This window comes from Sturnira hondurensis, unplaced genomic scaffold, assembly GCF_014824575.4.
Source record: "Sturnira hondurensis isolate 20B ecotype Veracruz unplaced genomic scaffold, ASM1482457v3 Scaffold0001074, whole genome shotgun sequence".
Taxonomy (NCBI): Eukaryota; Metazoa; Chordata; class Mammalia; order Chiroptera; family Phyllostomidae; genus Sturnira; species Sturnira hondurensis.
In genome coordinates, this window is record NW_028073705.1 from 470,239 (window position 1) to 614,417 (window position 144,179).

Here is a 144,179-nt window from a genome sequence, read left to right on the forward strand (position 1 = left end):
TTTCTGTCTCTTCCTTACTCTCTATATAAAATCAGTAAATAAAAATTAAAAAATAAACTATACATGTTAATTCTCCAAATGGCAAATGCCTTATAATGACTTTTTAAAATGTTCATAATTTGTGATTATACTTTTAGAGAGAGATTAAGAGAAACTAAATTAGTGAGCCTTGCTGCAAGTAAAAAACTGGGTTACTTGCTTTATGCTCTAAAGACATGATATCATTTAATTCTCCCAGTAAGTATATGAGGTAGGTATATTATTCCTATTTTTATGAGGATCTAAAACCCTGAGAACTAACAATAGTCCGGTATTATACAAGTAATAATTGGTTGGGAAATAATTCAAGGCTGAGTCTTTCTGTTATTTTCACTGTAACACTGTTGTTCAAATGGCCTCAGCCTACACCACAGTTAAATTCTGAAGCTTCAATACCAAATTTCAGCAAATTTCAGCAAGTTGTGACAGGTTTTTATATTCCCACATGAACCAGTATCTGTATACCAGCTGCCCCAAGGAGATGCGGTAACTCCCATCAAGTGGGGCTATAACTAAAGAAATCTGACAGCTGACGCTGTTTGCAGCACTCCCAACCGCGTGGGAAATGCATTTTTGTACTGAATGAGAATAACGGTAGCACCTTACAAAGTCCATCAGGGTCTGTCCTTTGGATCCATTGCTTTGTATACATCCTGGAAGCAGCTTTGTTGGGATGCAGATGCATCCTTTTCTGAGGTAAAACTTGTTGAGGTTTAGTGGCATGAAATGCAGCCCTAACTGTAACTGAACAGGGGTCCAAGGGGGAGGGGGCAATACTTGGCCCACCAAGGGATGCCAAAAAACTGCTATGGAACAACAGGGGCCCCTCCCAAGGACAGTATACTAATATCTACTGGGCTCTTCTGTCTGCTGCCAGTTGGAAAGACATCTCTCAATGCCAGAGATTTGTGAAAAGGAAACAAAATGTTTATTTAATGCTATTCAGGCCTAATGCCTTCATTAAAATATCAAAGTCTTTAAGGGTATACACCTACACACACACACACACACACACACACACACACACAGAGCGCTTCCTTCTCCCACCATCCCAACTCTGGGTACCATAAATCAGGAAAAGAGCACAAGTCCATTTTTCCAGTTGCTGGCACTGTGAGCTGTCCAGGCAGGATCTCCAATTAATCCAAAGTCATGCAGCACCTTCCTCTGGCAAGAGTTCTTTGTACCAAGTTCCTGTCAAAGTCTCTCCTGCTTTTCAGGCCACTCAGCCAAAGGGAGCACCCCAAAGCCATGTGGGACTCTTCTACCAAAGCTGCAGGGGTCTGAACTCCACCAAAAGCGCGTGTCTTTCTTCTTCACCTGGCCGCAGGGATCTCCATTCTGGCAAAACTGCGTGATTTTCCCTTTTCACCTAGGTAAGAGGGGGTCTGCACTCTGCCAAAACCATATGGCTCTCTCTTTCATGACTGCAAGAGGGGGTCCTAACTCTGCTGAAACGGCATGGCTCTCCCTCTTTCACCTGGGTAAGGGGAGGTCTTAACTCTGTTGAGACCTCGTGGCTCTCTCCCTAAATGGCTGCTGTGTCTGCCCTCTTCCAAAACAGTGTGGCTCTCCCTTTTCACCTGGGCAAGTATGGCCCCATGTCCTAGAGCCAATCCATTCCAAGCTCTCAATGCAGGCACTGTCTCTCAGGGGACCTGCCCCTAGTTATATCTTGGGTAGAAGTCACTCACTTCTCTCTGGCTCAAAACTTGGCCACAGCTATTTAATATATCTATGAAACCAGTTAAAAGTTACAGATATGTTAAATGACCATTCCAGAGTTTAGCTGCAAAACTGTTGCTATGCAAAACAACTCTCAATGGCCCTGGTCTATTTGTCCCTTCCCCCTGGGGGGGGCATCTTAATATTTCTTAATATCTCCTGGGTACCCTGAGCTCTGGATCCCATTCCAAATCCTTCTTCTGCCCCCCGCCCCCTGGATGCACCCTGTATCGTAACCAGTGCAGCCAGTCGTAGGATCATAAGTAAAACACATTGTCTCCCTCCCCTACTATTCATTCTATATTCTCCCCAGTCTCAGGTAGTACTTTCACAGGTCTAGCTGTCATACCCAGTGGCATGAACCAGACTCTCATCCCTGAGGGCTCTGGGTCCTAGTCACCATGTCCTTCTGACTTTGGCTTCTGAACTTATCTGCTACTGTTAAAATTGGGCAAAAGAGCACCAAGTGGCACCCAAATAAATCACTTGAGTGCCAAATATATTTTTCCTGTCTCTATTTAAGTCGTACAACCTCTTTCTGACACCAGGAGCTTCCTCTCTTGCATGTTGGTACTTTGGCACAGAGAACCCAAAGTGCCCAAGAGCCAGCTACAGCTTACAACTTAATAAGCTTACAGCTCTTGCTGTGCCCTTGGGTGGGAGCACTCCCTACTTGGGAATCAGGACCATTAAACCCACAGAACCCAGACATGCAAAGAGAGGATGACAAATTCTCCCAAAATGTGTAACTGGGACTGATGGTAAGCAGAACCATTCCTACCTCACCCTGTATTTCTGCCTCATGTACTGTGTTCCCACTAAAGATACAGCACCATATAAAATTCACTGACATCAAGTACACACTGCACAGCAGGTGAGGATGGCCCTCCTCCTCAGAAGGTATAACCTTAAAGCCACCACCTCAGCGGTGCCTTGCATGTATCGTTTTATCACTGTGCCAAGGCCACAGCCTCTGGTGGTGTGGTATGTGACAGGACCAGCGGATCTCAGTCACATGCTACTCCTGCATCCCCCTTCCTTGAAAACAGGTCCCTAACTCTGATGATACAAGGTACCCACACCCATGAATCAAATATTCTGTAGACCCACAAGTAGTGGTGCTGGCTGAAGCCTCATGGTAAGGAAAGACAAACCCAAACACAAAGTATATTTATGTTTCTGTCGAAATGAGCCACTTTCCCTTCTCGAGTAGAAGAGGTCTATTGTGGTTAACTTGCCACCAAGTGACTGATTGGTATCTTCAAGGGCTGGTGCTGTACTGGGGACTCAGCATTGGTCTCTGCTGCTGGTCAGTTAGACTTCTGTTGGGACCATGCATAACATTCATCTCTGCTTCCAGTAATGGTGTGTTTATTACTACATAGGTTGCAGGTAATCCAGACCCCACATTCTAATTCAGTTTTTGTTTCCTTGGTCCCCTATTAGTACTAACTGTTACCCATCAGGACTACCGAGAAGTAGACTGAAACAGTGATTAGTAAACAGGAAGTTAACCAGGGAGTGCCCATGGAAGGGAAGGAAACAGAATCTTGGGCAGAGGAAGGGATTGGGCTATTATATAGCTTCAACAATGGCCTCAGTGGCCCCTACAGAAAGCTGGTATAGACCCTCAGGAGCTGGGGTGAGACGTTCACCCTTATACCTTCACATTGACCAGTTATTGGATATAGACTACCCCAGAAAGGGCAAGGTGACTCTTTAAAGTAATGCCCAAAGGAGGCTGACAAGTGAGGGCCATCTGCTGACATCACTCCCAGTGGCTGTAGAAATAACAGTAGACCTGAAGGGGTGTCTGGAAGAGTTATCATAGAGTTCATTATAAGCATGTGTCATCACCTGAAATTATTGTGCTTAAAAAATCTAAGTTACTCCCATTTATCAAGTATCTTCTTTAATTAAAAATAAACATCACGAAGACAAATACTTCATCTATATTGCCTGTAATACATAGGTTCTCACCATATAGTTGTTGAATTTTGAATGAATGAATTTTAAACTGACTATAACCCTTATAAAAATAATCAAAGATAATCTATAGAGTTTTATATGAGGAAGCAGTTTCTCTCTCTCTCTCTCTTGCTCTAGCTCTATAATTCAAAACCAGAATGTAACAGTGTGGAAGTCATATAAACAGATACTTCAAGATCATTTGTTTTGGGGTTTTTTTAATGCCATCTAGAGAATAGTAGATATTTGGGGGGAGAAAGAAAGAAGAGGAAATAACCATGGGAATAAGTTTACCCATCACTAGTAGAATTACTGTTCAGGAATCAGTCACAATATGAGAAAAAATGAATCGTCGTATTTAGGCTGTATCTATACACCAGGGGGAGCTAGTTACTCCCAGCAGCAACAGCTGTGAGGCTCAGACCACACACCGTGTAACTGGAGCCATGACAGTCTTAATACTAAGACTCACCTTCATGAAGCTAATGGTGTTGTCAGAAAGAGCACGTTTTGGAGTAAGTTTTTTTGTTTTTTTTAGGCTGGGGCAGAATTGTAAGAGTGAACCAGCAACCCTTTTAGGGCCACCCCAGGCTTCAGAATATGGAGGAGGAGTAAAAAAAAAAGAAAGAAAGAAAAAATCAAATTAAATGACTAGAATTTATGGAGCAATATAAACCTCAAAAATTGTTACTTAAAATAATTTATTAACTATGTGTATTTGTCAGTTAGATGTAAGATCAAATGATAACTTATTTCCAAAAGGCAAGTGAAATTGAGGTTAAATTGTACATATAGTTACTTAAAGAAAACCATATAAAATATAGTTAATATTTTATACCTAGGACTAATGTACAAATGCACATTTACATAATTAGATACATAAGGATATNGATGAGTAAAAAAAAAAGAAAGAAAGAAAAAATCAAATTAAATGACTAGAATTTATGGAGCAATATAAACCTCAAAAATTGTTACTTAAAATAATTTATTAACTATGTGTATTTGTCAGTTAGATGTAAGATCAAATGATAACTTATTTCCAAAAGGCAAGTGAAATTGAGCTTAAATTGTACATATAGTTACTTAAAGAAAACCATATAAAATATAGTTAATATTTTATACCTTTATCTACCTTATACCTTATATACCTTATAGTTAATATTTTATACCTTTACCTTTATTTTGTACATTTATCTATGTACAAATGCACATTTACATAATTAGATACATAAGGATATATCAGATGTCACCTGGTTTCCAGATAGTGAAATTTGAAATATTCAACTGAAAATAGTACTCTTCAAGACTGTGGCTTTTTACTGAATTGCTTAGGACCACTCTATCCAAAACACACTTTTATAATGGCATGAGATATGTGGAAAATATAAGGAAGAAAAATTTATGAAAACAGTTCAGGCCAAAATCAAACTGAAAATTCAAGGTATCTAAACTTCAAAAGGGCATTATGTGCACACGAGCAGGGTGGGGTCAGCCAGGCTGCAGCACAGACAGCTCCCTGCTCCGCTGCAAGGGCCAGTACAGGATTTTCCCATCTACCCTGTTCCTTCTTCTTTGGTTTTTGCATGAACCTAAATAAATACACTCTTTTTCTAGAAGAGTGTGCCCACCTGCTGTGTGTCTAGTGACCGGCTTCGGAGAGGGAGCAAGTACTGAAACTGGCTATGGAAACTTTCATTTTGCCTTGGAGCTGTAGTCATGTTTGCTGCACAGAACAATCTGCGAAGTCTGGCAGGAGGAAAAGAAGGAAAGGAAAGTCACATCCTGAATGAAAAATTGAGGAAACGCCTATTTAGATTTAGAATGTGGATTTGGGGAATCTTCACAATCAAACCCAATCAAAATTAACCAATAAGTTATTTTTTATTTTTTAAATTTTAGATTTTTATTTTTAATTATATTTTATTGATTATGCCTTTACAGTGGTACTGATCTTTCCCCCTTTGCCACCCTCTACCCAGCACCCCCCAACCCCCTCACATAATCCTCCCACCATTGTTCATGTCTATGGGTCATGTATATTAATTCTTTGGCTACTCCATTTCCTATACTGTACTTTACATCCCCATGGCTATTCGGTAACTATCTATTTATACTTCTTAATCCCCTTACCCCTTCACCCATTCTCCACATTCACCTCCCATCTGGCAACCATCAAAACATTCTCCATATCCATGATTATATCTCTGTTCTTGTATGCTTAATTTTTTAGATTCAATTGTTGATAGATATGTATGTTTGCCATTTTATTGTTCATAGTTTTGATCTTCTTTTTCTTAAATAAGTCCCTTTACCATTTTATATAATAATGGTTTGGTGATGATGAACTCCTTTTGTTTTTTCTTGTCTGGGAACCTCTTTATCTGCCCTTTGATTCTAAATGATAACTTTGCTGGGTAGAGCAATCTTGGCTGTAGGTGCCTACTTTTCATGTCTTCAAATATTTCTTGCCAGTGCTTTCTAGCCTGCAAAATTTTTTTGAGAAATCAGCTGACAGTCTTATGGTAACTTCTCTGTAAGTGACTGATTTTTTCTTGCTGCTTTTAAGATTCTCTCTTTATCTTCAACCTTTGGCATTTCAGTTATTATGTGTCTTGCAGTGGGCTTCTTTACATCCATCTTATTTGGAATTCTCTGTGCTTGCTGGACTTGCATGTCTATTTCTTTCACCAAATTAGGGACATTTCTTTCACTATTTTCTTAAATAGATTTCCAATTTCTTGTTTTTTCTTTTCTCCTTTTGGCACCCTTATGATTTCAATGTTGGTACATTTGAAGTCCCAGAGGCTGTTTATACTATCCTTATTTTTTTAGGATTTCTTTTTTTTCCTTATTATTTTGATCGGTTGTTTTTTGGTTTCTTATGTTCTGAATCACTGATTTGACTCTCAGCTTCATCCACCCTACTGTTGTTTCCCTATAAATTGTTCCTTATTTCAATTGGTATATCTATTATCTCTGATTGTATCTTTTTTATACTGTTGAGGTTCTTACTAACAGCATAACTGTTTTGAACTCTGCATCTAATCAATTACTCACCTCCATTTCATTTAAATCTTTTTTCTGGAGTTTTGATCTGTTCTTTCACTGGGCCATGTTTCTTTGTGTCCTCATTTTGGCAGCCTCCCTGTGCTGTTCCTGTATTAGGTAGAGCTGCTTTGACTCTGTGTCTTGGTAGTGTGACCTAATGTACTAGGTGTCCTATAGGATCCAGTGACATAGTCTCCCCTATCACTCAAACTGTGTACTTGAGGTGCACCCTTTGTGTGGGTTGAGTACACCCTCCTGTTGTAGTTGAGTCTTGGTTGCTGTTGGCAGGTCAGTGGGAAGGATTTACCCAGGCTAGTCAGCTTCAATGACTGGCTGTGACCACTGACTGCCAACCTCCATTGCCCCCCACTGTGAGGGATCTTACTCATCATTGACTTCCGACCAAGCTTTGGGGGCAGAGAGAAAACTGAGGCAGCATTTGCTACCAAGTTTTGTCTCCTGCAGCTTGCAGTCCAGAGGTCGTCCTTCGCCCTTAGCCACAAGGGGTAGAGATACAATTCCTAACACCAGGCAGAGCGGTCTACAACACAGGGGCAGGGTGGTGGTGGTCTTCCCACTGGGTGCACTGACTTTGGGGTTTCCTGGGTGGTGTGGATCAAGGTCAGCCCCCACATGTGTTTTTCCTTGGGCTCCCTGACTGAGCTATAAAGCAATATGAGATGACTACTATTTGTGCTGGGCTTGGAGATGCCCAAGCAAAACTCTATGTGAAGCTAATCTGGCTGCTGCTAGTGCTGAGCCTGGGGCTCACTGAAGCCAGCTATTCCTTGTTTAATAGGATTTAGGAAGTTATGACACAGGAGCCAAGACTGGCGGTTCATATGGAAAAGCAGCTTGGGTGGGCCCATAATTTGGGTGGGGTAGAGTCTCTGGGGATCTCTAAGACAAGTTAAACAATGTTAGCCAGGTTGATGTAATCTCAGATATGGAACCATCATGCTGGCTTTGTGGGGGAGGGTTTAGAAAAGGGATAATAGCTTCTGCTCCCCTTGATGCCAGAGACTTTAGTTTCTCCCTGTATACCACTGGTGCCTTTCAAGCTGCTACCCTGGCGCTGGAGCTCAGAGGTAGTGAGTGAGTAGGTGAGTCTATGTGGGGGAATGGCTTAGGGCCCCAGAAGTTTCTTTCACCAACTTAATTCCTGCTGGTTTTTATAGCTTAAAGTTACGGGGACTTAATCTTCCTGGCACTGGAACCCTGGGCTGTGAAGCCTGGTGTAGGGCTGGGACTCCTTACCCCCCAGATATCCCTCCTGAATTTTTATCCACCACACTTGGATATGGCACCAGCCCCATATCTACAGTCCAGATGGTTTCTTTAATTCCATAGTTCACAGACTTCCATTCAACTCGATTTCTGATGGTGCCGAGAGATGACTGTTCTATATTTTAGTTTTAATTTTGACATGGTTGTGCAAAGAAGCAAGCTATGTCTGTCTATGCCACTACCTTGACTGGAAATCCTGAGTTATTTTTTTTAACAGTGGATAAAGTTTTATACTGTTTCTGTTGTTGCTCTTGTTGTTTCTTTAACATCTCACCTGGTTGTGATCAGAGCCCACTGAAGTGATTTAAATGATAACTTTCAGAGAAAAAGCTCGTGGGCACTTACTACATAAACCTCTTACACCTTACCTCTTAACACCTTCTGTAAAAAGGGTGTTCAAAAAGTATACAAAATAAAGTGGGCTTGTTACTTTAACCACCTGATGAAAGTAAAATAAAGAAGACTGAATATTTTCATTGAGTTCATGTGAGTTCCATTCTCCTTCTCCTCAGTTCTAATTTATTACCTATTCATTCAGCAGCATTGGCTGGGGTCTCTCAGCAACTTCCTCTCTGCTCTTTTTGAAATTAATATATTCTTGGAAGGTATTTAGAACTTCTTAGCCAGCAAAAGGATAAGAAAGGATATCATAACTATGGTGTAAATAAAAATTTTTGTTGTATTAATTTAGGAGTTTATTTTCATCCACCTTACATTATTAAATGTCCAGGAGTAGCCAATATTAGTCATGTATTTTGCTTCAAGAAACACCATGAGCTCCACAGACTAATTAGAATGGACTCTCATGGCCTAATGTCAAAGGGAAACAGATACCATCGGATGTCAGTTCCAGTGCAGCTCACCCTTTCCCTCTCAGAACCTCAGCAACCTGCATCTGTATGACTCTAAGAGTGAATACATCCTTATGTTTAGCACCCCCAGCACCTCACTCACCCACCGTAGTCCAGGCCCTGCCTTGATGATACTACCTTGGTGGGCTTTATGACTCCAGAGACACCTTGAATATGAAGAGCTTCTCTCTCTTTTGTTTCCTTACAGTGTAAGACTAGTGACTTCAGGAGTAATCGCACCGCCGAAGCCCAGATTTGGCAGATGCTTTCCGAAGGAGCTGCTCCACACAGGGTTAGGAAACACTGTTGCACCAAGAAGAGTCATGAGAGCATATTCTTAAAGCTGACTCTGCACATCCTTGTTCTGTGATCATTGCTCCTCTGTTTCCTGTCCTGTGCTTTGGCTTTGAGCTTTGCTAACTGTGACTTTTTGCTTTGGTTCCTTTCTGGTTTCTACCTCCTGGCTTCCACCTTGTTTCAGTAGCAGAATTTTCAGCTCTGACCATTATCCACATCCTTAATCAGTTTTGTTGCATATATTCCCTTTAGGTTTCTTGCTCTCTTTTCTTCACAGTCCTCGGCTGAGGTCTGAAGGCCATTTCAAAATCCATGGTCTGGTCACTGACAGTGTCCTGGAAAAATGAAAGGCAACCACAAAAGTTTGTAGTCTGATGTTCTTTCCCTACCATAAGAAAGCAAATTAAAAATGTATTTTACCCTTTGGACTACATAGGTGTGTTACAAAGATTAATGTCCATGAAGCCTGTGCGGACTAATGTGGAAAGCAGCCATGTAGAAGATTGCCACTGGATCGCCTTGGCGACAGCTACATCTTAGGAAGAAGCCTCTAGCACAAGCTGTCATTGTAAGGTAAAGGAGGCTGGTGTGTTTTTACCAAACACACCAAATCTAGGTGTTCCTTGCCTCCTTGAAATTCATCATTGTGGGAAACCATCACTTATTTAATTATTTCAGGAATTAATCCCTGTTCAAAAAATCTTTGAAATACCCTTTTGGTATTTCCTTTAGAGCTAGTGGCACATTTCCCCTCAAATTTACTAAATGCTAAAAAAGTCTTTGTTTTATTAGGATGGCCCTGAAACTTGGAAGAAAATTAGCCATTTATTTATGAAATGTTGGAGAAAGAGATATTGAGAGAGATGGAGGGGGATGAAAAAAAGGAGAGAGGCAGGGAGGAAACAAGAGAGAGAGAGCAGGAGAGGGAGGGAGGGGGCAGAGAGAGATGATTCTGCTTGTAACTATAAAAAATAAACCTGATTCTAAACTGATAAGGGGATGTGTGTGTGTGCATGTATACACATAGAGGGAGGGGGAGGGGTATGTATGAAACACTAAGAGAGAGAGCATATCCCAGGTATTTCAATTTGTTGATAGAGTAGTGACTACATCTCACTAAACAAAGAATGCAAATCTAACAGGCCGTGCATGGTACAACTTTCACCCTGTCAGGAAAATTTCTCAGCTGCATTCTTGATTGAAAGCACAAAGGTTTGGGGGGGGAGTTTCTTGCTTGTTTGTGTTTTGTTTTTTTTAACCAGATGATGCTGTCAGCTGGAAGGCAGAAAGTCCCATGGGACTCACCAAGTGAACTAACATCTTTTGTCCAACTGGAATTCAGAACCTTGTCAATATCTGTGATTTCTGCTACTGCAGAATACCAGGCAACAAGGGTTGGATGTACAGACTTGTGAATGTTTTCAATTGAATTTTTGAGGAAAAAAATTACTTTGCAAGCTGGTCAATTTGCTCCCGATTTGCAAATTCTCCCCCTCCCCACCCTAATCACTGTCCCCCTTTCCCCACTGCCATTAGTCTCCATTTCCCTTATTTCCTCCCTGAGGCCTCTATATAGATAAGTAATTATTTTCAGCTTCAAGCAGGATGCTGCCCCTTACGGGACCCCTTACGGGACCCCTTACAGGATCTCCAGTCTGGGAGAACATGGGTGATTTACAGACCCACGAAACCTGGCAGATACCATGGGCTACCAAGGGACTAGTGAGCATAATTTTACTAGTCACAGAGAAATCTGTAAGACAAAAAGAGGAATCAAGCCTCTCCCCCTCCTGTAGAGGAATTTGGTTGCTTCCTGCCACCCCCCACTCCCAAATGGCAGACAATTCCACCTTTAGATGCCTAGAAAAGGGACCAAGCCACTTTTGTTTTGTGAGTTCTGGTATTTTCTAACTCATACTGTATGTGATTCTGGCCAACATCAACAATGGACTGAACTCCCTGGGTGTGCGGCATTTCCTGGATCCCCAGGGGGCTTTGCCTGTCAGGTTCTACTGAGGACCAGGACATAAACGCTCAAGCCTATGCTGTTGCTCCTAACTCTCAGCTGCACTATTCACCTGCCCACCCTGTAATTGGCATAGCTACCTTCCCAGCTTGCCTGTACTTCCAGTTTGCCACACTTCAGGGACTGCTTTTGTGTGTGCCACAGGATTCTGAGGTTCTGTGTTCATGGGGTTTTTTATTCCTCTTATAGATTACGGCTGTATTTTAGAGGAGATGAGTTGGGTCTATTTTGTCTGCCAGTTAAATTAAATTCAGCTTAACAAGTCCTTATGAAATTCTTGCTAAGGACAAAGATAAAAGCTGCAGAGGTTACATAAAAAGTTAAGACAGTTCACAATGTAATTGGGTCAATAATTCAAGCACAAAAGAATGTAACAAAATAGAGTAAGATAGAGGTCTTAGGATTCATTACAAATTGTTTCTTTACTATGATACTGTTAAAAGTTGGCCCTGATGGATGGTATAATGATGAGAAAAGGGGTGAACAACAGAAAGCAAGAAATGGGCTCTATCAAACATTTCTACTATAAATAAGCCTAAACTTGAATTCTGAGAGGACCCTGTGCCCCTCTAGCTACACTGGAACTCTCTGGATAGTGCTATGTTTGTGTGGTGTATCTTTTTGAGGGTATAAGTGTGAAGCGGCCGTTATTTCATGTTTTAACTCTTTTATTTTTTAGAGCAGTTTTAGGTTCACAAAACGAAATTGAGAGGAAAGTACAGGGATTTTTCAACACGTCCCCTGCCCCTACACATGTATAGCTTCCCCCATTATCAGCATCACTCACCAGAACAATATATTTTTTACCAGGGATGAACCTATATTGACACATTATAATTACCCAAAGTTCATAGTTTACATCATGGTTCACTCTTGGTGTTGTATATTCTGTAGATTTGGACAAATGTTTAGTGACATGTATTCACCCAAATAATACCATTCAGAGTATTTTTATTGCCCTAAAAAAAAAAAAAACTGTGCTATTCACTCCCTGGCCTCAGAAACTGCTGATCTTTTATGATCTCCATAGTTTTGCCTTTTCCAGAATGTCATATAGTTGGAATTATATAGTACGTATCCTTTTCAGATTTTTTTAACCTATTAATATATATTTAATATCCTTCTGTGTCTTTTCATGGCCTGATACCTCATTTCTTTGTAGTGCTGAATAATAGTCCATTGTTTGGATATACCATAGTTTATTTATCTATTCACCTACTGTAAAGGAAACACTCAGTTTTTTCCTTTCTATGAAAGAAAAAACTCGCCTTCTATGTTTATCCTTCCTGCGTGTCTCCTGTACTGCTCACACAAAACACTTCACTTCTGACACTTCTGGTCACCAAATGTGTGGAAGCTTTTCCTCACAACAATGAGCAAATATCTAAGACCAGCTGGGTGTATAGGAGGTGCCACAGTACCTCTCAGGATTCTGCCTTGGTTAATGCAGGCAGTAAAATGAGGTTTAAAAGAAGGACAAGAGGTTCTAGGGGTGGGAACATTACAGAACAGTTGAATATACATGTCTGAAGCTTAGAAAAGGAACTGGGCTAGAGATTTTGATCTGGAAATCATTAACATACAGTTGAGTTGATGGGAATGAAAGAGGTTGGGGAAAGAATGTGTAGGGTGAGAAGGGAGCAAGGTCTAAAGCCAAACACTCACCAACACAGTATATCAGTGATTTTTCCTATTGACCCAAAATTTGCACTAAGCCCTTAGTTTAGGCTCTTAAGATCCTCTAAGGGCCTAAGGGGCTATTTAGTTAGAAATTTATTTAGTTTGGGTCTAGTGAAATATATGTGTGTGTGTGTGTGTGTGTGTGTGGTTGTTAGCTATTTCCATGTATACTTAAGTTACTGCTAGCTGTCCTAATATGGGAATGGCTTCCTGAATGTTCCTACCACTTATCATGCCAATTGTCACAAAATCGTAAGAGAATGTGTGACCAGAGAACATGTAATGATATAAACATGGCAATTGGCACTAGAAATACATAGGTAGTGAAGAAATAAAATATGAACTATTTGGAGCCAGAGTATAGTCAATGGAAAATTCCTCCAATTACAAATCATATATGAAAGAAACATGATTGAGGTTTCCCCAAATTTGACAACAGTCCTTAAAATGAGTTATGAAACTAAATGAGTTATGACCATTCATATTATGAGTTATGAAACTGAAAAACTGTTTTAAATCTTATCAATAATGGAAATAATTTTTATTAACCATGCTAGAAGACAGGATTATCTTTCTATTATTTCTATGGAAAATACTATAAAAGACAATGTTACATGAAGACTCAATCAAATGTTAAAAGGATATGCAGTCAAAATATATTTAAGCAGTGATATAATTGAAAACATGTTATGTATCCCTGATTCCTGTATGAGCCCTGACCAGGGTCAAACCACAACCTGGGTGTGCAGGAATGGTGCTCTAATCAACTGACTTCTCTGGCCAGGGTCCTTTCTGAATTCCTTGATGTTTGGTTCTTGTCAGCTTTCCAAACTTTGTAATTTATTATGATCTCAATAAAATAAATAGAAAAATCATAGAATTAAAGTCAACAATATTACTAATTACATCAAATGTAATTGTTCTAACCATAGCAAAGAAAAAGCTGAGATTGTCAGATCAGATAACATCTCAACAATTAATGGTGTCTCAACATGGTGTCTACAAGAATCTTACTTTAAATATAAAAATATATATAGAATTAATTAAATAAGGTAGTCCATGATAACATGAATTAAAATATATCTGGAGTTATATTAATATAGACACAGTGGATTTCTAAGGAAAGAATATTGGTAGGGATGAAGAGTGTCATTTTATAATGATGCAAGGAGCAATTCATCAAGAGAATATAAAAATTCTAAATGTACCTACCAATGGAACTTCAAAATACATGAAGGAAAAACTGATAATACTAAAAAAAGAAACAGCCCTGGCTGGCATAGCTCAGTGGATTGAGCGCGGGCCTGTGAACCAGACGATCACGGTTCAATTCCCAGTCAGGGCACATGCCTGGGTTGCAGGCCAGTTCCCAGCAGGGGACGCACAAGAGGCAACCATTCATTGATATTTCTCTCCCTCTCTCCTTCCCTTCCTCCCTAAAGATAAATAAATAAAATCTTAAAAAAAAGAAACAAACAAATCCACCATGGGTGTCAGAGATTTAAATAATTTGCTCACAATAATTGACAGATAAGGTGGAAAGAAAATCATTAGATACATAGAACACTTGAACAACACTATCAACAGAACTGACCTAATTAATGCTTTACAGAGGATTCCATCTATATCCATTATTTTGCAAATACAGATGGAACTTCACTGGATGTATTAGTTTTCTAAGGCTGCCATAAAAAAATAGCACAAACTAGGTGACATAAGACAACAGAAATTTATTCTTTTACCATCACTAGACTGAGGTCTACCCTAAACTAGCATGACCTTGGTTAAAGCTGCAAAGACCTTATTTCCAAATGAGATCACATTCGCAGATATCAGAGTTTTTTGGGTTTTGGGGGTTTTTTTGTAGATACCAGGACTTGAATATGTCACTTTGGGAAACACAAGTCAACCCACAACACCAGATTAGACCATATTCTTAAGCAAAAAACAAGTCTTAATAAATCTGAAAGGATTAAAATAACAAAATGTATATTCTCTTAACACAATAAAATTATAATTAAAAATCAATGGACAAAAATATATTCAGAAAATCTCAAAATATTCAAAAATGAAACAATACACTTCCAATAACACATAGATTCAAGAAAAAATCATGAGTGAAATTAGAAATTAAGGTGAATTAAAAGAAAAACACAACATATCACAACCTGTTGAGCTCACCTAAAGAGTGCTTAGGGACATCATAAATTCATATTAAGTGCTTGTAGAATAATATGCTTACATTAGCAAACTAGAAGGGCTTAAAATGCATGATTTAAGCTTGCACCCCCCAAAAGTAGAAAGAGCAAATTAAGCCCAAAATAAGTAAAAAAATTAATTTAAAATAGATTAAAATAGAAATCAATGAAATAGAAAACAAAAATAAGAGTCAATGAAATAGTCTTGGCTGGTGTGGCTCAGTGGATTGAGTGCCAGCCTGAGAACCAAGGGGTCACTGGTTCGACTCCTAGTCTGGGGCACATGCCTGGGTTGTGGGCTGGGTCCCCAGTGGGGGATGTGTGGAATGGCAACCACACATTGATGTTTCCTTCCTCTCTGTCACTGCCTTCCCCTCTCTCTAAAAAATAATTTTTTAAACAATCAAGCACTGGGTGGGGCAGGGCTGGGAATATAAAACAGACAACTGTACTTGAAAAGAATTAAATTTAAAAAATCAATGAAACAAAAAATTACTTATTAAAATAATAAAATTAATCTCTAGCCATAATGATCAGGTAAAGAAAAGAAAACACCAAACTCCCTGAAAGACACAAATAACCAAGCTCACCTATGGAGAATTAGCTAGCCTAGATTACCCTATATCTTTTTAAAATTGAATTTATAGTTAAATTTCGAAATGCAGGCAGGTTTTTAAGAGTTATTATGTGATATTGATATTTTTCTCTAGTTACTTTTTAAAATCTTCTCATCTTTTGTGTTCTGTAGTCTCCCTATAATGTTATCTAGCATATTTTCTGGCATGGGACCCATGGTGTTTCCTAAATCTGAGGGTTCACGGCCTTCATTAATTCTGGAAAATTCAGAATTCCATACTGCCATAGGTTGAACCTCCACCATTCACTCCTTTAAGTAAGCAATGTTTGGCTTATTTTTGGTCAATGACTGCAGACTGTATTTAAGCGTACAGCTCTTACCCAGCTAAATTCCAATTCTAAGAGGTCTTTAATAATTGCAACTCTATCAAATTTAGGTAGGCTCTTTTAATAAGCCACTAATGCCCTGTCTCCAACTAGTGGAATATTGAAAACTAGTATCTTGAAGTAGACACATTTTCCAGTATCTGCTGAGTCTATGCACCTTTGAAACTGCTCTTTCACTCTGAATCTGTGCTGTTATGTTTGTAACATTACCTTTTCTCCCTTAATTAAACACATTTACACAAAGACGAGTACCTTGGCCAAACTGAGTTCCCTTCCTTCGAATTTAGAATGAGTACACATGAGACTGAGCCACTCTATAGAAGGAAAGAAGAGAAAGAAACCAAAGCAAATTAAGTCAATGCCTTTGGAAAGTAGGACCCTAGTGTGAGGACTAGAAAGTACAGCTGGTAACACCCTCAGAATTGACAGTCTTCCTAAAAGGATTATGTTCCACTAGATTTGAATTCCCAGAAAACACTCAAGTTACTTAAGATCGGTGGTGTGGGGATATCCTAGCTGAACCAAATAATCAGCACACTGGTAGCTGTCCATTTCCTAGTCATAAATCTTCAGTCTTTGATCCTGACAGTGAGTGAGAAATAAAATGTTTACTTTCAGAATAGTAGGTTTGTCATAGAACAGAATGTGTTAATTACCCATTAGAATTCTAAATTCAGCATCACAGACCTTGTTTCAGTTTCAGTCCCCTATCGGAGTGAGTACAGGAGCCAACTCATTGATGTTTCTTTCTCTCTTTCTCAAATCAATACACATATCCCCAGGTAAACATTTTTAAAGAAGAATGCACTGGAAGGATAATAATTATACATGCTTCTTTTGCCTCTTTTGGATAGCAAGTGGTCAAGTGTTCTACAGTGCAGCTGAGGACCACTTCTGGCTCCCAGGGTGATTTGTTCAGTGGTCAGAGGAGTGGTTCCACTTCCGGTTCTTCAAGACAGTAAGAACAGTAAGTGGAAATAATAATTCCACTTAATAAATGGGCAAAAGTTTTAGTATAAATGTGTTGATAAGGTAATCTGAGGTCTCAAATGATGGAAAAGAACCAAAAGATCAAACTGTGAGTCCCAGAAGAAGAAGGAAGGTGATTATTATCCTGAGAGAATGAAGAATGTCTACTTCTGCTTCCCAGCAGTGTTGCTGGAATTGCAGAAACGGGTGCTCACACATTGTTGTCAATTCCTGATGATTTCATCAATGACAGGGGCAATTAGGCCAAGTCATACACACTTGATGTTGCTTTGAGAATTGGAGTTAAAGGTACTTAATTACCTTATATATGCAAGCAAAACTCATACTAAATTGATACACTCTCAACTGCAGATGAGAACTACGTGCTAGGACCACAGTAGGGAGTAAGGAGACGCCAAAGAAAAGCCCCTAGTATAGGTACAAGTGAGCGCATTCACATACCTGATTCCATCACCCCTCACATTCAGTTTCATCATTCTCATTAAAGGCTATGCATAAAAGAAAAGTAATTTAATTGTCTTGTTTTCTTCAAAAGAAAAAATATATAAAAATTTATTTTTTTACATTTTAAGAAGATAAATAATATTTAATCTTACTCAATATATAATAATAGTATAAATTACCCCTTTAGTCTCAAGTATAGTTCACTAAGGGAAGGGAGAGGAGAAAAGTGAGGGGAGAGGAGGCAATAAAAGAAAAACTTGTACATCGAGAACAAGAATAAAGAGAAGAAAGGAAGGCAATGAGGGAGGTAAAGAGTAACAAAAAAAGTCAGACACATCAATAAGGATAAAAGAAACAAACATTATTGTAACAGCCGAGATCTGGCCAGGTCTAGGGCCAGAGGGGCGGGATCCCTGAGGCAAGACAAAAGACTACACTCCCGGAAGCCAGGGAAGGATTGCAGGAAACTTCAAGGCAGCAGATTGAAACAATAGATGAAACTGTGACAGACTTCCATACCCCCAGGGAAGAGTAAACAACTAATACAGCTCCTGACTAAGCTTGCACAGAGCCTGCATGGGCTGAAAAGGTCACTACACACCTGATTCATGGAGGTGAGCGTGGTGACACCCTGCTCTGGGCAGAGTTGCTGTGTCTTCGTGCACGGCTAGAACCCTCCTACCCTTATCTGGCGGCAGGAGGAGGGGCAGAGACACAGCGTGGGCTGATGTGAGTGATGGACATTAACCTGGATTAGCTGGGAAGTTGGATGCTCCCCCAGTGTGCAGGATTGGAGAGTAGAAGATTTAAACGGAGCATGCGGAGTCCTGGCTCTTTTTACCTTCCTCTCACTAGCCTGGTCGGGGGCCGCAGGCCAAGCTTTCCTGGGTGGGCAGGCCCTGAAAACTGCCTGGCCAAGTGACAAGCCCTGCACCCCTCCTCGCGCTAGAAGAAATGGCAGCATTGGACACTGGCACTGCTTTCTGCCGCCCTGTTTGGCCAGGCGCATGGATGCACCCACAAGCTGATGATTAGACAGGATGCAGGCGCTGGGCCAGCAGACAGCAGCCAGAGGAAAGGATAGGATGCAGTGAATAGGAAGCCACCATGCACAGACTCCAAAAGTCGCCTGGAGCTGGACTGTGACCAGTAACCAGCCAAGCTGCCAGAATCATCATGCTACAGCCACCTGCGTATCACAAAAGATGGTGTTTTTGATTGAGAGAAGGAATTCCAGGCACAGCCTTGAAGCCTTGAACTGATCTGGCAAAGGGTGCAGGGGTTATTTGTTTGGGGTCTTTTAAAGGGAATGGGTTTTGAGGAAGAAGCCCGTTATTCTTCCAAAATTGTATAGCCTTTAAATAAAAGACTCATTTCCTTTTTCACCAAACCTTTGCCTCTGGAATTTACGGGTGGCAGGCAGCAAAGCCCCACATGGCTGTATGGTAACATAATGACTACTGATAACAAACAGCATTTTGGTAAAGACTGAAGTAATAACAAAATACCTCTGCCTTCCTATTCCCTTTGCTTCCTTCTTTATTGAATTTGTAATGACCTTTCAATTTAAATGTCGACAATAGGAACATATAAATATTTGAATTTTTTGATGTTTTAATTTTTAACTTTTCAAGAATTGTAAAAATGTAGTTATCTGGAAATTTTCAGATTCTAATAAAGTATCATTGGCCAAAATATGCTAATTTTGTTTCTTGCATCATTTCAAAATGCATCATGATACAATAATTTAAAAAATTGAAATATAGAAGGAGATAGGGGAAAAACCTTATTTCTTTCTTCACTTTCACAGTTTCTATATCTTTTTCACAAGAAAATGATCTCTGAGCTTGTCTTCAGGGGAATGTCAGTTGTCTCCCTGAGACAAAGGAAGGAAACAGATTACTGCTTCCCCATACCTATTAGTTAAATTTCAGTGGAGCTCTTTCCCTTTCTTTCTTTCTTTTACTTCCTTTCTCTTTTTCTTTCTCTCTCTCTTTTCCTTTCTCTTTCTTATTTATGTATTTATTTATTTCTGGCAGAAGATTAAAGGGTCAGCCAATTTGTTTCTGTCAAATGAATCTGTCAGGCATTAAATCAGATGAGTGGATAGAGGGAACAAGTTGCTGAAAATGTGGCCATTGTTCCCTATAGTGATAATTATAATAGCAACATTACCTAAAGAAAATTTGAAATCATGAAATAAAATTTGTAGCAGAAGTCCTGTCCTACAGTGACATCACACCTAGTAACTACTCCAAATGGCTCAACTATCTGAATTTTCATTTTTAGTAGGTCCGATCACCTACAAACTATAAAATCTTATTTAATTTTTGTATAACAACTCTACTACAATGTATAGATGGTACTAAGATTTTTTGGTATAGATTCTCAGCTCTGCAGAATAGGACCCCCAGAGTGTCCCCTAGTATCTACTGATCCTCCCCAAATCAAATTTGTAATAGACATTGAATAATATTTTATCTCCTAGGCCAGGGGTGTCAAACTCATTTTCACCAGGGCCCATATCAGCCTCACAGTTGCCTTCAAAGCGCCAAATGTGATTTCAACTCCTTAACAGTTAAGGAGTAGTTACATTTATACAGTTCTAAAATCATTTTGACCCTCTGAAGGAAACTGTGAGGCTGATATGGCCCCTGGTGAAAATGAATTTGACATCCCTGTCCTAGGCTAATATTTCTCATTTAAGTAAATTGTGAACTCCTTTTAAAAGGATATTTTTTAAATAATCCATTTATTTTATTGTAATGAAAGCATATGATTAAGTATAAATTCCTTATACTTTAAACAATATACAACTATGAAATCAAAAAGAATTTATAATTATATACTCTACACAAATTAAAACAAAATTAGAATAATTTAAATTTGCAATATTTATTTAATTTCATGTACAATGTTTTGCTGAAACTAGATCTCTGATGTAGAAAAATGGAAACTCAGATCCAGTTTTAAAATATACTTTCTCTAGAATGAGTGTTACCAGGCAGGGTCAGGAGGTGGCGGAGATGGGGAAATGTTGGTTAAAGTGTCCAAGCCTTCAGTTACTAGATAAAAAAGCTCTGGGGATATAATGTACAGTACAGTGATTATAATTGATCATCCTATATTGTGCAGATAAAATTTGTGAAAAGCATAGACTTTAAGCATTCTAATCACACACAGATAAAAAATAGTAACTACGGTGGGGGGGCAAAAATAGGTTTACTGTTGTTTGTATAGAAAATACAATAATTAATAAATAATAATGTCAGAATAAACTCCAAGTTTTGCATACTCACAATAATAAACCTACGTTGTCCTACCCTTCTAATGTGCAATGATGGATTTATCAATTAACCTAATTAATAATACAAGCAAGGTAAAAAACAATGCTGAAGGAAACTTTGTAAATTATTAAAAGGCTTAAGGCATTAGTCTTTCAAGGAAAGAATCTGTAGTCTAATCCAGAAAAAGAACTCAGCACCCATTAAAGAGCCATTTTGTTGGTAAACAATGTGTTATAAGGGTTCATAGGTATCCAGAAAGTGACTGTCGTTTTGGGCAGGAGGAAGTGGAGAGGGCTGCCCTGAGGAGAAGCTAAAGGGCAGCACAGCTCTGAAGCATGAATGGTGCCTGAAAAGTCAGGCAGTGGATGAAGGGAGTTGCATTAGGAAAGACAGCACATTGGAAATGACCTCAGTGTGTTCACATATACTTTGTGATAATCATTTCACAAAGTATATGTATGTGGAATCACATTGTACACTTTAAATACAATTTTATTTTTAATTATACTTCAACAAAATTGAAAAGAACCTTAAAATAGAATATACTTTCTCCAACCATGAAAAATCTTCTCCAGAATGTGTAGAATAAAGCCTAACTCCTTAGCACAGCATTTTATAAGTACATCCCTTTCCAACATCATGTCCTTTTACATCCCCCACTTGCCTTTCACCGATTTCCAAGTGGATGACTTACCATGACTTGTCATTCTCCCAGAAAATCTCCATCTTTGCGTGTGCCTGTGACTGTTCATGCTGGTTTTCAGCCTCTACTCTCTTCTACCTACCAACTTTCTAAGTTGGCTCTAAGATTCAACTCCAAGGCCATCTGTTTCACAAAGCCATCTTCCAGTCCCCTGGACTTAAAAACTGCACCTTCCCCTGAGTTTCCAGAGCGTATTGTTCATATCTGTTTTCATGTTGCCTGGTATTGTATTAGCTGTTTATGGATCTGTCTAAGGAAAATTATATGATTGAATTTATATAATTTAAATAAGGATAACTACACTGTTAACCTCATTTAAAAATAATGTTATTGAGATTAATTCACAAGTGTACAATTGAATAATTGTTTTAAATTTTGTTTATTTATTTTTAGAGAGAAGGGACGGGATAAAGAGAGGGAAAGAAACATCAGTGTGTGGTTGTCTCTCACCTGGCCCCCACTGGGGACCTGGCCTGCAACCCGGGCATGTGCCCTGACTGGGAATCGAACCGGCAACCCTTTGGTTGGCAGCCCATGCTCAATCCAGTGAGCTATACCAGCCAGGGCACAACTGAATAATTTTTAATATAGTTGCAGAGTTGTGCAGCCATTGTCATGACTTTTGAACATTTTTATCAACCCAAAAAGAAATCCTATACTCATTAGCAATTATTTTCCACCCCCTTGCCCGAGCTGCAGCAAAACATTAAATCCTTCCTGTTTTTATATATTTGCCTTTTCTGAACATTTCATATGAATGGATTCATCTAATATGTGATATTTTGTGTACATGTAAATCTTTTAGAGGCAGAGATCAAGTCCTATTCATGGAAGGAGGAGTTGATGAGCTGCACCATACGTGCCATAACAGAAAGAGATGAGTTTGTAGCCACACAAACCCAAGTTAAAATCTCAGTTCACCTATTTACTGATTGTGTAACTTGGAGCAAGTCATTTTATCTATCTGAGTCTCAGTTTACACATCTGTAAAATGGAGACAACAATTCTTCTCTTGAAAGATGGTTGTGAGGATTAGAAAAAGGATATAGTACATTCTTAGGAGAGGTTTCTCAATAAATGGAAACTTTTATTTGTATTTATCTCTGTATAACCACCATAACTGGCATAGTAGATGCATATTGATTAACTAATTAATAGATGAGTGATGAAGAATTATAGTGTTTTTCCATTAGAGTGCCAATGGACTTTCAAAGGATACTTAGAAAGCAATAGAGCTCCGAGAGCCGAATCTGTCCTGGAATAAACTGGTTCTTCTTGTTTCTCAGCCATTGTTCTCCCTCAGAGGCTGGTCAATTGAGAGAGACAATGGAACCAATAAACAAATCTATGATGTGTAATCAAAGAGGAAGTAATTAAGTTCTGGCTCTCATACTGGCATTCTAATGGCATTTTGAAAAGTCAGCTCATCCACCTCACTGTAGCTTTCATTTGGGTACTTCATCAGATAATCATATCTGTTGTACCTAATATAGGACAAAAGAAGTCTCAATCACACCTGAAAAATATTTCCTTAAGATAGGAGAGCAATACCATCTGAACAATGAGTAGGAAAAGATACAAAAAGAAAAAGGCACAAAATTGGTATTGTTTCAAAGGAAACAAAAGTCTAAGCACCATAAAACAATTAAATTATACCTCAAGACATTGAAAGAAATTAAGAAACTTCAGCATAAGAACAACAAGGTTGCCCTGACCATTGTGGCTCAGATGGTTGGGCATCATTCCTCACAGCGAAGTCACTGGTTTGATTCCTGGTCAGGGGACATGCCGGTGTTGTGAGCCTGGTCCCTTGTCAGGGAATGTTCAAGAGACAACAGGATTGATATTTCTCTCACACATTGATGTTTCTCCTCCTTTCTCCCTCCTTCACAGTCTCTCAAAGAATAAATAGAATAAATAAATAGAATCTTTTAAAAAAGAGCAGCGAGGCTCCCTCACAGAAAACAAATGCACTAGCATACCAATCCAACCCCAAAATAGAGGAAGAAGAGATAAAAGAAACAAGTCATAGTAATAAATTTAGTTGAGTCACACCCATAACAGAGGATGTACTGATTGAATTAACAGCTTGAAAGAATTGAATAATTTGACTGAAAATAAAAAGGGTACACAAGTAATTCAATCTTGTGTACGGGAGAGAAAAATGGCAGGAATTTTAAAGAAGAAAGGATCTGATTTCCCAAAATTGGTAGTGCAAGTTACACAAATTTTTGGTAGGACTTTTTTTTTTTTATTTTTACAACAATAACCTTGCAAACCATGGGAATATTTAAGGATATAATCATTTAATTTGGAAATTGACAATTGAAGCAGTTTAGTTTTACAAAAATAAAAACAAAACAGAAATGTTCTTGGAAACTGTTGTTATTTCAACATTTTTTTGTAAAGGGCCAGACAAATTATGTTCTTCCAGCTACGTACAACTATGTGAAATTCCGATGTTGAAATATGGTGCATGAAAATGCTTGATTTGATCAATTCGAGCCCTTAGAAGCAGGCTGAGGAAAATTTCAAACATAGCCATGAATATCCATTATTGGCATAGAAATAGGTTGAGTGTTCCCATCTCAAATTGCTCTAACTCTTTAATTTACCTTTTCCAAATAATTTATCCGAGGATAAGAGAACGTTTACTTTCTGATCCAAAGGAAAGGGGCCAATAATTTTTTCCATCGACAAATCTTTTTTATAAATAAGACAAAAAAGAAAAATAAGAAGAAAATAACATTGACTTCTAATATCTATTGTACCTTATACAAGTGGTCTGCTCATATATGTTGGTAGACAAGTCATTTTACAACCTCACACCATCACATGACCTCCCTTTTGCATAAACAAATATCCTTTCAGGAGTTAGAGGCAGTTGAGCTCCTATTTCTATAGCAAATGCGAATAAGTGGGAATAGCTTCTGAAACTCTCTAAGGATATTTATTTGCTCATTGTAAATAACATGTTCTCTGAGTACCTAAACCTGAAGTTAAGAGTGATATATATATATATATATATATATAATTCCTTGTCATTATTTTCCAGATTCCATCACAGATCTATTGAATGTGTGTTCTAATAGCTTTAATAGTGAAGGCTACCTCAAAAAACAGGTCCAGCTCAGCTCCAATGCTCAGTTATTAAGGAGGAGAAGCAATGCCTTCAGGTTTGACTTGGCCTTTGTATAAGAAACTCTCAAAACTAAGACAGATTTTCAATACTGAGCATCCATGAAAGGAATCCCTCTAGTGCTGACAAGTTGACAAGCTTGGAAACTGGGGCCATGGGTGGGGGAGAGGGGAAAAATTGAAGTAACAAAATGCTAGCATTCAGTCTTATGCTAAGTATAACTGAAGTGAACCAAAATTCAGAACCCAAATAACAGACATAATACTCACTATAAGAAAAGAACAACAGCAACAATAAAACCCTCCAGTGTAAAATGAAGGCATAGAAAAATTGTTCTGATTCACCAAACTTCCTAATCCTTTGAATATTCATAATTATTCTAGTTCTTGCCTGAGCATTAAATGTGTTTATTAAATCTCTCTCTGCCAGGCTGCACTAAATTAAGCTTTAGTATTTGAATTTGGTTTTCGTGCCCTTAACATCCCCTAAAAATCTTGTTTCAAAAATCAGTAATCTGTTGCCTAGGCTAGACTTCTGGCAAATCTTAGACTCTTCTAGTGATCTGTTAATTTACCCAAGTGAAATGCCTATTTTTTACTTCTCTCTAGTTTATCTTTTTAAACATTGAAGGAATATTGTACCTATAATTTGCCATAACCAGGTTAAGGTGAAGGCTCTGCAAACATTAGCTCATGGAGATTCTTCTTAACAACTATGAAGAACCATTTTATTGTGGAAATACTGATGCAGAATATTATAGTAATAACTTCATAGTGACTAACAGAGGTGAAAGTTAGAATTACATACACACTCCAGCCCTCAAAATTCTTTATTATTGCCCACAATCCTTTCCACTTTTCAGGACCAAAGAACCCAGTGGTCCACTCAGTTTTTTCCTTTTTATCAAAAAAGTTTACATTAACAAAAATTCAATCAACTAAAAGGCTATGACCTGAGACCCAGATATTTCTCAAACTGACTGAGGTATCCTTTGGCATCTCAGATCTCTATTAGGCCAGGATAGATATGCAAATCTCCCTTACTACTTAATATTATAAAGGTTAGTTTTTGATGGGCAACTAAAGTCAATTAGTAAAAAGTGCAGAATTATAAACAAGGGAAATAATATATAATCCATTCTACATTCATTATCACAGGTCTCAATTAACCAAGGTATTGGCCTTTTGTTGCCTTAAGGATACAAGGACTCCACCATTCAGTGACATATTGGACCACATCACTTCTGTGCTCATTTTCTAAGGAAGGTTGTGTGGAATAACAGGAAAAATTCAGGATTTTCATTTCATGGCCCCCAAAATGTTGGATTTCAGTTATGTTGTATAATATTGAACAAATAATTTAATTGCTCTGGGTCTCAGTTTCTTATAAGATATGAATAATTACACCAAACTTAACATGTTACAAATGCTTGGTTGCACTCACCACATTAAATTTTCATTAGTTTAGAGTTCTGTCTCTAAGCTTCTTGAGGGCAAGGACTGCGCCCTCTCCCTCTTTATACTTTGGATATCTAACCTATGCTCAGCAAATAAGACAATCAATTAATGTTTGTTAAATTGTATGAATAAACTATATGCACAGCTTAAAGTTCTTTGAAAACATACTGAGTAACAGTTTTGTAAAGAAAAAATACTGGTTTTAAATTCAGAGGGTATAGCAGATCAGATCTTTAACAAACGCTCGCTCTCATTCTTCTTCTCCAAGAGAAGAATGTGTTTCCTCACTTCTTAATTTTAGGCTTTGGCAGTGTGCCTTGCTTCAGCTAATAGGATGTCAGACATGACCTGAGCAGAGGTTTGAATTGTGTTTGTACAATTGGGTTTACTTTCTTGAACTTCTTTCTGCCTTTTACCATATGAAGAGCATGTGTTGAATAGGCACTAGTCAAAGAAGAATAAGCGACACTTGGTGTCAATGTGTCCCAAAGCCAGACAAAACATTAATTGACCTTTAGATGCATAAGCCAGAAACATCTCATACATACTACTGTATACCACTAAGTTTTGGGTGACTTGCTAGACAGTGTTATTGTGCCATAGCTAATTAATACAGATGGTATTCCCTTAAAGAATATGCATCATTTGCTATACTATTAATTCTCAAAGTGGACTATACTTTAAAACTATTGAATAAATCAGTTGCTTAATTGAACTCAGTAGATTAGCTACTAATGTAAATGTGTTATTTGTGTGATGTTTCCAGCGGCATATGATTAAAATTGAGGGCAATTTCCTGAAACAAGTTATTTCTCCCCAGGCAAAGTTTACCACGAAATACACTGTTTGAAATTTTGTTCAGTGACCAGGTTTATTTTTTCCATTGTTGTTTAGGTTGCCTGTGAATGCCCGGCACTGCCTTTTGAGCAGAAATATCTGTAAACCAGGACCGAATTCCTTCTTCCCCAGGCAACAAGACATAGGGAACTCTCCATGGGACCATGATGTGAGTGGAAGGAGAGACAGCAATAAGCACTACTTCTAGCCATGGGAGTCTAGGTGTGGTTTAATAATTTGCATTTTAACAAGTTCCCAGGAAGATACAAATACCAACGTAGATTGTGCCTGCAGATTGCAGACATGATAAATGGAAAGAAATATTTGAGAAATTTACCAGCCACAATTGTTCAACATAGTGTGGGCATCAGCCAATTTTTCACAGAGAAGGAAATAGAGGTAAGTGGTGAAATTTATAAGTCCACTAAGTAGCAGTTAGTTAAGAAATCTTTTACTTTCCATTTCACATCATTGCTGTAAGCTTTAAATGAGGATAAGAGTATAAAGCAATTGGCACAGTGCCTGGTGCATATGAAAGCACTCAATAATGTTATAATCTCTTACACAACAGAAATCAGTCACATCTGTTTTAATTAAGGATGTATATTCACTGAAGGTGCTCTTTCTGACCACAACCCTGATGTCCTGAAAATCTTGTTTCTTATTCAAATTTTTTATCCTGTGGAAAACATTTTTTTTGAAAAAGTAGATTGGACTTTAAGTTAGTTTCTACTCCTATTTATAGAACTTAGAACTGAAGTACTATAAAGAAACAGGAAAGGTTGTATTTTCTATTCATAGGGTTATACTTTTCCCATTTTGTTTTTCTCTGAGGCTTTCCTCAAGAAAACTAAAGAGCCATTAATACAAGTGCTACAGAAAAGAAGCTGCTGTTGTCTTTGTTGTTGTTTTCTTAATAAAAAAAATATTTTTATTGATTATGCTATTGTAGCTTTCCCACTTTTCCTCCCTTTATCCCCCCTCCATCCTGCCTCCCCAACCCTCCAGCATTCCCCCCCTATACTCACACTTACTTCATGTACATGGGTTGTATGTATTAAATTCTTTGAGTCCTCTGTTTCCTATACCGTATTTTATGTCTCCCCATCTATTTTATTCCTACTAATTATGCTTCTTCTTCCCCCCCCATTCCTCATTTCCCCCTCCCCACTGAAATCCCTCCATGTGATGTCCATTTTTCTGATTCTGTTCCTGTTCTAGTTGTTTGCTTAGTTTTGGTTTTCATTGTTTTTCTTTTCTTTTAGGTTCATTTATTGATAGTTGTGAACTTGTTGTCATTTTACTGTTCATATTTTTATCTTCTTTTTCTTAGATAAGTCCCTTTAATATTTCATGTAATAAGGGCTTGGTGATGATGAACTCCTTGAACTTTACCTTATCTAGGAAGCACTTTATCTGTCCTTCCATTCTAAATGATAGCTTTGCTGGATAGAGTAATCTTGGATGTAGGTCCTTGCCTTTCATGACTTTGAATACTTCTTTCCAGCCCCTTCTTGCCAGCAAGGTCTCTTTTGAGAAATCAGCTGACAGTCTTATGGGAACTCCTTTGTAGATAACTGTCTCCTTTTCCTTTGCTTCTTTTAGGATTTTCTCCTTATCTTTAATCTTTGGTAACTTAATGATGATGTGCCTTGGTGTGTTCCTCTTTGGGTTCAACTTCTTTGGGACTCTCTGGGCTTCTCGGACTTCCTGAAAGTCTATTTCCTTGACCAGATTGGGGAGGTTTTCCTTCATTATTTGTTCAAATAAGTTTTCAATTTCTTATTGTTATTCTTCCCCTTCTGGCACCCCTATAATTCAGATATTGGAGCATTTCAGGTTGTCCCAGAGGTTTGCAAGACTCTCTTCACTTTTTTGAATTCTTGTTTCTTCATTCTGTTCCCGGTGGAAGTTTATTTCTTCCTTTTGTTACAAATCATTGATCAGAGTCCTGATTTCCTTCCTGTTGCTGTTGGTTCCCTTAATATTTTGCCTTATTTCATTTTGGGTATCTTTCATTTATTTATTCATTTTCTGACCAAGCTCAATCATATCTGAGAGCATTTTGATTACTAGGGCTTTAAATTCTTCATCAGAGAGGTTGGCTATGTCTTCATCGCTTAGTTTTCTTTCTGAGGTTATGCTCTGTTCTTTCATTTGGGCCATACTTCTTTGTTCTGATGCACCCGAGAAGCTGAAAGGGGGCAGGACCTCTGGAATTCACTCAGGCAGGGCAACCCTCCTTGCTGCGCTGCAGCACTGCCTGTTGGGGAGGCACCAGAGAGGGAACAATACAGCTCGCCCGCTCATCCCTAGAGCACTTTCTGATGGACTCGTGTGAAACTGGGAGTTTCTCCCAATGTAGCAACCACTGTATCAACTCTAAGTTCTAGTTTCCCCTTAAGTCAGCCCTGCCCGTCTGTTCAGCTGCCTTGCCTCAGTTTTTTTCCACAGGCTGGCCCATGTGGTCCTCCATCTTACTGGTCTGGTTGTTCTGATTAATATTTCCTTTAATTCTTTGGTTGTTGGAGTTCCATGCAGTTTGATTTTCTGGTGCTTCTGGTTGTTTATTGATTTTAGATTGGTTGTTATCCTCCTTTTTGTTGTGAGAGGAAGTGAAGGGTTTCTACATGTGCCTCCATCTTGGCTAGAACTCCTTGTTTTTAATAATATGGCTTTAAAATGCAGTAATGTGAAAGATTGTTCATCATACTCTGTAGGGAGGAAATTCAAGTTGCTCTAGGTTTAGAAACTGCAAATAATTTATTAAGACACCGATGATTTCACTGAAGGATCACTGTCTAAAATCCTGTATAATGACATTCTTATTATCAGTATAACTTCACTTATATCAAGAACAGTAACTTGATGATAAGAAAGAAAAACAGCAGAAGTGAAATGTGTGCTTGCCAAATGACGAATTTACTATTGACTCTCTGTTTCTCTTCTTTTGAAATGCCCTGTCTTTGACTGAAAGTTCCCTTTATGCTGGAGGGGGTGTGGGTCTGTTTGTCTGTTCCCTCTTGCTGTACGATAAACCCTCTCTTGCATCACCAGTTGTCTCACTCCACTCTATCTTTTATTCTCTGCACACAAAAATGCTGTTACTTCTGTCACCTAAGAAACATCAAAGCCTCTCTTGGTCCCACAGCCCTCTCTAGGTCCTGTCCATTTTCTGCTTTTGTTCACAGCAGTGGACCTCAGAGGCACTGTGTATGGTCACTCTCCATTTCCTGTTCTCCCATTCCATCTTGACCTGACTTCTTCATTTCAATGAAATTGCTATCTTGTTGGTCACCTTTAACTTCTACATCATTGAATTCAAAGGTTAATTCTTGGTGTTAATTGATTGTGCCCTCTTTTGAAATACTTTCTCAGTTTGATTTTCAGAACACTACCGTGTCCTGCCTATCCTTCTACCTCAGTGGCTATTCATTCTTGGCCTTCTTTCCTGAATCCTCCTTATCTTCCTTTACCTTCCTTAATGTTGGAATTCCCAGAGTCAGATCTTCAGACCTCTCTTGACTAATTACATCTGTTTTCTAGATGATCTCACTCTTCCTATGGCCTTAAATACTGTCTATGTGTAAACAAATCCCAAATGTCTCTATGTTTGGGCCTTCTCTGACAATTCTTTCTAAAATAATACCCCCTGGTGTCATTTTCTGTTCTTTTTTCTGCTTTATGTTTCATCACAGCACTTACCATTTAGCAGTGACTTCATTTTAGTTTATTTGTTTATCATGACTAGAATCTAAACTCTATGAGGATGAGAATTTGGTCTTGTTCCCTGCTATGTCTCCAGAACCCAGAACAGAATCTGGAATGGTAAATATTAGGTACTCAATAGATATTTGTTGAGTATATAATTAATGTCAGTATTTATTATTTCAAATTGTTCGACACCCATTTATTTTATGTAATAGTGCCAGGCAAGCAATAGCTGGAACTCTCAGAGTGGGATTACAGCAGGCTGCCTGAGTGATTTACCACTCAGCATGCTGGGATGGAGGAGTCTGAGCTCAGGGGCACAGTGAAGGGGAGGCCAGGGAGTGGCAGCAATTCCAATTTATGTCCAAACGAGTCCAGTCCAATGTAGCTATTGATACAGGGGTGGAGAACAGGAGGATGGAAGGGCCTTAGCTTTGGGGCACAGCTTCATGGCAATCAGGTGTAGAGCACAGACGGCCTGGCTCCAAGACTCAAACAAGGCCATCCAGGAAAGCTGCCAAATGTCCTGGAACAGAAAAAAATTCACAAAGCTTGTGGAAGAGCTTGATGCCTGTTTTCTTCATCTCAGTGTGTATCAAGGCTGCCTGCAGAGGGATTCATGGTCAACCCCCTGTCAGACATGGGGATGAGCTGGGACAGGTACTGTGAGTAATACAAAGATGAACAAAACAAAACCTCCATCTTCAAAGTTCCTGTAGACTTACAGAAGATGATAAGACTACTAATAGAAGTAAGAGCGTTACATAACATTTAACGTGCTCAGTGGAGCCATGGAATCACAGCAAATTATATCTGTAAAGACAGTTATTTCTGGATTCTGTTTAAATATAGAACTAGTCTCTTGGGTACAAAAAAAAGAACAATTTATCAGTCACAAATCTCTTCTCTGCAACATGCAGGCTTTAAATAGAATTTTAAAATGTTTCCTTCCAGTTCTAAATTTCTATGCCTCTCAATTCACATGCATATGAACCCTATATAGATACATAGTAGAGTATATAAACATAGATAATGAAATCTTATTAATTTGGACTTTGCTAATTTAAAATTTATGATCAACTACCTGAGTGAGGCTAGTTGAACTTTAATTTTACTTTTGCTCTATCAGTGACATCAGTAGCTCTTTCAACACACAGTATAAACAAATTTGAAAAGGAGTGCTCACCAATGTTAAAGAACAAACTGTGGCCAAAGCGTTTCAGAGCTCCTATTTGTATGCAGATAGCTGGAGTAGACGTCAGCCACTTGAACTAGTGTTTTTGATACACTTCACAGAGATTCCTGAGCTAGGGCCCCCTGAAAAGAGGTGGGTAAACACAGCAGGTCCCTGACCCTCACCCACCTCACCAGGGATCCTCAGGAACCAAAGTTTGACTTGACAGAGGGGAAGTCAGGTGAAAACATATCCCAGGAAGCAGCACCTAACACTTATCCCCTGAACCTCCTCTGGTAGCTCTTGGTCTGGCAGTAAAAATTGCCCGTAAAAAGTGAGTAACACAAAAGGTGTATTTTCTTTATTAATAGGTTATGTAAAACGCATTCATTTAGAAAAAAATACTGAATTCTTACTATGTAGGAGGCACTTTTATATATCTTTTTTACATTATATATTTTAGTACCATGTGTTTATTTCATCCATAGTTTTTGAAAATATGCTAGAAGAACATCTCACTATTATACAGTTAGCTCTAATGGGATTTTCAATTTCATTGCCTCATAAGGCTATATGTGGGCCTCACAGGCAAATGGGAATGTGACCAAAAGTAGAAACTAAGTTGATCCAGGAAAACTAAAATTTACCCAAAGTATGTAAGACTAAGGTCAGAAAAGCTAAAGTTGAGAATGAGATGCAAACTGAAAAAAGCCAGGAAAGGAATGAAAAACATTCTAGACACCACACAACTAGAATTTATTATACCTTAGAAATATTATCACGAAGTGAATTCTGAACAGGATATGAGTAAGGAGAGCGCTAATAGGAGTCATACAACCCACCTGGCTGAGTCAAAAGACTAATTTAGACAGGTCATTGTCCCCTCAATCTTCCTTGAACACACTGAGGTCATTTTCCAACTTGCTGTCTTTCCTAATGCAACTCCCTTCATCCACTGCCTGACTTTTTAGGCACCATTCATTCTTCAGAGCTGTGCTGCCCTTTAACTTCTCCTCAGGGCAGCCCTCTCCACTTCCTCCTGCCCAAAACGACAGTCACTTTCTGGATACCTATGAACCCTTATAACACATTGTTTACCAACAAAATGGCTCTTTAATGGGTGCTGAGTTCTTTTTCTGGATTAGACTACAGATTTTTTCCTTGCAAGACTAATGCCTTAAGCCTTTTAATAATTTACAAAGTTTCCTTCAGCATTGTTTTTTACCTTGCTTCAGGACTTAGCATTTCCACCCTTCAAGTTGTTATCCTTTCCAAATATTGTAGTGACTTTTAATGCGTAAAAGATAAAGTCTTAACTTTGTTGCATATTATTTAAGGGCCTTCATAATCTGGTCCCTGCATTTTATTTTAATAGGAGCTTTGGCCATTTGCCTATGTGCATCATGCCTTCTTCCCATGCTAAAGCTGTCAGACTTTGAAGTACCATGCCATTTCATCTCACTATGTAAAACTATCTATGACTCTGTGTCTTCTTAAACTATTTCAGTTTCTTACATACCTAACTCAAGGACCAATTACTTTCTTGACCACTCTCCAAGGGTGATACTTTGGTTACCACTATGCCCAATAAATGCCTTCCATATAGTTGTTCATATACTCATTTTACCAATGGCATCTTCTCTACTCTCAGAGAGGTTGGAAAGGGACAGAGCAGATTCTAGTTTGGGGAGAGAGTGCATAATTTGGCATTTCACACATTGCCATCATCATAATGACAACTCAAATGCTTGCTGAACACTGGCGAGTCAGAAATGAAAGCATTTAAAAGAGAGAAATCTCAGGGGAAGAGAATAGCAGGTGCAGACTCAGAAGCAGCAGCAAACTTGCAGTTGGCTGAGAACATCCCGGGGTGTTTTTTCCCCCTGGGATGGCTAAATTGGAGGGGTTTTGTTGTTGTTGTTGTTGTTGTTGTTTTTAATGAAGGGGGTAAAGGTGAGGGAAGGAGCCAATCTGAACAAAGCAGTGACTCAATAAGTAAAACATGAAATGAAACAGAAAAATAACCAAAGACTTCTGCCTGGGATGCTGGGGTATTGGCAGTGCCTTCACAGAAAATTATAAGCTTAGATTGAACATTCAGACCAGTTTCTACAATCTGATTTTGAAAAAAAATGTCTAGTAGGAGGAAAAACTGAATGGTTACCTACACTGTCCTTGCCAAGCTGAGGGCTTATGCTACCTGGTGGTAGTTAATCCAATTTTAGGTTCAATTCTTTGAGGAAAGAAGTGGGAGAAGGGAAAGAAAATGGGTGGGCTGCTCCCCAGGAGAACAGTGACGCTGGTTCCTTGGTCCTGAGGCTTTTATCTCTCTCATGCAGGCAGGAGTCTTACGGGAGGTCAAGGGGGAGGATTTTAGCAGAATATTCATCAGTTCTCCAGGTGTGCTCTTTCAGGGTCATGGTCTGCACTGATTGGTCAGTGACAAAGCAGGGGGTCTTTAGTCATTGCAGTTGGTTCTGGCATCATCCACCTGGTTTTGCTGCTTTTCTGGGTCTGGAGCTGAATCACAGCTGAGGCCTAGATGTTCTCTCCAGGGAGGAAAGGCCAGGAGAAGAGAAGTTACCCTGGGGGCCAGGTCCTTGTTTTCCCACTTTTGCCCTCTTCCAGGCACCTACGGCCTTCCGCCCTGGCAACCACCTGCACCTGGCTGGTACATTGCTCAACCATGTTGTTCAGCTACTTGTTTTCACTTGTCCTATTCCACTTGCCAAGGAATTTTCATAGCTTCTCACCATACTGTCTCAACAGCGTAAGAAGGTTTACCAGAGATGACATACAAAGTTTGGGCAGTCAAATTTGAACTCAGAGCTGCAGGAATCTTTCTGGTTCTGAACTAGGTTGCCTTCTGATTGTCATCATCTCTCCTCCTCAACTATGTATTTCTAATAATGGCTTTTCAGACACCATTCCTCCTGGTTTGACCCAGCCCCAGGATCCCTTGTAGCATACTTGACCCCTCCCTCAAATCCAGGCCATACTCCTGGGTGGGAATCTAAGAGAGAACAAATACTACTATGATTTTTAGGCCAATAAAGCCTTAATATATGGAATTATGATATTATGTATTTGTCTAGCTTTCTCAGCTAAAATGCAGATCAAGATGAAAAGAAACCTTTCAAAAAATGTATTCCTAGCCCAAGGTCTTGCCTGCAATATGCATTCAATGCTTTTTAATATTGATGTTTATACTCAAGAGTTAAGTGCCTATTCTAGGACAGAGGCAGGAATTATACAAGATGATTATGGAGAACACTTAGTGCCAGAAGGTAAGAAGGTGCTTTAAAAAAAGAAACTCATAATGATAGATTATGTCAAAGGGACAAAAGTGCCCAACAGAAAAGTCTCAGTTGGCCAATGTGGATTATAATCCAAAATGTAAAATAAATATCTATGAGTCTATACTGAGATGAAGTAGTAAATAAATAAAAAATGGAGGAAAATAGACAAATATCTTGTGCAGAAACATTTCAACTAATTTATGTAGATACTCCACCCTTCCAGAGGTGTGCAGGGAAGGGGGCATGGAAAAGGCACTTTCCAGCAAAGAAACCTGAAGAACCCGACTTCAGCACAGCGATCACCAGTGCTATGTCATGTAGACTTCTGCGTCTCCCTCTCAAAATCTGTAACCCAAGTCTAATCATTAGAAAAAATATCAGAGAAATCCCCATTGAGGAAAATTCCATAAAATACCTGACCAGGACTCCTCAAAGCTGCTAAAGCTGCTAAATAAAGTTCTTTATTTTCTTTTCTTAAAATATATTTTATTGATTATGCCATTACAGTTGTCCCATTCCCCTCCTTCACTCCCCTCCACCCTGCACACCCCTCCCCCCATTCCCCCCATTTGTTCATGTCCATGTGTCACAAGTGCTTTAGATTCTGTATTTCCCATAGTATTCCTGCCCTCCCCCTGTCTATCTTCTACCTACTATCTACACAACTTATTCTCTGTACCTTCTCCCCCCTTCTCCTCCTCCCACTCCCCTGTTGCTAACCCTCCATGTGATCTCCATTTCTATGTTTCCGCTCCTCATCTAGCTGTCCTCTTACTTTACTTTGGTTTTAGGTGTGGTTGTTAATAACTGTGAGTTTGCTGTCCTTTCACTGTTCATATTTTTTATCTTCTTTTTCTTAGCTAAGTCCCTTTAACATTTCATCTAATAAGGGCTTATATTTCATATAATAAGGGCTTGGTGATGATTAACTCCTTGAACTTTACCTTATCTGTGAAGCACTTTATCTGTCCTTCCATTCTAAATGAAAGCTTTGCTGGATAAAGCAATCTTGGCTGTAGGTCTTTGGATTTCATGACTTGGAATACTTCTTTCCAGCCCCTTCTTGCCTGGAAGGTCTCTTTTGAGAAATCAGCTGACAGTCTGATGGGAACTCCTTTGTAGGTGACTGTCCCCTTATCTCTTGCTGCTTCTAGAATTCTCTCCTTCATTTTAATCTTGGCTAATGTAATTATGATGTGCCTTGGTGTGTTCCTTCTTGGGTCCAACTTCTTTGGGATTCCCTGAGCTTCCTAGATTTCCTGGAAGTCTATTTCCTTTGCCAGACTGGGGAAGTTCTTCTTTATTATTTGTTCAAATAAGTTTTCCACTCGTGGCTGTTCCTCTTCCCCTTCTGGTGGTACTCCTATAATTCGGATGTTGGAACATTTAAAGATGTCCTAGAGGTTCCTAAGCCTCTCCTCATTTTTCTGAATTCTTGTTTCTTCATTCTTTTCTGTTTGGTCATTTTTTTCTTCTTTCTGGTCCACTCCCTTGATTTGAGTCCCAGTTTCCTTCCCATCACTGTTGGTTTCCTGTGCATTTCCCTTCATTTCATTTAGTTTAGCCTTCATTTGTTCCTCTAATTTGTGACTAAAATCAACCAGTTCTGTGAGCATCCTGATCACCAGTATTTTGAACTGTGCATGTGATAGGTTGGCTATTTCTTGGTCACTTAGAGTTATTGGCTCTGGGGCTTTGAGTTCTTCTTGAGCCATGATGTTTTGGTCTGTTTGAGCCTGTTATGTAACAGGAGCGAACAGATTAAGGAACACATTTTTTTAAAAGGCAAGAGCCACAGAAATAAGATGTGGGGTATTAGAGTTGGAAAGTAATTTAGTGGAATTTTAAAAGGGTATATGTGTAAGGAGTGAGGTATGACAAACTCTAAGATGGTAAGGAATGAGACCAAGAGGGATCATCCATTTTGCAATATGTGATGTGTGAACGCACTGGGAGAGAGTGTGATTGGGTAAATGGTAGGAAGTATTAATATTGTTAAAACCTACTTAGTCACTTCTTGGTTAGCAGCTTGAATTCAGACAATACTGTTTCTTAAGATTTGATACAATGGCTATTTTCTAGATTAAAAATGTTTTGTATTTTGGATTCAGCTAGACTGAGGGTACGAGAAACAGTAAATATTCCTGAGTACATATTGCCACCCAGTGGACAAATATGTATGATGCACAAAGCATTTGCAAAAGAAAAGATAAAAAGAAAGACAGTAAGATGATAGTGTTAGTGCTTTGGTTATGTTCGGTGAAAGCCAGTTATGTAATCCAAACCCAAATCACACCACTTATTTAAAATGCCAGAGTAGATTTTAATACACATTTAAAAATATTCTAATAATGGTATCAGAATATTTTGATATCAGTATTAAAAATTCTGATAATGGTTTAAAAATAGTATCAGTGGCTTTCAGCAATCAGAGAAAAATGTTGACTGTGCCTACACCATATTAAATATTAAAGGCTCATTAATGCTAATGAAACTTATGTCCATGAACTTCCAGTAAGACAGGTCAGAGATACTTAACTTAGAACAAGAAGAGGGTTGTCAACAAAGGGTTTAGAGATTCAAATCTTGACTCCCCGGGGTGCCATAAGAATCTTCTGATATTTTGTAGCCAAGTCTATTTACTGTGTTTCCTAAAAAGAATAATAGAATTTATGCAATTTGAATGACATTTAAAGATCCAAGGAAAACTACTAGTCTGGGGCTTTGTTTTTTTTATGTTTATGCAATATCCTCACCAAGAGGTTTGTCCCATCCCCCTTTGAACACCTCCAGAGAAGGAATCCACTAATGAATGTGCTTCTCCTTTGTTGGGTCTGGGATTTATTGATCTGACCTTACTTATATACTAATAAGCCAGACTATCACTGTTTCATGGATATTGGCAGAAGACATGAGATGCCTGAGATGGAGACAAAAGATTTCACTATTCACAGTTAACAAGCAGCGTGAGCATAGTTTTTGAGTTAGTTCCTTTTATAACCCAAGTCCCATGGAGGCACCAAAGAGGGGCCCAAATGTTTCTTGTGCACACAGTAGGTTTGTGTCCTAAGTTAAGAATAATAAGCTTGGGGTATCCACTGCTTTTATGATAAGTGGTCAAAAAGTATGCCTTTTTCCAAAGTGGAATTTTAACATATCCCTCATGGTACTTGCTTCAAACACAACTCTGATAAATGGGCTGGACAAAGAAAAACCAGAGCCTTGCTGGCTATTTAAGGCCCATAGTGGATTACCTTTCCCAGCATTCATGCTAATTCAAAATCAGCCTTCCTGTAATTTCCACTAATTAGTTCTGTTTTTCCTACCCCTTTAGCATTTTGTACTTCAAACATCTGCAATGTGCTATTCCATTGCCACTGATCTTTTCTCTGAGCTAATAATTTCTGATCCCTTTGACCATTCCTCCCACGATCTGGCTTTGGGTCCCCTCATCATTAGTATTGTTTTTTTCCCTGAAGTTGTTTAAGGGTTACTTCCCCAAGTAGACTAAATACTCCAATATGGTCTAATCGCTTCAGGACAGAATAGAAACATTACTTTGCTTATTCTAGAAGTATATCTCTGTATGGCTACCTGCTGGGGAATACTTGTGTGGTTTTGGAGACTATAGCCTGACTCCAGCAAGGCCTTGTCTCCACAGGAAGGCCAGGAATCGGGCAGCGGGCATAACCAGATACTAACACCAAGGGTTCCCATGGGAAGTCAGGCCTAAAGTATACATTGTATCCTTTGAAGCTTGTTTTGGTATAGCCCTGTTAATGTAAACCAGACAATGAAGTTCAAAGCATAAGGAGTGAACTCCTTGCTTCATGAAAAATACCTTGACACCATCTGGCACCAGTATGTCTCCAAGACTCTGACCTGAGATGATCTTATTGAGGTTTAACCTGTCCCTTATTATTACTATTACTATTACTATTATTATTATTTATTGAAGCATTTGGTAGCAACTCACAGATAACACTTAACTTTAGACCTATGTAGTTCAATAAAGATCAACATGGATATTTTTTCCAGAACTGCATTATCATTAACATCTAAAATATTAACAATCATTCCTTGGTATTATTTAATATCTAGTCCATATTCAAATTTCCCCAATTGTCTCAAAAACATGTTATTGTAGTTGGTGCCTTCTCATTGTAATCCAAACTAGGTCCACCCATTGCATAAAATTGTAATGTCTCCTAAGTCTCTTTTAATTTGAGTAATCCCCTTCCCAACCTTTCAAAAATTCTTACCCAGTTGGGAAAAGTAAATTATTTTTTTCCACTCTGAATTGATAGGATCCTAAATTTAATCCTCCCTCTCCCATATTTCTTTCTCTTAATTTTTATTTTTATTTTATTCTTGTTCAAGTACAGTTTTCTGTCTTATATTGCCAGCCCTGCCGCCACCCAGGGCTCCCCATCTCCCTCCCATTTCCGCCCCCACCTTAGTTATTGTCCATGTGTCCTTTATACTTGTTCATGTGAGTCCATTCCCTTTTCCCCTATGATTCTCTCCCCTCTCCCCTATGAACCCTGTCAGCCTGTTCTGTATTTGAGTGTCATTGGTCATATTTTGCTTGCTTGTTTGTTTTGTTGTTTAGATTCCTGTTAATGGTGATATCATATGGTATTTGTCTTTCACCGCCTGGCTTATTTCGCTCAGTATAATGCTTTTCAGTTCCATCCATGATGTTGCAAAGGGTAGGAGTTCCTTCTTCCTTTCTGCAGCATAGAATTCCATTGTGTAAATGTACCATAGCTTTTTGATCCAGTCATTGACTGATGGGCATCTAGGTTGCTTCTAACTCTTGGCTATCGTAAATTGTGCTGCTATGAACATCGGGGTGCATAGGTTCTTATGGATTGGTGTTTCAGGGTTCTTAGGATATACTCCTAATAGTGGAATTGCTGGGTCAAAAGGCACGTCCATTTTTAGTTTTCTGAGAAAATTCCATACTGCTTTCCATAGTGGTTGTACCAGTCTGCAATCCCACCAACAGTGAACTAGGGTCCCCTTTTCCCCACAACCTCTCCAGTGCTTATTGTTTCTTTCTTTGTTTATGATAGGTATTCTGATTGGTATAAAGTGGCATCTCATTGTGGTTTTAATTTGCATCTCTGATAGCTAGTGATATCGAGCACTTTTTCATATGTCTCTGGATCCTCTGTATGTCCTCCTTGGAGAAATGTCTGTTCAAGTCCTTTGCCCATTTTTTAATTGGGTTGATCGTCTTCTTTGAGTGGAGCCATGTGAGTTTTTTGTATATTTTGGAGATTAAACTTTTGTCTGAAGTATCATTGGAAAATATGTTTTCCCAAGCTGTTGCTTCTCTTTTTATCTTGATACTGTTTTCCTTAGTCATGCAGAAGCTTTTAATTTTGATGAGATCCCATTCATTTATTCTTTCCTTTATGTCCCTTACTCTAGAAGACGTATCAGTAAAAATATTGCTGCATGGAATATCTGAGATTTTCCTGCTAATGTTCTCCTCTAAAACTTTAATGGTTTCACGACTTATATTTAGGTCTTTTATCCACCTCGAATTAATTTTGGTGTATAGCGTAAGTTGGTGCTCGAGTTTCATTTTTTTTGCATGAAGTTGTCCAGTTCTCCCAACACCATTTGTTGAAGAGGCTATCATTACTCCATTTTATGTTACTGCCCCCTTTGTCCAATATTAATTGACTATAGAGATGTGGGTTTATTTCTGGGCTCTCTGTTCTATTCCATTGGTCTATGTGCCTGTTTTGATGCCAGTACCAGGCTGTTTTCATTGCAGTGGCCTTGTAATACAGTTTGATATCAGGTATTGTGATCTCTCCTACTTTGTTTTTTTTTCTCAAACTTGCAGCTGCTGTTCAGGGTCTTTTATGGTTTCATATAAATTTTTGAAGTGTTTGTTGTATGTCTGTGAAATATGCCATTGGTACTTTAATAGGTATTGCATTGAATCTGTAAATTGCTTTGGGTAGTATGGACATTTTGATGATGTTAATTCTTCCAATCCATGAACACGGTATATGTTTCCAATTGTTTGTGTCTTCCTTGATTTCTTTCTTCAGTGTTGTGTAGTTTTCTGTATACAGGTCTTTAACCTCCTTTGTTAGATTTATTTTCAGATATTTTATTTTTTTTTTGCTATATTGAATGGGATTTTTTTCTTGATTTCTCCTTCTGCTGTTTCATTGTTGGTATACAAAAATGCCTTTGATTTCTGAATATTGACTTTGTATCCCACTGTTTTCCCAAATTCATTTATTAGTTTGAGCAGTTTTTTGGTAGAGTCTATAGGATTTTCCATGTACACTATCATGTCATCTGCAAACTGCCAGTTTTGTTTCCTCCTTTCCGATTTGGATGCCATTTATTTCCATTTCTTGTCTGATCGCTGTGGCTAGAACTTCTAATACTATATTAAATAGAAGTGGTGAAAGTGGACAACCTTGTCTTGTTCCTGATCTTAGTGGAAAAGCTTTTAGTTTTTGCCCATTGAGTATGATGTTGGCTGTAGGTCTTTCATTTATGACCTTTATTATATTGAGGAATGCTCCCTCTATTCCCATTTTTCTGAGTGCCTTCACCATAAATGGGTGTTGTACCTTATCAAAAGCTTTTTCCACGTCTATTGATATGATCATGTGGTTTTTGTCTTTGCTTTTGTTTATGTGATGTATTACGTTTACCGATTTACAAATATTGAACCATCCTTGCATCCCTGGGAGGAATCCCACTTGGTCATGGTGTATGATGTTTTTGATGTATTGTTGGATGTGATTTGCCAATATTTTATTGAGGATTTTAGCATCTATGTTCATCAGCAATATTGGCCTGTAGTTTTCTTTCTTTGATGTGTCTCTATCTGGCTTTGGAATTAGGGTGATGCTGGCTTCATAAAAAGAGTTGGGGAGTTTCCCATCATTTTGGATTTTTTGGAATAGTCTGTGAAGTATAGGGGTTAGCTCTTCCTTAAAAGCTTTGTAGAATTCTCCTGTGAAACCATCTGGTCCAGGGCTTTTGTGTGATGGGAGTTTATTACTTCTTCAATTTCATCTGCTGTTATTTGCCAGTTCAGGGTTTCTGTTTCTTTTTCATTGAGTTTTGGAAGATTATATTTTTCTAGAAATTTGTCCATTTCACCTAGGTTTTCAAATTCCTTGGCATACAGTTCCACATAGTAATTTCTTACAATCCCTTCTATTTCTGTGGTATCAGTTGTAATCTCTCCTCTTTCATTTCTGATTGTGTTTATTTGGGTCCTCTCTCTTCTTGATGAGCCTACTTAAAGACTTGTCGATTTTGTTTATTATTTCAAAAAGCCAACTCCTGGATTCATTGATCCTTAGAATTGTGCTTTTAGTCTCTATGTCATTTAATTCTGCTCTGATCTTGGTACTTCCTTCCTTCTACTTGCTCTGGGCTGTCTTTGTTGTTGTTCCTCGAGTTCTTGGAGGCATAGGGTTAGGTCGTTTGTTTGAAATATTTCTATCTTCTTTAGGTAAGCCTGTACTGCTATGAACTTCCCTCCCAAGACAGCCTTCACTGTGTCCCATAAGTTTTGGGTTGTTGTGAGTTCATGTTCATTTGTTTCCAGAAGCTTTTTGATTTCTTCTCTAATTTCAATCTTGACCCATTCGTTGTTTAATAGCCTACCATTCAGTCTCCATGATTTTGGGTGTTTTGGTTTTTTTCCTGTGGGATTGGTTTCCAATTTCAGTCCCTTGTGATTAGAGAAAATGCTTGGTATGATTTTTATTTTCCTGAATTTGTTGAGACTCATTTCGTGTCCTATCATGTGGTCTATCTTTGAAAATGTTCCATGTGCATTTGAAAAGAATGTGTATTTAGCTTCTTTGGGGTGGATGGCTCTCTCCATATATATCAATTAGGTCCATTTCATCTAGGGTTTTGTTTAATGCTGCAATATGTTTGTTGATATTTTGTTTGGAAAATTTGTCCATTTTTGACAGTGGGGTGTTAAAATCCCCTACTATAATTGTGTTGCTGTCAATATCTTTCTTGAGGTCCTCTAGGATTTTCTTTATATATTTGGGTGCTCCTATATTGGGTGCATATATATTTATGATGTTAATGTCTTCTTGGTGGATTCTTCCCTTGAGTATTATGAAGTGACCTTCTGTATCTCTCTTTATGGCCCTGTTTTTGAAGTCTATTTTGTCTGATATGAGAATTGCTACCCCGGCTGTTTTTCTTGTCCATTTGCTTGGAAAATTTGCTCCCATCCTTTCACTTTTAGTCTGTGATGGTCTTTTGACCTGAGGTGGGTCTCTTGTACGCAGCACATGTGTGGTTCATGCTTTCTTATCCATTCAGCTATTCTATGTCTTTTAATTGGTGTATTTAATCCATTTATGTTTAAGGTTATTATTGAAAGGTACTTATTCATTGCCATTTGTGTACCTGTGTTCCTCTCTATCTCTCTCTTTTCTTTCCTTTCCTAAAGCAGCCCTTTGAGTAATTCTTGTAGAGCTGGTTTGGTGGAGGCGTATTCTTTTAGACTACTTTTGTCTTGGACGCTCTTTATTTGGCCTTCTATTTTGATTGAGAGCCTTGCTGGGTAAAGTAGCCTTGGTTGTAGGCCTCTGATTCTCATTACTCGGAATATTTCTTGCCAATCTCTTCTTGCTTGGAATGTTTCCATTGAGAAGTCAGTAGCCAACCTTATTGGGTCCCCTTTGTATGTTACTTTCTTTTTCTCCCTTGCTACCTTTAGGATTCTCTCTTTGTCTTGGAGTTTTGGCATTTTTAATGATGATGTGTTTTGCAGTAGGCCTCTTTGGGTTCCACCTAATTGGGACTCTGCGATTCCTGGATTCGTGTGACTTTATCTCTGCTCAACTTAGGAAAATTTTCTGTTATTACTCTTTCAAGTAGGTTTTCTATCCCTTGTTCTTCTTCTTCTCCTTTTCGTATTCCCATTATTTGGATATTATTACATTTTATATTGTCTTGCATTTCTCTTAAACTCTCCTCATTTTTTCTGATTCTCTCTTCCATTACTTGGTCCATCTGGGCGATTCTTTCTACTCTGCCTTTGATCCTGCTTATGCAGTCTTCCGCCTCATCAATCCTACTCTTCATACCTTCTACTGTGTTCTTCAGTTCAGAAATTGTATTCTTCATTTCCTCTTGGCCTTTGCTGATGGTTTCTATTTCCTTTTTCATGTTGGTATTTGAGAAGAGTTCATTGTAGCTCTCGTGTAGTTCCTCGTAGCTTGTTGTAAGCTCTTTGAATTTCCTGATAACCAGTGCTTTGAATTCAATATCTGATAGTTGACTTGCCTGTATTTCATCTAACATTCTTTCTGAGGCTTCCTCCTTTTCTTTCATTTGGGGATTGTTTCTTTGTCTTCCCATTGTTTGTTATACTCTTCTTGTTGGCCTCAGCTTCTTAAATTGATCTGTTCTGGTTCCCTGGGTTTATAGTGTGAACTTCTGTGGTAGCATACCTGTGAAATTCAGAGGTGTAGTCTCCTGCAGGTATCTTGGTGTTCTCTGCTTCCACCTACTCCTTTCTTTATTGTGGGTGTGTGATCAGTTGGATGGGGAGGCAAAATGGTTTATGATAGCACAAGAGTATTTTATGTTATTTACAGACACAGTTGGTAGAGAGGAAATAGTTAATCTTTAGGCTATGTATAGAGTTAACCGTGCTCTTCGACCCAGCTTGCCACTTTTAAGAAAGGATGGACATAAGTTAAGTCTCTTGTTGGGAAGGGGAGGTTTGTGAGTTGTATCCAGAAAGCAGTGTGGTTGCAGGTGGTCAGATTTTCAGGTAAGGTGAGAGTACAGGTTAGTAACTAGGTGTAGTGTGTGAGTAAATAGAGTAATAGAATTCAGGAACCTGTAAAGTGGTCTAACGTCCGAGATATGTGTTATGAAGTATTACCGTTGTATAGAACAGCTCTTATTTACAATAATATTAGAGCAACACTCACGTGATAGACTCTATGTGATCTGCCTAAATGGGGGTTATAGAGCTTGGGTAGTATGCCAAAGGAAAGCAAGTGAAGTATAGAAAATTAGCAATACACTGTGGAGGAAAGAGCAGTGGGAACTTGTCAGGTAGTACAATATAATCAGCCAGGGCTAAGAAACCTGTACGGAAAGAGGAGGAATAGAAAGATATTCTTTAAATAAAAAAAGAAGAAGAATGCAAAAAAATAATAATACACCTAAAAGAAAACTAAGCAACACACAAACAAACAATTCAACACACACACACAGATACACACACACACACACACACACACACACACACAAGTCAGGAGAAAGGAGGAATAAGTGGAAAATTTGGGAAGAACAGAAGGACTAAAACTGGACAAAAAGAAAAAGAAATGAGGGACAGAGTATTGAAAGATAGAGCAACAATACAGTTGAAAAGATATAAGATTACTTTAAAAAGAAGTTGAGAGAGGGAAGGGGGAAAAAACCACACACACACACACACACACACACAAAAAAAAACAAAATAAAAATAAAAAAAAAATGCACCCTTCCTTTTTGGGTTTCAAACTGTCCAAACCGGTTTTTCCGGTTTTTCAGCTGGCCGGGCCTATCTGAGAGCAGGTATGCAGGTGTGCGATTATTAATAATAAATTATTAATAATTGCAGTTTATTATTAATTAAATAAGTCAGCCACTGCCTTGCTGTGAGTCCTCTCTGCCCTGGCTGCCTATCTCCATCCCTTTTACTGGTCTGGATGAATGTTTCTCCCTTAACTCTCTGGTTGGCAGACTTCCATACAGTTCAATTTTCTGGTAGTTCTGGTTATTTTGTTTTTAAATTTGTTGTTCTTTTGGTTGTGTGAGGAGGCAAAATGTATTTACCTACACCTCCATCTTAGCTAGAAGTTGGTTTTCAGTAAGAGTTTTAAAGTGATGAGCAATTGAGAATTGCTAGTCTGATCACAAATCTAGGATATCTCCCAACAAATTATTCAGTAAGATAATCAGTTAGGATTACAGGTATTTTAAAAAGAGATAAAAGTTATCATCACAGACCATACTAATAGTTCTTGAAGTCTGGCTGCCTTTATAAGGATACTTATACTTCTTTATAAGGATACTTTTTTTTGCTATGTTTTACAATTAGAGAAAAATACACCCCACCCCACCCCCCCCTTATGTGATTTCTTCTATTTCCTTCACCAGCAGTTTGAACAACCTGGAGTTTCAAGGCCAAGCAGAGGAATACCATTTGCACTGAGAAAATCAGGCCTGAAAAGCTCGAAACTTACAATATGAAAAGTAGAGGACAGAATAGTAATTTTAGCAAATGAAATCTGAGACATATAGTATTCCAACTCTGTCTTCATCCAAACCCACAGCTTTTGGAAGGGAAGTGTAGAGTCACAGTGAAGGAGATTCCTGCTCAGACTTTGAAATGACTAAGGTCTGCAATATTACCAAGGCCAGATTTTTCTTTATTTACTTTAAACAGATGTAATCTTTGGAGATTTATAAATTAAAATCTACATAAAGTAAAATTATATGAATAAATTTAAGGTGAAAAAAGATAAAGCAGATAAAGTTTCTCCCTGTATGTCTCTTTTATTTCTTCTAAAGTACTTTGGAAAATTAAAGATGTGATTTCCCATAAAGTTGTAACAGGACAGAACATTAGATTTTTTTCCCTGTTGTGGAGTGTTTGATGAATGATTAAAGATGAAAACAGTGGCCCCATATTCTAGAAAGGAACCAGGCATGAAAACAGAATTTGCTAAGACGTAAACTCCAGACAATTCCTGGTACCCTAAAATTATTACCTACCTGTAGAGAATAGGACTTCATGGGGTGGGGGGAGTTGGTGAGAATTATTTAAAGAGCATTGTCAGAGTCTTGTGCATTTGCCTTCCCTCCTCAAAAGAACCCCCACTCCCCAGCAGAACTAGGTGCTGCAGGGAGTTGCTGAATCCAGTTTGCAGGCCAAAGATGGAGCCCTTCCTGCCCAGGGTGCCATATCAGCAAACTAAACTTTCTTCTTCCTTTAAATGCTTCCACCTGACCAGTAAAGCAGTCAGCCAATCCCCAAACACTAAAGTTAATTCTGGACTTAGGTACTTGTTCCTTCTTACCCCAAACAAGGTTGACTGTGTGACCCAGCCAATGATATTTTATTTTTCTCTTCCTGTTCTTTATCCTTTATCCTATAAAAGTGTCCTGACTTTTGCCCCACTTTGTTTTCTCTGAATAAAGACTTTCTGCTTCATGAAGTATTAAAGTTTATGTCTCCTAAATTGTCTTCTCTAATAATTTTTCAACTGCTCTAAAGCAGACCATTTAAGAAGGCTTACTAACCTTACGTGTGGGTCCCAAGTTTGGGGGTTGCATGGACTGCAATCTGTGCCTATCTCTCTTGTTTAAAGAAAAGAGGCTGACTAGTGGTTGGGGCTGCCTCTAAAGAAAGAAAGGGCTTTGTTGAGAGTAGACTGTATACCCAGAATTTGAAGGGGCACACTGCCAAGTTCACACCAGGTTAAAACACCAAAGCTAGAGTCTTTAAAAAACTTTACCCAGGAGACTAGAGAATAGCTGTGTAGAGTGTACCATCAAAGCAGGAGCTAAAGGGTCAGGTGGACAGCACTTTGTCTGCAAGTGTATATGTGGAGGGTATAAGTTGAAGAAGTCTCCCACTAAACCAACCTATCTCCCATCCTTCTTTTCTATAAAAACTCTGGCAATAGCAAGTGGAAAAGTTGAGCATGATGGGGAAAACAGAGACAAATCAAGCCTTATTCCTCAATGTCTGTCTAGTCCAAGCTGAGGGAGGAGAAGCTTTAAATTTAGATTAGATTGAACTTGTTAATATTCTAAAATTTGTCACAAGTTGGAAATAGGAAAGTCTAATAATGGGTAAAGTAACATGGCTGACCCCCTTAAAACATATCTCCATTACAAAGGTTCTTTCCTTAGAATTACTTTAATGTGTCATTATTATTTACATAAATTCAACAAAATATTGAAACTATAACAGTACCTGGTAAAAATTGGCAACACACACACACACACACACACACACACAAAAGTGGTTTATTAACTTCATCCTTCCAGACTTTGTATTGGATGATTTCTTTCCCCCACTCCCAACTCCATTTTTCTTCTATAGATACTATATGATTACATTGTGTTAGTATCCTTGCTATAAACTAAAAATATGAAGATGGTTAAGACATGGTCCTTCCTCTGATGGAGCTCATGTTTAGTAGTAGACAGTAAATTGACCAACATTTAAAAATCAGTACACTAAGGACTACACAAAATAATGCACAGAATGCTAGTGAGACAACCAACCAAGGAAATGTTCTAAAGAGGTGACCCCAGACCCAAGTCGTAAAGGTTAAGTCTTATTCAAGAGAAGTGGGGCTAAGAATTGCTGTGCATAGAGAACCAGCATTAGGTACAAAACCTGGAGGCATGGGTAAATATGGCTGTGGAGGACACTGGCAGGACCTACCATGGAGCTAATGAGACAGAAGAAATGATTGTTCATGTTTTCAGATACAGAAAAACTTGCCTTATGTGGTAGAAGACAGACCTCTCAAAGTTAACATGGCCCCTCACCTTGCCTAATGGAACAAAAGCTACTGAGCTTCATATATGGTGTGACATACTACTCACTGTGTATATTCCACATTGACAATGGAACTTTGGTTTTACCTCCATGAGGAACTAGGACACTGCAGTGTTGTATCCATTCACTTAGATGTATATATTGCATGCATCCTTGGTACTGCCTGTTTGCTAATTTAGTGGAAAGCCTAAATGAAAGTAGCCTTGAACTCAGAGTTCTAGTCAGTCTTTGAACACAAACCAACCTCTCTGTGGTCTGACCTAGCTTAATGGCATATTCTAGAAAATTTTTTAAAAAGTACAGAATGGCTGGAGTATATGGTATAGAGTGAAAAGTGAAAAGTGAAAAGAAATTGAAGAGGTAACCAGAGGTAAAATCATGATAGCAGTTATACACTAAGTGAGTAGATCTTTATCTTGGAGATAGTGAAAAAGCCGTAAAATAATTTTGAGGTATGTAATATGACAAGATTTGTATTTTGGAGCAATCATTAATGGCAGCATAAAAAGGGATTTGATGAGCAAGGACTAGTTAGAAGGCTGCTCTAATGAGGTAGGTGAGAGATGATGATCTGAAGGTCTGTGGAAATTGAGATAAAGACACAGGAATAGATTGTAGATTTGCAGTCAGTATAGTGTGGGAAGGGAAGGGGTGAAGGAAATGAAGGCAATCAGAAACACCCTAGAGTTTCTGGAGGGGCAGCTACATGAATAATTTCATTCTCTGAGATAGCATGCCAGAGGGGAACAGGTTTTAGAGAAAAAAGTGAAGAGCTGTGTTTGGAGGATGTTATTTCGAGAGGCCCATAGGACATGTCTAAGAGGCAACTCTCTAGCCAAGTCTCAATACATATTTAAAAGTAGAAAACTCAAAAGAATTAAATTACCCTGTAAATATAAAATATCAATTATAAAAACAAAGATGATGGGAGGCAGATAAAAATACAACTCTGAAACATATGCTTAAGGAAATCAAAATAGGAAAATACTGGCAAGATGTAAGCTAAAGCAATATGTGATGCAAAACTAAGAATTAAGAAAACCAAGGATATTAAAAACTCACAACTCAACTGTCACCATGAACAAACTTATTTTCCACAAAGGTTTCTCATGAAATGAAAATGCTCTTCTTTTTAGAAAGGAATGTGATATTTTGAGCTATAGAGTCTGCTGGAAATTTTAATTGTTTAATAAAATACAGTAACTGGACATCCCAGCCTTCTAAGAATTGAGTAAAAGAGCCTGCCTGCTCCAGATACAGAGAGGACATAGTTTAGTTCCAACACTTGGCAAAAAGACATAGGGAATTTGATATAAGCACTTCTTTCTCTACAAAGAAAATACACCTAAGGAGAGTGTAAAGAGTGTGTCTCAATGCAATTAACATGTAATCATCGAGTCCAAACTAAATGTGTCAGAAAAAAATACTGGCAGATTTCCTTTTCCTTCATTAAGCAACAGCCTAGCACAGAACAATGTCATTACTTAAAGTAGCTGCATAGTCTTTGAAATCACAAGTTTAGAAATGCTGCCTACAGTGGAAATATACATGCTCTAGGCCAGAGTTCCCATAAACACATATGGTGAGCATATGGACCACATTTCCCATTCTTTAATGTAGTTTACAGAAGTTTTATAGAGAGAAATCTATAATTCTACAGCATCTAATGTATTTATCTGAATTTACATTCGCTAGAGCAAGAGGCTATATATCACACATAGAAGATAAATATTTCTTGTACACTATTTAGCACACACACAGAGATACACACACATGCACACAAACACACAGATAACTGAGCAGTGCTTTCTTTAAAGTGCTGGATTTGACTCACAGACATGGATAACACTGTAGTAATTGCAGGGGATGGAGGGGGAGTATAAGGAGTCTAAATGGTAATGGAAAAAAATACAATAAAAAATAAAAAAAGTGCTGGACTTCCATAGACTAGTGCATTCCCAAAGAGTTCACATAAAAAATGAAATAAACACACTGTAAATTTAACTTTAGGACAACCTAATGAAAACAAATACCACTTTGAGATATAAAATGATGTAATTCAGATGGCACTGTCATCAGATCTTCTCTGAATTCATGGGTATTATTTATGATTTTGTCATGTAATACAGAGTAAGTTTCTCTAAATTCCCACCCCCCCAAAAAAAATCAACTTACAGAAAAGCAGTTACTGGGGATTCTATAGAAGTGAGGTCCAGGTGGTTGAGGGCTCCTGAATGCTTTTATCTACTTGAACTACAATATGCTACATCTAAAGGGCAAAACATTCATTAACATTAAATGTTCTCCTTTTTTCCTGTATAAGTAAATAGAGATATAGATTGGTTCAACTTTATATTAAAAAAAGAGCAGAGCTATTTAAAGAAATGCTACCTCCAAGTAGAAAGATCTTTTTTCTATGTGCTTTATAAAGTAGTGGAGTATAGTACATTTAGTCACTATGATGACTAAATGTTTTATAATTAGTACCTCCAAAAAATCATGTCATGAACCTTTGTTTGATTTTCAAACTTAATTTCTCTTATTAAAATTACAACTGCTATTTCCTATGTGCAGCTAAGTAATAGTGCTTAGATCGAAAACAAAACTTATAAAAAATTATCATGTGGTTGCAGCTTAAAAGTCCCAGGAACCTATATACAAATGCCTAAGAATGGCAGATTCTGCAGAGACCATACAATATGATCACTTAACAACCTAGTCATTTTGCTCCTGAGTTACTGAATCAATACTTTTCACACAGTAAATAGATGAAGACAACTTTTCACCATAGATAATCAAAACAGTTTTATTTGGGTTTTGAATATTTTCACACATAAAGTAACATATGACTAATATTCTATAAATTTATAAACTATAAACAAAATAATGCACAGTAAAAAATTGGAAAGTTATCAACCTTTCCCAATGTGATGTCAAGGACATGAAAACACTGCCCTACATTTTATGCCTACTCTTTGCCTGGAAAATAAACTCCAAACTCTTTGACATGGCATTTGAGACCCTAAATAATCTGTTTCCAACTTGTTTTTCCAGAAACTCCTGTTCACACACTCCTCTCTCTAGAACATGCTACAAATGTTGGGTTTCATACTCTAGTTCATAGTGTTCCCTCAATGTGTTATGACTTTTTCATTTCTCAAAAACTTGTACATCTTTCAGGCCCCCATGATCTGTCATTTACTCTGTAATATCTTCTCCATACATCCTGCCTCTAGATAGTATTAATCATTTCTTCTTCTGTACTCTTCTACTGCAATTAAAATTAAATTTAAGTGTTAGAATTATTTATCTCCTCCCCTGAATTACACTCAAAGGGAAAAAGTTTTACTCATTTTGATTTCACCCAACAAGCTTCACAAAATGACTATAAACAGAGGGTACACAATAAATACTGGGCTGAACAGATCTAGTCTTGATTTACATAACAAATACAACAAACTTTAATAATAATCCTCATCTGTATAAAGTGTGAAAGCCACATCACACTGATTTTTTTTGTCAGTTATTGTTAGGATCAAATGAAAATCACTTGGCTTTGAATACTAGTGAAAATTTACCCTAAACATGAATTCTCCACAGTATCCTTTCAGTATTAAGTAAATCAAACAACTAAATTTCTCTTGTAGTCAGTTTGGAAGGAGGCAGGAAATAGTTATGCAAAAATTCAGTCAAGTACCTGTAAAAATAAATAGAAATCAAATATAAGATTCTTACTAATGCTATTAAGAGTATCAAGGTAAGAATCATTTAGTCTGTTAAAGTCTTTGTATGTTAAAAGTTTAGAGACATTCTGAAGACTAAAAAGAACATTAATTCAGTTAAAAGTAACCGTAAGGAAGATTAGATACATGCTAAAGGGTCAGTATTAAATCACTGTCACAAAATATTTTTATATAACTCTTAAAAACTCTAATAAATGATAATTCAATAAAATTGCATTCAATATTGCTCTGTAGACTGTAGATCAGCTGTCAGCACACAACAGACTATAGGCCAAACTTGGCCTCTCATTTGTTTTTTGAAAAAGTTTTACTGAAACCTAGCCATACCCATTTGTTTCTCTATCATTCCTGTCTGATTTTGTTCTGCAAAGTTGAGTAGTTGAGACAGAGACTGTGTGTCTCACAAAGCCTAAAACATTTACTATATGATCATTTAAAAAAAATCAGCCAACTCCTGTAGTAGACAATCAACTGGAATTCTAGTTTGAAAACTTAGCCAGTCTGTGTATGTGAAGATTTATTATTCTAGCATTTAGAATATTTATCCAAAGACTTCATCTCAAAAAGAAACTTTTAAGAAAGGTATAAGAAATTATGACCTGACAAGCTCACTTCTGGGCATGTACAACAAACACTATGGGTGGTTACCACAGGGGAAGGTTGGGGAATAGGGTAAAGTAGGGTAAAGGGTGTCAAATTTTTTCATGGAGACAGAAGGAGACCAGACTTTGGGTGATGAACACACAATTGAATATACATTTCATATACTATAAAGTTGTATATCTGAAACATATAATGTTATTAACCAATATTGTCCCAACAAAATTAATCTTTTAAAAAGGGATATTATGATATAAAAAAGACACAGAGTAGTTGAATGGATAAGAAAACTTGACCCATGCATATGCTGCCTCCAAGAGACCCACCTCCCAACAAAAGACCTACACAGATGGAAGGTGAAGGGCTGGAAAAAAACATTCCAAGCAGCCCTGGCTGGTGTGGCTCAGCGGACTGAGTGTGGGGCCTGTGAACCAAAGACTCGTGGTTTGATTCCCAGTCGGGGCACATGCCTGGGTTGCAGGCCAGTTCCCAGCAGCGGACCCACGAGAGGCAAACACTTTGGTATTTCTCTCCTTCTCTCTAAAGATAAATAAATAAAATCTTTAAAGAAAATATTCCAAGCAAATGGGGAAAAAAAGCCAGGGTAGCAATACTTGTATCAGACATACGATACTTTTAAAAAAAGTGGCCACAAAAAGAGACACAAAAGAACATTTCATAATACTCATATATCCATCAAGAAGATAAACATTATAAACACATATGCATCCAACATAGGAGCACCCAAATATATAAGGAAAATCTTGGAGGTATTCAAGAAAAATATTGACAGCAATACACTTATAGTAAGGGATTTTAACACCCCACTGTCAAAAATGGATAGATGTTTCAAACAAAATACCAACAAGGATATTGTTGAATTGAATGGTGCAATAGATGAAATTAACTTAATTGATATATACAGAAACTTTCACCTCAATGAAGCAAAATATATATTCTTTTTAAATGTACATGGAACATTTTAAAGAAAGACCACATGATATGTCACACAACAAGGCTCAACAAATTCAAGAAAACTGAAATCATATCAAGCATTTTCTTGGACCAAAATGGCTTGAAACTAGAAACCAACCTCAAAGAAAAAACTCAAAAACATTCTAATTCATGGAGACTGTATAACATATTATTAAACAATGAACGGGGTCACAATGAGATCAAGAAAGAAATCAAAAAGTTTCTGGAAACAAATGAAAATGAACTAACAGTCCAAAACCTATGGGACTGTCCTGAGGCAGTCCTGGGAGGGAAGTTCATAGTGATACAGTCCTACCTAAAAAAGATAGAAACATTTCAAATAAAAAACCTAATGCTACATCTAGAAAAACTGGTGGAACAACAACAAACAAAGCCGAGAGCAAGTAGAAGGAAGGAAATAACCAAAATCAGAGCAGAATTAAATGACATGGAGACTAAAAGAACAATTCAAAAAATCAATAAATCCAAGGAGCTGGTTCTTTAAAAAGATAAAAAAAAAAAACAACAACTGACAAGCCTTTAAGCAGACTTATCAAGAAAAAAAGAGAGAGGAACCAAATAAATAAAATCAGAAATGAAAGAGGAGAAATTACAACAGATACCACAGAAATAAAATAATTGTAAGAAATTACTATGAACAATTATATAGAAATTTGAAAACTTGGGTGAAATGGACAAATTTCTAGAAACATATAATCTTCCCACACTGAATCAAGAAGCAGCAGAAAGTCTGAACAGATGGGTAACAGCTAGTGAAGCAGTAATCAAAAAATTCACAACATACAAAAGCCAAGGGCTGGATGGTTTCACAGGATAATTCCACAAAACATTTAAGAAACGGCTAACCCCTACCCTTCTCAGACTATTCTAAAAAGTCCAAGAAGAGGAAAGACTCCCAAACTCTTTTTATGAGTTTGGGAGTCAGCATCATCCTAATATCCAAACCAGATAAAGACACAAGAAAGAAAGAAAACTAAAGGCCGATATTGCTGATGAACATAGACAGTAAAATCCTCAACAAAATATTAATAAATCTCATTCAGCAATGCATTAAAAAGACCATACACCACGATCAAGTGGAATTCATCCAAGACACAAGGATGGTTAAATATTCTCAACTCCATGAACATAATACATCACATAAACAAAAGGAAAGACAAAAATCATATGATCATATCAATAGATGTGAAAAAAGCATTTCATAAGGTACAGCACCCATATATGATGAAAACACTCAGCAAAGTGGGAATAGAGGGACATTCCTCAACACAATAAAGAAACCTACAGCCAACATCATACTCAATTGGCAAAAACTAAAAGCTTTCCCACTAAGATCAGGAACAAGACAAGGATATCCACTTTCACCACTTCTATCAACAAAGTACTGGCAGTCCTAGCCACAGCAATCAGACAAGAAAAAGAAATAAAAGGTATCGAAATTGAAAGGAGGAAGCAAAACTGTCACTTTTTGCAGATGACATGAGAGTGTACATAGAAAATCCTACAGACCCCACCAAAAAACTACTTGACCTAATAAATGAATTTGGCAAAACAGCAAAATAGAAAATCAATATCAGAAACAGAAGGAATTTTTGTATACCAACAACAAAATAGCAGGAACAGAAATCAGGAAAAATATCCCATTTGATATAGCAACAAGAAAAATAAAGTACCTAGGAAGAAACCTAACCAAGGAGGTAAAAGTATGCAGAAAACTACACTACGCTGAAGAAAGAAATTAAGGAAGACAAAAATAAATGGAAGCATATACCATGTTCATGGACTGAAAGAATTAACATCATCAAAATATCCATACTACCCAAAGCAATTTATTGATTCAATGCAATCCCTATTAAAATACCAATAACACATTTCACAGATATAGAAAAAATATTTCAAAAACTTCTAAGGAATCATAAATGACCCTATATAGCCTCAGTAATTCTGAGAAAGAAGAACAAAGTAGGAGAGACCACAAGACCTGATATCAAACTGTATTAGAAGGCCATTGTAAGCGAAACAGCCTGGTACTGGCATAAAAACAGGCACATAGACCAATGGAATGGAATAGAGAGCCCAAAAATAAACCCAAGTCTCTATGGTCAATTAATATTTGACAAAGGGAGCAGGAGCATAAAATGGAGTAAAAATAGCCTCTTTAACAAATGGTGTTGGGAGATTTGGAGAAAGATGCAGAAAAATGAAACTTGACCATCAACTTATACCATACACAAAAATAAATTCAAGATGGATAAAAGACTGAAATATAAGTTATGACACCATAAAAGTCATAGAGGAGAATATATGCAGGAAAATTTCAGATATTCCATGCAGCAATATTTTCACCAATATTTCCCCTAGAGCAAGGGACATAAAGGAAAGAATAAACAAATGAGACTATATCAAACTAAAAGGCTTCTGCACTGCTAAAGAAAGCACCAGCAAAGTGAAAAAGGAACAGACAGGAGAACATATTTGCCAATGATACCTTGTGCAAGGATTTTATCTCCAAAATATATAAAGAACTCACACGACTCCAAACCAGGAAGGCAAACAATCCAATTAAAAAATGGTCAAAGGATCTGAACAGATACTTCTCCAAAGAAGACATACAGAGGGCCCAGAGACATATCAAAGGATGCTCAACATCATTAGCCATTAGAGAGAAGCAAATTAAAGCCACAATGAGATACTGGTTCACACTGGTCAGTATGGCTATCATTAACAAATCAACAAACAAGTGCTGGAGAGGTTGTGGAGAAAAGGTAATCCTAGTACACTGTTGGTAGGAATGCAGACTGCTACAGCCACTGTGGAAAACAGCATGGAATTTCCTGAAAAAAAAAAAAAACAAACAAACTAAAGATGAACTGCTTTTTGACCCAGCAATTCCACTGCTGGGATTATACCCTAAGAATCCTGAAGAATTAAGTCAAAAGAACTTAGGTACCCGAATGTTCATAGCAGCCATAAGGCCAAGTGCTGGAAACATCCTAAGTGCCCATTAGGAAATGAGTGAATCAAAAATCTATGGTACATTTCACAATAGTATGTTACACAGCAGAAAGAAAGCAGGACCTCCTACCCTTTGCAACAGCATGGATGGAACTGGAGAGTATTACGCTAAGTGAAATAAGCCAAGTGGTGAAAGACAAATACCACATGATCTCACCTATAAGTAGAACTTAATCAACAAAACAAACAAGTGAGCAAAACAGAACAAGAGACATGGAAATAAAGAACAAACTGATAGTTACCAGAGGTGAGGGAAGAGAGAGGTAATGTGGGTAAGAAGAGGAAGGGTCAAGTCAAGAAACAAGTATAAAGGACCCATGGACAAGGACAGTGGTGGAGGGAAGATTGTATGTGGGGGAGCATGTGGGCAGGGCAGGAGAGAGTAATGTGGGAAATTGGAGATAACTGTAATTAAGCAACAATAACGAAATTTAAAAAAAGAGTAAACACACACATACACACACACACACCCAAAAAGGGGTATTATAATAAGAAATGTACAGATGCCATCTACATGAAAGATATGCAGCATATACATACAGAATATTTTTAAAGAATAAATTATTTTATTTTGATACTTTTAACATATGCCTGCCTTATTATTCTTCATTAACTAAGAAAAGCAATGGTCTTGTGACATAATAGAGTAGGTCAGTGAAAATTAACTTTTCCACCACTGTTGCTTCACTAAAAAGTAGAAATTTAATTCTTCCTATATGAATAAAGGAGTAAAGTTAAATATGATTATTTTTAAAAATAAGGAGAAGAAATGACGAAAAGAGGGATAAGGAGAGAGGGGAGAGAAAGAGGAATATTGGGAAGAGCAAACTTACTATACCTCATTCTCTAATTGATATGAAGCCAATCTGTGTACCGAAATTAAGACCATCTCGGACGTGGGAGAAGTACTTGTCAGGATGGCAGGACGTACAGAGGTTGAGATCTTGCTTTTGGTCCTGAATATTCTGTGGTAGAATTCCTCCCTTTTCTAGAAGAATCCTTAGGATAAAATTTTTTCAAAAGATAACAAGTTTATATTACCAACAGTTAAAGTAATATGAAATAAGTATGAACACTGGTGTGAAAGAATTTGTACAAAGATATGCTTGGAACATTGCAAGTTGTTATTTAGTTACAGAACTTGGACATGTCAGGAAATTATAGATTTTTATCACCATTTATCTCCTATATGAACTATCCAACCTTTCATATTATCCTGCAGACGTGATCTGGATACAGAATTTTATAACTGAAATCAAGTACTTATTTCAGAAGAAACTGTAAAGTTACCAAGGTATTTGGAGACAAGATTCATTTGATTCAGACAGCGCATGCTTTTTAGTCATTTGACCCTCCCATCTTTTTTCTCCAATTCTGCCCAGAAAAGTTGCTTCTCCATAAAGACTTCATGATATATAATATGACTATAAATTAGTGATACTTATTCCAAAAATAAGATGTATGTTTTTCTTTCTTTTTTTATTGTTGTTCAAGTGATATCTTGGATGGATCTGGAGAGCATTATGCTAAGTGAAATAAGCCAGACAGTGAAAGACAAATACCATATGATCTCACCTATAAGTGGAACCTAATCAACAAAACAAACAAAATATAAGCAAGGAAAATATAACCAAGAGTAACGTTTAAGAATCCATTTCAATCTTTTCTGCTAATGTGCTAAATCTAGGCAATGTGCTAATTGCAACGTTTTCTGCTAATGTGCTAATTCTGAGGCAGAATCTAGGCAAGTTTTTGATGAGTGAAATACATACATGATTCAAATCAGACATTAATTTTCCTTTGTTGAAAGGACAAATAATTTTTAACAACTAATAACAGCAAAACTTCATAAACCCCAAACTGTAAGGGACCATAAAAACCTGAAAGTGACTATGTGTTTATATTATCTAGTATTTTTGCTAAGAAATATATTCCTCGATTAAAAAAATACCAATGATTTTAAAATATCAGTTTCCTAGTTTGTCATATTTATTTATTTTAAAGGATTTTATTTATTTATCTTTAGAGGAGAAGGGAAGGAGAGAGGGAGAGAAATATCAATGTTTGGTTGCCTCTCGTGCATCCCCTGCTGGGAACTGGCCTGCAATCCAGGCATGTGCCCTGACTGGGAATCGAACCGAGATCGTCTGGTTCACTGGCCCACGCTCAATCCACTGAGCTACACCAGTCAGGGCTAGTTTATCATATTTAGAAGAATTTAGTTGACGAGTACCTATGAAGTAGAGCACATGTTAATTTTTCTATATCAAGTTTAACCTTCACTTTTAAATCATTAGAGATACCAGCCAGGAAAATGTCTATTATTAAAACTTAGATAAGAACATATTTCATATTTAAAATGAGTTTTTGTGTACATGTGTATATCTGCTATTTAAACATCTGCCACCTGAATTTTTCTTGGAGTTACTAGTTATTCTCTAAATTAATTTGAATTTTAGAAGAAATAAGCAAACTTGCAGTTCTGGAATGAAACCACACATACCTGGTGGCTTTACGAATATCAACATAGGGATCTGATGAATCAAACAGCCGCACACATTCAGGATCAAGATTATGAAATGCCTTTGCTGATTCCTTTGGAAGAGTAAAACAGCAAGGTCCTACTGAAGGTCCCAGTACGACAATAATATCTTCCAAACTACAGCCATATTCTGTTATCATAGCATTCACAGTAGCCATAGCAACACCTAACAAAGTACCTCTCCAACCTGATAAACAGGAAGAAAGAGAGATAAGGACAGTTAAAACATAACAAAATTTCACCTTAATTTTTATCTAAGTTAAAAATAAGCACAGTCAATTTATATATTTTTTCAAGTCCAGAAATAGTAAATGAATTATAAAAGTAATTAAGCTAAATGATCAATTAACTAATTAAAATACTGATTTTTAAATGAGGTATACACAGAAGAGACATTTAATGGGGGAAGGTGTCTCTACCATTTCCTTTTTAAAATGTTCTATACTTTTAGTTTCCACTGGCATTATGCCTTCTTAGTCTTCACTTCCTGTCCCCCTCAGTTTTCTCCCACATCTTTAAAAATTGTGAAAAAATATAAAATTTACCATTTTAAAGTGTACAACAGGTTATTTACACTGTTGTACAACAAATCTCTACAACTTTTTCACCTTGCAAAACTGAAACTCTATACAAGTTTTAAACGATAAATCTCCCTTTCGACCTCCTCCTGGTACCTAGTGAGCACCATTCTTTCCTGTTTCTATTAATTTGATTACTCCAGTTACCTCATGTACATGGAATCATGTAGTATTTTTCTTTTTGTGACTGGCTTATTTCACTTAGCATAATGTCCTCAAGGTTCATTCATGCTGTAGCATGTGTCAGGATTTCCTTCTTTTTTAAAGCTGAATAATATTCCACATTATGCATATACCACACATTGCTTACTCATTAATCCATCAATGGATACTTGACTTGCTTCAACATCTTGGCTATTGTGAATAATGCTACTATTAGCATGAATGTGCAAGTATCTTATCAAGATCCTGTTTTCAATTAATTTGAATACATACTTAGAAATAGAACTGCAGGATAATATGGTAATTCTACTTTAAAATTTTTGAAGAAACATCATACCATTTTCCTTAGCTGCACCATTTTACATTCCCACCAATAGTGCATCAAGGTTCCAATTTCTCCACATCTTCACCAAAACTTTTCTTTTTAAAAAAATACTTATTTTATTGTTTGTTATTACAGTTGTCTCAATTTTCCCCCTTTAACCCCTCCACCCAGGCCCTATTCCACTCCTTCAGGCAACACTCTATTGTCCATAAATGTCCACTTTTCCCAGCATCATTTGTTAAAGAGATTGTTCTTTCCCCATAGGTACCTCGTCAAAAATCAACTGACCACAAATGAACAGGTTTATTTTTGGGCTCTGTATTCTATGTTGTTGGGAACTGTAGCTTTATAGTAAGTTTTGAAATCAGGAAGTGTGAAATGTCTAACTTTGTTGTTTTTTAATAGATTCATTTTGATAGCTTTCTCTTTGGTATCTTAAAATTAAATATTTCAAAATCTAAGAAGTAACAGATAACATTTCTTTTTTATATCCAGGAACCAAGATTCAAATTTTAAGTAACTTTTGGCAATGTCAAATAGCAATCCTCACTTCTAGCTGTCTAATTCTATTACTTTAGCCACTTTCTTATTTATCTATGGCCTAAAAAGAAAAGTAGTCATAAATTTACAAGTAGAAGGAAATCCAAAAACTCATCCCTCATTTCACATAAACATATAACCACTGGATAATCTAAAGTAATATTTTAAAATATATTCTATTGATTATGCCATTACAGTTGTCCTATTCCCCCCTTCATTCCCCTCCACCCTACACATCCCTCCCCCACCATTTCCCCCCACTTTAGTTTATGTCCACGTGTCTCAAGTCCTTTAGATTCTGTATTTCCCATACTATTCTTGCCCTCCCCCCTATTTTCTACCTACCGTCTATGCTTATTCTCTGTACCTTCTCCCCCCTTCTCCTCCTCCCACTCCCCTGTTGCTGACCCTCCATGTGATCTTCATTTCTATGGTTCCACTCCTAATCTAGCTGTCCTCTTAGTTTGCTTTTGTTTTAGGTGTGGTTGTTAATAACTGTGAGTTTGATGTCCTTTCACTGTTCATATTTTTTATCTTCTTTTTCTTAGCTAAGTCCCTTTAACATTTCATATAATAAGGGCTTGGTGATGATGAACTTTTTGAATTTGATCTTATCTGAGAAGCACTTTATCTGTCCTTCCATTATATATGAAAGCTTTGCTGGATAGAGCAATCTTGGCTGTAGGTCTTTGGATTTCATGACTTGGAATACTTCTTTCCAGCCCCTTCTTGCCTGTAAGGTCTCAAACACTTCTAGAAAAACAAAATTCCATAACCTTAATATGTAATCTAAAACCCCTTATGTGTTCTTAGCATATTAAACTAAATGCAATTTTCCAAACATTTCTTTTTCTTACCTCCGTACTTTTACACATGCTGCTATACCTTTACGAACACCTTTCTGCAATATGCCTAACCTCTACCTTATTGCCTAGACTTCTAGGCTTCTCAGTAGCAGCACCACACCCTGGGGAGTATTTGAAAAGCATGAAGGCTTTATTAAATTTTAAAAATCACAACAAATGGGAATTTCAAAAGCTAAGCAAACTGTCTGCCATGTAAGATTATCTTGCCCAAAATGTTACTACTAGCACTCCTGCTGAGAAACACTGGCACCTAGCCTACCCCTATACATTCCTCAGGAATCAGCTTAGGTACCATTTTTTCTGGGGGGAGTTCTACTCTGCTTCACATAATTGGACTTAGGTTTTCCTTTTATCTGCTTCTATTAATAGTATTATGCTGAACTTAACCCTATCTTTTTACTTACCACCACGTATAGTAATTAACTATTTGTTTGCCATGCCTACCAGTAAAAAATTAAAATTTTTTTGTGCTACAAAATGGTAAAATCCTAAAAGCTTAATTAAGTTTACTTACCAGAGTGAGCAACTCCACATGCTTTTTTGACAGGATCTGCAAAAACTATTGGTATACAATCAGCACCAAGAGCTGCTATGGTGACACCTCTCTGATTTGTGGTGATTCCATCATAAGATTCAGGCTCCTTCCTTCCCATAACCCAGACGTCATTGGCATGATCAGTCTAATATCAAAGATGTGTAATAAAAATGTTTTGAAAGTAGGATTTCTCATACCATAAACTTTTCTGAAAGTATTCATTTTGTACAAAATTATATAACCAGTTTAAGATTACTAGTGTTCATTAAATACATCACTTCTATATAAGATAAAATACCAAATTTACTTATCATTTCACTTTTGGCATTATAATTTATGCACATTTTACTTAAAGAAAGCAGAATTTAACATTTAAAAATTCAACACTACTCATCATGAACACCTCCTACTAGAGATAGGTAAGTATATAAAGTACTTTCCACAATGAACTAATTCATTGAAAGAAATTAATTACTAAGTCAATGATATTTTTATTCTTCCTGGACTCAAGTGAAGTTAGAATTCTGTAACAAAGCACTATCTAATCAATTGTACCCTAAGTTCCTCCTGGTGTTAACTTAGAAATAATGGCCTTTCTTTTCCACACTTCAGGAATCTTCCTTCTAGGTCAGAAAGGGCAGTAGTACTATACTCTCTGAGAGTTAACTGTACTTTTAGATGTGAGGAACTCCAGGTGAAAGAATATATATATATATATATATATATATATATATATATATATGTATATATGTATATATGTATATATGTATATATGCATATATATTTACATATATTCTTGATTTTTTTAGGCTATGGCATATAGGTCAAATAAAAACAACTATAATCATTATACTAACGTTTTAGATAAAACACCAGATGAAAAAATAGCTTGCTTAAGGTCTGTTAGTCATTAGCAGAGTTAAGAATATACTTTAGATCTTTTAAAATATGAAACATAATTTTACCTTTATTTGGTAAAAGTTCTTCACATTAAATCCTGCAGCATACCCCAACCTACGCAGATTTTCTTGAACAACTACCTTAGGATCTCTCCGTTTGGAACTACTGAAGAGATTTAAAGAGCTGAGAGTTGGTAGGTAAGATATCCCACCTGTTCTTGTAGTAAACCCATGTGTGAAAATATCTGTTGAAGATAAACAGTGAAGAGTAAAAATATGCTATACAAACCCCAATAAAAAGCATTACAAACCCTACCTCTTGGTTAATACTTAACCTGACCACATCAACCTGCATTTATCTGGCACCTAATTCTATATAACTTTGCACCTCCATGTGTTATTACTCATTGCTTTGTTCTACCTTTCCTATGGAGTTTCGCTCTTCAAAGGGTATTTTCTGTCCTATTTGTCTTTGTTATTCCCACTAGCATATAGCATATAGTAAATATTATTTATTCAAGAAGATTGTTTTAAATTTCACTGTTCTGTAATGACACCAGTGATTGAGGCTTCAGAATTGCTAAATAGGAAATGCTTAGGGTTATAAATCTCATTTTAAAGGAAGCCTGGGGATTTGTCTTAAAGCTGAATTTGAATAAAGCAAATTTATTTATGCAGGGGGCTTTGAAGGGGCTATCCCCTGATATCCCTTGACATCCCTAACACCGTAAGATTATCCATGACATTCCCATGTTGCAACTGATGCTAATAAGCACATAAGCCCCCACAGTCTACAAAAGAAGGAAAAAAAAGTGAACAATTTCTAAAGAACTGGTTTTTCACATGCATGAAAACAACAGATACCATGTAATATACCTGAAATCAAAGGAGATGTGATTATCGTTAATTCTCCTTTCAGTGTTGGCAGACTTCTCAAATATGTTTCTATTTCATTCTGTATTGCTTCTAGTTCTTGAGCTGTGATGATGTTTACCTCAGAAGGCTGTTTCAAAAGGCCTCCCTTCAAAGTTACCTCTAAATCTTCAAACTCAAAATTGTAAACATCAGTGAAAAGTTGATCAATGAAAGCCTTCACTAATGTCTTCCGGTGCATCGGTACAATGACCTTAATGCTGCTCAGATTTTTTTCATCAATTTTTTGTTTAATGGTATACAAAGACCCAGCCATACTGGGATTGCTAACAGTCTCAAATTCTCTCAACAGAACGGATAATCCACTGTTTGTTTCTAATTCATAATTATCCTGGTCACTGTTCCTTTCACAATCGATATTGCTGCAACACATTATGCAAAGGAACTTGGACTTGGCAGCATGGCGGTACCCAAGAGCATTCAATGTCTTCAGTAATGTCCGATGATCGTTTTTCTGAGAGTTCAATTTCAAACCAAAAAGATCAATCAACACTGCTTCCGCCATTCTTCGTTAACGGTACACGGCTCTTCAGAGAAGGTTTTTGTGCACCCCTCCAATCACCTGTAAAGAAATATTAGCATAAATAAGAATGTAAAATCATATTGATCTTCTTACAGTTACAACAGAAGTTTGGGGCTGGGGTAAAAAAAGAATTGCACTGATCTAAATATGTAAGCAAAACAGTTACTCTAGTCCCCTCCCAGAAAAGCTAGTTCACTGTCATAGAAGAATCATGACAAAGAAAAGCCATCTGTTCACTTATTTTCTGAAAGTACCTGTACATCTTCCCAGCAAAACAACAATTTCTGGTTGTTTTTTTTTGTTTTCATATAGGGAATTACTTGTTGATTTAAAGTCCAGTTTATTAATGACATATTAATTTAAGTTACATATTATTAATTCTGATAGGACTGGCATGTTAAGTCACATCCCTTGATAAGTACGGAGCTTTAAACCCAGAACGTTAAACGGGGCTGTGCTTTTAAATCGTGTTTTTAAGAGATAAAAGCAGAGGTGGCCATTTCTCTCCAATATTTGCACAATAATACAAGTATGGCAATTACCCCAAAGCCAGTGCGATTTGCTGGAGAGGTCAGCTCCTACTTGCTTTCCTACTCCTTCCGGTCGCGAGGATTTCCCACCTCACCTGGTCCTCCCACCAGGCAGTCGGTCGGCGTCAGGTGACTCGCTTCCGGGACCCCCTTTGGCCAAAGACTTTCTTGGGCCGCCACTCCCTACCATCCAGGACTCCCGCCCGAATTCAGCTCGTCAGTTTCGAAAAACATTAAGAAAAGCGAGGGTAGCCGTGAATGAAGTTCCACAAAACGCGACTGTCACCGCCGGGCCCCCGCGCTGGACTCCGCCGGGCGCGGATCTCCACTTGCCCAGGCACCTCCCCTGACCTTGCCCCACCCTTAGGGACTTTCCGACGGTCCCACGCACTCCTCAGGCAGCACTGGAGTCCTCGCCTCCAAGTGCCCAACCTCCGCCTGAGGACTCGGGGCGGGGTGGGGGGGGCAGCTGTTGGGATTTGCCCCACTCCCACCCCATCTCTGAATCCCCACGAAACCGGGAAGCCGCCAGACTGTCTCGTGGAGTTCAAAGCCTGGCTCCCCTTGCCTAGGTGGGCTGTAGGGGCGCCGGTCCACCTCGCCCACCTCAGCGCAGACGCCGTATTCCCGCCTGGCATCGCCAAGCTAGGGCCCTGCAGTGACGGAGGAGGAGCTGAGAGGCTCGGACGCCTATCCGGCGGACGCGGCGGGCCGACCCCAGCGCCCCGGAGCTGAGCTGCTCCTGCGACCGCCTCTGCATTTCCGGGTCAGGGCGGCCCTTCGAGCCTGCCCCTTGCGGCCCTGAGGAGGGAAGAGGAACAGGAACCAGAGCCCAGAAGGGCGTCGAGCCTGAGCCGGCGGTCAGCGGGCTAGGGGCCGGGGAGGCGTGCGGGCAGGCGGGGCCAGGAGGGGCGCGGGCGGCGGAGACACCCGGGGCACAAGGCGCTGACTCCCTCTGGCGACGGGAAGCCGTTACCCCACGTCCGCTCTACCGTCCAGTGGGGATGGTTCGCTGTCCCTGCCATGTGGTCGTCACGCTTGGCGCAGTCACCAGAGCACAGGCCTGAGAACCGCATTTTCTTAGTACTTGGAAATTTGTTACATACAAGGCTTTCTTTTTCCTCCGTTTTTATTTCCAAAAACGATTTGGTCGAACCTTTCTTCCCTTTTTCCTCCTGATTCTGCCTGTCTTGCTGACTACCAACACTGTACAGTTCCTTCACTTGTGTTGACAGGTGTCCTATATGTCCTTTTAAAAATCTATGTCACTAGTGAAAAATTAGAAGTCACATTAAAATGCTGATAAAGGTGCAAATTAGCGTCCTTTATCAGCCCTCAAAGAATGTAACATTCACTTTAAAAAAAAAGTTAAACAGACATTATGCAAAAAATGCTAAGGTAAAGAAAGTTATATTCCACCTTCCAAGAGTAGAAGAAAGGATATTTTCAGTGGAATTGGTCATGCTGGCAGGAAGAGTTCCCTTTTATTCTATAGTTGCTCAGATGGTGAAGGCTGAAGAACCTTTACCTGAAAGAGAAATTATTTTCTTGGCTGTCTGGGAGTTTAGAATAGCACTTGGAGGGGGCGAGGGCTTCTATTCTATTTGATTAGAGAATGAGATCACCAACTCAGAATAGGAGCCTACTGTTTAGTATTCCTGGCAGATGTTTTTGTCAAAATTTGTATTTTCATTATTTTTGCTGAACATTTGTTAAGATCTGTGAGTGTTAAATTGTATACCTGACCAGAAGGTGCACTCTCTGTCCTCAGCTTGTTTTATGTTAAATATCACCTTAAGGAAAATAGAAGTCTTTTAGTTAGAAAACCAGTTTAACACATTTATCCCTGTTTTAGTAGACAATGGTAGGAATTAATTTTCTTTCATGTTACAGTAGTGGCATGTTACAATAGTGACATTTTCTTCCATGTTACAGTAAAAATTAAAGGAATAGTTCAACATAGGAAAGCTGTCAGGGAAGGGAAAGCTTGTCATTCTATATTATTGGCATACCATTTTCTTTCAACATCTGGTCCTAACACCCACCTGGTAACACTCTCTTACCTTATCTCTAGTCACTCAACTCCAGTGGTTTACTGCACTACACAAAGACAAGTAGAACTTTAGAAAAATAAATAAAAATAAATGCAGAGGCTCCACTCCAGATATACATTTGAAACAGCTCTGGGAGTCAAGCCTGGGCATGTTTTGCTTTGTTTTGTTTTAATTTCTACAGATGAGTCAAATGCATATTTAGGTTTGCAAAAGCAAGTTCCCTAATCCCAAGCCACTCAAACTTAAGGCTGTACCTTGGGAGGGCCATATGATTTCATTCTTTACATATGCTATTTCTTCAAGTTAGAACAATCTTATCTTCATATAGTTATTTGACTGTTTCTTCTTTAAGACTCTTCAAGCTCAAACATAACCTTCCTTGAATTCCCATCTCCTCATCAAGTACAATTAATGGCTTCTTTTTTAGCATTTTATTCATAGAGAAGGAGCCCTTTCATAGAGCTACCTGGACTCATAGCCAAACAATAATTTTTTTAATGGATTAAACATGGAAATGTGTTAAGGGTAAAGTTGCTGGCATATAATTTATTTAAATACATCTGTTAGAATGAAAAGTCGGTTAAACCAGAGAGTCATGAAAAACTATAACATAAGTACCTTAAATATTTTGTTTTAACCTAAAACAACCATATTCTCATTTGTCACTGGACTGAGAAAGTCCAAGGCCATTTTTTTGCACATGGCCTGCGGTAAGAGTTCTACATTGTATCTCTTACATAAACTATACCTCCAAACCATCAGGTAAGCTATTCCAAGATTTTGTTGTATTTCCACACTATTTCATTGGTTTACATAATATTTAATTAAGTTTTGACAGCATCATAACAAGTACAACTGATACAAACAGGCTCAGGAACATACATAAATAACTCATTGGTAGATTGTACAAATCAACTGGTAGGATCCGAAGTGGACAGACTCACCAGAAAATAGATTCTTAACCATTCAGTATTCAGCATGATATGGGAATTAGCAGCTTATGATTTACAAAAGAAGTAGAATGAGTTAATTGGTTAGAGGTTAAGTGTAATTAGACTTATTCTGTGTTTCTTGTACCTCCTACATTTTAAGTATTTGACTGTGTGTCTATCTCCTTGTAGTGACAGAGCATTTTGAGGGCAGAGATAGTGCCTGTTAAGGGAAACCATTGGGAAAATCCCAGACATTCTCATATCACTATGTAAATCTTCTCATGAACACAAGAGGAATTTAAAAAATCTGAATAGTTGTTTTTAAGCCATTTACATTAAGGTTTATGGACACTTCCAGGAAAGGATATATAACATGTAAATATTTTTAAAAGCTCTGTTGTTTTTCTAAACTTGCCATAACAAATTAGCACAAATTGAATGGCTTAAAATGACAAAGATGTATTCTGACATGGTCATGGAGGTAGAAGTCTCAAATCAAGGTTTTGTCAGAACCATGCTCCCTTCAGAGGTTTCCATGCCTCTTCTAGCTGCTGGTGGTTCCATGGCTTGGGGCTCTGTGGCTTCATCCTTACATGGTCTGCCCCTGTGTGTCTGAGTCTCAAATCACTGTCTTTCTCAAATAAGAGCACCTGTATGGAAATAAAGACAGGCCAACCATATGAAAACAAAGGCTATTTAATCAGAGCTTTCTAGAGCAAGGGAGTCAGCCACCAAGGCAGGCATAGGAGTGGGAAAAAATTTATCATGGAAAAAAGAGTTATCTTCAGGTGTGCCCTCATTGTAGACTGTTGGCTTGAGGAAGTTGTAGGTGGTCTAACTCAAAGCAGGATGACATATGTGATGCATATTTGCTTTTTTCTGGTTGGTCCCAAGGTAGAAGTGGGGACAAAACTTAGGGAAGTTGTCAGTTATTAATCAAACATGGGCCATTTTGGACCAGTTGTTACAGGGTTTGTTGTTTGTTTTCCTCAATTGTTATTAGAGATAGCGGTCTAACACCCTAAAAGTCTGATTTACAGATTAACTTTAAGATGGCTTCCTGGTTTGGTTATTGTAGATAATATGTGGGTGGATGGTGGTTTTCTGGGTTTGGCTCAGGTTGTGGGTCAGAGTTCTATTTTTATATGTAGTCTGGTCACTGCATATTCAGTCTCTCACTTATCATTGAAAAGAGGGTCTACTCTAAATCCAGAAAAATTTCACCTTCAGATCCTTACTTTAATCTACAAAGACCCTTTCCAAATATGGTCACATTCACAGGTCCTGGGAGTTAGGACATGCATTTATTTTGGGGGGGAGGTCACCCTAGAACCCATTACAAGCTCCTCCTATTTTCTAATCATGCTTATTTATTTATAGAGTTTTTAAAAAGACCTTTCCCCTTGCTGTCCTGAATTAGAAAAGCAGATAGGTTATAACTACATTTCACCAAAGGCCTATATATATATCTTTTTAATATATTTTATTGATTATACCATTACAGTTGTTCTATTCCCCCCCTTCATTCCCCTCCACCCGCATACTCCCTCCCCCACCATTCTCCCTCCCTTAGTTTATAACCATGTGTCTCAAGTTCTTTAGATTCTATATTTCCCCCACTATTCTTGCCCTCCCCCCATCTATTTTCTACCTACCCTCTATGCTATTTTCTGTGCCTTTTCCCCCCTTCTCCCCCTCCCACCCCCCTGTTTCTAGCCCTCCATGTGTTCTTCATTTCTATGGTTCCACTCCTGATCTAGCTGTCCTCTTGGTTTGCTTTTGTTTTAGGTGTGGTTGTTAATAACTGAGTTTGCTGTCCTTTCACTGTTAACATTTTTCATCTTCTTTTTCTTATATAAGTCCCTTTAGCATTTCATATAATAAGGGCTTGGTGATGATGAACTCCTTGAACTTGACCTTATCTGAAAAGCACTTTATCCGTCCTTCCATTCTAAATAAAAGTTTTGCTGGATAAAGCAATCTTGGATGTAGGTCTTTGGATTTCATGACTTGGAATACTTCTTTCCAGCCCCTTCTTGCCTGTAAGGTCTCTTTTGAGAAATCAGCTGACAGTCTGATGGGAACTCCTTTGTAGGTGACTGTCCCCTTATCTCTTGCTGCTTCTAGGATTCTCTCCTTCATTTTAGTCTTGGCTAATGTAATTATGATATGCCTTGGTGTGTTCCTTCTTGGGTCCAACTTCTTTGGGACTCTCTGAGCCTCCTGGATTTCCTGGAAGTCTATGTCCTTTGCCAGACTGGGGAAATTCTCCTTTATTATTTGTTCAAATAAGTTTTCCACTCGTGGCTGTTTCTTTCCCCCTTCTGGTACCCCTATAATCCGGATGTTGGAACGTTTAAAGATGTCCTAGAGGTTCCTAAGCCTCTCCTCATTTTTTGAATTCTCACTTCTTCATTCCTTTCTGGTTGGATGTTTCATTCTTCCTTCTGGTCCATTCCATTGATTTGAGTCCCAGTTTCCTTTCCATCGCTATTGGTTTCCTGGACATCCCCCTTCATTTCAATTAGTTTAGCCTTCATATGCTCCTCTAATTTGTGACTATAATCAACCAGTTCTGTGAGCATCCTGATAAAGTGTTTTGAATTGTGCTTCTGAGAGGCTGGCAATTTCTTGGTCGCTGAGAGTTATCGGCTCTGGGACTTTGAGTTCTTCTTGCACCATCTTTCGGGCTGTTCGTTCCTGTTCCGTAGCAGGATCGGAGCCCTAAGGTGTTCACTAGAGCAGGGCAACTAAGTCACTGGGTTGTGACGTTATATGTGGGGGCGGGGTCAACGAGGAACTATGGCGTCCCGTCTGCTGCCTTCTGCCGAGGGCCCCCACAGGTGCTGCAGCTGCCACTGTCACGGGGCCTACGCGTTTTCGTCCCACTGCACACGAGTGTGCCACCACCATCAGCCCTCGCCCCCTGGGGCCTGCGTGGTCTGTCTCACTGTGCGCGAATGTGCGACCGACCGCAGTCAGTCTGCCCCACACCCTGACTGAGTCCGGGCCAATTGCACGCCTAGGTCTGGGGATCTTTCCTGCCCGACCCTGCTCTGTTGCTGGCTCCGCCCCTCTTACCGTCCCGTTGACCGGTTAGTGGTTGTCGGACTTCCCTATAATTCAATTTTCTGTTTTTTGGCTGAGTCTTTGTTCTCCAAACCTTTGTTGTATTCAAACTTGGTTGTGGGAGAAGGCACAGTGTTTTCACCTATGCCTCCATCTTGGTGGAAGTCCCCCTATATATTTTTTCAAACAGTTGCCTGAATGGTTTCTTAAAGCTTGGATTCAGGCTACACAGTAATCCTTGTATGTATACATCCCAAAATGAGATGTTTTGGTAGTCCAGTATTATCTGTACTCTCAGAGACATCCTACCTTTAGGAGAAAGCTATAGGCATTATGAATAATATATGAATATTATATATGATAGGAAGTTAAGGAATATTACAAATTCTCTGGTTTCTTTCTGTTTTTAGCATTCTGACATTTTAATCTCATTCCCTAGCCAGAAAAGAGAACAATCCATAGTTTCAGCAGGTTTAAGACATTGATATATAAATAGGTATGCAGTTTTTAAATGATTTAATTACTTAATTCCTTTTGGGTGATTCTGATGATGTTATAGCTTAATGAAAACATTGGTTGAAAAGACTTAGTCTTTTCTACCTCAAAGTATGTATTTTTGATTATTACTCATTTGTGCAGTATGCCACATTTTCCTCATTATGCCTCTTTAATTTATTTGTTGAAATTGAACCACCCAGATCTGATTTTATCATGCTTATTATACATATAGACCATAATAATAAATTCCCTTGATACCAGAAAAAACATTTATCTCATCTTTCCCCAGGTTAATATTTTAGCTTATCCAATCGAATGTCAGGTTTAATATTAAACTTTCCCTCCCCTTAGAAAACAAAACAAATCAATTTCACACTTACATGAAAATTATTTATATTTTTCTTTTCTTGCTTTTTTAACTGAAATATCTACTCTAAGGGGTGTAGGATGAAATTATGAACTTAATTACTTAAACTACCTGGTAAGTTCACATACCAGCTTTTTCCATTCAAAATAGAAAATGGTGCTTATGTGACATGGTTCACACATAGAGTTGCCTCCTCTTAATTATTATAAGCCAGAAGCTCTCAAAAGCCCCAGTGGAATTTGAAAGGCTTGCTTTATTTTGCTCATTAACTTGGAGAGAGGTATCAGATAATGAGTTACCAAAAGCTGGAACCGTGGCATTTTTAAAATCTCCTCCCAAGGGCCAAGTACAGGGGCTTGTCTCTGAAAGTCAAATGAGATCATGCACAAATCATGCTTATCATAGTGTTTTATTATATATTAAGTACCCAGTAAATAGTAATTTGGATCCTACTTGCTTCAAATTCCATCCTTCCTACTTGTTTGATATATGATGTTTGGCATATTTCCTAATTTCTCCAAGTCATAGTTTTCTCATCTACAAAATATAGGTAAAAATAAAATCTAGCTTGTGGGTTGCTCCTTGAGAGGAAAAAAAGATAATTCATGTAAAAGCACTTAAAAGAGTACTGGTTAGTTAATATCCAACAAATCTTAACTATAGTTAATATGGAAGAATAATGGCTTATTATAGTATTTCCATAGTTAATATAGAAGAATAATGGCTTATTATAGTATTTCCATTGCATTGTTTTCTGTAAAGCTTTTTTAATCAAAAGTGGTTTTTTTTAACAATTTTGTTTTATATTTAATGCTTGGATATTTACTGTCAAATACTTTAGGTATTATAGGTTTATTTGTTTTAGAATCAGTCAATTCATTTTTATATTTCCCATTATGCCTTGCATTTAATATTTATCCACATATGTGGTTTGAATGAAAGAATAATTGATAACATCTAGCTGGTCTCTAAACTGTTGTTTTATACAATTATAATGAATGATCAGTAGATGGCAGTAGTTTGTTTTCATTTTTATATTTTGTCTATTATACAATAGAAAGCCAGAAAAAAACCCTAAAACTTCCCCAATGTTAAAGCAGATATTTTTACATGAATAGGTGGTTTAAATAAAGATCATCCCAGTTCTTCAATTTATGTTGCTTTAGGAATATAGATCAAGAAGGACTAGTTACTTTATTTTTTATAGGATAAATCTGATTTTCTTCCCTTTTTAAGATTGTTTATAAAATACTTTAGAGAACACAAAAATGAGTAAGTCTTTGTATTTTCCTTTCTGGAGTATACAGTCTAATGGAGAAATATAGTATAAAATAATGGAAACAATATTAAAAATGTGTTATATAGCAGAACTTCTTTTCTAAATGCTTTACAATGTGTATTATTTCAGTTAGTACTCCCAATAATTCTAACAAGGCCAAGTACTTCTGTTGTTCCCATTTATGGATAAGGAATCTGAGGTCTGGGTTGTAAAGAATTTAACCTAATAAACTACTACCTGGCACAACCTAGATTGAAGAATAAGCTCTATATTATTCTGGGAGCTCTACTGTTATAAATCATGATATAATAAAGATATAGAAACAATTGTATGAGATAGAGAAATCACATCTACTCAGTGAGATCAGGAAAGACATCTTACAGAAGATGCCATCTAAGAGATAGTTGAAAGATTGGTTGCAGTGTTGACATGATCAGAACAGGGTTTTAGAAGCATTATCAGTAGAACTGAATTGGAGTGGTGACAGAGTAGAATTAGAAACTTATTGTGTGCCAGGCACTGTTCTAGGTCTCTGCCCTCATGGAGCTTATATTAGTAAAAGAAGGTAGAAAAGAAATAAATGTATAAGAGGCAAGTGATAATAAATGCTATTTAGAAAAAGTGAGGTAGGTTAAGGAAATGGAGTATGGAGAAGGGAAAGTCATGTGTTTTGAGAGATTTACCAGGGAAGGCTTGTCTACTAAGGTAGTATTTACAAGTGATAAGGAGTGATTGGATTGCAATGTAATTTATTTATTTATATTTTTTAAACTTTTATTTTTACTTTTCAAAATACAGTTTATTGATTATGCTATTACGGCTGTCCAATTTTCTCTCCTTCACTCCCCTCCATTCTGCACACCCTCTCCCACCCACATTCCCCTGCTTTAGTTCATGTCCATGTGTCATACTTATAAGTTTTTTAGCTTCTACATTTCCTGTACTGTTCTTGCCCTCCCCCTATTTTCTACCTACCATCTATGCTACTATTCTTTGTACCTTTCCCCCCTCTCTCCTCCTCCCACGCCCCTGTTGCTAATCCTCCATGTGATCTCCATTTCTGTTGTTCTGTTCCTGTTCTGGTTTGCTTAGTTTGTTTTTGTTTTTGTTTTATGTGTGGTTAATAATTTTGAGTTTGCTGTCATTTTACTGTACATGTTTTTATCTTCTTTTTCTTAGATAAGTCCCTTTAACATTTCATATAATAAGGGCTTGGTGATGATGAACTCCTTTAACTTTACCTAATCTGAGAAGTACTTTATCTACCCTTCCATTCTAAACGAAACCTTTGCTGGATAGAGCAATCTTGGATGTAGGTCCTTGCCTTTCATGACTTGGAATACTTCTTTCCAGCCCCTTCTTGCCTGTTAAGGTCTCTTTTGAGAAATCAGCTGACAGTCTGATGGGAATGCCTTTGTGGGTGACTGTCTCCTTATCTCTTGCTGCTTCTAGGATTCTCTCCTTTATTTTAATCTTGGCTAATGTAATTATGATGTGTCTTGGTGTGTTCCTCCTTGGGCCCAAATTCTTTAGAACTCTCTGAGCTTCCTGGACTTCCTGGAAGTCTATTTCTTTTGCCAGATTGGGGACGTTCTCCTTTATTATTTGTTCAAATAACATTTCCACTTTTTGGTCTTCCTCTTCTCCTTCTGGTACCCCTATAATTAGGGTGCTGGAACGTTTAAAGATGTCCTGGAGGTTCCTAAGCCTCTCCTCATTTTTTTGAATTCTTGTTTCTTCATTCTCTTCTGTTTGGTTGTTTCTTTGTTCTTTCTGGTCCACTCCACTGAGTTGAGTCCCAGTTTCTTTCCCATCACCATCGGTTCCCTGTACATTTTTCTTTATTTCACCTAGCGTAGCCTTCATTTGTTCATCTAATTTGTGACCAAATTCAACCAATTCTGTGAGCATCCTGATTACTGTGCATCTGATAGGTTGGCCATCTCTTTGTCACTTAGTTGTACTTTTCTGGAGCTTTGATCTGTTCTTTTCTTTGGCCATTTTTTTTTTGTCTTGACACACCTGTTACATATGAGTGGCGGAGCCTTAGGTGTTCACATGGGTGGGGCAACCCAGTCACTGTGTTGTGACGCAGTATGTGGGGAAGGGGTCAGAGAGGGAACAATGGTGCTTGCTCCTCTCTGTGTCAGATTTCAGTCACTTCTCATGCTTCCCCAAGCAAATTGGGCTCTTTTGGTGCTGCTTCCCAGGTGGGTGGGTTTGTGTCTGTTCTAGGACCCCGAGTCTCTCCAACAAACTCTCCTGTGAGGTTGGGAGTCTCTCCCAGAACCTCAACCCCCACAGGTGTTTTCAGTCAGTGTTTTGAGGCTTTATTTCCCCGGGCCGGAGCCCTGAGTTGCATGGTCTATGTTGCTCCCCAGTTTCACCTGGTTTATCTGCGTGGGAATGTGGGACCGCCTGGTCCTCCAATCACCTTGTGTGCCAAGCCCCTCCACAGTCCCCTGCATCTCTGGGTCCACCATCTGCCGCCTTTCATGCCTGGGGTCTGCCAGCCTCTGCTTTGCTGTGAGTCCTCTCCACTAGGCTGCCCGACCCCACCCCTCCTGCGGGTCTGGATGAATGTTTATTCTTTAATTCTTTGGCTGTTGGACTTCCATACAGTTCAGTTTTCTGTCAGTACTGATTGTTTGTTTGCTTTTAAATTGTTGTTGTCCTTCTTTTGGTTGTGTAAGGAGGCACAGTGTGTCTACCTATACCTCTATCTTGGCTGGAAGAATTAATTGCAATGTAATTTAAAGGTGGAACCAATGAGCTTTGCTAAAAGAATTGTATGCACCTTGTAAGAGAAAGGAGATTTTGGCTGGTCCTTTGGGTAAAACAATTGGGGCAGCAGTGGTGAGCCACATAGTTTGGGAGGATTTCCCAGAGGACCTGTGAACCACCAACAATGAGGTCTCATTTATGATTATCTTAGGGAAGTCTGGTTCAGTTGCCCCCGGCTCTACACCCCATTAGAGACCTCCTTGCTAATGTCTTCGGGGTTTGGGGCCTGAACAAGAAAAATGAACTAATAATTTATTGAGATGGAGAAGACTATGAAGAAGCAGTTTCTACTATAAAGAGTTCAGTTTGGGATGTGCTAAGTTAAGTGCCTATAATAAATCCAAATGCAGACATCAGGCAATATGTTATCAGTTTAGAGCTCAAGAGGGATGTTCAGGTTAGACATGTAAACTTAGGAGTTGTCAGCCTATGAGTGGATTTGAAAGTCATAGGACTGGATAGCATCCCCTGCAGAGTGAGTAGATGGAAAATAAGAGGCCTGAGGATTGAACACCAGAACACTCTCACATAGATGAGAAGGATGAGGAGGAACCAGCAAAGGAAACCAAAAAGTATGGTGTCTCAAGAAGGAGGGCATGATTAGGTATGTCAAATCATCATTTGTCAGGAAAGGTCAAGATAGGTCAAGAAAGATGAGGACTGAACTTTTCACTGAATGTAGCAACATGGAGGTCATAGATACTTTGATAAGAACTTTTTTTTTAAACTAAGAGTAAGGAGAGCTCCAAAAATCTCTCATGAGGAAGTCTGGCTATCTACTTTGGTATTCAGTAAATTTAGCATTTTGATCACATTTTCAGCTGACAGCTTCACAAAGAGAATCTACAAAGCATAAAGTCACCATTAAAAATGAAAACATGAGACTGAATGACCTTATCAGTGTCTTTCCATTGGTATGGAACTCCACTCTGGGCAAGAAGTAGTTTCTGAGATGTTTATGTTTGGTTCTGGCTGATGATGAGGAGGGATAAGTGAAACCTGTTAGGAATGTCAGTCAACCAATCTGTGACTATTATGAAACCTTGGACCCATTGGCATTTTGTATAATATATACCCAGTGTACTTGGAAGCAGGTAATCTTCAGGGTAGGAGCAAATTATAGTTATGAAGGGAAGTCAGGGGTCAGGCAAATGTCCAGCTTGAGAAGTTTGTAGTGATGGTCAAGAAATGAAACAAGGAATGAAGAGTGAAAAAAATCAGGAAACCAAATTTAGTAAAAGGAGATGCAAAGAGGGACAACTCACACTCTTTAATGGCCATTGGGTGAGTTTTTAAAGGATGTGGGGATGGGGAGCCAGTTTGAGAGCTTGACTGATATAGACTAACAGTAACTTAATTTACTCAACAATTCTAATTTCTCCTCACATCTGTGTGGCTTTATGTAATACCTCATGAGTGAGTGAGAATAATAAAACACTTTATTATTTAAATAAATAATAAATTGGGAGATAAATTGAAAATGTAAAGCAGGTACTTTCCAGGTGAGATTGACATATATTCATGGCTTTCTAAATTATCACACCTTCATGATTCCCTGAACATATTTGTTTACTCGGAATATTATGTGACATGATTCTAGAGAGGTGGGTTGTAGACAGTGAGCCATGTAGTGGTTGACCATATAAAATAAAAGTAAGCTTAGATATATGTGATATTTTTCCCCATAAACTTGCATTTTATTGCTAGTAAAGAGTTTATAGTATTGTAGTTAGGATCTTTCAAGCAGGCCTTCAAATAATTCTTATTGAAACAATGCAAACTGTTTTACTTTTTATTATATTAGTGAACTTACAGGGCTTAGAAGAAAAAATAATCTTTTTAAAAAAGATTTTATTTATTTTTAGAGAAGGGGAGGGGGAGAGAGAGAGAAATAGCAATGTGTGGTCCCCTCTCGCACGCCCCCTACCAGGGACCTGGGCTGCACCCCAGGCCTGTGCCCTAGACAGGGAATCAAACTGGCAAACACTTTGATTCACACACTGGCACTCATCCACCGAGCCACACCAGCCAGGGCAGTCTGTTTTTTTTTTTAATGATAAAGCACAGTGGTTAAGAGTATGCTTTTTTGGACATAGTCATATTTGCTTAGTCTGATACCTACCAAGGTCTCCAGGGAAAAACCCACATACTAGCTTATATCCAACTGCTATTTTCTTGCAAACAAGGATTATTATAGGTCTGTCTTCTACTCCGGAAGAACCCGGAAAAGATACTACGAAGGCCTTGTTGATAACAGGACACATAGGATAAAGAAGTTCTCTCATATCTGTCTGTAATCTCTTCCAAGTGAACTTGTTTTAGGCTATAATGCCTAAAATATGAATATGCTAGCATCTTGAATCTAGCAGGCAGAGATAGGCACATGGCTCTCTACAGAAAAAGAGCAGCAATAGGGTTGTGGTTGTTATTAGACTGTTCACTGGTACTCTGATTCTGCTCCTCTTGGTATATAGTATAAATCACTCTCTTATTATCTAAACTTGGGTGTAACCACAAACTGGCTTTGGCCAATGGAATGTAAGTGGGGATTATGTGTGTCATTACTAAACTGAAGACTTTGAAAGCATAATTTGCCATGTTTCCTCTCCTCTACCAGGTTGATTGTGGAAGCTCATATTAAGATGGAGCCTCCATCAAGAAAAATAAATAAAAGGCATCCAAATTGAAAAGGAAGAAGCAAAACTGTCATTGTTTGCAGATGACATGATAGTGTTTGTAAAAAATCCTATAGACTCCATCATAAAACACTCAACCTAATAAGTGAATTTGGCAAAACAGTGGGATACAAATTCAGTATTCAGAAATCAAAGGCATTTTTGTGTACCAACAATGAAATATCAGAAACAGAAATCAGGAAAAAGGAGGTAAAAGACCAATACTCAGAAAACTATACAACACTGAAGAAAGAAATTAGGGAATACACAAACAAATGGGAGCATGTACCATGTTCATGGATTGGAAGAATTAACATCATCAAAATGTCCATACTACTTAAAGCAATTTACAGATTCAATGCAATCCCTATTAAAATACCAGTAACATATTTCACAGATATAGAAAAAACATTTCAAAAATTTATATGGAACCATAAACAACCCCAAATAGCCAAAGCAATTTTGAGAAGAACAAAGTAGGAGGGACCACAATACCTGATATCAAACTATTATAATTCCACTGTAATCAAAACAGCCTGGCACTGACATAAGAACAGACACATAGATTAATGAAACAGAATACAGAGCCCAGAAATAAGCCCAAGTCTCTATGGTCAATTAATATTCAATAAAGGGGGCAGGAGCATAAAATAGAGTAAAAGTAGCCTCTTCTACAAATAGTGTTGGGAAATCTGGACAGCTACATGCAAAAAAAAAAGAAGAAACTCGATCACCAACTTACACCATACACAAAAATAAATTCAAGGTGCCCTGGCTGGTGTAGCTCAGTGGATTGAGCGTGGTTCTATTCCCAGTCAGGGCACATGCCTGGGTTGCAGGCCAGTTCCCAGCAGGGGACCCACGAGAGGCAACCATACACTGATATTTCCCTTGCTCTCTCCTTCCCCTACCCTCTAAAGATAAATAAATAAAATCTTTTAAAAAAAATAAATAAATACATTCAAGGTGGATAAGCCCTGGCTAGTGTGGCCCAGTGGATTGAGCATGGGACTGGCAACCAAAAGATCACTGCTTCCGTTTCCAGTCAGGGCACATGCCTTGGTTGAGGGCCAGGTCCTCAGTGGGGGTGCTCAAGAGGCAACTGCATATTGATGTTTCTTTCCCTCTCTTTCTCCCTCCCTTCCCCTTTATAAAAAAATAAATAAAACCTTTAAGTTCAAAGTGGGTAAAAGACTTAAATATAAGTTGTGACACCATAAAAGTTCTAGAAGAGAACATAGGATAAAAATCGCAGGTATTCCATGCAGCAATATTTTTACTGATATGTCCTCTAGAACATAAAGAAAAGAATAAACAAATGGGATCTTATCAAAATAAAAAACTACATGGCTAAATAAAACAGCATTAAAATGAAGAGAACCAACTGTATGGGAAAACATATTTGTCAAGGGTACCTCAGGCAAGGGTTTGATCTCCAAAATATATAGAGAACTCACACGACTCCACTCCAGGAAGACAACAACCCGACTAAAAAATGGGCAAACGACTTCAATAGACACTTTTCTAAGGAGGACATGCAGAAGGCCCAGAGACATAAGCATAGGTGCTCAGTGTCACTAATCATCAGAGAGATGCAAATTAAAACCGCAATGAGATACCACTTTACACCACTGAGAATGGCCATCATAAATGAATCAACAAACAACAAGTGTTGGAGAAGATGTGAAAAAAAGGAAACCCTAGTGCACTGTTGGTGGGAATGCAGACTGGTGCAAGCACTGTGGAAAACAGTATGGAATTTCCTCAGAAAACTAAAAATGGAACTGCCTTTTGATCCAACAAGTCTACTGCTGGGATTATATCCTAAGAACCCTGAGACCCCAATCCAAAAGAACCTATGCACCCCAATATTCATAGCAGCGTGATTTACAATAGCCAAGTGCTGGAAGCAACCTAAGTGTCCATCAGTAAATGAGTGGATCCAAAAACTGGTTCATTTATACAATGGAATACTATGCAGAAGAAACAAAGAAAGAGCTCCTGCCCTTTGCAACAGCATGGGTAGAACTGGAGAGCATTATGCTAAGTGAAATAAGCCAGGCAGTGAAAGAGAAATACCATATGACCTCACCTCTAAGTGGAACCTAATCAACAAAACAGACAAGCAAGCAAAATATAACCAGAGAGAGTGAAATTAAGAACAAACTGATAGTAGCAAGAGAGGAGCGGGGAAGGGATAATGGGGGGATAAGGAGGAAGGGTTTTCAGGAACATCTATAAAGGACACATGGACAAATCCAACGTGGGGTGGATCAGGGGTGAGAAGTTGGAATGGCTGGGGTGGATGGGAGTGGTGGGAGGAAAATAGAGAAAACGGTACTTAAACAGCAATTTTAAAAAAAGGTGAAGTCTCCATCAGCCTTAGCTTTCTTAAATGGGAAGTACTTCCCTGCCAACCTTGTATTGACATAGAGCATCATAAGAAATAAGCATTCATTATTTTAAGCCATTATTTTATTTGAGGTTATTATTGCAATATAACTTTGCCTATCTCTTTTACATTTATTTTAAATTATAGTTGATATGCAATATTATATTAGTTTCAGATGTACAATATAGAACTTTAAAGGTTGAGTGGTGAATGAGTAATTATAGTGGGTTTAATAAGAATAATAGGAAAGGAAGCGGACAGCAAGCATCTTGGCTATGAAGAACAAAATATAGCTGAAGGAGGTTATAGGGTAAAGAAAGGGTGATTATTATTGTTAAATGTATGATGAGTTTAGAATAATATTTTTTACTAAATTAAGAAAGAAAGTCTTAACTACATTACTCAAGTAGTAATGTCCTTGAGTAGAACAAAAAGGAATACAAAAGTGGAGGATTTGCCTTAGATGGGAATAAGGACACTATTCATTGCAAGAAAAGAATAGATTAGCTGTAGGTACAGGTGCAGGAACACTGGTAGATGGGGTGTGGTTTACCATCCTCTCTGATTTTTCTACTATCTCAGCTACATAAATAGCTGAGAGTAGCTTAGTATAACTAAAAGAGGAATGGGAAAGATGTGGGAAGTTTGAAGACAAAGGAGAAGGAATGAAATCAATACCTGTGAAACTTGGCGAATTCTAATGGCCAGCATCAGTTGTCCACTTGACACAAATAGTTTTGAATTTAAAATGAGACCTCAGAATAGGTATTTATTGAGGCATTTCAGCTACTAGAGTATGTGTAAAGCAGCTGGTTAGGATTTTTTTAGGGAAGTAGGACAGTGAGAGTGTTATAATAGAAGTGAGGATGAATATGAAGGAATCTAAGCCAGGTAAGGAGTGAACTGAATATATGATAAGACAAGAGAGTGTGAAATGTAGAAGAGTCAATGTGATTGAACAGCTCTTGTAGTCAAAATACTCAGAGGAATGAGCTGAAACTGAAAAGAGTTTGAATCTGAGATTATGAATGAGGTATAGTTATAATCTGTGGATGGGTGGGGAGGGTGGATGAGAGAATACTTTAAAGAACTAAGAGGTTAAGATATGAGAAGTACCATTGTGTGGATGTTGAAATCCCAAAGAAATAGAAGAGGAGTAGCAATAGAGACACAATAAATTAGATACTACCCTGTAGGAGTAAGGAGTAGTGATCTAGAAGTCGACTGATAACAGCAAGGAAGGGTAAAGCGTATATAGTAGCCTGATGGCATGAACTTCAAAGAAACTAAGTAGTTTAGGGAAAGAAGAGGATAATAGTCTGGCAGTAGTAATGGAGAACAAGAAAAGTGCCTCACCTCCAGACTTAATGGCTTGAGAATAAGAAAGCACTATCTTTGAGGATTTCAGTTATAACTGGGGGGGAAAAGGTGAAAGAAGAGTTTACTGAAGAACTTGAAGCTGATTTTGCTGCAAATGGACTAAGAATTCCAGGGGTCACATGGAAGGATATAAAAGAATTGGGGAGTGGGTAGTATATCAGATCAAGGGGCTTTCTGAGCCTAATTAGGATGATCTTCATGATTAGGAATGACCTGGGGGCCTTAGGCTTCCAGCAAGTGAGGTTAACAGAGATGTGGGGTATAATAGGAATAATGCCCACAGTGTCTTAGACAGATTGTGGTGATGACACTATGATTTGGAGGAGAGAGAAATGGGACATACCAGAAAGGTAACTTACCTAGAAGGAACTTAACAAGACAATGAAGAATTCACTGAGTCTCCTCTTCAGTCATACAAATTGTGGTGTTGAGGCCACTGGAGATCTGTAGGAACTGAAACAGCTTCAGTGGTAGACTTCACTGAAATAGTTCCCCTAAAAAGAAATGTGGGAATGGAAAGGAAGGAGTTAACTAAAGTGATATTCTAGCAATATAAGAATACAAAAGTAGTTGGATTCTAGAATGGTATGTAAGATATTACTCTTTAAAAAATTATAATCTTGGTACTCTAATACACTGGTCAAGATCATGAAACTTGGAGACAAATTACCTGAATTCAAATAAAATCTCTAAAAGCTGTGTGACTTTGGGTGAATTTCTTGATTTCTTTGTGCTTACTGTATTTCTCTGTAAAATAGGAATTATAATAATAGTATCTAACACATAGGATTAAATAAGTTATTATTTGAAAGTTAATGTTTCTAAAGTTCTTACACATGCACAAAATAACCACTATTTAAGATTTGCTTTTGTTGTTGTTTTTATCTAAAGCACTTAGAACAGTGTCTGACCAAAGTAAGAGCTATATAATTGTTTACCTTTTTAAAAAATTTAAGTCATTTTTGTTTTTCAATTATAGTTGACATACATTATATTAGTTTCAGGTGTACAGCCTAGTGATTAGACATTATATAACTCACTAAGTTGTCTTCCTGATAAATCTTGTACCTATCTGACACAGTACATAGCTATTAGAATATTATTGACTGTATTCCCTCTGCTGTGCTTTATAACCCCATGACTGTTCTGTAACTGCCAACTTGTGCTTCCTAATCCCTTCACCTTTTTCACTCATCTCCATAAGCCCCCTTCCATCTGGCAACCATCAAAATGTTCTCTGTATCTACGAGACTGTTTCCGTTCTGCTTGTTTGCTTATTCTGTGTTTTTTTTTCATATTCAATTGTTGATAGACATGCATTTAATGCCATTTTATTGTTCATATTTTTTATCTTTTTCTTCTTTCTTTTAAAGGAGACCCTTTAACATTTCATGTAATACTATGGCGGTAATGAACTCTTTTAGCTTTTTCTTGTCTGGGAAGCTCTTCATGTGTCCTTCAATTGTAAATGATAGCTTTGCTAGGTAGAATAATCTTGGTTGTAGGTCCCTGCTTTTCATCACTTTGAAAATTTGGGGTCCCTCGCTGCTCAGGGGGGACCTCCACAGCCAAAATATCCCTCCCAATTTTAATCCACCACTGGTGGGACCAACTCATTCTGCATCTCTGCCCCTCTATCCAGTTTTGCTGTGCTTCTTCTTTAAATCCCTAGTTGTAGGACGTCTATTCAGCTAGATTTCAGGTGGTTCTGAATGATAGTTGTACTGTAGTTTTGCTGTAAATTTAGCATGGTTGTTGGAGGAGGCGAGCACTGCATTCACTTACACTGCCACCTTGACCGGAAGTCTAATTGTTTGCCATTGTAATCAACTGAAAGAACTAACTGAAAGTATAAATATGCATTTTCAAGATTATTAGGTAGAATTAAGGATAAAGTCTATAATCATAAAACCCATACAAAAGAGCTAGAGAGAAAAATCAGTCTTGGATTTATTAGCATTAATCTGAGCTAGTTTGTATGATAAGCAGACAGGTCATAGGTTAATGGTTAATGAACAGTATGAATGGGCTCAGTATCAGGGAAGACATCATAAAGGAGGCAAATTTGAAGTGAGATTTGGAAGGAAGGTAGGGACATAAAGAAATGAGAAAGAATCATAAATTCTCAGGGGTGGTTATGACCCTGTGCTGAGTAAAGTTCCCAAGATTTCTTTATTTTGGTGATATATTTCTGGATAGATTTGAGTCTCCTGACTTAAGAAATAATTTAACTTTGTTGTTCTTTTCTTTTTGCTTATGTTTCAGGTTTCAGCCTTTTGTTTTTGTTTTTGGAAAACACATGTAACTAGTATATAAGTATTTTACATTTAATGAATCATTAGGAAAGATATTTAGTAATTTTGCAGATTTCATTGTACATGCCTTACCTTATGGCAGTATTTCACTTGTTTTGGCATGCAAAGTTTATCATGACTTTTTTATGATTGGAAATATTCACAAATTCTATAAAATTTGACTAAGATTTTTTTAAAGAATGTCATTTAAAAAAATTCATATGTTCAAATGTTAAATAGGAGATGACAATTAGAGAAGTATTTAACATTAAATTTCTTTTATTAATCATGCAGATTTGTATGATCTCTTTTGCATAGGAATGGACAAGCAAATTCAGATACTCTTGTACCTAAAGATGCTAATGTCTTTAACTATGCCAATTTAGCTTTCAATTGCTGTGTTTGTAGAAGAAGCAACTCTTTTTCTTCATCTTTCAAAGGAGAAAAATACCCCTTCATCTTATCAATTATTCCTGGGTATAGTCGAGGTTAAAATATGATTTTAAAGTGGCATAGGGCTTACTCAGGCAAGAATAGCACTGACAGGAGGGCTGTATTCTCTACAACCTATACCGAAGGCAGAAATTGCTAATTCAATTTGGCACTGTTTCTACCTCATTCTGGCTATAGTTTTAGAATCCATTTCATTGCAGTAGTGGAAGTACCAGCTACCAATCCATAGTAATTAATTAGTCATTAAGTATGTCAGTTACTGTACCGACTGTGTTATATATATTACCTTAATTATTACAATAGTCCTGTGAGATTTTACAGATGAGTACAGTGGTGACCAAAGAAGTTAAGAAACTTGGTCAAGATTATAACAGCTAAAAAGCAGGAGAACCAAGACTGAAATATGGTTTTAGTTTTCTCCAAAATCTCTTACTTAACTACTGTAATTTAAGTCTTGAAACTGATGGTGAAATGTCATTGCCATTCCTATGAGGTATTTGGCAATTAATTTTCTTTTGGGATCACTAGGATGTATGAAAAGAAAAGTGAAAACTAAAATACTATCAACATTGATTATTTTGTAGGAGTAAAAAAGGTGAACCAAGAAGGGGAAAAAGGCACAGAAGAATGTCAAGCAACAAAGAAAGGGAGAATCAACAAGCTCCTGAAGAAGGTGACAAAGCAATCTTTAGAAATAAATAATGAAAAGATAAGCAGCAACAAAAAAGTACATGATAGGACAATTGTGTTAAAATCATAAATTAGAAAGTAAAATAATAGAAGTAATAGAAGATAAATAAGACACTTAGAATATTGGGAAGCTGTTAAATTTCTCCAGGAAGAAACTTATTCAATGTTTAGAAAAGGCATAACATCCTGAAAATGCACGTCTGTAATGAAAATTCATCAACTATAATTGCTCAATTGTTATGGTGGCAGTATAATTATAGGATATGTAATGGTGGTCTGGATAAAAATAATTAGTGTAGTCAAAATATTTATATTGTTCCATAAAGAAACAGGTATTAACATAGCAGTAGGCTATTTTGAATTCTCTATTATTATGGCATTTGATTTGGTTTTATTTATAGCCAGAAAGGGAAAACTACCAACCCTAAATTTATTTATGAAAGAACATCACATTTTTTATGAATGAGTAAAGAAACATGACTTGTTTGCTTTTAAATTTTTATTATGTATGTTATTTCTTTCACTAGATCTGGCTAAACAAGACACAGCTTCATTAACTGATGCTTTAGAGCAAGTTGCAAAGCAACAACAATCACAAACATCAGAAATAGAAAAAAACAAAAAAATTCTGTATCATTTACAGGTAACTTGTTTTTATACTGTCTTCTAAGTGAGTCTTTATTTTCTTCAAAATTCGATTAAATTGGTAATAGGAAAGTTATTGAGGGTATTTAAGTTTGGGACTCAATACCCATACTTTTATATTTATGTCTTTCTTAATTATTCTGCTATCCCTAAGTGAAACCCAAATGAGTATTCCAGTTTTGTGGAGCATTCTACACACCCAATATACAAATAATCAACAATGTCATTGCAGCTGTGGTATGAGCATATAATGCCCAATGTGTCACATAAAATTAATTTAAATTCACTTCTATTTGATAGGTTTTCCTACAATGCTGATATTTAGGGAAGGTTAAGTTTTTAAGCCAGTGTTTTAAAAGCTGTAGCTTGTGAATTACTAGTTGTCAGTGTACATTTCAAATAGATAAGGAAAATTTCTGTGTTTCTTAAATTTTTAAAAAATATTTTATTTATTTATTTTTAGAGAGAGGGTAAGGGAAGGAGAAAGAGTGGGAGAGAAACATCAATGTGTGGTTCCCTCTCATGTGTCTCCTATTGGGGACCTGGCTTGCAACCCAGGCATGTGCCCTGACTGAGAATCGAACCGGTGACCCTTTGCTTCGCAGGCCCATGCTCAATCCACTGAGCTACACCAGCCAGGGCTGTGTTTCTTATATTTCATAATACATTTATAATTCCACTACAGGGGATCTGGAAGCCATATTTGGTTTTTGCATACAGCATAATATATATGAATAATATTTTAATATAGCTTAGTATGTTAATATATATTTAGCATAATATGTTAACATAGCTTTAAAAAGCTAAATGGAAACAGTACCTTTACTATGTGGTTTACAAAGGATTTTTGTTAGATATATCATAGAAATAAAAAGAAGAGGTTTCAGAGCTGACTTACCTAGTTTGAAAGACAAAATTTACTACTTCCAGCTCTGTGATTTAATTTCTCCATGCTTCTATTTTCTCATTTTTTAAATGGAGGTAATAATAGGAACTGTCTATAAGGTTTTCATGATCATTAATAAATTAATACTTGAAAATATTATGTAAGGTATCTTTGCTGGAGCGCCAGTGGACAGTATAGGACTGTTTTTTTTTTTTTTAAGATTTCATTTATTTTTAGACAGAGAAGAAGGGTAGAAGAATGAGAGGGAGAGGAACATCAATGTGTGGTTGCCTCTCATGTACGCCCTACTGGGGACCTGGCCTGCAATCCAGGCATATGTCCTGACTGGGAATTGAACCAGCAACCCTTTTGCTTGCAGGCTGGCACTCAGTCCACTGAGCCACACCAGCCAGGGCAGGACTGGATTCTTATATTGGCTTTAAGAATATGTTAATGCATCCACAGGGACCTGATAATGATTATATTATAGCAGTAATATGTATTTCTTATGCATATTCACATTGCATTAGTCACTGTTAGAAAGGAATTCATATTTACAATATAATCGAATATAAAAATAATGTCTTCAGTTTCTATAATGGAATTTCCTGAAATATTTCTCAACCTTCAAAGAATTTCACAGATGTTATTTCACTTATGTTGAGGGTCTTCTTTCTATTATGCATGTTACTGAACATGGTCCACTTTTTAAGTTGCTCATTGTCATTTGAAGAGGGAGACAAAGCAGTAAAACTAATAATTACATGCAAGGTGTCAGTGTCAACAATAGAGGCATGAGTACAGATTTAACACTGAAGTTGTGATCACAAAGAAAGTTATCTTTAGTTGAGTTTTAAAGGACAGAGTTCACTTTAATGATCGGGTGTGTGGGACAGATTTAAAGGTTAAGGGGTGAGGAACACAGTATTCCAGGCAAAAATAACCTGAGAAAATTCAAAGAGACCTTAAATAACATTGGTGCATTCACAAAACTATAGGTAGTTGAGTGGTGCTATAGCATAGAGTGTGTTTTGAGAAGTGGTGAGAGATGTATGCCATGGTATGAAACTTGGGCTTTACTTTAAAGGTTATAGGAAGGTTTTGATAGTCTTTAAGCAAGGGAGCAAGTGATTAAATTTATGTTTTAGAAGGAAATTCTAGATGTGTAAAAATACTTATAATACAACAGCCATTTATGATAAAAAAATTCTCAGCAAATTAGGGATAGAAGAGAAATTCCTCCATCTAAAAAAGGGCATCTACATAAATCCTATAGCCAACTATACATGTAATGATGAAAGAGAATTTTTTTTTTCATAAGATCAGGAAGAAAGCAAGATTGTGTGCTCTTAACACTTCTATTTATTTTTTGCTACTGGTGGTTCAAGCCAGTGCAATCATGCAGAGAAAGAAAATAAAAGATACTCAGGTTGGAAAGAAGGAAGTAAAACTGTTTTCACTCACAAGCATGATTTATCTTTAGAAAATCCCAAGGAATCTATTTTTTAAAAGCTGTTAGGAATAATAAGTTAGTTTAGAATGCTTGTAAGATATAAGATTACTTATCAAAATCAATTATATTTCTATATACAACAAGGGAAACCATCAACAAAATTAAAAGAAAACCCACTGAATGGGAGAACATATTTTCCCAAAAATATGATAAAGGGTTGATATCCAAAATTTATAAAGAACTTATAAATCTCAACACCAAAAACCCCCAAACAATCCAATTAAAAAATGGGCAAAGGACCTGAATAGACATTTCTCTAAAGAGGACATACAGATGGCCAATAGACATATGAAAAAACACTCAATATCACTAATCACCAGAGAAATACAAATTAAAGCCACAATGAAATAACACCTCAGGTCTGTTAGAATGGCTATTATCAATAAATCAACGAACAAGAAGTGTTGGAAAGGATGTGGAGAAAGGGGAAACCTTGTGTACTGTTGGTGGGAAAGCAGGTTCATGCAGCTACTATGGGAAGCCATATGGAGTTACCTCAAAAAATTAAAAATGGAACAGTCTTATGACCCAGCAAATCCACTTCTGGGAATTTATCAAAAGAAACCCAAAACACTAATTCAAAAGAATATATGCACCCCTATATTCATTGCCGTGTTATTTATGATCACCAAGATATGGAAGCAGCCAAAGTGTCCATCAGTAGATGAGTAGATAAAACAGCTATGGTATATTAACACAATGGAATACTACTTGGTCCTTGGTCATAAGGAAGAGGAAAATTTTACCCTTTTCTGACAGCATGGATGGACCTAAGAACATCATGCTAAGTGAAATAAGCCAGAGAAGAACAAATACCATATGATTTCACTCATATGTGGGATCTAATGAACAGACTAAGCTAACAAGAAAATAGAGACAGACTCATAGACAGAGAGCAGACTGACAGCTCTGAGGGAAATGTTGGGGTGGAGAGATTAAACAATATAGAAGAAAGTGAGAAAGAACTCAGGAACGTGAACAATAATGTGATTTCAGGGAGAGGAGGAGGATGGAAGTGGAAGAGAGTATACGGGGTATAAATGGTGATGAAAAAAATAAGATAAAAATAAATTATAAAAAAAGACTGAACATACCAAGTGTTGGTTTAGATATGAAAGAATAGAACTCTCAGATACTGTTATTTGGGATATAAAATGGTATAACCACCTGGGATAACAATTTACAGTTTTTAAGAGGTTAAAATATATCTACCATATTACCCAGTTATTCAATTTTTAGGTATTTGTTTACACAAGAAAAATAAAAGTGTATATGTCCATTGGAAATCTGGAAACAACCTAAGTGCCCATCATATGAATGGTTAGGCAAAATGTGATATATTCACATAAGGAAAACTACTCAGAAATAAAAAGGAAGAGCTACTGATTTATCCAACAACATGGACGAAATCTCAATTATGTAGAGTAAAAGGAGTGAGATTTTAAGAAGTATAGTTTGTATAATTCTATTTGTATTAAATTCTCAAAAATGTAAGGTAATTTTTAGTGACAGGAAGCAAGTGAATTGTTACCTGGAATCAGAGATGAGGAGGGAAGGATGGATTGTAAAGCAGCAGGAAGAAACATTTTGTGGATAGTAGATAATGTGTATTATGTTCATTATGATGGTTTCATATCATAAATGTATGTCAAAATTCATCAAACTGTAAAGTTTAAATATCTCCAGTTTATTTACATCAAGTATACTTGATTAAATCTGTAAATTAAAAAGGAGAGGAAGAGGGGGAGAGAAGGGAGGAAGAGGAAGAAGGAAGAGAGGGAGAGAAGGAAGGAAAGAGGGGAGAGGGAGGAGAAATGTGAGGGGGAAGAACAGCAACAACAACAAGAAATGTAATTCTAGTGGAAGAGATTAAAGGAGGAAGGGATTTTAGGAGGAACTGTCTAAAACTGGAGAGAAAAGTAAACAATTAGGTTAGTCCAGGAAAGAGAAGAAATGATGACCAAATTAGTGGAAATGCCATGGCTTTCCATATTAATCAATAGGGTCAACAGATTGATCTTCTTGGGATGGCATGTGTCCCTTTCCTGACAGTTCCATGTTCATCACTAGTCATTCATGTAATGATATTTGTTGAGCACTCCTTTGTGCCAGGTACTATTTTAAACACTGGGAAGGTTGTGATAAAGAAGATATAGACCAAGGTTACTGTACCCATGGATCTTACTTTCTAGTAAGGGGAGGCAAGCAGTAAAGAAATAAACAAAAATTAACTCTATTGAAATGTTAAAAAAACAAATACAATAGAATAATGTGTAGAGAGTAACTTGGAGAAGAGGGTGGGTGGTTAATTTATATTTTGATTCAGGGTAGAGTATTCTGAGGATTAATAATAAAGCTGAATTGTGAAAAGCAAAGGCACTAACAGGTAATAGCTAGGGGTAGGGAATTCTAAAGTAGAGACAAGTACAAATGCCCTTAGGTGGGAGGGAGCTTGGCATATTTAATAAACAGAAAGGGGGCTGGAAGATGAGGAGAAAAACATAAGAAAGGTGGAAATGTAGATAAAGGCTAGAGCGTATATGACCTTGTAAACTACGTTAACAATTTGAATTTTATTAATGAAAAGGAAAACCATAAGAGGACCTGAAGCAGGGAAGTAATATGTGATTTGATTTTTAATGGAGCTTAATTGAGGCACAGGGGGAAGAATGAAAATAGGAAGATCAGTTAGAAGCTAAGGTCTGCTAAAAAAAATGGTCAGCAGTGAATTTGGTATTTTATTTTGGAGGCCAAACCATCAAGATTTGCTGGTAAATAGGTGTTAGGTGTAAGGTAAAGGGAAGAATCAAGAATGACTTCTAGATTTTTGAGTATTCAGGTACAGTTTATTGAAATTAAGATGACTGGGGGAGGAACATGTTGAGTGTGTAAATTAAATGTTCTTTTCTGAACATGTATAGTTGATATGTTTGTTAGTTATAGAAATAGAAATGTCAAGTGGGCATTCAAAATATCAGAACTGGAGATAAATACTGAGATTCATCAGCATGTTGTATTTTTCAGTGTACTTCCCTCTCTTGTGTGCCAGGAAAAGGATAGACTGGGTCTGCTTTTTAGTGCAGTGACTCCCTCCCAAAATTATAAAAGTGTTTGCAGTAGAACCATACTAGATAGAAAAAAAAAGATTGGGGGGGGGTGGCCTGCAGAGTTGTTTTGATGTCAGTTAGATTTACATAATAAGGAGAAACAGGTACACAAGGATGGCCCCAAAAATAGTACCGTTAATTAACTTGGTACTTGTGAAAATAAGGGTATGGTAATTTGCATTTTGGTCCCAGTCTTCATCATTTTGTGTATTCAAACCCTTTACCATGTATCATTATGCTCTCCCATAGTGGATGGGCATACAACTAACCTTTGACTGTGAATTTCATCATGTGATCCGTCAGTATGTTAGCAGATATTATTCAAACAGAAGCTTGAGAAACCTCTTCCATAATTAAGTTTCAGATCTTCTGCATCTGATATCATAAGAACATGCCTGGCCTGGCTCAGTAGAGGAAAAGATATGTGTGTTGCAAAGGCAAGACACCCGAGCTGCCCAGTTAGCCAAACTAGATTATCCAAAAGCCATCCAACCTCTACACATCTGAGCAAATCCAACCAAGGTCAATGTCTCACCACCTTCAGCTGTTTCCAGTCATATGAGCAATAAACACTTATTTTTTAAGTCACTGAGGTTGTACCATTCTGACAATACATAATTGATACAAGGCAGAATATGATGAAAATGAGGGGAGGATTAGTCTGATTTTTGGATATGATGAGTTTGAAATGGCTAGTAGCAGCTCGGTATAGGACTCAGCAGTTACTTAAGTTCTGTGAATCATCAGCACATATGTAGCTCAAGTATGGCTAGTGACAGGAGGAAATTATGAAGACTGCACTCTAAGGAAGACCTGCATTTGAAGGAACCATTGTGACTGAAAAGGAATGCTCAGAGATACCGGGGAAGAATCAGAGAAGAGTGATAGTCTGGAAATAAGAAACAGACTCATAGACACAGAGAACAGACTGATGGTTACCAGTGTTGGGCAATAGTTTGGAGGACTAGGTGGAAAAAGATGTAGAAATTGAGAAGTACAGATTGGTAGTTACAAAATAGTCATGGGATGTAAAGCACAGCATAGGAAATATAGTCGATAATATTGGAATAACTATATATGGCACCAGTTGGGTACTGAAAATATCAAGGAAACATTTTATAAAGTGTATGATTGTGTCACCTGAAACTAATATAAAATAATATTGAATGTAAACCGTATTTGAAAAAAGCACCTTTTAAGATTTTAAAAAGGAGGTGTTTGTTAGAACTGCCAAATGCCCAGAGAGGTAAGGTAAGCATTTTTATACTCATTTTACAAATGAAGTAAAATTAGGTTTGTATAGGTTGATTAAGTTTGCTATGTGTAATGGTAACAACTGGTGAATAACAGTAAAGGCTCTAGAACATAGGTCTTCTGAATGTTTTAACCTGGGGCTTTATCATTTTATCGTGTTGTTTCTCTTTAGTATGTATTTTGATGTAAATGTATTATTTAAATGATTGTAAGGTATCTTTTACATATAAGATGTTAAAACAAATCATAAAATTTTAATATTTAAAATTATATGAATAGTAAAAAATAAGTATCATAAAAAAGAAAATTTTACCCTTTGCAACAACATAAATGGACCTAGAGAACATTATGCTAAGTGAAATAATCCGGTCAGAGAAAGACAAATACCATATGATCCCACCTACGTGTGGAATCTAATGAGCAAACTGAAATAACAAGCAAAATAGAGACTCATAGATAGAGAGTAGGCTGACAGCTGTGGGGAACAGTATTAGGGGGTGAAGGGATCTGGCAAAAAGAAAAAGGACTCATGGACACAGATAACTGTGGTGATTGCAGGAGGGGGGATAAATGGTAATGGAAAAATACAATAAAAATAAACTATTAAAATAAGAAATATATAACTGGGCTCCCACTGAAATTATAACATAATATTGTTATGTTATTGAATGTTTCCTTCCATTTTACATCCATTTTTCTATAGCTGATAAATATTTTTTCATGTTGTGATTTCCTTCATGAACAATGGATTGAAAAATGACTTTTTCTCTCATGTTGAATATCATGAATTGATAATAATAATGTTGAAATATTTTACAGAATGAACTTCATGAGCTGGAAAAACAAATAGCATCTGTTTCTGCAGAAACTAAAGAAACAGAAAGGCTAATTTATCGGCAAGATGCTGCCATGGAGAATAGCAAACTTCACTGTGAAAACCTGGAAATGCAAATCAAATCCTTACATATAGAAAATGTAAAACTTAAATTTGACATAGAAGTAGCCCAAGAAAATTTTGAGGAACACCTGATAAGGTATAATGAATACTATGCAAAAATAAAAGTGCATAAGGACAGTTTGAGGGAGGAAGAAAGCAAATGGTCATTTATGACTGAACTCCAAGAAAAACAAGATCTTGTTAAAAAATTAAAGACAATGAAAGAGGAACTAAGGCAAGATCTCCAGAATCCAGAAGGAAACTGGATGAAACAAGTACAGGTTTGAAATATCACTTATTAAATATTTTTCTGTTCTTTTAAAATTTACATTTATTAAATGATAAATTTATCATTAACTTAATAAAATATCATAGCTACCTTAACTAGATTCAGAAACTAATATTTTCATAACTTTAAAAGACTTGAATAAGTACATGACTTATGTAACAACTATGCCAAATGTGCAAGTGTGTAAAGAAGACATCCCTAGCTCCCATGTGGATTAATAAAAGTACATAGTCAAAAAAAAATCATGGTGAACAGTTAATCCATTTGTTGCAGAAAGTGTGACTCACAAAAATGTTGAAACCCTAGCTTCTAAGTGATTGGATTCAGGGCAAAACTAGTTAGTTTAGAATGCTTAATACTGTTATGCAAACAATATGAATTAATAATTGCAGTTTACACATCTATTTTTTTCATATTCTTTGAAGAAAGTAAAAGAGACAAACTTAAAATATCTATTATGCCTTGCTATAGACTTACAACTATCCTTTACACTGTTTTTGGACAATTACCATGTTGCCACTATCATTTATGTCTTACTTCCATTTGGATTTTAGTTCTAAATTTTTAAATCTATGGTTTGTTCCTTGGGATAATAGATAATAGTTTTTTAAAATTATATGCACCCATAGAAGTAATATTCTAATTCTATTTATCAAAATTAAACTAGTTTTCTTAAATTATTAAAAACACTGAAAATCTTGGGTTTATATTTATTGTTCATTGTTTGACTTTAAATTTTATAAATATACAGGAAGACATTACAAAGCTAAAGGATGAAATTAAAACTATAAAAGAATCTATCATCGAAAATACTTCTTTTCTTCAGGTAGAAAATAAGACACATGAAAAATTAAGAAAAGAAATAGAGGTAAGTCTTAGTTACCTGGATTTCAGTGTTTGATGGGATCATTTCTTAAACTTATACTATATTCACACTTTCCACAGTTAACTCTCAATCCTCCAAACAGCTAGAGAACAATGAAGAACTATATAAAGGATTAGACAAGTCCAAATCATTAATGGATATTTAGAGATAACTCTCTCATTCTAAGATATTAAAATATGAATGTATTTAGACAAAGCAAGCAATCACTCATATGTAAATATGGCCAAAAATTCTGCGAGGTCTCATTCCACCAACAACCTGGTGACTGATTAATGGCTAGAACGTAGAAGTTATTGAATAAAAAATGATGACCATTTCAAGACAGACATCAGAAGCTCCTCAATATAGAATAAGATAATAGATGTTATTAATATTACAAACCCCTTCACATTTGCAGTTATTGAGTCTAATTAAAATGAGATGAAAAATTAAAAATGCGAATATATTTGGGTACCTTTAGTAGGCTCCTATAGTCATTATTGTTTAGATGAATGGAAATGAAAATGGAAAAGAATATGTTGTTAAGGGTAAAGAAATAATTTTAACCCTTAAGACATTAATTTGGAAATTAAGAAGTTACATATCTTTAACTTGCATGTGATTAATTTGATACAATTAAAAAGCATCTGAAGAATTTAAAAATAAAAATGCTTATGTTTTTATAACATTCTCTTTAAGAAATACCATCATTTTATCTTACATTTTACTAGTAATCTAATAAATACTTTTTACCCCTCTAGATATAAGAATTTATTATAAAAATATACATAGTAAGAAAGTATATAAGTGGCATAGATAAAGAAAAATGATTAGTGAAATATAAAAAGTTATCAAGAGATAACCCATCATATAGGGTGCAAACAAAATAGATTAGCCATATAAATAAAGAAAACTCAAGAAAATGTTAAAATAAAATTGGATTTATACCTCATAGCACACTTCTAGGAGGACTGAAGACAATTAATTTAGGAGACAAACTTAACTATTTGTGTCAGAGAGTTATTTCTTTTAAAAGACACACACACAAACTGCTTAATTAAATATCACTTTGTATCAAATTTCTCAATTATTGAAATGCACCATAACAATAAAGAAAACAAGACTCATTGTAAGAGAAGTTATGTGTAACAAGACTCATTTTAAGAGAAGGTATATATGTATTATTTAGAGATAATAAAATGCCAAACAAGCCAACACAACATTGAGTTAATGGTATAAAATTTTTTCAAATAAAGATATCCAAAAAACAATGGAAAATATGAGTAATCTCATTATCAATAAGGGATTGATAATTTAAACCACAAGTAGTCCCATATTTATCCTGTCAGATTATCAATATTACAATTGGTAAGATGTGGGCACCTGAATTCTAATAGACTATTGATATGAGTGTACATTGGTAAAAGCACTTTGGAAAAAAATTTGAGATTACTTAATAATTTTTATGCTAATATACTTTATTGAGTTAAAACTGTCAGAAGAGCAAGGGCACAAATTGTAAGGATTTGGCTTGATTAATTTTGACTAATGTATATGTACACTCATGTTACCATAAGCTAGACTCAGATATAAAACTTTTTTTTTTAAAGATTTTATTTATTTATTTATTTATTTATTTATCTTTAGAGGGGAAGGAGAGGGAGAGAAACATCAATGTATGGTTGCCTTTTGTGCATCCCCTGCTGGGAGTTGGCTTGCAGGGAACCGGCCTGCAACCCAGGCATGTGCTCTGACTGGGAATCGAACCGAGATCCTCTGGTTCTCAGGCCCGCGCTCAATCCAAGATATAAAACTTTTGCATCATGACCAGAAAGTTGTTTTCTTTACTCAGTTGTCCCTTTACTCAGGCTACCACTATTCTGATTTTTCAAAGCAGCTTTATTGAGATATAATTCACTTACAATACATTATACCCATTTAAAGTGTATAATCTAATGTTTTTTAGTATATTCACAGGTAATGTAACCATCACCAGTCAATTTTAGAAAGAAAAAGAAAAGGTATACCCATTTAAAGTGTATAATTTAATGTTTTTTAGTATATTCACAGGTAATGTAACCATCACCTGTCAATTTTAGAAAGAAAAAGAAAAGTGTCTTTAAAAAGAAACTTCGTATACTTTACCTATGACTGTTCCATTTATCTGTTGTGTTTTCCCATATATTTGGTCTACCACATTCTTTTGTTTATGATGTTCTAAGATTCTTTTTTATGAATTCCTTCTCTTTAGAAAACTTCTAAATTTATTCTTTAAATTGGCACAATCTTTTAGTTTTTTTAATCTGAATGTCCATTTTCTCTCCATTCCCGAAGGATGTTTTTGCTGGATATAAAATTCTGGGTTGACAGTTCTTTCTACAGTTCAAAACTGTGTTGCCACTTCTTTCGGGCCTCCATGATTTTTAATAAGAAATCTCCTGCCATTCAAATTGTTTTTCTCCCTAGAGATATGGTGTTTGTCTCTTGCTGCTTTCTAGATTTCCTGTCTTTCATTTGCAGAAGTTTTACTGTGATGGGTTTTGGAATAAATTTCTTTAGATTTGTCCTGTTTGGAATAATCTTAGCTATTTGATTCTGTAGGGTGTTTTTTTGTTGTTGTTGTTTTTAACTTTATTTAATTCTTGTTCAAGTACAGTTTTCTGTCTTTTACTCACATCCCAGCCCACAATCCCCAGTGCTCCCCACCTCCATCCCATTTCCACCCCCCTTAGTTTTTGTCCATGTGTCCTTTATACTTGTTCCAGTAAACCCTTCCTCTTTTCCCCTGAAAATCACTCCCTTCTACCCTCTGGTCACTGTCAACCTGTTCTCTATTTCAGTGTGTTTGGTTATATTTTACTTGCTGTTTGTTTTGTTGTTTAGCTTCCTATTAAAGGTGAGATCATATGGTATTTGTCTTTCACCACCTGGCTTATTTCACTCAGCATAATGTTTTCCAATTTTATCCATGCTGTTGCAAAGGGTAGGAGCTCCATCTTTCTTTCTGCTGCATAAAATTCTATTGCGTATATGTGCCATAGTTTTTTGATCCATTCATTTACCCATGGGCATCTAGGTTGCTTCCAACTCTTGGCTATTGTAAATTCCTATGAATTTTGGGGTGCACAGACCCTTTTGGATTGGTGTTTCAGGGTTCTTAGCATATACTCCTAATAGTGGAATTGCTGGGTCAAAACGCACGTCCATTTTTAGTTTTCTTAGAAAATTCCATACTGTTTTCCATAGTGGTTATACCAGTTGGCAATCCCACCAACAATGGATTAGGGTCTCCTTTTCCCCACAACCTCTCCAGCACTTGTTGTTTGTTGCTTTGTTTATGATGGCCATTCTGACTGGTGTAAAGTGGTATCTCATTGTGGTTTTAATTTGCATCTCTCTGATAGCAAGTGATATTGAGCATCTGTTCATGTGTCTCTGGATCCTCTGTATGTCCTCCTTGGAGAAGTGTCTGTTCAAGCCCTTTCCCCATTTTTTAATTGGGTTAGTTGTCTTCTTAGAGTGGAGTTGTGTAATTTCTTTGTATATTTTGGAAATTAAACCCTTGTCTGAGGTATCATTGGCAAATATGTTTTCCCATACAGTTGGTTCTCTTTTTATTTTAACACTGTCTTATTTAGCTGTGCAAAAGCTTTTAATTCTGATGAGATCCCATTTGTTTATTTTTTCCTTTATGTCCCTTGCTCTAGAGGACATATCAGTAAAAAAGTTGCTGCATGAAATTTCTGAGATTTTTATGCCAATATTCTCCTCTAGGACTTTAGTGGTGTTAAGGTTTATATTTAAGTCTTGTATCCACCTTAAATTTATTTTGGTGTATGGTGTAAGTGGTGCTCAAGTTTCATATTTTTGTACATAGCTGTCTAGTTCTCCCAACACCATTTGTTAAGGGGCTATCTTTCTTTTATGTTGCTGCCCCCTTTGTTGAATATTAATTGACCGTAGAGACTTGGGTTTATTACTGGGCTCTCTGTTCTGTTCCATTGGTCTATGTACCTGTTTTTATGCTAGTACCAGGCTGTTTTGATTACAGTGGCCCTGTAATACAGTTTGGCATCAGGTATTGTTATCCTTCCTACTTTGTTCTTCTTTCTCAAAATTGCGATTGCTATTCAGGATTGTTTATGGTTCCAAATAAATGTTTGAAGTGTTTGTCCTATGTCTGTGAAGTATGTCATTGGTACTTTAATAGGTATTGCATTGAATCTTTGATTGCTTTGGATAGTTTGGACATTTTGATGATGTTAATTCTTTCAATCCATAAATACGGCATATGTTTCCATTTGTTTGTGTCTTCCTTGATTTCTTTCCTCAGTGTTGTGTAGTTTTCTGCATACAAGTCTTTTACATCCTTGGTTAGATTTATTCCTAGGTATTTTATTTTTCTTTTTGCTATATCGAATGGGATTTTTTTGTTGATTTCTGTTTCTGCTGTTTCATTGTTGGTATACAAAAATGCCTTTGATTTCTGGATATTGACTTTGTATCCTGCTGTTTTGTCAAATTCATTTATTAGTTCAAGCAGTTTTTGGGTAGAGTGTATAGGATTTTCCATGTATACTATTGTGTCATCTGCACACAGTGACTGTTTTGTTTCCTCCTTTCTGATTTGGATGCCTTTTATTTCCTTTTCTTGTCTAATTGCTGTGGCTAGAACTTCCAATACTGTATTGAATAGAAGTGGTGAAAATCGACAACCTTGTCTTGTTCCTGATCTTAGTGGAAAAGCTTTTAGTTTTTGCCCATTGAGTATGATGTTGGCTATAGGTCTCTCATACATGGCCTTTATTATATTGAGGAATGCTCCCTCTATTCCCATTTTTCTGAGTACCTTTATCATAAATGGCTGTTGTACCTTATCAAAAGCTTTTTCTGCATCTATTGCTATGATCATGTGGTTTTTGTCTTTGCTTTTGTTTATGTGATGTATTACATTTACTGATTTGTGAATATTGAACCATCTTTACATCCCTGGGATGAAAGGTTTTCAAACTTGTTGGCATACAGTTCTTAATAGTAATTTCTTACAATCCTTTGTATTTATGTGGTGTGATGTATAATCTCTCCTCTTTCATTTCTGATTGTGTTTATTTGGGTTCTCTCTCGTCTTTTCTTGATGAGCCCACTTAAAGGCTTGTCTATTTTGTTTATCTTTTCAAAAAACCGGCCGCGGGATTCATTGATCCTTAGAATTGTGCTTTTAGTCTCTATGTCATTTAATTCTGCTCTGATCTTGGTTATTTCCTTCCTTCTACTTGCTCTGGGCTGTCTTTGTTGTTGATCCTTGAGTTCTTGCAGGCGTCGTGTTCGGTTGTTTGTTTGAAATGTTTCTATCTTTTTCAGGTAGGCCTGTATTGCTATGAACTTCCCTATCAGGACTGCCTTTGCTGTGTCCCATAAGTTTTGGGTTGTCATTAGTTCATTTTCATTTGTTTCCAGAAACTTTTTGATTTCTTCCCTAATTTTAATCTTTACCTATTCATTGTTTAATACCATGCTATTCAATCTCCATAATTTGGGGTGTTTTGGGTTTTTTCCTTTGGGGTTGCTTTCTAGTTTCAGTCCCTTGTGATAGGAGAAAATGCTTGGTATCATTTTAATTTTCTCGAATTTGTTGAGGCTTGTTTTGTGTTCTATCATCTGGTCTATCTTTGAAAATGTTCCATGTGCATTTGAAAAGAATGTGTATTTAGCTTCTTGGGGATGAAGGGCTCTCTATATATCAATTAGGTCCATTTCATCTAGGGTATTGTTCAATGCCACAATATCTTTGTTGATATTCTGTTTGGAAGATATGTCCATTTTTGACAGTGGGGTGTTAAAATCCCCTACTATAATTGTGTTGCTGTCAATATCTTTCTTGAAGTCCTCTAAGATTTTCTTTATATATTTGGGTACTCCTATGTTGGGTGCATATATATTTACAATGTTTATGTCTTCTTGGTGGATTCTTCCCATGAGTATTTTGAAGTGGCCTTCTCGGTCTCTTTTTATGGCTCTTCTTCTAAAGACTTTTTTGTCTGATATGAGTATTGCTACTCCGGCTTTTTTTTTTTTTTTTTTTTTTTTTTTTNCCACCGGCCTTTTTTTTTTTTTTTTTTTTTTTTTTTTTTTGCTGTTTGCTTGGAAAATTTGTTTCCAGCCTTCACTTTTAGCCTGTGATGGTCTTTTGTCCTGAGGTGGTTCTCCTGTAGGCAGTATATCTGTGGGCCATGCTTTCTTTTCCATTCAGCTATTCTATGTCTTTTGCTTGGAGCATTTAATCCATTTACATTTAAGGTATTATTGATAGGTACTTATTCATTGTCATTTTCATACCTGTGTTTCTCTTTGTCTCTCTCTTTTCCTTCCTTTCCTTAGAGCAGTCCTTTTAGTATTTGATGCAGAGCTTTTTTGGTGGAGCCATATCCCTTTTGGACTTCTTTTGTGTTGGAAGCTCTTTATTTGGCTTTCTATCTTGATTGAGAGCCTTGCTGGGTAAAGTAGCCTTGGTTGCAGGCCTCTGTTTTTCATTACTTGGAATATCTCTTGCCATTCTCTTCTTTCTTGGAGCATTTCCATTGCGAAGTCAGCAGCTAACCTTGTTGGGGCTCCCTTGTATGTTATTTCCTTTTTCTCCCTTGCTGCCTTTAAGATTCTCTCTTTGTCTTGGAATTTTGCCATTTTAATGATGATGTGTCTTGAAGTGGGCCTCTTTGGGTTCCTTCTGACTGGGACTCTCTGTTTCCTGGATTTATGTGACTTTTTCTCTCATCAATTTAGGGAAGTTTTCCATGATTACTTTTTCAAGTAGATTTTCTCTCTCTTGCTGTTCTCCTCCTTCTGGTATCCCTATTATTTGGATATTATTACGTTTCATATTGTCTTGCATTTCTCTCAATCCCTCTTCCTTCTTTCTGAGCCTCCTTTCCTTTTCTTGCTCTTTCTGGGAGTTCTTTTCTACTTTGTCCTCCAACTTGCTGATCTGATCTTTTGCTTCATCCATCCTGCTTTTGATTCCTTCTACTGTGTTCTTCAGTTTAGAAATTTTATTCTTCATTTCTCTTTGCTCCTTGCTGATAGTTTCTATTTCCTTTTTAATGTTGATATAGTTTGTGGTGAGTTCGTTGTAGCTCCCCTGTAGTTTCTGGTAGTTCATTGTGAGCTCTTTGAACTTCCTGATAACCAGTGCTTTGAATTCAGTATCTGTTGGCTGACTTGCCTCTATTTCATCTAGCATTCTTTCTGAGGATTCCTTCTTTCCTTTCCTTGGGGGATTGTTTTTTTGTCTTCTATTGTTTGTTTTGCTTTTCTTGTTGGCCTCAGCTTCTTAAATTGATTTGGTGTGGCTTCCTGCGTTTATGGTGTGAGCTGCTGTGGTATAATACCTGTGAGATTCTGTGGTGTAGTCTCCTTGATCTCCACAGTTTGCTGTTTTCGGCTGTCCTTTATGTTGGCTCTGAGTTTGTCTTTGGATTTTGGTTGTTTTGGGGTCCTTTGTGGGTCCTTCCCACCAGCTGGTAAACTGATGGTGCCTCTGTCCACTACCCATTTTAATTTGTTGTGCTGATGAGGGTGGGTTGTGTTGTAGCTAGTTCTTTTGCATGTACAGGGGTTTGAGGACTCTCGTTTGTTCTTGTTCAGCTGTTTGCCCTGGGTAGTTTCTTTCCTGTTTAGTTGTATTTCCTGGTAGGTCTTGGACTGAGGTTTGTGTGGTTTCCACTCTCTCCTTCACCTTCTTCTGTTGTTATCTGTTGGTGGTTCCTTTGTTTTGGGGTTTCCTCTTCTAGTCGGTATCTTGGTGTTTACCACTTTCACCTACTCTTTGTGTGTGTGTGTGTGTGTGTGTGTGTGTGTGTGACTAGTTGGAGGGGAAGGCAAAATGGTTTATGACAGGAGGAGAGTATTCTATGATATTTATAGTAGCAGCTTGTAGAGAAGAGGTAGGAGATCCTTTGGCTATGTAGAGTTAAAATTGTAATCTTCAACCCAATTAGCAACTTTTTAGGAAGGATGGAAAGAAGATAAGGCTCTTGTTGGGGAAGGAAGGTTTGTGAGTTGGATTTAGAAAGCAGTGGCATTGAGGGAGGTCATATTCTGAGGTAAGGTGAGAGTGAAGGATAGTAAATAGGTGTAGTGTAAGACAGAATATAGTTAACCACTACAGTATTATAGTTCAGGAAACAATGAAGTGGGCTAAGGTCTGGGGGAAGGGGGTGTAGTATTTACAATAGTATGTAACAACTATTATTTTCAATAATATTAGAGCAACAATAATATAACAGAATCTATGAGATACCAAGATTAGGGAGTATTGGACCTTCAACAGTATGCTAATGGAGCAAGGGGAAGTAAAGAACAGTAAATTAGCAATACAGTATGTATGAGGGGACAGGGGAAACCTGTCAAGTGATGCAGTATATCCAGCCAAGGCAAAGAAGACTGTACCGAAAGAGGAGGAATACAAAGATACTATTAAAATAATAGATTTAAGAATAATGAAAAAATACAAATATGCAGTAACTTGTTGTTTTTCTGGTATAGCAAAGTGAAATTTGTTTCTCTGTCTCTACTGTTGGGATGCCCCCTCTTTGAGTCCAACTTTGGTCTTTTTTTTTTTAAGATTTTATTTATTTATTTATCTTTAGAGGGGAAGGAGAGGGAGAGAAACATCGATGTATGGTTGCCTTTCGTGCATCCCCTGCTGGGAGTTGGCCTGCAGGGAACCAGCCTGCAACCCAGACATGTGCCCTGACTGGGAATCGAACTGCGATCCTCTGGTTCACAGGCCCGCGCTCAATTCACTGAGCTACACCAACCAGGGCTCCAACTTTGGTCTTTTCTCAGTTCCAAGTTTTTTGTCTCACTTGTGGGGTGGGGGCAAGAAAAAAAGGCAGCAGAAGGGAGGAAAAAGCGATAAGTTTGGAAAGAAAGGCAGAGGGAATAAAACAAGAAAGAAGGAAAAAGAGGGTAAAAGTTTGAAAGATAAAACAATAATAGAGTTAAAAAATAAGCTCTGGCTGGTGTAACTCAGTAGATTGAGCGTGGGCCTCCGAACCACAGGATCACGGTTCGATTCCCAGTCAGGGTACATGCCTGGGTTGCAGTCCAGTTCCCAGTAGGGGACTCAGGAGAGGCAACCATACATTGATATTTCTCTCCCTCTCTCCTTCCCTTCCTCTCTAAAGATAAATAAATAAAATCTTTAAAAATAATAATAATAAAGTTAAAAAAATAAAGATTATTAAAAAAAACAAAACTAAAAAAACCTCTTGTTGGTTTCCAGCTGGTGAAACCAGTTTTTCTAGTCTCACCAGCTGCAGCAGTCTGAGAGGGGATTGGTGTGGCCTTTCTCTCTTCTTGGTGTACTCAGATGGTCTCACAAGCGTTCTCCCAAGGTCCGGACTGGGGCCCCTCCCCAGAACCCCACTGAGCGCAGTCTTTCCCTGGGAGTCCCTAGTGTGGGCCGGGGTGGGGGCACACACTCCCAGCCAGGTTTCCCTGGTCCCACAGGCTTGGGTGGGAACCTTTCCTAGTGCTAAGGGGAATGCAAGGGTGATTCTCAATTCTCCCAAGCCAGCGACTACAGACTCCATGGGTGATCAAGGCCCCCTTGTTTGCTTCCTTGTGCCCACTGCTGTCTCTGACACTTTAAGGACACAGATCTCTCCGGGTGTTTTTCAAACTGCACTGGGCCAGTTATGGAGGGAGCTGATTACCCAGCTCTCTCCCAAGGACCTTGCTGCCAGCTCTCAGTCTGCACTTTGCACTGTTCCCTTGGACGTTATTGACCTGCAGCCATTTCCTTACCATCTGGTCTTTCAGCATCCGCTACAATTTCTGGACACCTATTTTCTTATATGCTGTGTCACTGTTGGCTATTTGCTGTGTTCCTCTGCAGATCGGCCGGGTTTTTCTCCCATGCGTGGGGCGAAGTGAAATCCTTTGTCCTCTGCCGCCATCTTCCAAAAAACCCTGATTCTGTAGGTTTATGTCTTTTGAGAAATTTGGGAAATTTTCAGCTCTTATATTTATCTCAATACTTTTTAGCTCTGCCCTCTTTCTTTGCTCCTTCCAGGACTCTAATGACACAAACAGCTCTTTTTTGTTTTAGCCTCACAGGTACCTGAGGCTCTGTTCATTTTCTTTTCAGTCTATTTTTTTTGTTTAAATTGAATAATTTCTAGTGTTCTTTCATTCACTGATTCTTTTTTGTTCCCCTACATTCTGCTGTTGAACCTGGTTCTTGGTTTCATGAGTGATTTTCTCTTGAAATCTTGGACATGTTGGTTATTTTTGTTACTGGGAAGTGACCCAAATCAGGAACCCCTTGTACCGCACTGAGCTTATTCCTTGTTGCTTCACTCACAAGAGATGAATTCAAGCAAGAGACAACACATATAGTGGAAATGAGATACCAAGTTTATTTATGAAACACAGTCGAGAGCACAAAGCTGCAAACAAGCACCTGGCTAGTCCGAATGCCCCACATACAGAGGAAATAAAGTTGTTAGGAAGTTTGTTAGTCAGTTTGTTCTATATACTTGAACTGAGGCTACAAGTGGGCTCAGCTAATCTGAGTGCCCTATTGGGGTTCAACCTTAATCAACTTTTAGGTTCTCCTTCCCTCCTTCCCCTTTTAAACTTTGGGGATAATGTACAGCTACAAAGGCTTTCTTTCTCAACTAGTAAAGACTGTTTGTCTTAGGGAAATTGGTACAGAGGCTCTTCCCAGCACATAGTTTCAAGGCTCCTCTCTTCCTATGCTATCCTTGCTTGTGATATTTGGAAAGCCTGGGAATCTTATCAGACCAGGCTCAGGACTGCTGAGTCAATAGTTGAGGCATGTTTCCCTCCTCCTCCCTGCCTTAGTTTACTACCTACCCTACCTAACATTATTTTTAAGTCTCTGGATTATTACTTCTGGATAGTAGTGGAAATTCAGATTTTCTGCTAGGTCTCTATTGACACTCATGGAGGAAGGAAGGACTTCTTGTTACTGCTGGCCAGGTGTGGGAGTTCTGGCTGCCCATTAGACCAGTGCTGATAACCCCCTATGTGGGAAGGGCAGGGGCACCTCATTACTGCCCCCAATGTGGCCTCCATTAATACTATGTAGATACGGCCTTGTTAGTACTAAATGGTGATAAAAATCCTGACTCTCCATTAGGTCTCCTCTGACATTCTTTCAGTGAGAGGTGAATCACTAGATGGGCCAGGCTTTCCAAATGGGCTCCACTGACCCAACAGTGTGTGGTTCGTTATTGCTCAGTAGCAGTGAAAAGTCCTGGCTCCGCAGTTAGCCTTCTCTGACACCACCCTCTCAGGAACTGAGGCACATAGTTATAGCCTAGCAATGGTGAACATTTAAACATTTCTCTCATCCTTTGCTGGTTTGTGTGGTGATGCTGCCATAGTTTTTTTCTTCTTCTTTTTTGTTCTGTAGTGTTTGACTTTAGAAGTTACCATCTGAAAGTTTTCTATCTTTCTAGGCTACTCTTTTCCTGGTTCTTTGGCCAGAGAGAGTAGGCTTTACTTGGAGCTTATTTGTCTGCAGCAATGGGCATTTCCAGGTAGCTGTCTTCTCCAGTATCCACTCTGGGATATCTGAGGCAAAATCACCCAGGGAACCCAATACCACATCATGCTTTGGGTCCTGAGGTCCCAGGATGGCTTTCCTTTTAAGCTCCACTATTCAGAAGCTTCTTGTTTGTTTCATAAGGGGAGACCCTAAAAACCTGGCATTTATTTATAAAACTGTATATATTTATTCTTATATATTGAAACTTCAGTCACCTTCAAAGTATGCTCCATTTGATACAATACACCTATCAAGATTATTTTCCATTGCTCAAAACAGTTTTTGACTTCATCAATTTTGATGCCTTTTAGTGCTTCTGCCGTTTTTTTGTTTCACCTCTCCCACATCTGCGAAACATTTCCCTTTGAGGGCTTTTATCATCCAGGGAAACAAAATAAAGTTGCTTGGAGGGAGGGGAGAGTATGGGGGGGTCATGGCATTTTGGGTTGAAAGCTGCTAAACACTTAGCACAGTGTGGGCAAATGGGCTTATAAATCACCCATCATGAAATGGACAAACGTACTGAAAGAGTCTTAAAAAAAAAATTCCCTGAAGCTGAACAGACTCTCACAACAATGCCAACTGGCGCACTGATACACATGGGTTTCTAGAACACTCACCTAGTGGAGGAAACCTGTCTGGCCTCCAGAAGATAATTCCTTTTTTCAGGGGGTCCTATATATATATATATATATATATATATATATATATATATATATAATGTCTAGAAAAAATTTTAAAGAAATATTGTATAAATTTCTCCAAATATGACAAAAATAACTTATAGATACAACTTTGCAAACCCTAAGCAAAATAAATATGGGGGGATGAGGGTACATATAAGGAAATTGTCAAGCTATTGAAAACCAAATATAAAGAAAAAATAATCTTAAAATAAGCCAGGAAAAAGTCAAGAACAATGGTTAGAATAATAAATTAACTATTATTTAAGTTTCACTGCAAAATTAAATGGAAAGTACAGAGAGTTCTATATGCTGCCTGCTCCTGAACAGTGTCCCCCAAGTCTCCTCCACTGTCAACATCTCCCACCAGAGGGGTACATTTGTTTCAACTGATGGACCTACACTGACACATGATTATCTCCCAGAGGCCATACTTTAAATTAGTGTTCACTCTGAAACTAAATAATATTGTATGCCTACTGTAACTGAAAATTAATTTAAAAAGGAAAAATAAATATAGCCAGATAATACATAAAAAAATTAAAGATTGGGCATTACAAATCTAAGTAACCCATACATCAAAGGAGAAATCATAAGACTGATTTAAAAATATTTGAAAATGAATGATAATGAAAGCACACACATGAAAAATTGTGGAATATAGCAAAAGTAGTATAATTTACACATTTAAGCACCTATATTAGAAAAGAAAATAGGTTTAAAAGCAATTATCTAAGCTTCCACCATAAGAGACTAGAAAAAGAAGAAAAAGCAAGTGGAAGAAATGAAATAATAAGTAGCAGAAATCAATGAAATAGAAAACAAAAACAGAGAAAATCAACAAAATACTTGAAAAGGCTAGTAAAATAGATAAACCATAGCAACACTGATCAAGAAAAGAAAGGATAACAAGGTCTATAGACTTAAGGGGGTGATAAAGGCCTATTATGAGTAACTTTATGTCAATAAATTTGATGACTTAGGTGAAATGGACATATTCCTCAAAAAACACACATAACGCAAGAAGAAATTACTTTTATGTTTAGGCCTATGATCCACTTTAAATTAAGCTTTATAAATGGCATGGGGTAGGAATCATTGAAATTGAATTCATAATTAAAACCATCTTCATAAGGAAAACTTCAGACTGGCATGGCTTCACTGGTGAAGTCTATCACACATTTAAAGAAGAAATAATACCCAGCCTGAACAAACTCTTTCAGAAAGTGGAAGATGTTACTCATTCCAACTGGTGTTATGAGGCCATCATAACCCTGGTACAAAAAAGTGAACAGGAACATTAGCAGAAAATAAATTATAGTCTAATGTCCCTCATGAACATAAATGCAAAATTGCCTAACAAAAAATTTTCAAATTGAATTCAGCTGTATATAAAAAGTCTAATCCCTTGTGACCAAGTAGAGTTTATACCAGGGATGTGAGGTTGGTTCAACTTTCAAAAAGTGTACAATGTTATTTGCCACACTAACAAAATAAAAGGACATAAAAAGGTATAATTAATGCAATAGTTGCAGAAACAGCATTAGAAAAATTCAACACCAATTCATACCAACAGCTCTGAGCAAATTAAGAATAGAAGGGAACATTCTCAGCCTGATGAAGGGCATCTATAAAAAAACTTACAGCTAACAATATCACAATTATTGGTGAAATGCTGAATGCCTTTTCCCAGGATTGGGAACAAAGCAAGGATTTCTTATTCCATCTCCTCTCTAAGACATTACGTTAAAGGTTGTACTCAGTACTGTAAGACAAGAGGGAAATACTTTTCTATATTCTTAAGGAACATAAAAACCCTAATAAACCAGTAAGTGAATTTGGTGAGAAAGGTCTAATGCTAAAAGGTCAAAATATAAAAATCAATTATATTTTTATATAGTTTCTATGTAGTAGCAATTGACAACTGGAAAGTGAAATAAAGCAAAATGCCTTTTATTAACACTAAAAACAAAGAATCCTTACCAAAAAAAATTATGAAAAAATATGTAAACCTTTACTTCTATAATAAAAATATTATTAAAAATTAACTAATACTAAATAAACAGAGTGATATACTATATTCACGTTTTACAAAACTCAGTATTTTAAAAATGTTAATTTTCCCATAGAATGATATAGTTTCAACACCATTTGAAAAAAATCCCAGTAGGGTCCATGGTTCCATGCCTGTGGTTCTATTTTGTTTGTTAGTTTATTCATTAATCCTCTTATAGGTGAGATCAAGTGAACAGAGAGCAGGGGAGAGGAGAATAATGGTGGAAAGAAGGGGAAGATAGTAGGCAAAGAACATGAATGAATGACCCACGGACATAGACAACAGTGTGGAAACTGACTGTAGGAGCAGGGGGTAGGATGGGTGGAGGAGGGCAAAGGGAGTAAAACTGAGACAACTGTAGTAGAATAACAATAAAAATGATTATAAAAAACATAGGGAGTAGGTATTTTTGGAAATATTGACAAACATTTAAAATTTACATGCAAATGCGAAGGGTCTAGTTAGCCAAAACAAGCTTGAAAAAGAAGAATAAAGTTGTAATACTTACCCTGCCTTATAGTAAGATTTATTATGAAGCTACTATTATCAGGAAAGTGTGTATTGGTGAAAGATGAATGGACCAATGGAACAGAATAGAGTTTAAAAATCAATCACACTTTGTCAATTTTACAAAGATTTCAAGATAATTCAATAAAGAAGAAAAGTCTTATGATAAGTGATGCTGGAACAACTGAATATCTGTATGGAAACAATGGACTTCCTCTGCCTACTTCAAAACACACACAAAACTATTTGGAATGGACCAGAGATATGAACAGAAAAGCTAAAACTATTAAACTTTTAGAAGAAATCATGGGAGAATATTTTCATTATGTTAGGGCAAGCAAAGATTTCTTTCTTTCTTTTTAAAAATTTATTTATTTAATTGTTGTTCAAGCACAGTTTTCTGACTTTTACTCCCATTCCAGCCCACCCCCCTGGTGCTCCCCACCTCCCTCCCATTTCCACCCCTCTTAGTTTTTGTCCATGTGTCCTTTATACTAGTTCCTATAAACCCTTCCCCTTTTCCCCTGAAATTCCCTCCCCTCTCCCCTCTGGTCACTGTCAGCCTGTTCTCTATTTCAGTGTCTTTGGTTATATTTTGCTTGCTTGTTTGTTTTGTTGTTTAGCTTCCTGTTAAAGGTGAGGCCATATGGTATTTGTCTTTCACCACCTGGCTTATTTCACTCAGCATAATGCTTTCCAGTTCCATCCATGCTGTTGCAAAGGGTAGGAGGTCCTGCTTTCTTTCTGTCGCATAGAATTTCATTGTGTAAATGTACCATAGTTTTTTGGATCTATTCGTTTACTGATGGGCACCTAAGTTGCTTCCAATTCTTTCTTAGGACACATAATGTACTAACGATAAAGGGAAAAATGACACATTGGATTTCAAACTTTGAGACTTCTTTAAAAGACATCATCAAGCAAATGAAAAGACAACAAAATGCCCATCAATAGATGAATGGATAAAGAAGAGGTAGTGCATACTGTATATACAATAGAATATTACCACTAGAAAAAATGAAACTTTACTATTTACAATAACATGGGTAGACCTAGAGGATATTATGCTAAGTGAAAGAAGTCAAAGAAAGAAAAATACTATATGATTTCACTTATTTGTGGATCCTAAAGACAAAATAAACAAGCAAAACAGAAACAGACTCATAGATAGAACAAACTGAAGGTTTCCAGGTGGGGAAGGATGGGACAACTAGGTGAAAAAGGTGAAGGGATTAAGAACTACAAATTGGTAGATACAAAATAGTCACAAGGATGTAAAGTACAGCATAGGGAATATAGTCAATAATATTGTAATGACTATGTATGGTGTCAGGTGTATACTAGACTTATCAGGAGTATCACTTCATTAAATTATAATTGTTTAACCACTATGCTATACAGAAACTAATATAAATATATTCAATGTAAACTGTAATTGAAAAAAAATTAAAGAAAATGAAAAGGCAAAATTATAGAAGGAGTAAAAGTATTTGCAACATATATATCTTAGAAAGGACTTATGTTCAGAACTTGTATATAATGAACTCCTACAGTCATTTCAAAAAATAAGTGAAATATGTAAACAGAAATTTTTTAAAAGAAGGCATAAGATGGCCATTAAGTACATGAAAAGATGCTAGGCATATCTAACAATTAAAGAAATGAAGAAGAAAGCCATAATAAATGAAAAGGTCACATTTCACACTCAATAGAATTGTTAAATTTACAACAAATTATATTACCAAATGTTGCCAACGGTGTGGAGCAGCCAAAATTTTTGTGCATTTTTGTTGAGATTATAAAATAGTGTGACTGTTTTGGAAAGTGGCTTGGAAGTTTTTTTGAATATTAGTATACACCTAACCTATGTCTCAGCAATTTCTTCACCAGCTGTTTACTTAATAAAAATGACATGTCTTTGAAAAAATGTGCATATGAATGCTCATAGAAACCTTATTAATAATAATACCAAGATAGAAACCTTACAAATGGCCCTCAAAAGCAGAATGGATAAGCAAATGGTGGTATGCTCATATGAAATATTAATCAGCAATGAAGAGAATGAACTTCTTTCTGACACACACAAAATGTGAGTGTATAAATTTGTCAAAAGTCATTGACCTACCTGCACTAAAAAAATCTGTATATTTATACTTTCATTAAAATATTTACCCATGCTGTTTAAATTAAACAGCTGAAGAAAAAGAGGTTACATTGCATATTCAAATGACAGCAAGTGAGCACTAAGTCTTTTAAGTGAGGTATATTCTCCATGGTAAAACAATGACCTTGTGTGAATACTTGTAACATATATGAAGAATTGTGAACAATAAAGATTTAGCAATATATTTTACATAATGTTCTTTCTAAAACAGGGTTTCAGCCCTTTGCTTTACAAAAATTGTCTCATTATTTTATTCAACACATTTATTTAGTTCAAACAACCTGTCAATTATCCTTTTTATTTTTTAATATTTTATTTATTTATTTTAGAGAGAGGGAAGAGTAGGAGAAAGAGTGGGAGAGAAACACCAATGTGTGGTTGCCTCTCATGTGTCCCCTACTGGGGACCTGGCCTGCAACCCAGGCATGTTCCCTGACTAGGAATCGAACCAGAGACCCTTTGCTTCGCAGGCCCGTGTTCAATCCACTGAGCTCCATCATCCAGGCTCAGTTATCCTTTTCAGTTCTAACTATAGAGTGGTGAACAAAATGAATTGATAAAAATACCTGTCCTCATGGAACTTGCATTCTAGTTGGAGAGATAGACATAAACAAGATATATAAGTAAGATACTTGGCTCTAGCTCTGGGGAACTTGCACATCTCTATTCTGATCTGTTGTGTATTCATTTCATACTTTAACTTTTAAAGAATAATTTCAGAAGCAGATTAATATACCACCAACCAAATTTATTGACTAACCCAAAATTTGTTCCAATAATTATAACTGCTATAGAGATGCATATGTAATATATACATATATAAATTGATATACATCCTCAAATATATTCAGTGTATAAAAATCTTGAATATAGCTTTATAATTTAGTATATTTCAGTTTATTCCATATTTATTTCTAATCTTTTTAAAGTCTTTTTCTGGTTTTCCCAGACATCATCAGCAAGCCAACATCACCAATTTGAATGAATTTTCAGAACTTGCAGAATTACCAAAAATTGAAAACTTATAAAGATGTACGAAGTTTATAGAAATTTACATGGTATTAATTGAAAGGTTCTCACTTTGTTTTTATAACAATATGTTGTAATGCTTAGAGTATCTTCATCCCAGTTACCCTGCTCTGCTGCAGAACTGTGCTTCAATATAGTTTGTCTTGTTTGTAATTCTCTGTTTTATTTTATGGATTTATGTTTTAAATTTTTGTATTCCATTACCATTTATTCCCCTTATACCTCCCTTCTCCCCACATTCTGTGCATTTAAAATCATTATTCTAAGGAGTCCATAGTTTTTACCATACTGTCAAAATGATCTATGCCATAATAAAGGTAAGGAAGCCTTTGACTAAGGGAGGAGCTGAGAAAGAAAAATGGGACATTTTGCCGGGGGAGAAAGATGAGATTCAACATATGGTGTAATCTGGGTTCCAATGACAGCTGAGGGGTAGAGAAAAAGGAAGACAGGTTGGGGACAGAATTTTAAGGCCCAAGAAACCCAGAGTCTTGTCTCCCTACATTCCTCTTAGGCTATAAACTAATTTTTGACATGTTACTGTGATAAATTTGGTGACATGGTGTTTTGACAAATTGATCTTTATTTGAATTGACTTAGGACTACCTTCCTGACTTGCTAGAGCATTCCCTTAAATAGATAAAAGAAGGAAGAGATAATTTCTCAGCACTCTTATTCTACCAGTTCATTTAAAAGTGTTTTACTACAATGAAATGCTACTTCACACCCACTATGATGGCTATGATAAAAAGACAGGTGGTAATAATAGGTATTTTCAAGGATGTGAAGAAATTCAAACCCTCATACATTGATTGTGGGGATATAGAAATGGAAAATAGTCTGTCAGCTCCTCAAATGGTTAAATATAGGATTGCCATATGAGCCAGTAATTTCACTCCTAGGTATACAGGTAGGTCTGTCCAGGAAAAGTCCATCCATTGTTAATATAACAAGACTGGTTTGTGTGACATTGATGTAACCTAGCAGCCTAGGAGAGTAGACAAATGCACATGCATGAACAATAATGACTTCATGGTATTAGTCACTGGGGACAGTAGATACTCTTGGGTGAGCAAGTGTACTGTGTTGCATTTGAAATGACTGAGCAAGTAGAACAACAAATCTGCAACAAATTTTGCATTAAGCTTGAACATTCCTCCATGGAAACCATTTGGATGATTCAGAAGGCTGCAGCTATGGGTGATTGGAAGCTTTATTGTGACAATGTGCCCACTCTGCCTCATATCTCATGCAGACTTTTTTGGTGAAACGTCAAATCACCCAGTTGAATCAGCCTGTTATAGCCCTGATTTGGCACCCTGTGACTTCTGACTTTTCTCAAAACTAAAATCATCTTTGAAAGGGGAGAGATGAGACCATCGATAAGACTCAGGAAAATTGATGGGCCAGCTGATCACAACTGGGAAAACTGTGTGAGGTCCCAAGGTGCCTACTTTGAAGGGGACTGAGGCATTACTGTCCTGTGTATAATGTTTCTTGTATCTTGTATCTTCTTCAATGAATGTCTCCATTTTTCACATTGTGTGGGTGGATACTTTCTGGACAGACCTCTTATACCCCAAGAAGTGAAAACATAGCCACAAAAAATTTTGTACATGAATGTTCATGGCAGCATTATCCATAATAGCCAAAAAGTGGAAGTAACTCAAATGTTCCTCAAATGATAAAATAGATAAATATAATGTACTATATCATACAGTAAAATATTACTTGGCAGTAAAAGGGAATGGGGTATTGATACATGCTAAACATGGATGGCCCTTAAAAACATTAAGTGGAGAAAACAGTCACAAATGACCACATATCATAGGATACACTTTGTAAAATTCCCAGAATAGGCAAATCTAAACATATAAAGAGAAGGTAGATTAGTAGTTGCCTAGTGCTAAGGGTGGGGCTGAGGAATGGGGAGACACTACTAATGGGCACTAGGTTTCATTTTAGGCTAATGAAAATGTTTTGAAATTGATTGTGGTAATGGCTGCACAACCTTGTGACTATAATAAAAACCATTAAATGGTACACTTTAAAGGATAGACTGTATGGTGTGTGAATTATACCTCAATAAAGCTTTTTAAAAAGTTCTTTGTATAGTCTCAGTACTATACTATACAAATAACTGGAATAATCTCAGGAATGTTCACTTTTTTACTTTTATGTGCCCTGACACCAAAACCCTTGCACTTTTCACTGTGCTTCAGTGTCTGGCTCAAACACTGATCTATTTAATGACAGGGAAATGTTCTAGACCTTTTAGGTCAATGGGCCTATGTTTCACTGAACCACCAGATACAGAAATAAAATCATTACTCTTAACTGGTAACTGCTTGATAAGTAAAAGCCACTCTGTCACAGATGCTTCACTTGGGTTCAAATCCCAAACATCATCACTTACTAGATGTGAAACTTTGGTCAAATTACTTAATACCTTTGCTCTTTTGTTTTCTTATACAAAAATGGGTGTCATAATATCCATATAATAAGGTGTTATGACAATTTAATTATATGTAAAAAACAGTAATATGTAATATGTCAAATAGCTATAATACTGTTTATTTTATTATTATTCTTTACTGTGAATAATTCCTAATCAAGTGCTTACCTCTTTAGGATAATCAAAACATTCTTTCTAGCTATTTACTATTTATCTTTCTCAAGTCCTATTGATGTGTGTTCTTCTTTTTATAGGTACAACATAAGAGATATGGTGCAATTCTTAAGCGTTTGCATTGTCAGGTGAACAAGCTTCAGACAAATAGAAGGCAATGGCAATGGGACATTCAACAACTAGAAAAAACTGCAGCTGATCTAAGAAAATGCATTGCAATGAAAGATTAACATGGCCATAGGACAAAGTAGAACATAGAGTATTCCCACAAAAATTATGGGACAGAATGTTGAGAAATCAATTGTATTTTTATTTTGGAATTTTATTTATTTACATTTATTAATATATGATTGACATAAAATATTATATTCACTTCAGGTATACAACCCAGTAATTCTGTGTTTATATACAGTACCAATACTAATAAGCTTCCACTATCTGAGGTCTGTCTTAATGACATATATTTTCTCTTTTTTTAAATCAGTCATTGTTGATAAAGTGCCTTCCAGCCTTACAATTGATAGCAGTAGTTAGGCAGTAGGAATGCTTACAGAATAATGGATGACTCTGTGAATATTTTCCATGTATATGATGTATTCATGAATGCCTGTTTATAAACTGCTGCCTTCACTATCACTTGAAGTGAAAATTTAGAAGAAACCCTTGACTTTACAATAATTTAAATTGTTAAGATATTTAAATGGTTGTCTGTTTTAAACTTTATGAGAACTTGTTTTATTACTACTGCCCTCACAGCAGCCCATAAATATTGACATTTACAATAATGTTGTTATATGTTCAATGCCTTGGATGTATTTCTTAGTTTTCTCTTTCACCCAGAATGTGGCAGTCATTTTTCTTTGTTATTAGATAACATATTTTAGAGTGCTACAAAACATAACTTTTTGTTCCTGTTTCTGTCTTTAAATTCTTTATTACTTGTCTATGACGAAAATAGCATTGTGTAAGTCTAACTTAGTAAACCAGTACAAACATGTATTTTCTTTCACTGAAAGACACATATTATGTCCATGACAACAAATAAGAATTTCACTTGTGCCTTTTAAGATGAAAGTGCTCCTTCTCATGGCTCCATTGAATTACATTTTTAGGAGAAAAATAAAATATTAATCATTAAATACATGGTTTTAATTTTTAAGAAAATAAATTTTATTTTTTAATTACAGTTTACATTCAAGATTATTTTATATTAGTTACAGCATAGTGGTTAGACAATCTTATACTCTATGTAATTATCTCAATATTATTTGGCCATATTCTTTATGCTGTACTTTACTAAACACATAGTTTTTAAATATAGGTTTTAAAATTTAATGATTTCAAATCAATGTCAAAATGATATCACAAGTTTATTTTCTCCTCATATTTCTATGTGCCTGAGATTCAATAAGATTATAGCTGATATAAAACCTGATGTTAATAATCTTATCATGTTTAATGTTAATAGTCTTATTACGCATTAACATGGCTTATTATGGCTACCACTTTAAATGACTTATGCTACAACACAATCAGCTTTGTTCCATGACTCAGAAACACAGCTATGAATAAAAACAGTTAAAACTGAGTTGTGGAATAAACCTTCTATACTCAGCTGAATACAAGGCCAAACCAAATGTGTATTATATAAAAATATTTAAATATAATTTGTACATTTAAAAGACTTTATATGGTTATATTTATAATTTTATTTATAGCTCATAAAAACTCGTTTTTAAAAATTTTTAGGTTTATAATAGGTTTTAAAATATTTTTACACAAAAGTTAACACTTGAGTTATACTTTTGAAAGTTTATTTTTAAAGTAAGATATAGGGATCCAAGATGGTGGTGGTATAGGTGGAACTTAACATCACCTTCTGGGACCAAACTGTAATTATACAACTAAAATAAAGAAAAGTAAACCTGAATTACCAACTGAAGACTAGCTGAACAAAACTCATATAACAAAGATTTACAGAAGAAGCCACACTGAGACTGGTAGGAAGGGTGGAGATGTGAAAAGGGCTGGCCCTGTTTCCCTGGGCAGTAGCTGAGAATCCAGGGAGCTACCACAGCTGTGGGGGTTTGCCTCTGAAAAACATGGCATCTAAACCCCAAGCTAGGCTCCCTAACCCAGAGCACCAGAGCCAGGAAGATGTGCTCACATAATATCTGCCTATGAAAAATCTGCTGGGATTCTGTCCACCAGGGCCAGAGAGGTATCTTCTGGGGACTTGGTTGACTTTTTAAAGGGACAATGCACAAAATCTCATTTGAAGCCATTTATCGTGGACTCTGGCAGAGAAAGGACAGACTGGAATAGAGTCATGTGCTGAGAGGCTGGTTTTTGTGGTGATAGGGAGAAAGCTAAAGAGACAACTGCAGAGTCCTTGTGCTGAGTCCCTCTCCCACAGTGCAGATGTCGTTTTTCTTGGGTGGAGTACTACCCTACATAAGGCATCAGTCTGAAAGAATACAATAGACCTATCCTCCAAAATCACTGTGCCCCAACCCTGTGAAGCTCACACTCTGCAGAGGAGTCAGCTGTCTGGGTCCAAGATATAGAGGTCCAGGCAGATTCAGGGAGTGTCGTCCACTGAGTTCTGTGGCTTTGGAGCAGGAGCCATTCTCCCCAAGTTACCATAAGCCTGACCAGTACCTTCTCATCACAGGAGTTCCGGTAGTTCCACCCTCCAACTCCCAGCAATCCCACCCTCCCAACTCATGGCGGCCCCACCCTGCCTAGCTCAGGCTCTCCAGGAGGTCCTGGCAGAATTCAGGACAAACTGAGTTGTGTGGTTCTAGGACAGGGGCCATTTTTTTGCACACCTGACTAATGCAGAGCCCTTCCTTCACACATTCAAATCTTGGTCTTTTGGGGTCTGATCAACTCTGCTGGCCTCACTCCGATGACTCCCTGAGACCCTGCTGCACCTCAAAGATCTGAGGCCACCTGGCAGGTGGCAGCTAGCTTTAGAATCCACTGGGACTTTTTAAAAATTGTATTTATTTTTAGAGAGGAGGGGATAGAGAGGGAGAGAAACATCGATGTGTAAGAGAGACATCGATCAATTGCCTCTCACACATGCCCAAGTGGGGACCTGGCCCTCAACCCAGGCATGTGCCCTGACTGGGAATTGGGCCAATGACCTTTTACTTTGCAGGACGATACCCAACCCACTGAGACACATTGGTCAGGGCTACCCTGAAACTTTTGCTGAGTGGCACCAGATGTAGCACTGGCACTGAACACCACTTACCTCTACTTGCTTACTCACTAAGAACCCACCTCATGCAACTCCAGTACCATCAAAGGCTCTTTCAGTGATTGATGCTAAAAGGCAGCTAGTAGGTAGAGAAAGGCAGAGGAGGATATCAGGGTACCTTGAGCCTTTTGCTGACCTGTCCCTAGGTTGGACCTGGTGGAAGAAAGCCTTAGTGAGCAACTTTGTCCTCTACACATATATCCAGGCCCAGAAAAGGCAGCCACAAACTGCAGATTGCTTTGTAGTTCTAAACAGGTTGCCCCTGTCCAGCCACAGCATCTGACATTGACCTTCACCATAGTCCTGCTCATGACACCCCACAACAAGCATACCAAGAGGCAAGCTTCAGACAATGTCAGAACTGGTTCTAAGCTCCACAAGCGACACATAGAAAGGGAGATATCAGCAGGCACTAGACACTGCTGAAGCAAATTCTGTTTGCTAACCATAGAGGTTAGCCCCTGCAAAGCAGTTCATACATTGTGGTCAGGGTTGATCCTCATAGTCAACTGGCTTGAGCATTGACCCCACTCACAAACGGGCAAATAGTCAAGACCCAATTACAAAAGGAGCTCACATAACCCTCACAAGGGAAATTCCTGGAACTCACAGCTTAGGTAATTAAAGATATTGTGCTGCTGGGTCCCAAAGGATCTACAACATAAGGCCACCCTAATAAGACTGGGAGACATACCAGATTATCTAGCACACAGAAACAAACACAAAGAGGCAGCCAAAATGGGAAGAAAAAGAAAAATACCTCAAATGAAAGAACAGGAGAACTCTCCAGTTTTCTCCTCTATTCAAGCTAAATGAAATGGAGGCAACCAATCTGCCAGCTTATAAAGTTCAAAACAATGGCTAATAGGATGCACAAAGGATTTAGTGATAACTTCAACAGCATGAAAAATGGTATACAAACCATAGAAAAATAACCAGTTAGGAAGACAGTTTGTGAAGTGAAGAATACACTAGGAGGGATAAACAATAGGTTGCATAAAGCAGAAGATTGAATCAGTGATTTGGAAGATAAGGTAGCAGAATAGACCAGACTCTATCAGGGCAGCAAAAAGAAAAGGGAATTTAAAAAATGAGGATAGTTTAAGAGTCCTTTGGGACAACATGAAGCATAACAACATTTGCATTATAGGGCTACCAAAAGAAGAATAGAGTGAGCAAAGGATCAAGAAACTATTTGAAGAAATAATTACTGAATTATTCCCCAACGTGGTGAAGGAAAAAGACACTCAAAACCAGGAAGTGAAGATAATTCCAACAAGATGAACCCAAAGAGGCTCACACCAAGACACATTGCATTAATAGGCAAAGGTCAAAGACCAAGCAAAAATCTTAAAAGCAGCGAAAGAAAGACAGTTGCCTACCAGAGAGCTCCCATAAGACTGTCAGCTGATTTTTCAATAGAAACATTATAGGCCAGAAGGGATTGGCACAAAATGTTCAAAATGATGAAAAGGAAGGATCTACAACCAAGACTACTTTATCCAGCAAGACTGGCATTTAAAATTAAAGATGAAATAAAGAGCTTCCCAAACAAGAAGTGGCTATAGGAGTTTATTGCCACCAAAACAATATTGCAAGAAATGTTAAAGGGTTTTTTTAAAAGATATCATCCAATTCTAAGAAAGAAAAAAGAGGAACACAGTTATAGAAAATAAAATGGAAATAAATGCATATCTACAAATAATCATTTTAAATGTAAATTATTTAAATGCTCCAATCAAAAGACATACTGTAGATAAATAGATAAGAAAATATGACCCACATAATAAGGTGTGTTCAAGAGACCCAACTCAGAACAAAAGACACACAGACTAAATATAGAGGGTTTGAAAAAGATATTTAATGAAAGTGAAAATAAAAAATCTGATGTATAATACTTATGTTGGACAAAGTGGGCTTTAAAACAGAAGTAATAATGAGACAAAAAAAGGACACTACATAATGATAAATAGGTCAATCCAAGAGAATATAAACATTGTAAATATTTATGCACACAATATAGAGACACCTAAATATATAAAGCAATTTTTTTAGGCATAAAGGGAGAAATTGACACAAAGAAAATCATAGTAGGGGATTTTAACACTCCATTGACATAAATGTATAGATAATACAAACAGAAAATCAACAAGGAATAGCATTCTTAAATGACATGCTAGATAAGATGGATTTAACTAATATCTTCAGATCATTTTCCAAGGCAGAAGCATTTACATTGCTTCCAAGTGCACTTGGAACATTTTCTACAATAGACCACATATTTGGACACAAAACAGTTCTAAATAAATTTAAGAAGATTCAAATCATATCAAGCATCTTCTCTGACCCTAGTGATACAGAACTAAGGATCAATCACAAGAAGAAAACTGAAAAATACACAAAAACATAAGGGCTAAATAACATGTTATTAAACAACAAATCAGTTAACAAGGAGACTAAGGAAGAAATTAAAAAATACTTTGAAACAAATGAAAATGAGAACAAAACAACTCCAAATGTAGGAGGAATAGCAAAAGCAATTCTAAGATTGAAGTTCATGCCATTAAAAGTCTACTTCAAGAAACAAAAAATTCAAATAAACAATCTAACCTTATAGTTAAAAGAACTAGAAAACCCAAAGTGAGTATTAGGAAGGAAATAATAAAAATCAGAGCTGAAATAAATGTAATAGAGCCTAAAAATACAAAAAGTCAATGAAACTAAGACCTGGTTCTTTGGATAGATAAACAAGATTGACAAACATTTAGCCAGACCCCTGAAGAAAAAAAAAGAGAGGGGACCCAAATTAATAAAATTAAAAATTAAAAAGAAATAACAACTGACAACATACAAATACAAAGAATTTAAAAAATATTACACATAACTATGTGCCAACAAATTAGAAAATCCGAAAAAAAGAATAACTACTAGAATCATATAATCTACCAAAAGTGAATAAAGAAGAAACAGAAAATGTGAATACAATAAATACAACTAATGAAATGAAGCAGTAATAAAAAAACTTCCAACAAACAAAAGTCCTGGAGTGAATGATTTTGTAGGTAAACTTCATTATACATTCAAAAAAGAACTAAAACCAATTTTTCTCAAACTATGCTATGAAATTCAAGAGGAGGAAAGATTCCCAAGCTCATTTTATGAAACCAGCATTATCCTAATTCCTAAACCAGATGAAGAAACTAAACAAAAGAAAATTATAGGCCGATATCCCTGATGAACATGGATGCTAAAATCCTCAAAAAATATTAGTATTGTTGTTTAGATTCCTGTTAACGGTGATATCATATGGTATTTGTCTTTCACCGCCTGGCTTATTTCACTCAGCATAATGCTTTCCAGTCCCATCCATGATGTTGCAAAGGGTAGGAGCTCCTTCTTCCTTTCTGCTGCATAGATTCCATTGTGTAAAGTACCATAGTTTTTTGATCCAGTCATTTATCTAAACAACAAAACAAACAAGCAAGCAAAATATGACCAAAGACACTGAAATACAGAACAGGCTGACAGGGACCAGAGGGGAAAGTGGAGAGAATCACAGGGGAAAAGGGGAAGGTCTCACATGAAATAGTATAAAGGACACATGGACAATAACTAAGGTGGGGAGTGGAAATGGGAGGGAGGTGGGGAGCACTGGGGGGTCAGGGCTGGGAATATAAGACAGAGAACTGTACTTGAACAAGAATTAAATAAAGAAAAAGAATAAAAAAATATTAGTACACCAAATCCAGCAATACGGTAAAAATATCATATACCACAATCAAGTAGGATTTATTTCTGGGATGCAAAAATGGTGCAATATCCACAAACCAGTTAACATGATACACCATTATATACTATCTAAACAAAGTGAAGGGTAAAAATCATAGGATCATATCAGTAGATAAAGAAAAATTTTTTGACAAAATATAGCACTCATTTTTTATTAAAACTCTCAACAAAGTGGAATAGAGGGAACATACTCAATATAATGGAGTCATATATGACAAACCCACAGCTGACATCATACTCAATGGGAAAAAAGTATTTTCCTTAAGATCAGTACCAAGAAAAAGATGTCCACTTTCACCACTGTTTTTCAACATGGTACTGGAATTCCTAACCACAGCAATCAGACAAAAAGAAATAAAAGTCATTCAAATTAAGGAATAAGTAAAACTGTCATCACTTGAATATGGCATGATACTTGCACTTGTATAGACTAATAATGAACTACCAGAAAGGGAAACTGAGAAGACAATTCCCTTTACACTTGCACCAAAAAAAAAATAAAATAAAATAAAATACCTAGGAATAAACTTAACCAAGAAGGTAAAAAACTTGTACTCAAAAAGTTATAATACACTAAAGAAGGAAATTAAAGAAGATACAAATAGGTGAAAGCACATACCATGTTCATGGATGAGAAGAACTAACAATGTTAAAATGTCCATACCATCCAATCTATAGATTCAATGAAATTTCTATCAAAATACTAATGGCATATTTCACAGAACTAGAACAAGTAATATCAAATTATATATAGAAACACAAAAGACCAGGAATAGCCACTACAATCTTGAGAAAGAAGAACAAAGTGGGAGAAATCATGCTACTTTCTATCAAACTATACTACAAGGCCATAGTAATTAAAACAGCATGCTACTGGCATAAAAACAGACCTATAGATCAATGGAAAAGAATATGGAGAACACTAAAATAAACTCATGTGTATATGGTCAATTAATATTTGACAATGGAGGCAAGAACATACAACAAGGTAAAAATAGTTTATTTAATAAGTAGTGTAGGGAAAATTTGTCAGACTCATGCAAAAAAGATGAACCTAAACTACTTTCTCTTTTTTTTGCATTTCACTATTATCTTTTCATTGTCCTTCAAGTTCAGTTCTCTCCATTTTCCTTCCATCACTACTCCCAAACCAGCCCCACTCTCTACCCTTGATCCTGCCCCCCTTTAATCTTGTTCACGTATCCTTTATACATGTTCCTGAAAACCCTTCCCCCTTTTATTCCATTATTTTTCCATTATATTTCTTTCCATTATATTTCTTTCCCACCTCTCCTCTGGATACTGTCAGTTTGTTCTTAATTTCACTCTCTGGTTATATTTTGCTTGCTTTGTTTTGTTGATTAGGTTCCACTTATAGGTGAGATCATATGGTATTTGTCTTTCACTGCCTGGCTTATTTTACTTAGCATAATGCTCTCCAGTTCCACCCATACTGTCATTTAGGGTAAGAGCTCCTTCTTTCTTTCTGCTGTGTAATATTCCATTGTGTAAATGTACCACATTTTTGATTCATTCATTTATTGATGGACACTTAGTTGCTTCCAGCACTTAGCTATTATAAATTGTGCTGCTGTGAACACTGGGGCACATAGGTTCTTTTGAATTAGTGTTTCAGAGTTCTTAGGATGTAATCCCAGCAGTGGAATTGCCAGGTCAAAAGAGACTTCCATTTTTATTTTTCTGAGGAAATCCTGTACTGTTTTCCATAGCAGCTGCACCAGTCTGCATTCCCACCAAAAGTGTATTAGAGTTCCCTTTTCTACACATCCTCTCCAACACTTGCTTCTTGATTAATTTATGATGATCATTCTGACCAGTGTGAAATAATATCTTGCTGTGGTTTTAATTTGCATCTCTCTGATGGTTAGTGATGCTGATGAGCATCTTTTCATATGTCTATTGGCCCTCTGTATGTCCTCCTTGGAGAAGTGTCTATTGAAGTCCTTTGCCCATTTTTAATTGTGTTGTTGTCTTCTTGGAGTGGAGTCAAAACTAGACTGCTTTCTTACACCATAAATAAGAATAAATTCAAAATGGATTAGAGACTTAAATGTAAGACTCAATACCATAAACATTCTAGAATAAAATACAGGCAGTGAAATCTCAGGCATTTCTCTTAGGAATTTATTCCTGACATATCTTCTCTGGTAAGAAAAACAAGAGAAACATAAACAAATGGCATTATATGAAGTTAAAAAGTTTTTGCACAGCAAGGGAAACCGTAAACTATAATGAAAAGACAACCCACTGAATGGGTGAGCATATTTACTAAGGATACATCTAATAAGGTGTTAACATCAAAGATTTATAAAGAACTTACATAACTTAACACCAAAAGATAAACAATAAAATTTAAAAATGGCTAAAGACCTAAATAGACAGTTCTCTAAGGAGAACATACAGATGGCCAATAGATATATGAAAAGATACTCAACATCACTAATCATCAAAGAAATTCACATTAAAACCACAGTGAGATATCACTTGATATCTGTCAGAATGGCTATCATCAATAAATCAACAAACAATGAGTATTGGTGAGGATATGAAGGAAAGGGATGGTCACAGACATCCTTGAAGTCATCCATGAGATCTCATAAGGTAACATCAGGTAACCTATGTCAGGTCAATTTGGGCTGCTTTGCCTTTGAAGCTGATGTACAAAAGTAAGTTTACAGTTGCTTGTATGGAAAATAATACAATAATTAATACATAATAATACAAGAATAAACTCTGTGTTTTGTGTACTCACAGCTATAAACCAACTTTTGTCCCACCCTGAATAAACAATTAAAACTGCTACAAAATGTCATACACTTATGGAAGTGTAACCCAGCAATGGAAGGATAACTTGAATGTTAACTTTCATTTTGTGAGATAGTCTAAAATAGGACCTGACTGGGTGAGTGAAAGCCAAAAAACATGAGCTGAGAGCAAAGAAACAATTTTCATGTTCTACCTTCTCTGTGTTAAGTAGCTGCAAAAATAAACATGGCGTAATTCTTTCCATCCATGTGATCACTTTTGTTGTCAGTAGAGTCAACTACAACTACAACTGCAATAGGAGCATGAACTAAGTCCTATGGAAGCACAAAATAAGGAGCAATTAATTCCAAATAGTGGTGGGAAGTTCAAAGAAGTGGTGAGATTTGAGGTGGGCTGAGAAGCAATTGGATTCTCTTGCACTCATCAGACTCTGAAAGTTTCTTTTTTTAATACACAATCTTTATTACATTTTCCATTACCATTTAGTTTCCTTATAACTCCCTCCCCCAGCAATTACCTCACTGTTGTCCATGTCCATGAGTCTTTTTTTTCCTTTTTGCTCAATCCCTCCACCACCCATCCCCCCACTAGCTGTCATTTGCTTTATTCCCTTTTGCATTTCCATTTGCTTGTAGACACCTGGCATGCCTAAGAGGTTCTCTAATGTATGTTGAATGAATTAGTGACTAAGATAATAAGCCATTATTTTCACTATCCCTTAACATTCCCATCTTTAGTTTCTCCTAGCTCTAATCTTACTATTAGTACTATTGCTTGAGTTACCTTCTTTGACTAAAAACTCAGCATGGGATTCCTTACAAAAAGGAAAAAAGAAAACTCTGAATGCTTGTTCACCCCCATTTTTCCTGTTCTGTTTAACAGTAAACTCTGTACTCCAGCCAAAACAAAATTCCGACTCTTCTGTAAGCATGCATTTTCACATATTATTTTCTCTGCTGAAAGTTCTCTCTCCTACAGAGTCTCTGACTCACCCTTCAGAACCAAGTTCAATGGTTACAGCTATTGTAAAGCTGAACATTTAAAATGTCTCAATTTATCTGCAATGGCACAGCTTAGAAAAGATTCCCAAACCAAAAAACCAAAACTTTCCTAAAAAACCAAAACTTAAAAAAATGCTGTTCTAGAAAATAACATGGTACTTTTAGGTAGCTCTAATGAAAGTAAATGTGTTTAAAAGCCTTAGAAATATTCTTTTGTTCTTAAATTATAAATACTTTGATTGAACCATACAGTTAAAAAGTTTTATGTATTAAAAATTATGTAAAATGTTTCATCCTTTAAGAAAGAAAACTGTAATAAATTACATGAAAATACAACTAAACAAATGGGACTGTATGGGAATAGAAAAGAAAATCCTTATTAAAAATTGAAACCATAACATTTCTCTGAATATAACATTATACATTCATCATAAATTTACTGAATATTTAGGATAATTATAAGCAATTTCACTTTGTTTTTATCATTACTATATGTGTTATGCATAATTAGAGTTTAACTACAATTCTAATATAATTTTTCTCAATGACACTTTATATCTTTCTTAACTACATCTGTAGCAAAAATTATTTTCAGAAAACCTGTTTATTTATTATTCTTTATACCACTGAAAATAGCCTCTATTTTAATCACTTTAAATATTCCTTACCTTTTTTCTTACAATTATAATATTCGATTAGCTGGTGGCACAGGGGTTTTGAGTACTTTTCAGAGTTTGGCATCAGAGGTATCGTTAACCCTGCATATTAGGCCTTAGAGAGTACTAATTTTCCTGTACAAAGGGAGTTTTGAGCTTTCATTAGTGTGTTTCCCAGATACTTTAATTTCAGATATGGTTTAGTGCAATTAGGGATGCTTTAACCAGGGATGTCTTAGAAATAAGTTACATAGAAAAATGAAAAGGCACTGAGTTGCCAATAAATAAATAACCCAGTAACATTGTTTAACATCCGATTTAGCAAAGAAACAATGCATATTCTGTGATATTAACTGTTGTAAATGCTAATATATTACCATTTAGGCAAATTAGTTCAAAGAATACCAGAGTCCTTGAAATTGTAACCATTCTTTGAGTCTGAATTTAAAGATGCAGCACTATTTAATATGATGGACCCCAGAGTGGAGTGAATAAGAAATGAAAGGCCAAATATACCTTATAAAATAATGGGTTAAAAGAGCTTACTAATATGTATATTACCAACAGTATGAATTCATTGAATAAGTTTAAGAAGGTAGATTATAAAATGTTATGAACAATATAATCTAATTATGTTTTTAAAAAGTGATTATGAGCTGTATCTCAAAGGGTTGGAAACATTTAAACCACACTCACCCCAAGTACTCTTTTCTCTGGGCTACAAATCCCCAGTTTTTCTATGACAACTCATGTTACATTAGTTTGAGTCCTTTCACCATCCTAGTCATGACTCTCTTAATGTACTCTGCCTTGATATTGTCCTACGAAAGATGTGGAACAGAAAGAGATACTTTAAGATATGGTCTGATACCTGTAGAAAAAGCCTACTCACTTCACCCTATATGTGGAACTTGTTTTTTTAAATTTAATGAGACCTAAGTTTACAAGGACTTTTATAGTAGTCATATCATATTGCTCACTCTTACTGAACTCATTCTCAAACTGAGAGATTATGTTGGCATACAAATGGTTAAAATTTTTGCCTGACCATGAAACCATTATTTAATGTAATTTAATAAATTTTTGTTATTGACTCCTCTTGAACCATATAAAGTGGAATATGGAATATAATATTTGTTAATAAAATTTGCTTTTGGACAGTGAATATTATAATTTGAAATCAAACATTGTGTACTTATGAAAATAAATTTAAATAATATTCTCAATAGCATATGTGTTCTTTCTATAACACCTTCAAAAAAAGAAATTCTAGCCCTGGCCAGAAAGGTCATTTGGTTGAAGCATCATTGTGTCCAACAAAAAGTTACAGGTTCAATTCTTGGTCAGCCACATATCTATGTTAAGGGTTTGATCCCAGATCAGGGTGCTAACTGGAGGCAACCGATCAATATTTCTCTCTCTCTCTCTCAAATCAATAAATATATTCTGTGGTGAAGAAAAAAAAATAAATTATACTTTTTAAAAGAGTAATTATAAAAGCTAACATTTACTGAGCTTTTACTCTGAGACACTATGTAATAGATTATAAATGTTTCCATTTTAGAAATGAGAAACTTGTTTATTTGCTAGATTCTTACATAAAAATTTTGCTTCACAACTCTTTTGGTTAACAAGACATATATGTGGTTGATAGAAGAACAGCAAGATATATACTAGGTTATTTCATTTTAATTTTCAGAATGATGAGGTGATGTCCTATGTAAATGAATCCAAAAAGCACTGGAGTGAAAAGAAGAAACTTTATTCAAATAAGAGTTTGTAAACCTGGGAGATGCAGCCACCAGTAGAAATGGAAGTGTGCTCTGCACAGACAAAGAAGAGGCCATTTCTTACAGAAAACTTCCTACCCATAGTTTCCATAACAGTTTATTTCATGTAAACAAGGTTCCTAAATTGTATAGTTTGGATTGGTCCATGCAGGTCACAATCTGGTTGTAAAATGATAGTAGGCGATGGCAGAACAAGAACTTCCCTGCAGGGCTGACTCAGATCACCTAAATATAGGCAGGGCATAGTGTGGGAATCTGAGGGTTCATCCTGTGGTTCTTCCTGGTATAGACAGTACATTAGAGACCCCATCAGCAAGTGGCTGCTAAGTCTCTAATTTTTGAATTTAGGTTCAATTAACCATAAGAAGTCCAAGTCCATATTAGTAATTCATTCTCAGGGCTCATAGGTAAATTTCTTCTCAGGGTTCACATTAATTTTGTTCTCTGGGTCTACATCTAACAATCTCTAACACTCATAATTATAATTTGAGTTACCTGTAAAAAATTCTCACCCAAGGATATGTTTATGGATTTTAAAGGGAAAGGAAGGGAGGGAGAAAAATAGAGAGAGAAGGAAACATCGATGTGAGAGAGAAACATCCATCAGTTGCCTCCAGTAGGTGCCCCGATTAGGGATGAAACCCACAACCTAGTTATGTGCCCTGACTTAGGATTGAACCCACACCCTTTAGTATATGGGACAATGCTCCAACCAACTGAGCTCCCTGACCAGGGTTCCAAGGTTTTTTTTTAAAGTGTTATAATAAACTCACACATTTTTATATATTTGATGTTATAATCAATGGCAGTATTATTATTAACATTCAAATAGCCCATCTTTGACCATTAGGAGCTTCTGCAGAATAACTTCTATATCCCTTGGCTCAACCCGGAGTTTTTCATAGTTTATCTGATTTCAAGAGTGACAAGTTGTCTCATCCTTATCTTCTACATTTCCTGTCTCAGATCTGAAAACTACTATTTTACCATGGAGCTTCCATTACTTTATTGGGCAATAATATTTAAGAAAAATAAGCTGAGCATGAATGATGTCTATTGATACTGGGGTTGTCTTGTTCTTAGGGCTTTTCAGTGGGCTGAAGTAATAAATACCAATATTTTGGATAAAAAATAAATCATGAATCGATACTGTATTTTCAACTGAAAGATTATGTCATTTTACTTAACATCTTAAATTTTATAGGTGCATTTTTATGCTGAAAATCTTAGTTTCTAAATCACATTAATATGGCATTTATTTTAGATCCACCAAGATGATGGAGGAGGGGATGGAAGTTACACTAACCTCCTCCAAGGACCAATCTGGAATTACAACTAAACTGTGGAGAAATCATCCACCATAAACAACTGAAAAATAGTGAGAGAGAAGCCTTATGACCATGGACTGATATAAGAATGAGCTTCAGCACAGTGTGACTGTTAGGGAGTGTGGTGAAAATTCGAGAGGACTGGCTGGGCTCCCAAGGTAGCAGCTGAAGTGCCAGAGAGGTATTTAATCTGCTGGTTAGATCACCCTGAGAAGTGTTGTGTCTAAACTCTAAGATGGGATACCCACCCTAGAACACCAGAGCCCAAAAAGTAAGGATAACATCCAGGTATGAAAAGTGGCAGGGTTGCTTTCTGCTGGAGACTGATGGCTATAGATGCAAAGGGAAGTTTAAAGGGCCAATGCATAAACTTTCATTTGCAGCCACTTACTCTGGGGTACAGCAAAGGTAGGGGGCAGAGTGGACTATAGACACTTGAGCAGAGACTGGGGAGGCTTTGGGGAGAGAACTGAGAGAGTAGCTGCCAGGATCCTAGTGCTGAGTCAGCTCCCATACTGCAGCAGCCATCTAGCTCAGGCAGACCACTCACTACCAGCACCAGTAGCCTTAGGGGAGACAATAGCACCAACCTCAGGAAGAATCTTCTTTCTTTCTTTTTCTTTCTTTCTCTCTCTCTCTCTCTTTCTTTTTTCCCTCTTTCCCCACCACACCTATATTAATTTTAGCTCATTTGTTGTTAATAGTAGTGTGGTAAATCTTTCTCTCCATATTAATTCCTATTTTTATGTGAAATTTTGTCATTTTTTTGTTAAAGTGCAGTTGAGTACATTTTCCTGCCACCACTTTCACCTGCCCTACCCATGGCAACCTCCCACCCTCAATCCTTTCCCCTTTGGCTTTGTCCATGGGTCCCATGCACATGTTCCTTGATGACACTTTCCCTTCTTTCCACATTATTCCCCTCCCCCTTCCGTCTTCTAACTGTCAGTTTGTTCTTTATTTCAATGTCTCTGGTTATATTTTACTTGCTTGGGGTTTTTGTTGTTGTTGTTGTTGAATAGGTTTCAGTTAAAGGTGAGATCATATGGTATTTGTTCACTGCCCACCTTGTTTCACTTAGGATAATGCTCTCCAGTTCCATCCGTGTTGTTGTGAAGGGCAGAGGCTTCTTTTTTCTGCTGCATAGTATTCCACTGTGTAAACGTACCATAGTTTTTTAATCCACTCTTTTACTGATGGGCACTTAATTTGCTTCCAACACTTGGCTGTTGTAAATTGTGCTGCTGTGAACACTGGGGTGCATAGGTTCTTCTGGATTGGTGTTTGAGTACTCTTAGGATATAATTGCAGCAGTGGAATTATTATTCATTTTCCTTTTCTTTCTTTCTCTCACTTTATTTTATTTCATTTTCTGTTTAAATCCATTACTATATGTTTCCCTTTTCTTATTCCATTTTGCCTTCTTCATTTCCTTTCTTAATTTATGATATAAATTTTATTTGCTCTTTTCACATGGCTCCAATGATCAACTCTTATAAGTGTCCCTGCCTCTACTTTCTCAAAATCATTTTTCTTTCAGTCAGTCTTCTGATATTCACTCTGCTTTCTTATCCTAGTCTTAATCTCTTTACACCTTTATAAATGCTAATTCATTTGTTGTTGATAGTGGGATAGGGGGTGTGAGCTATTTGTTTCCTGGGCTTTGGGGCTTTGCTTCCTGGGTTTGTTTCCTGGGCTTTGGGGCTTTGTTCTGGCAGGAACTGCACAACAGCATACAAGACGTGGTGAGTGGAGTGACCTTCAGTCAACAAACTGGAGGAAAAACTCCACTAAGGTACTACCCAACAACAACCAAAACCCAATTACATGCAGAGAGCCAACATAAATGGCATAAAGGGCATCCTAAGAGCAACAAGGTCAGGAGATTAAGGAGACTACACCACTGAATCACATAGGTCTTCTGCCATGGAACTTCATACCACAAACTGAGGGAGTTAAAACAGATCAATTTAAGAAGCAAAAGCAGGCAAGAAGATGCTCCCACAAATTGGAAGATGAAGAAACAACCCCCGATTGAAAGGAAAGAAGAATTTCTTAGAAAGAGAGCTAAATGAAATAGAGGTAACTAAATCATTAGATATTGAGTTCAAAACGATGGTTATAAGGAAGCTCAATGAGCTCATAAGAATTACAAAAAACTACAGGAAAGCACAAGGAATTTACTGTGAATCACATCAGCATGAAAAAGGCCATAAAACTGTCAACAAGAGTGAGGAGGAAATGAAGTATGCAATTTCTGAATTGAAAAACACAGTAGGAAGAATCAAAAGCAGCCTAGATGAAGAAGAGTATGGAATCAGTGAAATGGAGGTCAAGATGGAAAAAAGTTCCCAGAAAGAGTAAGAAAAGGAAAAAGGACTCAAAAAGAACAAAGAGGGGTTAAGGTAAGTTAATTGGGCAGGACAACATGAAATGTAATAACAGAGATAACAGAGATGCCAGAAGGAGAAGAAGAAGAGCAAGGGATAGAAAACCTATTTGAAAAAGTAATGATGGAAAGCTTCCCTAATTTGATGAGAGAAAAGTCACACAAGTTCAGGAAGCACAGAGGGTCTCAATCAAGATGAACCCAAAGAGGCTCACTGCAAGGCACATCATAATTAAAATGGCAAAATTCAAAGACAAAGAGAGAATCTTAAAGGCAGCAAGGGATAAACAAGAAGTAACATACAAGGGATCCCCAATAAGGCTAGCAGCTGACTTCTTAATGGAAGCATTAAAAGCCAGAGGGAATGGCAAGAAATAATTCAAGTAATGAAAAGCAAAGATCTGCAACCAAGACACTCTATCCAGAAAAGCTCTCATTTAAAATGGAAGGCGAAATAAGGAGTTTCCCAGACAAAAGAAGGTCAAAAGAATACACCTCCACCAAACCAGCATGTCAGGATATGATAAAGGGACTGCTTTAAGAAGATTCAGAAAAAGAGTGAGAGAGAGGGGAATACAGGTACAAAGAGGAAAATGGCAATGAATAAGTACCTATCAATAATAACCTTAAATGTTAATGGATTAAATGCTCCAAAAGACATAGGGATCAAAAGACATAGGGTGGCTGAATGGGTAAGAAAACATAACCCAAACATGCTGCCTACAAGAGACCCACTCGGAAAAAAAAATCTACACAGACTGAAAGTGAAATTGGAAAATAATCCTCCAAGCAAATGGACACAAAAAAAGCCAAGATAGCAATACTTATGTAATACAAAATAGACTTCAAAACAAAGGTGATGAGATGAGACACAGAAGTAGACTGTAATACTCAAGGAAAGAAGACATAAACATTATAAACATGTCCGCATCCAACATAGGAGCACCCAAATAGGCAAGGAAAATCTTGGAGGACTTCAGGAAAGATATAGACAGTAACATTTTTGTAGTAGGGGACTTTAACATCCCACTGTCAAAAATGAATAGATCTTCCAAACAAAATGTTAACGTGGACATTGTGGTACTGAATGATGTACTAGATCAAAAGGACTTAACTGATAACATAGAACCTTTCATCCCAAAGAAGCAAAATACACATTGTTTTCAAATGCACCTGGAACTCTTTAAAGATAGACCACATGATAGGACACAAAACAAGCCTCGATAGAGTCAAGAAAATTGAAACCATATCAAGCATTTTCTTGGACCATGCAAGATTGAAACTAGAGACTAACCTCAAGAAAAAAACTCAAAAATAGTCTAATTCATGGACACTGTATAAATGATATTAAAGAATAAATGGGTTGACAATGAGAACAAAGAAGCAATCAAAACGTTTCTGGAAACAAATGAAAATGAACATACAACAGTCCATCCTGAGAGGGAAGTTCATAGTGATACAGGCTTACCTAAAAAAGATAGAAACATTTAACATTTATTTATTTAAATAAATAACCTAACCTTACATCTAGATGAACAGGTGGAACAACAACAAACAAAGCCCAGAGTGAGTAGAAGGAAGGAAATAACCAAGATCAAAGCAGAATTAAATGACATGGAGACTAAAAGAACAATTCAAAAGATCGATAGATCCAGGAACTGGTTCTTTAAAAAGATAAACAAAACCAACAGGCCTTTAAGCAGACTCATCAAGAAAAAAAGAGAGAAAACCCAAATAAATAAAATCAGAAATGAAAGGGGAGAAATAACCACAGATACCACAGAAATACAAAGGATTGTAAGAACTTACTATGAAGAACTATATGCCAAGAAATTTGAAAACCTGGGTGAAATGGACAAATTTCTAGAAACATATAATTTTCAAAAACTAAATCAAGAAGCAGCAGAAAGCCTGAATAGAAAGATAACAGCTAGTGAAATTGAAGCAGTAATAAAAAAATTCCTGGCACACAAAAGCCATGAACTGGATGGTTTCATAGAAGAAATTTACAAAATAATCAAGGAAAGCTAACTCCTACCCTTATCAAACTATTCTAAAAAATCCAAAAAAAGGGAAGGCCCCCAAACTCTTTTTATGAGGCCAGCATCATTCTAATGCCAAAACCAGATAAAGACACAACAAAGACAACTAGAGGCAAATATTGTTGATGAACATAGACACTAAATCCTCAACAGACTATAGACAAACTGCATCCAACAATACATTAAAAAGATCATACACCATGATCAAGTGGGATTCATCCCATAAATGTAAGGATGGTACAATATTAGCAAATCCATAAATGTATATATCACATAAACAAAAAGAAAGACAAAAATCATATGATCATATCAATAGATGTGGAAAAAGTATTTGATAAGATACAGCATTCATTTATGAGAAAAAACTCAGCAAAGTGGATGTAGAGGGAGTGTACCTCAACACAGTAAAGGCCACATATGAGAAACATGTAGCCAACATCATACTTGATAAGCAAAAACTAAATGCTTTTCCACTAAGATGAGGAACAAGACAAGGATGTCCACTTTCACCACTTCTATTCAACATAGTATTGGAAGCTCTAGCCACAGCTATCAGACAAGAAAAAGAAATGAAAGGCATCCAAATTGGAAAGGAGAAAGTAAAACTGTCATTGTATGCAGATGACATGAGTGTGTATATAGAAAATCTTATGTATTCCATCAAAAAAGTACTAGGCCTAATAAGTGAATTTGGCAAAATTGCAGAATACAAAGTCAATATTTAGAAATGAAAGGCATTTTTGTACACGAACAACAAAATATCAGAAACAGAATTTATTTAAAAAATGCCACTTGCGATAGCAAGAAGAAAAATCAAGTATCTAGGAAGAAATCTAATGAAGGAGGTAAAAGACCTGTACTCATCAAATAACTACAGAACACTGAAGAAAGAAATTGAGGAAGACACAAATAAATGGAAGCATATACCATGTTCATAGACTGAAAGAATTAACATGATTAAAACATCCATACTACCCAAAGCAATTTATAGATTCAGTGTAATCCCTATTAAAATACCAATGGCATATTTCACACATATAGAACAATTTAAAAAATTTATATGGAACCATAAATAATCCCAAATAGCCTCAGTAATTTTGAGAAAGAAGAACAAGGTAGGAGGGATCACAATATCTGATACCAAACTATGTTACAAGTCCACTGTAATCAAAAGAGTCTGGTACTGGCATAAGAACAGACACATAGACCAATGGAACAGAATAGAGAGCTCAGAAATAAACCCAAGTGTCTATGGCCAATTAATGGTCAACAAAGGGGGCAGGAGCATAACATGGAGTAAAAATAGCCTCTTCACCAAATGGTGTTGGGAGATTTGGACAGGTACATGCAGAAAAATGAAAATTGACCACCAACTTATATCATACTCAAAAATAAACTCAGGATGGATAAAAGATTTAAATACAAATTATGACACCATTAAAGTCTTAGAAGAGAATATATGCAGGAAAATTTCAGATATTCCATGCAGCAGTATTTGCACCGATATGTCCCCTAGAGTGAGGGATATAAAGAAAAGAGTAAACAAATGGGACTACATTAAATTAAAAAGCATCTGCCTGGCTAAAACAAACATCAGCAAAATTAAAAGGAAACCGAATGTAGGAAAAATATATTTGCCAATGAAACCTCAGACAAGGATTTGATCTCCAAAATATATAAAGAACTCACACAACTCACACCAGGAAGACAAACAATCCAGTTAACAAAAGTGCAAAAGTCTTGAACAGACACTTCTCCAAGGAGGACCTACAGAGGGTCCAGACAGATAAAAAAAATGTTCAGCATCACTAGCCATCAGAGAGATGCAAATTAAAACCACAGTGAGATACCACTTCACACTGGTCAGAATGGACATAATAAACAAATCAACAAACAACAAGTGCTTGTGGGGGAAAAAAAAACCTAGTACACTGTTGGTGGGAATGCTGACTCATGAAGCCATGGTAAAAAACGGTATGGAATTTCCTCAAAAAATTAAAAAAGGAACAGCCTTTTGACCCTGAAATTCCACTGCTGGGACTGTACTCTAAAAATCTTGAAACACCGATTCGAAAGAACCTATGGCACCCCAATGTTCAAGCAGCATTATTTACAATAGTCAAGTGCTGGTAACAGCAAGTGCCCATCAGTAAATGAGTGGATCAAAAAACTGTGGTACATTTACACAATTGAACACTACACAACAGGGAGAAAGAAGGAAGTCCTACCCTTTGTAACATCATGAATGGAACTGGAGGTTATTATGCTAGGTGAAAGAAGCCAGGCAGTGAATGATACGTACCATATGACCTCACTTATAAATGTAAGTAATGTAACTAATCAACAAAACAAGTGAGCAAAATATAACCAGAGACATTGAAATAAAGAACAAACTGACAGTGACCAGAGGGGCAGGAAGAGGAGTAAATGGGGGAAAGAAGAGGAAGGGTGAAGTTAAGGAACATGTATAAGGACCCATGGACAAAGACTATGGGCGGGGAAGAATTGAAAGTGGAAGGTATGTAGGGCAGGGGAGAGTAATGGAGGAAAAAGGGGGACAACTATAATTGAGAACAATAAAAATTAACTAAAAATATGACATTTATTTTAAAAAATAAAAATAACAATGGGACAATGTTAATACAACAAACACATTTTAACTGCTTTCTTTTTTTTAAAACATTTATTTATTTATCTTTAGAGGGGAAGGGAAGGAGGGAGGAAGAGAAATATCAATGTATGGTTGCTTCTCATGCATCCTCTGCTGGGAACAGGCCCCTGCCTGGAACTGACCTGCAACCCAGGTATGTGCCCTGACTGGGAATCGAACCACGATCGACTGGTTTGCAGGCCTGCACTCAATCCACTGAGCTATACCAGCCAGCCGTTCTTTCTTAATAATTAGGGGTTTTTTGCTTCATCATTTTGAATAGCTATCTTTCAATATGGACTATGGTGGTAAATACAGAAGTTGCAATAAATAAGGCCCCAAATCAAAATATGCCTGGGATGTCATTTATTTTGTTTGTTGGTTTATTTTAAAACTAAACTCAACATCTCAGATTACGAGTAGAGTGCTAATATTTATTGAATACCCCCAAAATGCTAGATACTTTCTAGGGCACCCCACAAATATTTATCTTGATGTAATTAAGTATTTCAGAGTGCTGGATCATTTGTTCAATGATCGTACATCTGCTAACTGCATTTCTCTGTAACATAATATAATGAGCAGTATATGAGTATGTTCTTTTCTCTCCTTTGTCTCATACTCTGTCATGCCAGTAACACATGGATAAGATGCATCAGTTCACCAATGTTAAAAGGGTAAATATAATGAAATCCCACTGCATGTAACACATTTAAAAAGGAATAAAAAACACGAACTGTCTTTGGGTTAATGGACAGGACTTGGATAGAAAGAAAAGGAAAAGATTGGATATTTCAAAGTAGAGCCATTGTGTGCAGGAACAACCAGAGCATGCAGGTGTAACTGGGGAAGAAGTAAAGGAGAATGTTTGAATCAGATACACTGAGATTCAGAGGCTGGGTGGAGTTGGGCAGGCTGCTTGGTGGAGGGGCAGAAGAGAAACATCTCTGAGAATTGCCACCATTGGATCATCTATTGTTTCTTGCTCCTCTGGGGTGTTTAGAAATAAAATCACAATTATGCCATGCTTCTTTATATAGTATTATGTAAGTATTATTGTGTATGATAATTCCATCAAAATGATTTCAAAACATGAAGTCAGCAAGAATGGTGTTATCTGTAATCATTAAAGTAACTCAGCCAACCAACCCATTCATCCAAGTTAAACTGGACACTACTAACTTGGGAGCAAGCCACAAGGCCTTTAAAAAAGCAATCTACACTTTTTCTTTTTAAAGCTTTAAGCTATACTAAATAAATATGAAGAGGTTGCAATTTATAATTTTGAATTTGTCTTAGTTTGAACTTGTCAAACTATGTTCAGATGTTTTTATTGTTTATAGCTCTAAAAGCTGCTAACGAGTTGATGCCATTTTATCATGGTTCTTCTTACTCTTGAAAGTAAGAAGAAATGGCCTGGTAAGTTTAACTTTGACAAATGCTTGAACAAAACCTTCCAGAACATATCCTACAATCCCCAAATCAATAGCAGGCCAGACACAACAGCAAGCTGACTCTGAATCAGAAAACTCTGGACAGTTGCATGGGCTGCAAGGGACGGTTTTAGGCCTTCTCACCCTTCCCAAATCCTCAGCTCTTCATGAAGAGCAGCTAGATGAGTGTTTGACCCATGCAGCCACACCCCCTGACCCAAACCTCCCAGCATGCCTAACATTCCCACAGATTATTTAACTAAGATGCCTGTGGAGCAGCCACTCCATGCACACTGCTGAGACCCAGTACAGATAGATGTCGTTCCTGAAGTAATCAAGCTTGTAGTTGAGCAGGGAAGCAGATATTAAATAACTACAAGGCTAATTGTTGAATTGTTAAGATAGTACATATTCTGAAGAAGGAGGAAAATGTTAAGAGGATGACCTCATCTGGGTAGCTCAAGTAAGATTTTGTCCACCTAAGGAATGCTGCACATGTAGCAAACTTTTGCCATGGAGACTACAGAATCTCCATGATTCTAGAATCATGGTGAGAACAAGCAAATTATCATTAGCAAGCACTCTTTTTGTATTTTCTATGTCTCATACACTCTGATAAGCATTTAATAGGCATTAACTCTATCTTCATAACTTTCTTATCAGGTAGGTGCTATTAGGATTATCATTCCCATTTCACATAAGGGGAAATGTGTGCATGATCTCATAGTGACGTGATTAAAAGCTCTCAACCACTGTGCTCTGGAGTTTCTCCCATATGACCCCTATAAAGCACAGGGGGAAGAAGCAAGTGCATCAAAATATAAAATATGGGGCGATTAGCTCATGTAGATTCATCGTCTGCATCCAATAACAGAATTCAATTGGATGAGGGTTACTAAATTCCACCAGAAATCAGAAACACCTGGATAATATTTGATATATAATTTATATTTTCCTCGTCTACTTATTTTCCCTCACTTCTTTCCATATTCAAGTCAATAGCTAGCTCTGCGCTATTGGCTTGAGATGAAGAAAGTAGTCTCTATCTTTTCTAGCTTTCTAAAACTAAAACTAAGCCTGTAGAAGAACTCAACACTGTCTATAGAGAATGCATAAGCAGAAAATGTTTGCAGAAGCAAGGAGAGTATGAAAAAAGTGGAGGGAAGAGAAGGGCTTTCCCAGGAACTCCTTGAGCAGGAGTTAGATGCAGCCTCCAGGAACTATCCAGAGGTGCAGAAAGACTTCAAGAATTGGCTATGACTGTCCAGGAAGGAGAACATGGAGGCATCAGAGAGCTGCCAGAGTGGAAGAGACAACACATGTGAAAAGAGACAATGGTATGCATTCAGTAGGACAATCAGAAAACCATTGTTTTTGTGTGTTCTGGTGGACATACACTCTCTACCACTCAGTAACATCTCAGATTGATAGCATTTCTGATCATTTTCAAGCATAGCTACAGTTTCACCTTTAGGGAAGCATATATCTGACTTGAATTTCTTGTTTCAATTAAATTTCTTGTTTCTTCTCTTGTATCATCTAAGCTTCTTCATCTTGTATCATCTGACTTCTGGCTTTGTTTGGGTACCAAGAATAGGAAGCGAAGGCTATTTCTACTGATGTCTTTTAAACTCCATCTTCCAACACCACCCCAATGTGGAAGGAGGAAGGCTGAGAGGAAAGAGCAAAGGCCTATTTACTTAGCTTTTGCTGTTTGTAGTTCTGTCAAATATAGACTCTCTCTCTCTTTTAGGTTATATATGCATATTATGTAAACACTTTCCAATCAGGGACCTCTGGTCTGCACCATTCTCTAATGAGATACAATCCAGACGACCTCTTACCACCCCCCACAGCAGTTCCTCTGAGGGTGCACACACAGTCTCTTTCTGCTGGAGTCCTTTCACTTGAACTGGAGCCTCCTGAGCTCGTTCAAACCTGTCTCTCCTCCAGAGTTCACTTGGTGATATGTAAAATCCCACAGCAACAATGCATTTGGCATGGGAACCTTTTCAAGAAAGGCAGAGGTTATATTTTCCTTGAAGCTGGCATGATGGGAAGTCCAGAAACTGAGTTATAGAAAATAAATGAATATTTCCCACATGATTATGTCTGTAGCTTAAGAATCATACCTGCTAAAACAGTAAGCCTACTGTATAAATGCAACCCCTTGAAACTGTGCACATGGCCCTAATCATCTATTAAATGTAGGCCAGGAACTTTTTTTGCCCATTATAAGGAATTTCTGGGGACTTCCTTAGAATACTTGTAGAGGAGAAGTCAATTGCCATTATCCTATAAGAGACTGAAGGAACAATTTACTTTCTAACCAATTTGTAACCATGGAAACTCTAATATCCAATGAGCAGTGCCTTCTGGTTTCTCATTCAAGGGTTTTAAAAACAGTCTTTATAGTAAAGCAATGTGAAGAAAGAGATTTTTTCCCCTCCGTTCTTCTCACCCTCTCTCTTCTTTTGTCAATTGGTCAACAGTACTCCAAAATGTTGAAGTCACTGCTATTACTAATTGTCACAAATTTGGCTTCTACTGCCTAGATTTTATCTCGTCCTTGTTGTGTCAGCAGGAGACCATGATGTTTTGACAATTTTCTATTGTATTGATTTTCTCTGTTAATTTTCAAGATAGCAAGAAATTCCTTTACTCTCCATTGGGGGGGAAATCTGTTATCTGGAATTTATCCAATATTAATAACAATTCTAAAAGAACAAAATTTCATACTTAAAAGTATATGATGCTACTGTATTATTGCATTCCACTTTATCTCTAAAGAACTACTAGGTTCTGTTGGGTCAACTTTGACACTTAATTAGTGAGAAAAATAATAAACCTACAAGTTGGGTCTGCATACTAAAAGAAGGCAACATAGCTGGAGGTCTTTTAAGAATTTCACATCTATGTATTCTGCCTCTAATTTTGGTTTTCTGACTTCTCAAATATTTTTGATTTTTCATTTACACATCTCTGAATCCTAACAAGACTAAAAAAAAAAAAACCCTAACCCTGGCAAATCTGTTAACACGTTAGGGGAAAAAGAAATAGCGAGGAAGGTAGAACAGCAGTAGAAATGGCTGTTCTCAACTCACAGCACAGAAGATGTTTTGAGGAGGCTGACAAGGTTTCATGGCAATTCCAGGCTCATCCCTCAATAGGTTTTGAGTTCTTTTACAATAGTCCTCAAAGTTCCCTATATATCCCTAAAAGCCCATCTAGTTAAACTGACAAATAAAAACTCTCACTTTTTAAATGTATTCAAAATCAGTGTATAAACTAATTGTATATTCTAGATCAGTAGATTTTCCTGATAAAATACTTATTAGACATGTAAATTTTATGTCATCATCATTTACATTGATTACTGACAGAAATATTAGGGGTCTGATAGTGTGGCACACAATTAATAAAGCAATTTCAAATGGATGAAGGGAGGGAATTTTATCCTAATGTGAATCATTTTACTTTCATGAAACCAATTACACATATATATTTATTAGCCATTCACATATCTCCTAGACACTTATGTGCCATGCAAAACATAGTGCTGGGCAGAGAAATATGCCATGCTGTTGTGTTCAATGGCAATTAACATTTAAAATCCTGGAAACAGTGCATGAGTTGGCAGTAAACTGGGTTAGATGTCATAGCTGGCAACCTCATTTGCTGGGAGTGCATTTGAGTGGGAGTCATGTTTCTAAATTCCATTCAAGGCAATCCTCTCCTCAGAGCAAATTACATTTCTTGTCTCCTTAATTTCTCCAGCCTTAAAGGTTGGGACAAATGCTTGAGAAGAGAGAATATTGGTGAAGATTCCCAAGGTCTTGTTTTATCAGAGTTTTCCATGGCATACCAATTCATAATTCATATACTAACTAGGTAGTTCTTAAATATATTTGGGGATCCCTAGATTTGAAACCTTTGAAATATCTGAGCATTCTAGTTATCCCTGTATGGTAATAGAAGTAGGGTAGAGTATAACACCCCCTACACTGTATTCATACAGTTTTATTAAGGTTTCAATAGTCTCACCGTCTTCTTACTTTTTGTCAGTGTCTATGTTTTTTTAAGGATTTTATTTATTTATTTTTAGAAAGAGGGGAAGGGAGGGAGAAAGAGAAGAAGAGGATCAATGTATGATTGGGTCTCATGCACCCCCTACTGGGGACCTGGCCCACAATCCAGGCATGTGCCCTGACTGGGAATTGAACCAGCAACCCTTTGGTTCACAGGCCCACACACAATCCGCTAAGCCACACCAGCCAGGGCTCAATGTCTATGTTTTCCTATATTATTTTTTAATAGTTAAATCTCAGGCCCTGGCTGGTGTAGCTCAGTGGATTGGGCACGGACCTGCGAATCAAAGGACCGTGGTTCGATTCTCAGTAAGGGTACATGCCTGGGTTGCAGGCCAGTTCCCAGCAGGGGACACACAAGAGATAACCATATATTGATATTTCTCTGCCTCTCTCCTTCTCTTCCCCTCTAAAGATAAATAAACGAAAAATTTTT

At 37.0% G+C, this 144,179-nt stretch overlaps 2 protein-coding genes across 8 annotated transcripts; one reads left to right on the forward strand and one right to left on the reverse strand.

Annotated features, from left to right (window-relative positions):
• Positions 1-51,512: 51,512 nt before the first annotated feature.
• LACC1 (laccase domain containing 1) lies at positions 51,513-66,178 on the reverse strand. 6 transcript variants are annotated; one of them, XM_037059993.1, is made up of 7 exons: positions 66,120-66,178; positions 64,404-65,022; positions 63,594-63,772; positions 62,608-62,773; positions 59,584-59,809; positions 57,919-58,079; positions 51,513-52,423 (listed from the first exon to the last, which is right to left on the reverse strand). In XM_037059993.1, exons 2-6 carry the CDS (start codon positions 64,963-64,965, stop codon positions 57,920-57,922), a joined length of 1,293 nt encoding a protein of 430 aa, XP_036915888.1. In that variant the 5' UTR covers positions 64,966-65,022; positions 66,120-66,178; the 3' UTR covers positions 51,513-52,423; position 57,919. The 6 variants fall into 6 exon arrangements, with proteins under 6 accessions (XP_036915888.1, XP_036915914.1, XP_036915922.1 ...); XM_037060019.1 differs by lacking the exon at positions 66,120-66,178 and adding an exon at positions 65,905-65,960; XM_037060027.1 differs by lacking the exon at positions 66,120-66,178 and adding an exon at positions 65,701-65,808.
• A 122-nt stretch (positions 66,179-66,300) lies between these two features.
• CCDC122 (coiled-coil domain containing 122) lies at positions 66,301-117,659 on the forward strand. Of its 2 annotated transcripts, none has more exons than XM_037060048.1 (6): positions 66,301-66,373; positions 86,275-86,363; positions 86,908-87,023; positions 94,605-95,003; positions 95,763-95,879; positions 116,603-117,659. In XM_037060048.1, the coding sequence occupies exons 2-6, from the start codon at positions 86,318-86,320 to the stop codon at positions 116,750-116,752; spliced, it is 828 nt and encodes a 275-aa protein (XP_036915943.1). In that variant the 5' UTR covers positions 66,301-66,373; positions 86,275-86,317; the 3' UTR covers positions 116,753-117,659. The 2 variants fall into 2 exon arrangements, with proteins under 2 accessions (XP_036915943.1, XP_036915953.1); XM_037060058.1 differs by having other exon boundaries at positions 95,838-95,879.
• The last annotated feature ends 26,520 nt before the right edge of the window (positions 117,660-144,179 follow it).

What these genes read in the sequence shown, in the direction of transcription:
- LACC1 (XM_037059993.1), bottom strand. Translation starts at nt 64,965, where the DNA reads ATGGCGGAAGCAGTGTTGATTGATCTTTTTGGTTTGAAATTGAACTCT. An exon ending in CACATCTCCTTTGATTTCAG is followed by an intron (nt 63,773 to 64,403) that starts GTATATTACATG and finishes TATCTTCAACAG; the next exon opens with ATATTTTCACACATGGGTTT. An exon ending in GATATTCGTAAAGCCACCAG is followed by an intron (nt 58,080 to 59,583) that starts GTATGTGTGGTT and finishes TTTTATCCTAAG; the next exon opens with GATTCTTCTAGAAAAGGGAG.
- CCDC122 (XM_037060048.1), top strand. Translation starts at nt 86,318, where the DNA reads ATGTCAAGCAACAAAGAAAGGGAGAATCAACAAGCTCCTGAAGAAG. An exon ending in ACTGGATGAAACAAGTACAG is followed by an intron (nt 95,004 to 95,762) that starts GTTTGAAATATC and finishes ATAAATATACAG; the next exon opens with GAAGACATTACAAAGCTAAA. An exon ending in AATTAAGAAAAGAAATAGAG is followed by an intron (nt 95,880 to 116,602) that starts GTAAGTCTTAGT and finishes TTCTTTTTATAG; the next exon opens with GTACAACATAAGAGATATGG.